The sequence below is a fragment of the Micrasema longulum genome, unplaced genomic scaffold, assembly GCF_059751315.1.
Source record: "Micrasema longulum isolate JH-2025_06_02 unplaced genomic scaffold, ASM5975131v1 h1tg002171l, whole genome shotgun sequence".
Classification (NCBI taxonomy): Eukaryota; Metazoa; Arthropoda; class Insecta; order Trichoptera; family Brachycentridae; genus Micrasema; species Micrasema longulum.
In genome coordinates, this window is record NW_028279336.1 from 48,630 (window position 1) to 192,808 (window position 144,179).

The following is a 144,179-nucleotide window of genomic DNA, read 5'->3' on the forward strand; positions in this document are numbered from 1 at the left end:
TACCTTTAATTAGGGTTTCATACATTTCCGTTATTTTGTTTTTGTTTATTTTTATTAAATTAGGCTATTTAAATTATATAATAGCGTATTCGGATATAAATCTTATTTTCCGAAGAGATGAATCACGTATGGATTCAAATCTGAATTTTTTTTCTAAAAAATTATTATACGTTTAAATAAAAAAATCATGGTCACTAATAATAAATATTTTATGTTTTTTAACTGACCGAATCTACTGAAAATCGTATATTAATTAAACCCAATTTTATAAAAGATGTTTTCGTTGAAAGTTTTTTTATTTTTAAATACTCTACATTATTTATAAATTAATTTTACTATTCTGTAAGTATATTTTAACGTATATTTCTCCCAATATGTAACAGGCACTAAGTGCTTTTTATTTGAGTGTGTATTTTAAACAATTCTGATTTAAAAAAATCAAACAATACCTTGCATGCACCAATGCAATATCTTGATAGCGTCGTACTGTAAACTGGAGAGAGGATCTGGACTTTTTCCATGTAAGTCTATCTACATTTGAACAATCACTAAAATAGACCAGATCTTGTCTCACTGCCGTTATTTTTTTGTCCTAGCTACATATGTATATACCGTACCTATGTAATATAAACTTTTGTTTTGTTTTCTTTTAATCATACTTTCATATGAAAAAGTTAATTATTTATTTTTCAAAGTCCATAAATAAATAAAATTAATAAATCCATTTAAAAAAAAAAAAGAAGATTTTTTCTAAAAAAGGAAAAAAAATGTATTCGTACTACTTTCAAGCAACTATTGATAAACTTTTGTACATACGGGCGATTAATTACCCAATTGATGCGACGATTTAATTTTCGTGTATTCAAACATCGTGTCACCATGACTCAATTAAACAAAAATCAAATCGTCCCGCGTTTGCAAATGGTAAAATGATGGTTGTCAAAAAAGGCTTTAGAGCACAAAATATCTTAACGTAAAACCTCCTCACTCCGTTTCACAGGGAATCACCTGGAAAACGTTTTTCTTACTGTCGCTGGTAATACAACGTCTTTATAGTGAAATATTCAAGCTCACTTGTCCGCCGGATGTTTAGGGCACTTAATCTAAAGGGCTCTTAAACTTACAATAGTAATTGACGCACTTATCGGAGTGAGATTTTTCCTTTCGAAATCCATCAGTTTTCTAACTTCTCGCTCGCTGTATCTTATTTTACATTGCGGGGATAACGAACAGATAAAACTAAACCATCTAAAAAAGGTACAAACCAGCTGATTAAATCAAACCAAACGCAATGGGATTGAATACCTTTTTTTCCTCGTGATCGAATTTCCTCGGAAAACTCACGTGAATCTAGATTCGCCTACGGGATGTGTTTGTACTTCTGCCTTGTTTGTTTGGCTGATCAGTCAGTTGTCGGCAGCCGGTACGCCAGTCGCTTCTTGATTGTTTGCGCCAGTTTTCAACTTTGCTGATTTCGGGCGATATCCTACTTTCTCGCGCTTTAACGCGCGAATTTTGCCACCCGTAAAGTCATCGTAAAAGGTTTGATTTATCTCCAGAAAGTATTATTTTTACTGAATGTTTCTATTGAAAAATCTAGCAGGTTTTTTAATAGAAATATTCGGAAAGTCAAGCGCATTTTCATTGTGAATAAAATACGTTTTATCAGATTAACGAAGCGATAAAAAATGATCGGTTTAATTGAGGACTAGTTTGAATTTCAACGAGTCAAGTAAATTATTCAAATGTAGAATCCATAAAGATGGAAGTGGAAAACTTTATGTAACTTTTGGAAAAAAATAAGTTTAAGTGGAACATTTTAACTTTAATTGTTTGAAAACATTCCATTTGCTTAGTGGAAAAGGCTCATCTCTCCCTGCAATAACCAGAGGCGATACAGAGGTAAGTAATTAAAATAATATTACATTTTTATTACAACGTACATGTTTTAAATATAATCAAACAAATTATTAAATCTTAAATAGATCGTTAAACATACAGCAAATCTTAAATTTGTCACTCAAATGATTTTTTAACAATTATTACAGATACATTTTATAAGTCAAAATGACTATTTTTTAAATTTCACCAAGTAGGTCATCTGGTGGTTTTGGCAATCGTGAAATTATAATGATATTATAACGGAAACGAGTTTAGTGCAGAATGCGGGTGGTGGTAGGAAATGAGGATGGATTTGGAATATTCGAGTTTGAGCAACAAGTACTGTTCACAGCTGCAAGGACAGCTAAGTAGTAGAGATTTCCCTGAAAGTGAGAATACAGTTCAGGTAGGCTACCGGTGCTAACAGCGTGTGTACACACCACATTTGCACCGATACTGTATGAGTAAATAAACTTAAATAGCAGGAGCTGTCACTTAAACTGAATGCGTGACGTCAAATGTTATTATATACGGGGAAAGCCTTCAGAAGATCAATGTCGAAGTAAGATAACTGCTATCGGATGTTATCTTTTTACTTATACAAACCGGAACATTGAAATACACCGAATACAACTAACTGTTGAATTACGTTGGCTTTAAAATTCCTCCACATCTAGCAAAAAGAAGGGTTTTTTTAAGATAAATATTTTTAGAGGGCAACAATTTTTAAAATAACTACTGCATCTATATTTATTTTATACCGAGTAAAATATTCAAGTTTTTATATTTAATTGATGTATTTTATAAAATTACATTAACGACAGTTTTTATTGCATTAAATTATAAGTTTAGTATTTTGTTATTTGAATGCTATTCCTCTTCAAATAATAGACCAGATTTTGTGCTCGGAGAGGGACTTCCACCGAGGTAATAGAAGGCACAAGTATTTTATATTATAAAAATAAAATATGTTGACATTTTTCGCTAGTCCTTTTAAATCATCAAGCTGTTTTTTTTGCACGGTGTTTCGAATTTAAAATAATAATGATAAAAATAATGAAGTTGTAAGTTTACCGGTACTGATTCGCTCCTTGACATTTATCAGCATCTTTTGGCGACAAAGGCAGTCCCGACGGCAGTCAGCTCTGTGATTTCGTTATTCTCTTCGCAGCGTTCATTTAGTATTTGTTAGTTAAACATTTTGGTGGAAGATCATTGTAGTTTATAACGGAAATAAAATATATGTGATATTAAAATCTTAACAGTTTTGGATTTATTCAAGTTTAAGTTAAGTTTAAGTCTTTTATAATTTCTTTAAAAAATATAACGAGCTAATTTAAAGATAAAGTTGCGGAAGGATTACAAAATTACCTTTGCAATATTATTATTTATTTACTAGTAGAAAATAAATTATTCTTCAACATAATTTTTCTATCTGCACCCAGTGGTGCGTAGAACAAGGTATTAGCATTGAAATATTCTTCAAACACGTCTTCCCTGCCAGGAATCGAACCTTAAGCATGATAGGCGAACGCGCACAACCACAACACTACCGGGCAGACTTTTTCCCATTGGCATTTATTTGTATGTATGCCTTACAGGACAGGACACCTGAGAGCACCCATCGAGGCGAAAACACTCGTCCGGGGTTCTTGTTTCACTACTTGGTTTAGAACTGTATTTTTCATATGCTTATACACAGAGAGGAAATTCATATATCACATATTATTGTTTATCTTGCCTTGCAAGGTAAACGATGCTCTCTGACAAAATATGATATTTAAAAAATATTATCATTGAAATTTCATTTATTTTTATGCAGCTTATTATGTAATAAGTCAAAATGGTAAAAATAATTAAATGAATCGGGTTGTGGTCCCGTGGCTAGAGTCTCGGACTCACGGATCGAAGGTCCGTGGTTCGAATCCCACTCTACCCCAACTTCATTCACATTTTCTAATAGTGAGTTATTTACAACTCGTTAAAAATGGCCCTCAAAATTAAATATTTGCGTAAATTACAAGGACACAAATATTTATTTTTTCTATTAAAAAAAAAAAAATAGTTTATTTCAATAATAATTTTTGTCAGCTTCGTTGTAAGGTAGGAAGTACATTTACTACAACGCATCAAATGCGTAGTTCGATTCCCGACAAGTTCGGTATAAAATATCGAATTAATACGGTGACGAAAAATAATAAATTAAGTAAAACATTTACGGACCCTGCGGTGCTATTCTGAACCGCTCTCGCAGCCGTAGAAAACACTTTTATCTGCGTATTTTGTAAGTAAATACGCGAGATAAAAGCTTTTTCTACGACCGCGAGAACGTTTGGAATATCACTCCTGGACTGACATTTGAAGCACAAAAGTGATCATCTTGCCGTCATGTAAATGCTAGCTAATATACGCTGATATTGGTGAATAATTGCAGTTCTCTATGTACCATAAGGGTGCGGTGCGAATTTGTTTTCATAATATTTTCTAAATAAGTTTTCCCTTGTGACGGAATGCCATTTCGTTATTAAATTACATCAACCTCTGAAGAAAAGAGGTAAGCGAACCAAGTTTTCATTTTTATAAAACTGTCACCTATGGATAAATAAGCTTATGTTAAAAAAGCATCGAACGAAGGTCAGTAATATATCTCAAAACTTAATGCAATATGAAAAATAACCATTTTTGAGAATTCAACTCTTGTCATTGGTTTCTTTGAGTTGCCACTTTACAAACTGTGTAACATGCACATTTCGCATATGTATACAAGCATTTGGACATTAATTTATTAACGGACATTGTCCATGTATACATTTTATAGGGTTTAAATATTACAATAAAATAATAGTTTTAAAGATAAAAAAAAAGAAAAGAAGCATTGACAAACATAAGGGACATCGAGACAAGATCTGGACTATTTATTTAGTGCTCGTTTAAATCGTTGTAAACTTAAACCAAAAAAATCCAGATCTTGTCTTAAATTAACAATACGACAAAGACGGGTCATTGGAGAATTAAGGCCATAGTTTGCTCTATGCTGATCGATGAACAGCACTTCATTGTTTCTTAATCTACGAGTCGAATATAAAATTTTACTTGTCCCAGTAATGATGGAACATCGATTATACCATTTAGTATGCTGAACATATATGGAGTAAATATTAGTTCTACGTTTTTGTAGACTAGAAATATTTAACATTGCCTCTATTTCAGCATAAGAATAATTATCTCTCTCTAGTCCAAGCATCCACGCTATTTTTCGAAGCAAGCGATGTTGGACTGATTGGACATCCTCAGAATACTGTAATTATTAATGTAATTATTTTTTTCACAATGCATAAAAAAATAAAATACCAACCAATTAATAAAAAAAATTAACAAAAATATTTCCATATATTGCAACAAAGATGAGGAACACTTTAGAAAAGGTAATATAGAAGTCTAGGCATCTACAGGGCGTATGATCTGTCATTGGCTGGTTTAAGTGACCCCTTTTACACACTGTGTAACATTCACCATTCTGCCCATATTTAATCATCTATATTCCTTCAATTCTTAGGAAACTTAAGCGAATGTTAAACGATACGGTTGAACGTCGCTTAGCCCTCCAATTTTAATCATCATAATCATTCTCTTTTCCGCACCTGATGGTGCAAAAGGCACTGCATCGGTACACCAATCGCAGCGTATCTTGATCATTTTTTATAACACGAAGGTAAGATGATCAGTCTGACGCTTCAGGTACCAGTCCAGGGACTAAAAAAGAAAAATGGGAAGAAAAACTGTTTCTTGGATGTTTTCTTACAACTAGCGGGAATCGAACTCGCGTCGCTAGTTTCAGAGTTAGCTGTCTTACCAACTGTGCCACGGCGCCTGTATATTAATTAATCCTTAGCTTAATAAGTTAAGTAAAAAAAAAAATTGGAAAAAAAATACACCTAGTGGCTTTTGGTTCGGACGTTTCAAAAGCGCTAGCTTTTAACTAGCCAATAGTTATTTTAATTCATTCAAGGAACGGCCTAGCCATTCAGTTGAATGCCAGCATTTTATAAACTGCCTAGCCGCTCTGTTGTCCGGCTGACCTAATTATTTGGCGGCGACATATGTATAAATATTAAAAATAGAGACGTAAAATGTAAATGGAAAGTTATTATATATTCTGATTTAAAAAAAAATTCAGTTGTCGAATAAAAGAGTTAGAAATATGAAAAAGAGAAAATAGATAAAGAGACAAAAAACAATAAAATTAAAGTAGATACTTGAGCAAAGAAAAATTACAAAATCAAAGAAAAAGTTTGTCTGGAAAATTAATCATCGACATTTATACATGTGACCCAGTTTATAAATAAATTATTATTAGAAGAAAAAATAAACCAACACCATCATTTCCTTATCCGAACCCAGGGGTGCTTTAGGCAGTACAAAGGTATCTGAAACATTTTGGTAAGGTGATCATACTGATCATCTATACGCTTTAGGTATTGGTCCAGGGACAATGAAACATTACAGTGAAAAACCATCTTTAAAACCAGGGTAAGTACTCCCTCCTTGTACCTTAAAACCATTTTAAAGAACGATGACCTGTTTATCGGTTTTACTCTTACTAATAAAACATTTTTGTATCGAAAATGAAGTATCTTAATTTCTTGAATTCAAAAAAATTGGTTGAAAAATAATTTTTTGGGAAAAAGAACAATCACCTAACAAAATATCAAATATATATTTATTTTTACACGGGCACATTTAATATTTTGTGTTCATAATTAAAACATTGTAATTAAAATGCAGAGTGAAAATTATATTGGAGAAAATATGTTTATATACACACTTATTGATAGACAATGAAGACAGCACATTTGGTAAAAAGTTCATATAACGTTTTAGGAAATCAACATAATGAAGATTTGAAATGCGTTTGTGTGAGTTTTGCGAACGCGCTAGCTTTAATTAAACAACCAGTACATGGATTGAATTATTGCTAATAATCGAGACTGCGTAGTCAGGTGATACAACTTCAATGCTATGCCGTTTAAGGCATAAAGATAGAAAAGGTTCTTCACTGAGAAATCTTTTTTTGTTGCCGATAAATAATAAATTTATTTTGTGTAATGAAGTACATTAATAATATAATATTATCCTTAATAACGTTATTTGACTTACGTGTTTTGGAACACGTATGAACAACAGAAAAAAGTTGAATTATGTGATTGTTCTCCCCGCCCATAGATATTATATAAGTATCTAACAAAGAATTATGGTGTACCAGAAGGCGCGTTGAACTAAGCTTGCACGCATCTAAGTGTGTCCAAAACATTCCCAACTACCCCCTTCATCTCCCGCACGACATATCGCTCGCGGGCGCGCGTGAAATGACCGCGTAATGTTGCCAGACCGTGAACAATTACTATCATAACACAAATATAAGTTAATGTTGTGTTGTGTTATGTTATGTTTTACCACAAAAAATATTTTACTTACTGGACTAGGAAAAAAAACAGGCACTTTTATTATGCAAACGTAAAAAAAACCGTTTAATAATCATTTGGTAATTAAGTAAATTAATACCGTTTAATATTATATTTAAGGCTTACAATAGAAAGCCAGGTAAATAATTTGACAACCCCGGCAACGCCAACAAAATTTCAATTTTGTTTTATTTCACAATCTGGCAGACGGTAAAATATTCGAATTCTCAAATAATATTTGTCAAGTAAAAACGACCAATCTGTAATTTCTAATTACTCTTTTATAGATTTGAAATCTGCTGATTTAATATTATTTGTGAATTAGCTACTTACACGTGAAATGTGATTCCACCGTATTACCATTTAATCCCAGCATTATTTTGACACTTAAAAACGACATGCCACGGCATAATTGAATTTAAATCGGCAGTTGCGTACCAAGCGACGTCTGCAGAGTAACTAATGAAAAAAACGTAAAACTACTCATTTATGAGTAGTTTAGTCGGCTTATGTTTATTGCGCGTACGCGGTTCCTGGACTATTATAATTCTACGGTATCTTACATCTTTTTAGCCATTATTTTGCTTTCTTTTGCATTCTGGAAGAACTTTGACATTTGCGCACACATCGTAGATATTTGAACCCTTTTAAATTCGGGTGTTTATTTAAATATACACTATTTATATTTTTTTTACTCTCGTACCTACGGAAATTCAAAAGTGGCGAGTTTATTTTTTTATTACTGGAACCCTTATGTACGTCCCGATGCGTCGGTAATCAGCATTACGCAGAAAAGCGCACTTTTTACTTTGACAGAGCCATCTGGCTGATTTTTTTGTTTTGAAGGGAATTCCTGTCGTCTTTATAACTGATATATAACGCAAATTAATTTGATTAAATAACAAGAATTATTATATGATTGTCTGTTGAGACCAATGAGGAACTTCAGTCCTACAGGAAATTGGATACAAAAAATGTTTTCTTACGCGGGGTAAAAATTAGAGCATTAAATTGTAGTGCAAAGTTTCTTGAAAATGTACAGAAAAAATAATAAAAAATATTTTGATAAAAACGCACTATTTTAAATGACGTCACTGGTTCATGTGAATCGACCTATGATCTGAGAGCTATGGAAGATTTCCGGTCTGCTTATCGCTTCTGGACCAATGGGAAGAATTGAATGAGAATAAGCGGAAATGAACCTCTGACGTCACACGCGGAGTTATTTCAGAAATACAAAACTTTAAAAAATCGTAGCACCGATAATACGATATGTAAAAATTAAAAAAAAAAAAAATTTTGACTTAGTTTAACAGATTTAACAGAGTTTAACAACAAATAAAAAATTTGATAAAAACCACTGAACTTCCTCATTGTTTATTAAGAATTGATGTTTAATAATTTCTAACGTTTCAAAGACAAGAAAACATTAAAAATACCACAAAAATTCTAATAATTCTTTCACATTTTTTTCTCTTACATTCGCTCTAGAGATTGCATTTAGACAGCGTTTAGCGTACGTTGATACTTATTGTTTAATTCCGTACTTTAAAAAAAGTTTTATTATATATTTATCATGAAAAGTTTTTTAATTTGTTGCGACTTGGACTTGAGTAATTTGGAAGTCTAGGCATTTACAGGGTTTATCACCTGTCATTGGCTGGTTTTAGTGGCCACTTTACACACTATGCAACATTCATCATTCTGCCCATGTGTAAACATCTACATTTCCCTAACACTTCCATTGGTTGAATTTTGAGTTATAGAGCTGAAACCTTTATTGTGTGGATGAGATTCATACGGTTGAACCATTTCACCTACTTGGCAACGCTTAAAAATAATTTTTCAATTTTTATATTTATAGCAGTGAGTTGACTCAACATTGTATTGTCGATGAACTTTAGAACAAATTATTTTTAAATATAAAAAAACACATTTTGAATGAAAAGTGTGTTTTTTTTTATCAAAGAAATGAAATAAAATATTTTATAAAAAACTCTTTTTTTATAACTTGGAGAAATAATTTTTCAACAATATTTTGAGTATATACAAATGTTTGTGGACAGGCTGGATTTCCTCTTTAGGGAGTTATTCGGATTCCTTCTCAAAAATATTTTCTCTCTGTTGAAACAAGTATATATCCGAATAACTCTTTAGGGAGGAAATCCAGCCTGTCTATAAACATTTGTTCATAATAAAAACATTGTTGATTAAGCTAGTGGTATAAAAATAAGTATAAAAATTAGAAAATTGTTTTCAGGCGTTGCTTCGTAGATGAATAGGTTCAGCCGGATGAAGCTCACCTTCATGATAAAGGTTTCAGCTATTTTCCTTTACAAAAGTCAACCTATGGAAGAGTTGAGGATATTTGTAAATTTAAAAATAGGCAGAATGGTGAATGTTACCAGTGTGTTAAGTGACCACTAAAACCAGACAATGATAGGTCATCAGTCTTGTAAATGGTAGACTTCCATATTCCCTTCTTAAAAAGTTTTCTCTCTGTTGAAACAAGTTTAGAAATAACTTTTTGATTGTTTGCACCTCATATATCTGTTAATCTTTATTAATTGTCAATTATATAAACTAATTAAAGTAAAAATACATTCGTGTTATTTAACTCTCTTAGTATTGCACGTGTGAACGGGAGCATTGTTCTGCACTACATTCACATCGTCCCTACCATGAAGAAATGAACTACAAAGGAACGTCATCTATAAAGAGATCATAGGACGCAACGCCGGTTAGTCAGCCCGTTCAGTCAGTCAGCCCAACAAGTTCAATTCACTTCAATCCAGCTCGACGATGTCACTCAGTTCCAGCATGTAGTTCAAAGGGCAGTCTCTTCAACCCATCATCGCCACTCCGCTCGTGCTACACAACCAAGTGCTGTATCTTATTCGCCATGTAATAAATTCGCAATAAACAGCAACCTCGTGTCTGCTCTGTTAATATTTAACTGGGGTAGGAACTCCAACCCTCAGCAGCCCCAATCCTACACTAAAATTATTTTTAATTATATTTCCTATTACAGAATTAAGAATAGTTTAGAAACCACATATGCACATAAAACTGAAGGAAACTAAACTACTCCTAAAGGAGTGGTCTTACGTTTTGATCGTTAGTTTATTTGTAGACGCCGCTCAGTACGCAACTCCCGGTTTGAATTCAACTATGCCGTGTTGTGTCGTTTTAAAGTGAAAAAATACTGCTGGGATCAAAAAGCAACAGGATGAGATCACATTTTATGTGTAAGTAGCAAATGCAATTCTAAAAATAAAAAAAATCCATTTGTCAGATTGCTGAAGAAAACAAAATGGACATTTTGTTAGTGTTGCCAGGGTAGTCAATTTTTTTATGCTACTTTGCTCGTCTTATGAGAGAACTAATGAAAATTGGACCTCTCGGATTGAACAACGTAGTGGTGGACATTTGACCGACATTATCTTTAAAGCATAATGCCATCAAATATTATTTAACATGACATAAAAAATCCGCTTTATCTATATATATAAAAATGAATGTATGTATGTTTGTCATTTAGAGACTCAATAACTACAGGACCAATGAACAGGCGTTTTTTTTCCAAAATAATCTTATTTACGTGAATTAGGTTTGTAAATAATAATATCTTTATTCTGTTCATCAGAAAAAATGTTAGGAGCGAATATGTGTTTTTTATATTGCAAATTCTAAAAAAATCGGAGAATGTTGTTTTTTAGTATATTAAAAACGTTTGTATTGTAACGTTTATAATCATCAATTATTTTTTAAAATTTCTTATTTTCTTCAATTTTCTTAATTTTAATGGATTTTTAGTAATACTTTAATTATTTTCACTGAAATTTGATACATTTTTGAAAAATGGATTTTTACTCAAAATTGCACCACTGTTGGTGAGTAGCGCGAAGTTTGGCATTGGCTAAAAGAATTCTATATTTGATAATGAATTATTTTATGTTTTTGAATTCAACCATAAACAAGTACCTAGGTACCTAATTAAATTCAGTATTTGAATATTAAACAAAAATTATTTTTGGAATTCAATCATAAACACGTACCTAGGTAACTACATACAAATAAAAAATTAAACTATCTTTTTTACGTTTATCCGAACGTTTTTAACACGCTTTCAAGACACAATCAGAATTTTTAGTTTGAATCAAATGTCAAGACGTCCAAACTCGGCAAGCGGTTAAAGAACGACTAAATATGCATTGAGCATGACTTACCGTTTGAGGATGAGTAAGTATCATTATTTTAGAGGGCAATCTGTTTATTAATATGTCAATGTTTTTATTTAAGAAAACCAAATTTGTTTCTATAGTAACATAAAGGCAAATTAAAGTATAGCAAAATTTGTAAATATACTTGATAATATTTTATCTTAAGATGAAACGCTGTGTGATTTTTCTTCATGCAAACGTGTTCTAGTAATTTCTACCTGGATTATGGCACTGGAGCATTGTTTTTTTCTTCACACCATCGATATTTACCATTGGCGAGTCCCAATTGTTTTGTTTTTCTTGATAAAATGTTTATTTTGGGAACTAGAATCATGCAAAAATTCACAAAAGCTCCAAGTTTTATCTGCTGTCTTCGAGCGCACGGTACAAAAACGTGATAACTATTTTAAACTAAAAACCATAATTGAGATCAAACATTTGATTGTGGTCATTTAATAGATAAATGGGTATTTACTCAAATCTAGCAATATCAAAGCATTTCCGGGTTCTGCTCGTTATAATATATAATATAGGGATTGAAATATTTATAAAGAGTAATAATAAATTTACGAGTATATTTTTGACACTGTAATACGAAATACTTTCATCAGATAACAGATAAATGATAAAGTGCTTACTTCAAGTGGCAGATTGAAACTATTGCCGGTGATATAATAAAATATGTTTTATGAAAGGGTTGGGATTATCAGGTAACGGATAAGTAGGTACCTTGCAGGGGCGTACGGTGAGGTTTTCTATTAGGAAAGATGTCACTTGGTACTAGGCACATAAATAAAATATGTACCTACTACCAAGACGGTAAAGTTAAGTGCTTTGAAATAAAAAGCAATTTAAGGCCATAATTTCAGCCCAAAAGAGTTGCATTTCATAATTCAATGTTATAGTGCCATCGTATCAAACTGTTTTGAGTGCTATATTCGTTATAAAACAGTTTAAATATTTTATAAAAAATAAATAAGAATTGATTTGTTAGAACTGCTTCGACGGAGTATTTACGTACGTAACTTATTAAAGTACGGACTTGTGTATTTAGTGCAACGGACTTACTCAGTTCCTTTTTTCAAAATTAGACGGAGCACAGTGAGTTTTACATCAGTTCGCGCATGACTGCGCAGGAAATTTTTTAGAATAGATTAATGAATAAACATCGAACTCATCTCAGATAGCTACGATTTACAACAGAATTAATAGATTATTAAACTTATAGCTAATTTTGTTATAAAAAAATATTATAACTGATTGTTTGTCGTATTTTTAGGGTAGCATTAGTTCCATCCAATCGATGGACGGACCGCGCATTGTACTTATTACCTACGGTCAGTGTTTAATTTTAACGTAAGCGAAAACAATTTAAGCATATAAATATTAAAAAGTACAAGGACAATTATTATGAAAACAGGTGGTTTATAATAATACAAGTAAAAATATGGCTTAGTATGATACTCGCATTTCTCTTTTTATTTTGAAGGAGAACAATTTTTAAATTTAATGTGCTCTGAAAAATCAGATTTTAAAAAAATTTAACATTATTTGTTTCTTCAAAATTTTGTTTTCACCACAGCGTGTTAACCCAAATGCTGAAATATTTCCATATTAATTCAGACTTCAATGACATATCATATTTAGCCATTTTGAACAAAGACGGCAAAACACGATATGTTTGACATACCTCATTTAGCCATCATTCAAAGGACAGTCATTCAATATTTATTAATAGAGTCAAGGTTGACAAAACAAGAAATGTATGAACGTATATCACATTTTTCCATATAAAACAAAGAAGGCAGAACAAGACATATCATACATTGTCAACCATTACTCCATTTGGTGCATATTATTTATAATACAGGGATAATACCCAAGGACGTTGAAAAATGTCTAATCGTTACTCTCCCCAAAAAATCTGGTACAACAAAATTCGAACAGCATAGAACATTTAGCTTAATATCTCATGCCTCTAAAATATTGACAAGTATTATTTTGCAGAGAATCAAACCGCAAGTCGAGGTTACTCTTACTTAAGACCAATTTGGATTAAGAAAAGGAATGGAAACTAGGGAAGCTATACAGTCTTTGCGAATAATATCGGAGAAAAGATTGAAAACAAATCAAAATACGTATATTGCTTTTGTGGATATTGAAAAATCTTTCGACAAAGTAGAATGGAGAACCCTTTTTGAGATGTTGAAAAAGGCAGAAGTGAAATACAGAGACAGGAGAATTATATCTGCACTATATAAAAATGAAACTGCTGTAATTACATATAAAAATGATATAAAAGAAGCCAGAATAAAACAAGGAGTCAGACAGGGATGCTCGCTGTCTCCAGTAGTATTTAATTGATATATACAGTGCGCAATCGATGAAATCAGGGATAAAATAAGTCATGGAGATGGTGTTAAAATACATGGAAAAAGATAGACATGATAAAGTTTGCCGATGACATCACCCTGATTTCTAAATGTAAAGAAGAACTCACTGAGGCTCTGACCTCTATGGAGATTGTATTACATAACAAATATAATATGAAAATAAACAGAAGCAAAACCAAAGTAATGGCTGTGGCCCGTAATGAGAAAACGAATAAATAAATTAATGTCAGGAGCAACTCTGAAAAACGCGAAAGAGTTTGTGTACCTTGGAAGCAGGATCACCTGGAATGGGAGAACAAAAAGAGAAGTCGACTGCCGCATACACCAAGCGAGGCTTGCGTTTAACAAAAAATTAAAGATTTTTCAGTAAAATAATATCAAACTAAAACTCCGCAAGCAACTTGCCAAGACATATGTATAAAGCATATTGATGTACGGTTGTGAGACTTGGTGCCTTACCGAAAGAGATAAAAAAAGACTAGAGGCTAGAGGCCTTTGAGATGTGGTGATACAGAAAAATATTAGGAATTTTCTGGAGAGACCACATCACCAATGACGAGGTTCTCAACAGAATCGAAGAAGGTAGGCACCTAATCAAAACCATCTCAGAGAGGCGAGTCCGATGGATCGGCCACATTATGCGCCATGAGGGTCTCCTGCACGACATCATAGAGGGAATGGCTGAGGGGACAAATTATAGAGGGCACCACCGACGGGAATATTTGGAGCAAGTGTGCGAAGATTTCAACTGCGCCTCTTATGTCGAGCTGAAGAGGGCTGCAGAAAATAGAGATCAATGGAGGACAAGGTGCAGGACTTTGCTGCAAACCAATCCCCAGGATTGAGACTGCAAAGAAAGAACTCCATTTCTAAAGACAGTATGTCACGTCTATTGTCTAGTCATCTTTGGAAATAGAAAAATAGACGTTTTATTAAGTGACACGCTAATATTTTCTAATCCAATTAAATAAAAACATACCATATTTTGCCAGATTGTGGATCTTATTGAGATATATTCGGTGATATATATAACTCAATAAGCCAAAAAAATTTACTATCATACTTGGCAATCTTTCCAATAATCTAAGTCTTGAATGTTGACCACATAAGTAGGTGTTTTTTAATTGCATTAATCGAGTATTTTTACAAATTGGAAAAAAATAATGAGATATTAAATATTAAACATATTAAATATTTAATGTGGATTTTTACGATTGTATTTGTAAAAAAACAAGTTTTTGTGCATCATTTTTGAGTGTAAAAACGTGTAGGTACATAAAAAACGACTATCACAGTTGGCGTCACATCACTTTGACGTCACACGTCATGCCCGACTGCGTATATTTTTTTTCCGTATATAAATAAAAAATAAGCTTTGCTGTTAAATAAAATGTCCGTATTGCTATTATAATACATAAATTAAAATATTAAAATATATTATTTTAGGTAGAACCACGCTTAATTGTAGGGATATTTTATAACTAATTATGCGAATCATCATTATCTTATCCGCGCCTGGTGGTGCATAGAGAACTGCATTCGTGCATGAAACTCAGAGTGTCTCTAACATCTGTTGCTTTCAGGTGCCAGTCTAGGGACAGCGAAGTATTGCATCGTAGTCACGTCGCCTCTACCAGGAATTAAACCCAGGATCTTTTAAGTATGGTAGGCAAATGCGCCAACCACTACATTACAAAGACGACTTATCTTTACTCCTTTTTCATAATGTTTACCTAAGATTAACTATCAAGTCACAAATACACGTCTGAACCGTTCTATTTCACACACACTGTATTCTCCATCTGGTTTGACACAGACAATTGTCGGTTTTGTGCTCTAATATTAAATATTTATAATCTAATAAGATAAGCTCTAATAAGATAGCCTTAAAGGCTATCTTATGTTTATTAAAACGGATGGAAAATGAGGAAATCATACGATTTTGCCATTTTAAAGCGGATTTCTTTTTTGAATCACCCAATAAAAAAAAAATAAAAAATGCACTAGATAAAAAAAATATTTTTTAAAGGTATTTCTGTTAGAAAATATACTTCAATGTTTTATGCAACTGAAATATAATAACTTTTCGACTGGCAGATAATGCCTTTTAAAATTTAGACCAAACTTTGGTACATCGATTCTCATTAAGAAACCAAGTATTATAGTATAAAAAATCTAATAGTTTGAAGATTATAAATTGAACATTAGAAAAACCGCAATTTAATCTTAAATTTTTGGTTGGGAAAAGAAATACAAGCATTTTAAATGCCCTTTTTTTGTATTTTTTACTTTATTTATGCTTTCGACAGTCATTTGAAAAAATTAAAATATATTAGTTGAAACCCATTTTTATAGAACGTTAATTTATAAAAGAAATTTAACTAAAGGATTTTGGTTGCAAACATTTAATTTATTGAGAATTTTTTGATTTTTATTTGTTTATGTTCATTACGGCCATTATTCGCCCGGTGGTGGGCGTTGAATTTGTGCTTTGCATTTGGATACGATTTTTGTAAAGCCTTTATTGATAGAAACTTACATGTTTTATTTTTCCTACGACACAAAGTACACCAGCATCAAGATCGTGTTGTTTTTTCTAGTCAATCGTGTGTTCAAATTCGTAAAATAATTTTAAAAAACCTGATTTGACGTTAACCAAACCAACAAATCAAAGATACAAAAAGATACAAAATGTCGTATACAGATCTGATACAAATATAATAAATTTTATAATCCATCGACGAGGTCTAGGTTCAAAGCGCACAGAAGGAATACGGTAATATGTTTAGACGATACACGGCGAAGTTTCGATTAAAATTGGCGCTTCAGTATTCAAGAATATAATAAATTCGTGAATACCGACCAGTTAATTTTTATCTAAAGTCAACCGGACAGTGCTACAAGTCACAACACACTACTGCATTCCTCCCTTGAACGTAAACTCAGACTTTACCTTATTTTATCTGTGGACAGTTGACAGTAGTTCGTCGCTTCAGTTCGTTTTAATCCAGCAGACCAAAACACAAATCTGCAGAAATGGAGCTTAAACAATGACCACAACTTATGACGAAATTTGTAAAAATATTACTTTCATTTTAATTTTATAAACAGAGGCTTTCTCAGAACTCCTGTACATTTAATTGAATTTCGTTAAAAATTATATGTTGGACAAAAACGAACTAAAGCGACGAGTTGTCGATTGTTGGTTAATTGTGGTGACTTTTATAATTTAGGCTAGTCTTGTGTTTTGTTTTTTGAGTCAAAAAATTTAAAATGCCACCTATTTTATTACAGTAAAGTTAGGATGCTTCTTAGAGTCCAATGCGTCAGCGTTCAAAATTTTTTAAGGAAATTGATAGATTAGTTTTGGGGTACATCTCATGGTCCGATCCGTTTTATCGTCCGCAAAATACGGTAACTGCTCAGAGTAATAACGCGCCAAGCTATAGAGGAGCCCAAACGTAAGAAAACCATTCTATGACTATTGCGTATTAAGTTAGCTACAGTTCGCAACAAACGATGGGCCGTACTCAGGTCGAGAATTGCCAAATGAATATTAATTTGCATTGTAAATACTTTTAAATATGTACCTGTGTATTTATTATTGCAGGGTTATTCCAATTTTTTTTTCTATAATTTGCCTATATTTATTTTATAAAACTGAAAATACATTTGTGTTTATTTTTTTAATTATTTATTAAATATATTCACAATACACTAATGTTACATTTATTGAGACATACATTTCAACTCCATTGAACTAAAGTCCTGTGTTGAGTTTGTTTGTTTATCCGTCTCGTCTCCGAAACGGCGAGTCGTACCGGCCTGAAATTTAAACATGTTATTTTAGATGCAATTTCAAGGTCAACGTTGCTTTTTTTTTAGTAAAATTTGAATCGGCCTCTACTCGATAAAGACTCAAACTTTATATGAATGCCTAGTGCGGCCCCGACATATTGCCCGTAATCAACTGTCAATATCAACAGTAAACACACTTTAATTCACAAATTTATCCCCTAAATTGAAAAAAAATAGTATCTGAAGTAAATATGTTCATATAAGGAAAGTTTTTAAGCAACATAATACACGTGTCGGGACAACAAATGGCAAAAATCAATGTAAATCATGGGAAAATATTCGAAATCAATAACCTGTGAAAACCGACTCTTTTAACACTTTCGACGCTCCTACTGCTGCAACCAAACATACTGCAATTCACCATAGTCGATTTTTTAAAATTAAAAATTAATATCCAAGTTATTTACAAACAAAGCCAAGCACAGCGACAAAAGCATCCGATAGAACCGTTATGCGTATGTTGTCTATTGATAGGGTTTCTCTATAGGTTGACGTATTATTACTCTGAGGTATTACCCATGTTTAAATGTTTTGTATAATTTTGAAATGTTGGAATTAAATAGAGGTTTATAAATTAAGTTCTTGTCCGCCAAGATTCGGGTTTACCTAAAATAGTGCTGATGGTAGAGCTTGTTTAACCCATTTCACACTATGGTAAAAATGTAAAATAACAAAAGGTGGAATGGTATTTATTGCATTATAGGTAATTATTTTTTAATTACGTTTACTTATTTAATGCCAAGAAAATGCAACAATCAGAACTCTATGAGGCAGACTAATTTCCACTCGATTTCCCTTTGCAGGATTTTTACCTAAGTGTAGACGCTGAATGCATTTGAAATGAATGCTAAATAATATATTAAATGTAAATCCACTCTAATTTTACTGTGCCACTTGGATTTGAGCGATGCGCGTGAATTAGGTTTTTTTAAATCGAACTTGTTCTTGGTGTTTCCCAAAACACGATATATGTATGTTCATACCGTGGGGGCTGTTTGGAATAAAATAAATATTTTATTTCTCTTTAGAATAAATAATAATTCATTAAATCTTTTTCTCCACCACTACTAATATTTTCTTGTTTTGTTACTGGTTGTCAGTATTTTTATTGTTGTTTAATTATTATTATTATTTTTTTTTGTATATCCATCCGAACGTTTTCGTATATTTTTATATTTTTTTTCATCTTTCAAAAAAATTTCAAAAATTTTGATTAAATCTTCATCGTCTAACTTTCTGGTAGGTATATCCGAAATATTTATGAAGATATTACAAATGTTATTTTTTACTGTAATTTTATTTTACGTTGTTATAATAAATCAGTTTGTCAGATGACAATAGTTGTTGAGTTTACATTTAAACGCCGTGTAATCAATTGACGGTGGGGCCATTTGGAACAAACTTTGGGGTTATTTGAAGCATGTTCCAAATAGCCCCAACTGAGAGCGATTATTGTTTTGTTTGAATATCGGTGGTGTTTCAAATAGCCCCTCGTATTAGGTAAATGTTTGGGTTATGATTGTTTCAGTCAGTTTGAATAGAAAATGGTGAGGTATTTTAAAAGGACATACTCCAATGTCTGGAAGGGAAAATATTTCAGTTTTGACTTACACGATATGTAATTTTAATAGATCTTAAAATACACAGGCTGATGAAAAAATACGGTGATTAATTCAACAACAAAGTAATAAACTTATATCAAATTTGAACTAATCTCCATCAAAACTTTACTGTCAAATAAAAAATAGAAATATGGGCTAGATTTCTTACTGTCTATGCGCTGCAAGACGTGCTGTAATCTAGCTCCTGTATATCATAATTGGAGACGAGGAACAAGAATCCCAACCGTCCATGCGCTCTGTAGCTGCAAGACGTGGTGAGATATTTATTTATTGTACAGCGCCCTTGAGGTGATTTTCACAAAAACGGCGCTATATAAATTATCCAAATATAAATATACTCGTTTTAGCTAGCGATTTACTTAACCTAAATTTGATTCCATAATTAGAAGCATTTCTAAAAGGCTTCTTTCGGTAGGTCTTTCAGCTACTCTGCCATGGCCATGGCCCTCTCAATGTCAGGAATGGTTTAAAAACGTTTTTCTTTTAGTTCGGATTTTGCCTTTGGGAAGTGATTGAATTGATATTCACAATTTGGTTCCATAAAAATGGTATATAAAAATCCTATGAGGACCAAAAAATGTTTTCATGCGCGCGGTAAAAGTTAGAGCATTAAATTTTACGGCAAAATTTTTAACAAAAACGCACTACTTTGAATGACGTCACTGGTTCATATGAACCATCCAATGATATGAGAGCTTTGAAGGATATTCGGTTTGTTCACCGTAACGTCACACGCGGAGTTATTTCAGAAATACAAAACTTCAAAAAATCATAGCGCTAATAATACTATATATAAAAAAATATTTAAAAAAATTGGCATAGTTTAATATTCTATTAACACATAAAAAAAGAAAAAAAGACACTAAACTTCCTCATTCCAAATAAATTTATAACCCCCTTTTTTATTTTTAGATATGGAGCAGGGTTAAATTATTTTAGGAATTCTATAGTTGTTTAAGATAATCAAAAATGTATCTTAAATTGCACCAAATAGGCATCTTACGGTGTATAAATTTAGTTAGTGAATATTAGATGGAAATATAAATGTCAGCTTAACATATCTTTTGCTAAGGTCAATGACTACAAAATGTTACATTACATAAAATACCTATGATGCATATACGTGTGGATAGATTCGTTTTATTTTACAGGCACATTCACATTAATATTTTTTTATTAGCTAAAAAAAGAAGTAATTTATAAGATACAAATTAATGAAGAGTTTACATACTATATGTACGTCATTATTTCATAACCGCTGCCTGGTTGGAGCGTATGGTGTCCACAAAGAGCCTCCATGCATTTTATCGACTGCCAGTTCATGTGCGTCCTCAGTCAGGTTCGAAGTCAGGTTTGAATCCCGTAGTTCTAACATAAACTGCCGACAAACAACAGTCACCTGATGTCTTGTGAAGTAGGCAAGCGTGGTTAAGGCTTTCGGGAGGCATCCGCAGTACATGGCTCAGCCGACCGTATCGCCTCCGCTGATGACAGGTGTCACGGGAATTCCAAAACATAATCCAGAAAAAAGAATAGCAAAAAAGTATCAAAGTAAAAAAAAATACAAAAAAAAAGTTTAGTAGGTACATAGTAAATATTAAAATATTAATTATACATAATTACAAAAATACTCCAATATACAAAGTATGTAATGGAAGCATGACAGTAAAATAAATATAAAATAATTAAAATACATAATTGTAAAAATAAAAAGTACAAATTATTGTTAGATATCAATAAAGTAACTAAATAATATTACAACAGAGATGAAGAACATTTTAGAGAAGGTAATATTGAAGTCTTGGCATCTACAGCGCTTAAGACCTTTCGTTGGCTGGTTTAAGTGGCCACTTTTCACACGGTGTAACATTCATCATTCTTCCCATATTGGAACATCTATATTCCTTATTTTTTTTTAACTGTTGGTGTTTGAGAAGTTAATGAGCTGAAAATTTTATTTATGCGGGTGAGATTCATCTCATTGAATTGACAGTTTTAACGGTGTATTATTATTTTAATGATTAAGTAAATAATATGACTCACATAATAATAAATCACTTTATTGAAAAAAAAACGTAAATTCGCCACGGGACAATGGATCGAAAAACTCCCTCAAAGACATAAAAAGGTCAATGTCCAAAGTACTCCCACCTAATATTGTTCATTATAGAGATAGCTCTTTCAACTGGCATACACATTAGCAGGTTGGTTCAGTATATTTAAATGTGGAACAGTCCGTCAAAGAACCATTTTTATATATTTATTGATTTTGTCAAGAGAATTTTCGCCTTATAATTAAAAGTTAAAATTGTTATATCGACTAGAAAACCTTTTTTTTACAACAAACAAACCTAGAATGTCACATCACTGCTTTTGCATACAGACCTCGTTTCCTCTAAATACATATATGTATCTCCTAACAAACGCACACCGATCATTCTGATCTTTGACCTCTCCATCTTCAAGCATTTTGCCGTCCATTATGTCTGCAGGCCCAGACCAATGCAGAACTCCTTTTTTGATTTTGTAAAGCAAGGACTTCGATATTTGTGAACCTATCGTGCATAGTTTTACAACAGATTCGTGTATAAGATCGTATTTCTATACATTCTACTTACTTTTTTAAAAATATTTTTTTAATTTATCATAATTTTGTCTTTGCATTTAAAATAAGGTATAAATAAGTTACAAACACAAAATAAACTACTACATAAACACAAAAAAAACTCGCAAAGGCAGGGCCTGTGTGTTGGTACACATTTTATTCAAATTTTCAATACAGGCTACTGAAAGAATACGATAGATAAAAAAAAAAAAAAAGGTCAGCCCCTTCGTCTAACCTAAACATGGTGTTTCATAATAAATACTGTAACCTGAATATATATTTTATAACTGTGAAAAAATGAAAACGGGAAAATCGATAAAATATTTTAGAGTAACGTTAGACTGTCAACTTGAATGGACTAATCAGGCGGCCTCCGTGGTGCAGTGGTCAAGACGCTTGACTCACACACGAAAGGTTCCGGGTTTGATTCCCGGTGAGAACACAAAAATTAAAATGTGATTTTTCTCAAGCCTGGGTGTTTTGTGATGTAATTCGCCACTGTAATTGGGCCTCCTGGCCTGTTGGGGTGCAAAAGAAAAATGTTAACAAATTGAGATATTTGACCTATGTTTTCAAACGTTCAACTAGTTATGTTCATCCAAACAGTAGCAAAATGGTTTATCGTGTCCTTCTCCAGTCTTCTCTGTGTTATGGAATAATAAGAATGGGAGGAGCCTATAATAATCATATTAAGCCGTTCGAAATCATAAAAAAAAACATATTTACATTATACCTCAAAAAATTTAACGTTTCCCTCCAACCAATTATTTCAAGAAGCTGAACTTTTGAAACTAAAAGCAATCTCTTGCCGGCAATGTCTAAAATTTGTTTTTATGCGCCAACATTTATTTGCTTAAAATTTTAAAACATCTAGTCAATGATTTAATAATTTACTGTAAATCCCTTTTTGCAAATCCTGAGTTGGGCAAAGACATTTGTTTTTCGTAGCTCCAAAACTGTTCAATGCATTTCATAAGGACAACATGATGGAGATTCGTTACTTGAATTTGTTTCTATTAAAACTTGTGTTAAAATTTTGAATAAAAAAAGCAGATTCAAATTACTTTTTTTTCTACTAATTAATTATAGTTTCCTCCCTTTTATTGACGAAATAATTATGTTCTAATATTAGAACTATTTTTTGTTTTTGATATCTATCGTATTCTTCCAGCAGTCTTTATTGAAAATTTAAAAAAATGTATGGTATATTTACACACAGACCATGCCTTTGTTTTTTTTGTGTTTATGTAATAGTATACATTGTATTTATAACTTGTAAAATTCAATGAAAAAAATTTAAAAAATAAAAATATTGAAATTTAAAAAAAAAATATTTTTCAAATTATGTACATACATTGCACTTATACAAAAGGTGCGGCACTAACGCTCTATTTCATCGTATTTTGGTACATATATAAAAAAAACATCCTCCGTTGCTCCACTCTAGCTTTCGATTAAATTTACTGTGTTCATAGGTTTATGTATAATACGCTAATCAATAAGTTGCAGGTCGTGGAAAACATATCTTAAACGTGCACGGGAAGTATTATGCAGATTAAGTTTGCCAAACAATATCAGGGTATATTGAAATACGAAACCATTAATGAAGATGCTTACACCAAGTAAGCTTTCCTCTCGTAAACTCGGCTAGTAAAACAGTAAAGTTATAATGCAACATTTCTATTGTAGCCCAGGCAAATTAGACCGAAAAAATGTGATCGAGGGAAAAAAAGCCTGAAGCTTTGAAACTTGGCATGATTGTTTGTTGGTATCTGCTGCATAACATACTAAGTCTCCGAAGGTAAGGCTTCACTAAGAGTGGGGGGAGGGGTTAAAGGTTGCTTTTGACGGTTTTTTACAAATGTCTCCGAAACTATCGCTATTAGCAAAAAATGTTTTACGAACAAATTTAAATAAACAAAATTTTCTACGAAAATGGTTATATTTATTATACCCCCCCCTTGTAGTCTGGTAGACTGAGGCAACTTTCTGTAAGGGAACCGCCCGAAGACGAGGAACTCGAAGGAGGATAACTATTTTTTGCCGGCAGAAGATGAATTTTGAACTAAAAATTATTCAGATTTTAAGAAAGGGTGCTCTCATTTTTATGATATTTATATAAACCTACCATTAAATGTAAAAAATATGTTTTAGCCATGTACCGGGACGAAAAATTACCAATATTCTATTTTTCATGAAATTGTTGTATTTTGTCTGCCTTGTATCGCCGAAAATATTTTTCCTTTAAAAAAATTATTTTATTATTAAAAATAATTCTTTTTTATATAAAATTTTAATATCATAAATTTATTTAAAAAAATATTTTCGCTAGATCTGACAGTTTGGGAGACATTTGTGAAAAACCGTAAAAAGGAACCTTCTAACCCCCCCACCTTTAGCGGACCCCCCCACCCTCGGGGACTTTTAGTACGTTATGCAGTAGATTCCAACAAACAATCATGCCAAGTTTCAAAACTCCGGGCTTTTTTCCCTCGAAAAGTCTAATTTGCCTGGGCTGATTACAGCGTCCGTGTTTTTTCAAAAACAGTTTAATATTACATAATATCATTTTTTCTGGCTGCGATACGATCCCACTTATTATTTATGATGCTCACACGTACACACACCTGAACACTTACTCCTATACTAATACATATAAACACACATCTACACTTACTCTTATACAAATACACATAAACACAACCTTTTGTTATAACACAATTTAATAATATGTATGATCCTTATTTAGAAACTTTGCTGTTCTGTCTTTAAACTGTATTTTTTAAATGTTACTATATCACTGTCGACTGTTTGTTTCTTTAAAATAAATAAATAATAAAGTGAATATTTAATATTTCTTTACGAAAATTGGGTTGACTTATAAACCTTTGAAAAATTAAAATATTTTATTGTACCTCTAATTGCATTTTTAAAAAAAATGTGTAAAACATAATTTTTGCAAATAAAAATCTATTTAACCTCTTAAAGTTAAATTTTTTCTTCGAAATTGTCGATAAAACAACTGATTCAAAAGGAGTACAAAATTTAGTTTTTGGGAATTTCCTTTTACATACATATAAAAATAAAATTAGTGGAATAATTAGGTCGAACTTTACCAACATAAATAAAGGCCTCATCTCTGTAGGGATATTAATAAAAAAAAAAAAAAAAAAAAAAAAAAAATGAATAAATAAAGGTTTTAGAGATATTTTACTTTGCAAAAAATGATTTTTTGTGTGTTTTTTTTTCATTGAGTAGGTTATATATACCAATGTGAGAATTACTCCTTCATTATTTTACAACAAATCATTTAATAATTCATAGCATATTAACCGTGCACTGCACCAATATCACGAGTAGATTTGGCAGCTTTAGTCTCTCGATTGAACGCAAACGAATTGTCTAAAATACTCACTTTCGTCTACTTGAAATCCCATTTTGAAGGCTTTTAATCAAATCAAATAATAGATGTAACGTTAAAGTAAACCCAATTTCTTGTTGATCATAAATTATTTTTTTGAGTGACCTTGCCTGCTATTTTGTTAATTTTAATGCACATTAAAAAACAAAAAAAAAACGGATACAACTTATGCTCATACCTAATACTTATTCACGGACTCGTTCGGTACATTTAGTGATACTTCAGTACCAGTACTTAATAATTTAATATGTTTTATGGGGTCTTTGTTTTAATATCCACATTTCTACATTAAAGCAGCCAATGACAGCTCATTAGTCATGTAAACACCTAGCCTTCCACACTTCCTTCTCTTAAATTTTCTCCATATCTCTTATTATACGTTGATTTTTAAAACTCCGTAGGGGGTGAAATCCTCAAACTTATTATTTTTTCAAATATATTTAAAGAGTACGATGAAATACAATTTTAAATAAAAATAAAGAATGGTAAAAAAAAGTCAATTAAAAAATTACAAACTTTTTATGCTCTAAACCCGATTTCAACTACCACAATTTTCCTAATGCCATTGGCAAACACGGGGTAATTCGATTCATGTTTTGTTGAGTGAATTGTCGATTTTCGAATACACGAAAATTGAAGCAGTGATTGGGTTATGATGCACCCGCACGTTTATATTATGTTGATCGATAGTTGTTTGAAAGCGATACAAATAATAATTTATTCCCTTTTTAGAAAAATTCATTGAATTTTAGATTAAAAATAATTACGCATTTATTCATTTTATTGATAATGTATTTATTTACGGATTATACAGTCCATTTAAGGGTACTCGCAAATATATTATTTGGCTCATTAAACTCAGCCGAAATCAAGTGAAGGTTATCACTAAAGCCGTTACAAGGCACTGCAGATTGAACAAACACCTTGCTAGAATTAACCTTTCCGAAACTTCAAAATATATGTAGGTTCTGCAGCGCAGATGAGAAAACACCAAAACACATTTTATGTGGATGTGATGCTTTACATCATAAAAGGAGCTTCATCCTCGGGGGACCACTGGCTAAACCTGAGGATGTTAAAGAGTTCGCCCCTATCTAATAGTCTTATAATTTACGAATCTACATAGGCTTGCAGGGGGAGAATAAAACAAAATGTAAGCTCTCGTCTTCCACACAGTAGCCAAAGCTCTTTATAAACCTGGGCTAGGAGGGTGAGAACTATTCATGGAAACCCGTCACAATAGGTCTTCACATGTTGCAGTGACGTCAGGAGCTTGCATACCACTGACTCCTACCACTAAGAAGAAGAATAATACAGTCGATTTAATAACTTAAAATATATTAAAGCTCGGACAAAAAATAATAACCCCAAGACAAGATCTGGTATTTTTTAGTGATTATTTAAATTAAGAGAGACTTACACAAAAAAATCTAGATTCTGCCTCGAGTTTACAATACGACACGATTGGGATATTTCCGCATGCAACCCATAGTTCGTGATGTTATCATTATTTCAATCGGAAAATTGAATGCCATTTATTTTATTTTTTTAAATATATCGGGAAGAGGAAAACTTATGACTTGTAAACAGATTTAAACAAAATTGAATATTCTTAATTTCTATAATAAAGTTATAACAAATCTATAAGATTTTCCGATTTCAAATTGCAAAAATGTGACTAAACAATTTCAGCAAAATGACATATATGTAAGTATAAAAAATTCAATTATAGATATATTTTAATCAAAAATAAAATTTAAGGAACCCTTTGAAAAGAAAATAACTTTGACAAAATATACAAAAAACAATTGAAAAAAAAAATACAAATACATTTTTTGTTATGTAAATTCTATTGATACGAATATTAATGATAATTCAGTGCTAGTCCCCCTTCAAGCACAAGAGCTTGTCTCTTTTTGAGAGAGGAACACTATTAACATACCTAACTTACCATAACTCAGACACCCTGGTATCAGAGAAAAGGCGCTTATGTAGCTAGTTGATTTTCTTTCTCATAGGTCGTAATCAACAATACTCCTAAAACACCACAGGGAGTGTACAATGTGAATATTCTCATATCCTTTCACTAGGAAGTGTTTTGGGACCTGTTTTCTTCCTCGTAAATTTAAACTCTTTATGTAATTTGATGAATGGTGGGAAAACTATAACGTTTGCTTTTGACACAGTTGTTATGTTTGAAGCTAGTAACTGGAACTCGGTGTTTGAAAAAGTGCCAAAAACTGGCTGGATGACAATCTGCTTACGCTAAATGTGGATAAAACCAAATATCTTACATTTAGTATAAAAAATATGTCACCCGAAGCCAGTTAGAAGCTACAAATTAAGTGTAAAAAAATGTGTCAACTATCGAAAATAGTTGATATTGTAAAATATCTTGGCATTATAATTGACATGAATTTGCGATGGGAGACACAGGTTCAGTCACTGGTATCTAGATTAAGAAAAATGTGTCATGTCTCACTATAGCCATTCTAGACGTTGCCACTCTCAAAAATATCTACTTTACGCTTTTCCAATCAGTGGCTGCCTATGGCATATTTGGCTGGGGAGGTTGCTCAACAATTGTCATGAACCCCTTAAACAAGACGCAAAAGCTAATTCTTGGAAATATGTTTCGGTGTCCTCCCACATGCTCGCTTGAGCTATTATTTCAATTATTAAAGTTACTCGATATCCAAAAAAAATATATCAAGGAAGTATTGACAAATTTCTGGTCAGGCAACAACGGAAGGAGGTCCCAACAGAATGCCCGTACGAGGTTTTCGCGCAACCTAAATTACTTAATACCGAGAACACGTCCGATGTTTGCTCGGAGACACATTTCGTAAATATAGGTATCTCCAAGAGTGTTCAACGTCTTGCATGAATATATTAAGTTCTCCGAAATAATGTCTATGTTTAAGATGAAGCTCCATAACTGGGTTCTGTCGAGGGGAAGAGACCACTGAATCGATCCTGTCTTTATTATTTCCCTTATATTTATGGGTCTCATTTTTTAATAAACTTAATAATTATGAATGTTAGTAAATATTTGTATTTAACCAATTACTGATTTTTCATGTCTACCGGTTTCAAGACGTACCCGTCTCCTCGTCAGGACACTCACTACACCAACATGCACATACTATAATACACGTTTACCTTTACCACCACCGTAGTATACAAAGTATTTACGAAAAAATACATAAATTAAGTGCAGAGTTTAAGGGGATGTAAACACCGCCATGTTCAAACATGCACTAAAATTAAGTTAATAATATTCAGCGGGATGTTTATAGAGGCAGAGGTAAGAAGTTGAACCTTACACGATTGGTTAATTTTTAAATAAAGAAATGGCCTTTATTGAAAAGATATTTGATAATTTATTAGGCGATTATTATTTTTTTAATGTAAAATACCTCCGTGTTGTTTAATTTAAGTCCTTTTTTTAAAATCGTGATTTAAATTGATGATAGATGATTGGCAAATCTGAAAAAATATTATTATATAAACATCTCATGTGTTCTTTGATGCGAAAAAAAAAATAAACAGGTTGACATAAAAAGTCGGTATGTGGTTGAATATAAATATTTTCTAACATTAATTTAAATGTTTGACCACAAAGTTAATGCTTTGAACATAAATAATAACTTGATATTGATGCTTAATAATTTGTTAATACATTTATATTTTATCTATTGCCAATTGAAACAAAATCGTTTATTAATGTGTTTACTGAAATATTAAATTAAGTATTGTACCACGTAAATTAATTAATATTATTTTATTTTTAGTATCGAAATTTGATAACTAAATTGAATTACGAAATTGAAAAAAATTGATGATCTTAATTTTTTTCTGGCCATTTGACCACGAGGCATAACTTTTTCTTACTTAAAATTATTTTAACAACTTATATTTTCATTTTTAGTCTTGATGAATCGTAATCTTCCCCCTTAAGGTCTTTTAAAATAAAGCGTATTGATTAAAATATTTTTGAACTTATACTCCTTAGAAACCGGATACATGCAACAGGTATAAGATAACAGGGTAAGCTTTGTCTTCCGAAGATAATATTGAATATCTTTAAACTCTAAACAAAACGTCCACAGACTTTTGTAGAGGCACGTATTTACATACGTAACTATACCTTAGAAGATAAAATACGGGTGTACACTGTTTACTGTGGTGTTGTTAAAAATGTAAAACTCATTGGAATACGCTATTTTATTCACAATAAAACGCCGAAGTCCATTTTTGTCATAATAATGTTATTTTAAGTTAAAATAAAAATCTGAAGTCCACTTTGTTTTAATGCAAAATACACCAGTATCCCAGGTACGCTAATTTGAAAAAAAATAATTTTACATTGAAAATTCTTTCAAGATTGAAATTATCTCATTTGCTTCATAAGTTATGATGACACTTTTCACATTATAAAGCATTAATTTGTCTTGACAGGTATTTCAAGGAACATAAAGGAAATGAACGCTTTACACACCATGTAACATTAACCATTCTGTATATGTTTGAAAATTCATATTTATTCCATGTATTATGAACGTTCAAATGTAGACTAAATAGTTAAAGTTAGACATTGTTAAAAAAAAGTCAGTTACGTTCTCAAAAAATTTCGCTGTCTTTTTGTAATGTTTATCTTAATCCCTAGGGAGTAAAATATAGACCTGATCTGGAATGATTTAGACATCACGAACTTTTTTAGAAGATTAAATGATTTGGTAGAATGTCACCCACATCAAAAAAGGTTTCAGCTCTTTAACCTAACAAAAATTGAAATACATAGTTTATGAAATGAGTAGGTATGTTCAAACAAAGGCAAAATTGTGAATGTGACACGGAGTGTAAATTGATCGCTGAAGCCAGCCAATGGCTGGTCATTAGTTTTTATGAATTCTTGGACATATTTACTTCTCAAAAATGTTCCTCATCTCTATTATAATATTTATCAATAGAGCTATACTTTTGACCTTATTTTTAATTTTTTTACTTGACAAAAACGGCATAAATTGCCTTTAACATTAAACAAAGAACAAATATAATTAAAAAAATGAAATTTTTCGTAACAAAAACAATAGAAAGCAAGTTTATAATTTAAAATAACTAATTTAAGAAAAACTATATGAACAGAAATGACATTTTCAAACATAAAGAAGTCTAAGAATTATATTGAAATGAGATCTAAAATGAGACCAAATTCGATTTAATTGGAAAGGCGATGTAATTTTCTAAAAACAGTTCCCATTTTATGTAGATTAACAAAAAAATAAAAATATTTTTCATTTGGTTATTTTTTTTTATTTAGTTATTTTTTTTTATTTATTAATAATTTACATTTCAAAGGACTTATGGGCCACACTGTATTATATGAAAAAATGAAAACTTGTCGAAATCCGGCGCTCCCCAAACATTAGATTTAGAGATCGTGCTTTAGCCGTCGCCGGCTCCTCTGCCTGGCACAAATTGCCTTCAAACTTACGAATCATCGACAATCCCAGTCAGTTCAGATCCCAACTTAAATCTCACTTCTATAGAATATCATACCCTCAATTTTAAATCAGGAAATATAATATGTCACTTTAGTTTAGTTAGAATGTAAGTAAACAATTTATTGTAAATCAGCCGAATTTATTATTATTTTTATATGGCAACCAAATATCATCATCATTAACATATCTTTACATTCTGAGGATAATCGAGTAGATACATGTGATAGTTCTTGAACTCAAAATAAAAAAGAGATCTATAGCACGTTTACACCCGTATGCAGAGACAAAACTTAAGGTGAAGAAAGTACATTCTAATCTCAAATGCGGAGAATAACCCAAAAGTGAAGACAATAGAATGTACTCTCCTCACCTTAAGTTTTGTCTCTGCATACGAGTATTAGGGTAATAATACATCACCGGATAATAGAGTCACCGATACAGCAAAAAACTAGTATATGATTATCAACTACAATGCTAGCTACAGTTTACAGCAATACAATGGATCGTCTGTACTCAGGTCGAAAATTGCAAGCGCAAACCGAAACCGTACCTTACAAGTTTGTTGTTAAACTAAAAACCAAACACAAAAATTTTGAATGCTTTTGTTCTATGCAGTAGGGTATCTTTTTTTTTAAACATTCGAATTCCGAAACGTTATAGGTCTCAAAAGTTGCATTTTAGAAAAAAATAAGAACACCATTGAAGATTTTCAAAACAAAATATTTCTTTGGCTCGCTTCAAAAAATAAATAAAATAGTTTTGAAAAAAGTCAAAAATATACCATTTTAAAATATTTAAAAAAAAAAATTGCTGAAATATTACACGTTTTTTAGTAAACGTCGTATTTATAACAATACAAACCATGTAAAAAAAAAAAACTTTTTTTTAAAAGAAAAAGAAAAAAAAACGGGAATTTATAAAATAATTTGAAAAAATATTATGAATTTTTTTTAATAGTATCTACCTCACAATAGTTATTTTTTACCTTTTAAAGGTAAAATATAATATAAATATAAAACATCCCTCCACGACCCTCCTTCCATCCACATTTGCGAAACAACGTTAGCGCAGCTCGTCAGGTCACAGGTCACAGAACAGTAGGTCCAAGAGATCTATACAATCTTTGATCTATCCGCGGTGGTTATCAGACACCTGTCCCTTTATTTTGATTCATTAGTTTTATAAATATTAGGTAGTTTTGAAAGTTTCAACTTATTTTTTGAGTAATTACTTTGGTTACACACTTAGATTAAATTCATCAATATGTCTTCTAAAAAATATATATGAGACTCTTTGTGAAATCCCACCTTAACTAAATTTTAAAAGAATTGAAGAGATGTTCTTTATCAACTAATGAATATGTCTTCAGATACTAATGATGGGTGAGACATTGAAAAAAAAAAATTTCGATGCAAGAGCCACCGGTGTTAGAAATATTTTTAAGAGTTTCTATAAAACTATTTAAAATATGGCAAAAATTCTCCTTTTCCGTAGTTTAAAGTATGAAAATCAAACAAATGACGTAATTTTTATTGAAAAAGTATCAAAATTTATTGAAAAATTAGAAAAAAATGGACAAAAGTGAAAGGTATTTATAGAACAAAGTCTCTACAGCGTTTTCCTTCAAAAAAGAAAAAAACTCATTTATGTTGTGCTAAAATGTAATTCCTAAAAAAATTGTTGTTCATCGATGTGGTAGGAATACATTTGTCTCACTAGAATAACGGTCTTTTATTGAAGATCAACGAGCTTTCCGAAAAATAATTATTGATAAACTTATCAAAACTATAATCCGCAAGAAAAGGGAGAGAAAAAAAAACTGAATCAAATGATTTTTCAAGCTCTTCAGTTTTTTTTGTATCTTTCAGATAGTTCTTCAGGTGGCACTACTAATTAATGAAGATTTCGTTTCGTCAACTTGCAGTCATGTTTATGATAAAAATTAAACCCAAAATCAAAACTAAAACAATTTCGATAATTTTTCTCAGATAAATGATAGTTACAAGGTTTCATACAGAATAGTAGTTGCAATTGCATCCGCAAACTCTGTTTCAAGAAATAATATTTCTTGTACTGCATATTAAACTACAAAAAGCTGAGGAGAGAAAAAATAAGAGCCAGGAACATTTTAATAAAAAAAAAGAAACCTAAGTATCTAAACATTGAAGGATTGTTTTTCAATGGATGTGGACACAGAGATATTTGCTTTGTAATAAAAATAGTGAAAATATTATTGACGAATAAAGGATGATAAGCACATAACTCTCGTGCAAGACCCTGGATCAGTTTATCATTGCTATGCTTTTCCTTCAGAAGGCACTACTAGAATATTCGAGAAAGCTTAACTTTTATTTTTAATAGATAAAATTACAAGGTTACTGAATTAGTTACAGTTGCAATTTTGCTCATCTTGAGAATTTTTCACTATCAATGATAACCGATAACTACTTAAAATAAAAGATTTTTTTAAAATAAGAATCATACAATCTCGTTCTTTTCATATCTTTAAGATTAATAATAGCATTTAGTACTAATAAATCAAACTTTACAAGCGATAGTTATCATGGTTTGATTAACCGGCATGATACAGACCTTATTTGACAGAACTACCGATTTTGCGAGTTATAACGTCAGTAGTGTTAGTGCAACAAGCTAACCAAGACAATATTAAAGGTGTTGAACTTTTTAAAAATATCACACACAATCAGTGGAAAGATGCAATGTCTTGGGGGAAAAAATACCAGAAGCTTTTATATGCGCCACAAAAAATTCGAGAAAATTAATGCCGTCGTTCAATTCTAAGATTTTTATTTTTTACATTTATTTGCATTTTTTTTGCATGTACCGTTGTAATGTATTAAATCTTTAAATTTTATTTTATTATCCATTAATAAGCTTAAATAAGACTAATCTGCAATAAAAATATTAATATTTTCAGTGATTCAACCCATGTTTCAGGTTTTGAAAAAAAAAACTTAAAAACTTTTCTTTTTATTCATATATTTTTTTTCTTTCAGAGGACTAATTTTGTTATTTTTTGAATCATCAATCCATTTTAGAGAGCCAAAGATGATTTTTTTAGGGGTGTTTTTTTGCTTTTCTTATTGCTATAAGCCTAATCCAATTTTTGAGACCTATAACATCAAAAACAAAAATAGTGTAAAAATAGTTATTTTCTATGGAGCGTGACACACCTTATAATGCAATAAAAGGCTTTTCTTTAAAAGCAAGAGCGAATTATAACTTAATATGGTGGGTATGTCGACCAGTGCCACGATTATGAACACTATCTGCATCTTCTATTTTGAGACAGTACATGTAGCTTCTGTACTATCTCTATCTTCCTCGGTATGTTCTACCGACTTGTCTTCTCGATGTCATATGATCAAATCCAACCAATGAATGACTCCGAAAATTTAGTCTGCGTTCCTTACTTTATTAAAAATTAAAAGAGTTCACATTTATAGTTTAAATAGGCTTCTGAAATAAAAAGTGTCTACTTCAAAGCGTTTATAAACTCCAATAGTTCACGATTCAATCAAAAAATGCTCGCTTGAACATTATTTTTGTATGACTATATGCTTAACGGTCTTCTGTGTTTATTTACCGATACGTAGGTACACCCAGGAAGATAGTACCTAACACTGATGCAAAAAATAAAAATAGTTATTTTATTTTTTATAGTGGCAACACCTTGACGCCTAGATGCTTTTATATTATGTGAATTGTTAATAGGGCAGAATCTAGCTACATTATCTGTGCATCCACGCGTTTGTTTTGAAAAATGACAGTTACGTAAGAATTCAATTTGGATTTAAAATTAACTTATTTCTCTCTCTTATATTTTATAGGCTTTTAGGAAAAAAAAATTCCCACCTCAAAACCATACAAAATTCCTTAATTGAAGGAAAAATTGCTTGGTGGAACAAAAGTTTTTTGACATATTTAATGCGTAGATAGACGTATCGGGGGGTACTTACATTAAAACTTGATGGTGGGGGGTCGGTAGAGTATCTTCGTAATCGCTTGAGAGGATTTATCTTCAACTATAACGTCATAATGAAGTTATGCCACTTGAGTGCATAGATATGCGTACTGTGAAAATATAAAATGAAAAATGAAAATATAAAATGCTTCCCTTGTTCAATATCAATGTAGGTACCTATCCAAAACTTGAAGGCAGGGGAGTAAATACAAATTTTTAACATTAATCAAATACACATATTTACATTAACGTTTCTCATTACGTAAAAGAAATAAACAATTCTTGTGTACATAATGGGGAGTGACGTCTTACAATAGTTTATTTTAATTAATAATATTTTTAATACTCGTATAACATAAATAAATTACAAAAAAGATATAAACGATGTTTTCAATCAGTGTTACATAAAAAAGAATTATAGATGTAATTTTTCACTTCTTTTTTAAATATATTGTATTCCTGACTGTACTTTTTATTATCTTTACTAAGAAAAATATTCCTCTGTAAGTATAATGATGTTGTGCAGTAGTTGTTTTTAATTTCGGAATTAAGATATTACCACCTGTTCTAGGTCGCATATACACACTGTGTATTTACACACTGTTGTGTTGAATGAGTAGATTACTAGGAGTGAAAAGGTTTGTTAGAATTTTAATTTCAAAATACATTTTTATTTTTACAATATTGATGTATTTTGTAAATGTATCTTGATAAAACTCCATGATTTTGAAAATATGATCAATAAAAAATATATAACTTTGTTTAATTTGACCCGCGAACACTTTCGCACAAGTAGGCATCAGGAATAGAGCGTTCGTTGGAGAAATTAAACTTAATGAATTTTAACCAATCAATTCTATTGATATTTTTATCAAAATCATGTTTATACTCGTATAACGCTAACGGGATTTTTAAATTATAAACAAATAAAAACAAAAATTTTGGTTAATAAACTTAACGAATGTTTAATTAGGTTCATTGTTTCAGGTCCCGACTAGCTGAAAAATTCCCCTGTATTTACACGTAATAATAAGGACCTTCTTTTTTACATGTGTTTAATTTCATTTCATGATGCTTAAACAGTTAAAATATTTTAAAAATGTAAATTAGAAAACATATCGATAGAAATAAATAATTATGTTCAATTATAATTTAGAAAACGTACCATTAATTATTAGAAAAAGAAACGTAAACCTAAATTAGAAAACATAATGATCATTATAAATATTGAAGCGTAAATGTAAACTAGAAAACATACCATTTATAAATAAAAAATGCAACATAAATGTAAACACTACTAATAATAAAAAAATTAAAACATATATAAATTTCAGAACTTAAAAAACCAAAAAGTGTAAATAAAAAAAACAAGCAGATATTTTACATATATGGCTGACACTTTAATATTTGTGTTGTTGTTATGCCAAATAAAACATTTAAAAATACTTGGGTACAATCTTGGCGCCAAACTTCCGCACTGGGTTGTCTTAAAGTTCAAAGCCCTAACAAAACGTTCCAGTAGACCTATTTAATACCTTATGAGCATTTGGGAGAGTTTGCCCAAGTACAATAATTGAGGCAAATAACAAAGAAACAAACAATATGTTAACTCAAATTGCCTCAAACATTCGCTCGGATCGTGCAAAGGTCCCAATGTACATATGTACGCTTAGCAACCCCGAGTCAACATAATTGGTTCTTCATGAAAATAGCACCCACCTATATCTTACTCCCTCTTCGCCACACCTACTTTTCAAGTTAATTTTTTTGCCTTCGAGCTTATTTGGCCACAATAAAAAAATTGTTTGGATAGTATTTTGAGTGTGTTCAAATACTTGAAGACGACTATTATATTGAATCCTTTATGAAGTTACAGACTATATCGTCAAGATCGTAGAACAACAACGGATCTGCGGTAAATGAGAAATTGACGGTTTTTTATATTTGATACTGAAAAAGTTACGTAAAGGCGTTTTTTTCCCAGTTTTAATAAAAATATATGTTTATCCAACCGAAATATAAAGTTATGTAATTTTGTACTTATCAAGTTGTGTCATCGAAAAAATTAAACCGCTCTCATGTAAAGTTGAAGAAAATCACATGCGTCGTTATTCTACGATCCTGACAATATGCAGACGGAAAACCTTTTAAAGAAAGACAGACATATAAACAAAGGCAGATTGATAAATGTTACAGCGAGATCCTAGCAGTATTTCTACACTTTAAAAGGACACAACACGGAATAGTTGAATTCAAATCAGGAATTGCGTACTGAGCGACCTCTACAAAGAAACTAATGGGTCAAAACGTAAAACTACTCATTCATGAGTAGTTTAGTCTCCTGTTTGATGCTCGTATGCGGTTTCTGGACTATTCTTATCTATCTATCTATATATCTATATGTATACATATAAAAATGAATCGCCGTGTTGTGTCTCGCAAAAATTCGAAAATGGCTGGACAGATTTACGTGCGTTTTTTTGCAAAATTTTCTAATTTACCTACTCGAGGTTAACAAACAATAACATCTTCAATATATTGAGTAGGAAAAAAGTTAGAAGCACATATGTGTTTTCATCGATTTTTCAGGGTTGCATTCGTCTAAAATGCATAAAATTAAAAATTCGGAGGATGTTGTTTTTTGTCTATTAAAAAAGTTTGTATTTAAACGTTTACAATCAACAATTATTTTTAATGAATACTTAATTGATAACTTTCCAAACAATTTCTTAATTTCTACATATTAACTTATTTTTAATGGATTTTAAGTAAAACTAAAATAATTTCAACTGATATTTTATACATTTTTGAAAAACGGATTCTTACACAGAATGCACCACTGTTGGTAAGTAGTGCAGAGTTTGACAATTGAAAAAAAAATCTTCATTTGAAAATTAATCATCTTTTGATTTGGAATTTAACCATAAACAAGTACCTAAGGTACCAAATTTTTTTTTTTAAGGAATAACCCACTAAGCCTTTATTTTAGAGGCTTGTCAGCAGGTGGGAAAGAGGAAGTATAGAAGGAAGTAAAGAAAAATTCACCACAACACCCAGACTAACTGAGAAAATAATCTTTCATGGATTTTTTTTCTTGCAACTGGCGGGAATCGAACCCGCGACGCCAGTTTAACAGTTGACCGTCTAACCAACTGCGCCACGACGCCTATTAAATTCATTATTTGAATATTAATAATCTTAAGTTCTGGAATTCAATCATACACAAGTATCAAGGTACCTAATTATTAATGAAAAGTCTTTTTCCTTTTATCCGGACAGTTTTTACACGCTTTTACTACACAATCAGGAATTTTTCTTTTCAGTCGTGATTTTTGCACAATTTTGATTTGAGCACGACAAGGCCTCTTAGCTAATCACACGAAGAGACAAAACGGAAAACTGAACTTTATAAAGAATAAATAAAAAGCTCAAAAAATACCAAAATAAATAACTTGTATCCTTATGGTTTGATGAATATTAGTATTTTTTTGTTTGAGAATTCTGTCATAAACAAGTACCTAGGTACCCACTTATCAATGAAAAGTCTTTTTCCTTTTATATAGATAGTTTTTACACGCTTTTGCGACACAATCTGTCATTTTTATATCAATTTTTTAGGTTTCGAATTAAATGTAAAAGCTGGCTGGCGGTTAAAGAATGACTACCGATTCGGTAATGAGTTAAGTGTCATAATTTTAAAAGGTTCAGGGTAAAAAGTTCTCTGAATTTATTCATTAACACATATTTCCGTTTTTTCTTCTTGGATTATGGCACTAAGGCAGTGATTTTTGCACAATTTTGATTCGAGCAAAACGAGGCCTCTGAGCCAATAACACGAGGAGATAAAAAGCAAAACTAACCCTTATCGAAATATATAAAGAGCTCTAAAAAGTCCAAAATAAATGACGTGTGTCCTTATTTACGAAAAAAACGTTTGCTGAACCAACTTGTAGCAGGCAAACCAACGTTCGGTAGTAAAAATAATATTTAGTTTTGGATTTCAAAAATAAATAAGTACCTAGGTGCCTACCTTAATTCAATATTTATGGTTTTTAGTTTTGAAATTCAATCATAAACAAGTACCCAAGTACCTTATTTACAATGTAAAGTCTTTTTACTTCAATTCGAATAGTTTTTGCACGCTTTCACGACATAATCAGGCGTTTTTCTTTTCATTTAAAGACAAATATTAAATTAAATTTTAACTGCAATATACAAACAAGAAATACAAACGCGTCAAAAATTTTTACTTGTGTACAACTTAGGACTAACAAAAAAAAAACAGTTTTGTATATACAGCATTAAAGTTCTACAATTTACATTTTACTGATCTAAAAAATAAACGAAACATATCCGAACTTAAAAAACACCCGAATAAAACAGTTCTTACAGCCCGTGTTAGTGATATGTGATGTTATGTTATCGACTTTTCATTAATACTATTGTGTCATTATAAATTTTATCCGCTCATACCCGCACTTTTGCTGATTGGAAATTATTCTAACAAATAAGTTATGCAATGTTACGAAATATGTAAAATTAAAACTATGTATTTTGTCATTTCTGTAATTTATTTTGGTTTCGAATGAAATTACAAGATCACATCAAAACACGGCTGGCGATTAAAAATTGACAATAGCAGGCAAGCCAACGTTCGGGCAGGACAACTCTGTCGGGTTCGCTAGTAGTATATAAATCTATACAATGTCTCGCAGCAGTCTCCTGCAATGGTTTTTCCCCTTAGACAAAATCAAAACTTATGCATTTTTCCTGAAAATGGCTTTCGATTTGGAAAATTCAATATGTTTATCCAGGACATTGATCACCCCTGGAGCCACAAAATATTAATTTCTCATAGCAAAAGTTGTACGTGTTTTTGGAAATCAATAATTTAAATTATTGGAAAACCTTGTACGATCTCTTCTTGTAACCAAATGACCAGAATTGTGTGAATGACTCTTAAAATAAATGTCTAATACCTAGTACATTCATAAATTCAAACAATGTCTTCCTATTTAATTATAAGTCTAAAACATCTTTTTCCCTAAAAAAGATTGTTAAGTAATTTCTTAAATAAAAGCGGTAAAATAAATTTGAAAATATCGATACTTTTTAAAGAATATTTTTTAGTATTGGGCATTCATTTTTTTTTTTTTTTAAATGAATAACCCGCCAAACCTTTATTTTGAGGCTTGTCAGCAGGTGGGATAGAGGGAATATGGAAGGAGGTAATTAAAAATACACCACAACACCTAGACCAATTGCGCAAAAAAACTTTCTTGGATTTCTTTCTTGCCACCGGTGGGAATCGAACCCGCTACGCTAGTTTCACAGTTGACCGTCTAACCAACTGCGCCACGGCGCCTGCCTATGTATTTTTTTTTATGCACACGGAATTGATTCAATAAAGGTTTGAGTACTACGAGGAAATATGAACAAATACAAGCGAAAAATTAAAAGGCCAGTAATCTACATAACTGTTTATACTGTGCAAAATCAATAAGTATTGAAAATACTCTCGGAAATATGAAAATAAAAAAAAGCAATCCAAAAATGATTAAAATACAAAAACTGATCGGTGTTAAAGAGTAGACGAGGTGTGAAGAAATACCTAGCGCCGTAGGAGAAAAATTTAAAGTAGATTGTATTGTTGGGGTCTTGAAAAAGGAATAGGAATGAAGATAAGTCCGCCTCGTAGTATAGTGGTTGGTATCTTCGCCTACCATTCTTGAATTCCTGTGTTTAATGCCAGGCAGCTTATTTTTATTACATGAAGATAAGATGATCAGTCTTACGCTTAGGTACCATTCCAGGGACTGTAAAATATTCTAGTGTCAAAACACCCATTTAAATAAATATCTCACATCAACCATGTCGGGAATCGAACCCGAGACCTCTTGCATGGCAGGTTAACGCACTGACCATTACACCACGAGGCCGACAAAGTTATTAAAAATGAAATATTACATGGTTCCTGGACTGGCACCTAAAGCGTAGGACTGATCACCTTCCCTTCATGTAACACACTGTATTTGATTTACCAATGCTGCGCTCCATGCACCCCATAATGCCCAAGGGCCCATAATGATGATGTTAATTTGAAAAAAAAAAACATTTTTAAGTGACTTACTAGTAATAAATTAATGTCTCTTGCATTATCTTTATGTCACTCGTTATACTGTCAACTTATTAGAGATGAAAGTTCTCCAATTTAATTTATTAGTAATGTACAGTAGATATTGTGCGAATCACTATTAACAGGCGGATATATAATTGAATCACGGTTTTTTAAAAGAAAATAAAATATTTTTAGTGTTATTTAATACGGAAATAATATGTCAGCACCCCAAAATTATAGTTTCAATCCCCTTAACTTTTTTTAATAAAATATTTTAAGAAATCCAGCCTTCAGTCCAAAGATAAATAAATAAATTCAAATCAATGTTCTTGAAATAGTTCAACAATTTCTTGGAAATATGACATAGTGCTGATTTGTGCTGAAAAATTAGTGCTCCGATAGCTTTTATTAGGGGGTAGTCGGGTTCGGGTAAAACGTGCAAAACATGAGGATAGAATACCTGCCCTTATCGGTTGAAGGCAATAAAAACCAAAATAAGAAATTGTTAGAAATTGATTATTACAACCAGAATTATCTTATTTTTAAAAATAAAGAATATAATATAAATATTTAGGATGCTGGCTGAATGATAAATGGATCACTCGCAAGAGATCAAAGTCAGAATAGAGAAGGCGCGAGACTGCTTTTTTAGGATGCGTGACCTTCTTTGCAGTAGAGACTGAATTTGGACCTCCGAATGCGCATTGCTCGATGTAACGTCTTTTCAGTACTTTTTTACTGCGTCGAAACGTGGACACTCACCCAAAACACTTAAAAAAAGATCGAAGCCTTCGAAATGTGGTGCTACAGAAGGATATTAAAAATCTCCTGGGTGGATAGAGTCCGAAACGATGATGTTCTCCAGTGGATGCAAAAAGATAAAGAGGTACTGAAGACCATAAAGAAAAGAAAACTTGAGTACTTTGGGCATGTGATGAGAGGCGAAAAAAAAAAATTTCAAGTCATTCTACAGGGAAGGATTAAAGGAAGACGCAGTGCAGGTAGAAGGCGAACTTGGGCGACTGGTTACATTGCAGCACTCAGTCTTTGTTCAGGGCAGCTGCCAATAAAGTAAGAATCGCAATGATGATTTCCAACCTCCATCGGGGAGAGGAACCATAAGATGAAGAAAAAAGAATACAATCCTATGATAAAAGGCTTCAACTAACATATTTCGATATTTTTAAGTATTACCGAAGGCATAATTTTACGTAGAAATAAATGAAAATGTCACAAAAATTTATGTGATTTAAAATGCTTGTATTTCTTTTCAAAAAAAAAAAAATATATACTTTGCTTAGGCCACTTTCATGTTTAATATATATTATCTTTAAATCATTACTTTAAATTTTGAGAATTGTCGCCCCAAAGTTTAAATTAAATTTGAAATGGTGTAATCTGCCGGTCGAAAAAAAATTATATTTTAGTTAGGTACATAAAACTTTTTTATTTTTTCGCTTATATTCATAGAAATTTAAAAATTATTGTTTTAATCAAATTGATATTTTTTTATTATTGCGTAATTTTTAAAAAACATATTTTTTAATATGGCAAAATCGTATAATTTCCTATTTTTTTGCTATAATCTTAAATACGGATGTAAAAGTAATAAAAAAATTAACTGACATTGACAATAACTGAATGCAGGAATAACAAATTATGTCATTTTTGTATATAAATAGCTCTCATTAAAGAAAGAAAGATGTCTTAGAAAAATAAAGAATTGCCAAATGTTTAATTCATAATTTCTCACAATATTGTTAAAATGCAAGCTGAAAATAACAAATGAAACTAATATAAAAAAAAAAGATAGATTTAATAAAATAGCTTCCACATCAAATACAATTGATCAGAAAAAAAATGCTCGTGATATTAATACACAGGGGATGCGTGTCTTGGTTGCTTACCGTATGCACATAATTTTACGGAAGAAATTGCCAAAATTCTTTAAAAACACGGATTTAAAACCGTTTTCGGCACATTTTTATTGATCAAAAATTTTTGTAAAATTAGCAAGGCACCAAAACCCGCTCAAAACTGAAGGTATTTTTCTAGAAAAATTAGAACGAGAGTAAAGGAGCTTACAATATGTCCAAGTGGATATATTATATGGTTTTGTGCGTGAAATAGAATCAGAATCTTGGACAAGTGTTTTAGAATCGATGGCTAATGTGGTTAGTGATCGAGATCTCGAGGTATCGGCTTCGCTTTTATTTAGAGGCTCGTCAGCAAGAAGGAAAGAACGGATTTGGAAGGAAGTTATGAAGAATACACCCCAACACCAAGACCAATTGAGATAAAAATCAGTCGTGGATTTTTTTCTTGCGACCCAGCTTCACAGTTGGCCGTCCAACCAAATGTTCTACGGAGCCTGTCATTCCTGGTAGTGTTTTAATTTTATTGGCCCTGGACTGGCACCTGAAGCATTCTGATCATCTTGGTCAAGACAAGGCGAATCAGAGTACTGACGTACTGCTCTATGTACTTCTGATTGCACAGATGCATAAATCTGCATAGCATCTATTCTAATTGAGTTTGGTGAATCTATCTAGCTCTTTTTGAAAATATTAAGTGCTGAAATTTTTATTTATGTAAAATGACAACACCCACACTAGATAAACCGTTACTTTTTTGTACGTTTAGTTTTATAGTTGTACTCTTTCACTGTGTATTTTTGTGTTGAAATGTAATTTTTGTGTACCTACTAAATAAACCAAAATAAAGAAATTATAAAGTTTTGATGTGTTTATACTAAGCATTATTGTTTAACATTTTTTTCCTATTTCATTTAACTAATAAACTATATATTTCAATAAAAATCAGTGTTTTTTTTTCTGAAATTAGTCATTCTTATGAAATTTTTTTTTAAATACAGTAGCATATGCTTTGAATGTTTATTACAAAAGCAAAAGGCTATGACCGCCCCTCTATGGACGCGGGACCACCGTGGAACGTGCCGATTCTGAGTAAAAAGTGCACATGTTTAAGTATACACAGATATAGTAAAATATTTTACTCATGACAAGACACGCGGCTTTATGTTGAGCACATTATTTTAGTGGCTTGGCCAGTATAAAAAAGGGCCGATGTAGTAAATTTAACCATCGGGCGAGAGTTATAGGTATATATATTTGTTAAAGGCATTCTTTTACGTTATCGTTAATAGTTTGAAACGAATATCTTTGATTTAAAAAAGAAAATGCAATTTAAATTTATCCTTACCAGAACGCCAAAAAATCTGCCATTGGCCTTTTTAGATCAAAGCCTTTGATTCGAATTTCAGATATTTTGATTTCGAATTTCAAACACGTAGTACCTAGGTGTTTAAAAACATTGTTCTTACTTCAATTTTCCACAAAAAAATACTGATTTTTTGAAATATATTTTTGAACAATTCTATGGATGCAAAAGTCACGCAATTTGTAATAAACTCAGATACTTCTGAATTCAAATACTTTCAATCAGCTTACGTTTTTCTACGATGAATTTGTAGCAATTTGAAACTCACTTTGATAACTTTTTAATGAAAACGTCAGAAAAGTTGTATTATGTTCAGGACAGATATTTTAACAATTTCGCATTGTTGACTTTTGATTGAATAAGTTTTAAAAGCGTAATTTCTGATTGAGACATTTTTTATTTTATTTAATTTCTAGTAAAAATATAATAACATCCTTATTTTGAGCTGTGTTTTTATGATGGGTAATTCAGAATACCTGAAACTATTTATCACACTCTCATGTGGTAAAAATTACAAAGTGTTTCATTTTAAATAAATAAATTGTCAGATATCAATGAAGAAAATTAATAATCATGACCTTAAATCATATTTTTAGCCATTGATGAACATACATTATGTAAAACCGTATTTTTAAATACACCTATTTATAATACGACGGGTCAAGGGGTTCAATGAACTTTTCAAATTTGTGAATTCTTATCACCAATATTTTGACTTTGTCCAAATATACGTAAACAAGGACTGGATTTTTCGCCCAAGCTATTAAGCTTAACATATTACAACACATACAGAGAACACCTGGAAATGTGGATGTTCAAACATAGGCACAATGGTAAGTGTCATATTGTATTTAAAGTGGCCACTGGAACCTGCCGGTGACACTTCGCGAGCCCTATACATGTCTTGACTTCCATATTCCCTTCTCAAAAATGTTAATCTGTTATACTTTATACTAATTTTAAGGATTCTATTAATCTAAACCTTAATATGTTTCTTTTAGTGTATTTGTGATCTTTCGCAATATTTTCCCATACCACACTCAATGCTTGAAACCACTTCAAAAATGTAATATTAATGTTTTAATATCCTGTTATTAAATTACACCTTCTATAAGAGCATTTAAATTAAACGGATTTTAAAAAAAAAAGTTTTCCAGTTACCGTTTCACCCGAAAACCTCTAAAGAAAAACGATAAAAAGTCCATTTACATTTCAAAGTTAAATCCGTCACTTACTGCGAATGGAAAACGCTGCCATTTAATTTTAATTTTATTTTCAAGCAAGTTCCTTAGAAGAACAACCCTTTTATTATTCGTACTATTGATGATACATTTCATTCGTTCAAAGTTTATTTTTCGTAAGAATCAGGTCGTATGCATATTATGCATAAGGGTCGGGTTAGATTTTATTGTTTGAAATATTCATTTCCATGTTAAAAAAAACGGTTGTACAGTACTGATTTTATAATGACCTCCAGAGAATAAGGAACCCGTGTGTTATGTACGAGTATTATAACATATGCTACAATAAGGTCTATATTGTATATAACATATTCTACAATAAGGTCTATATTGTATATAACATATTCTACAATAAGGTCTATATTGTATATAACATATTCTACAATAACAACAATGAACGGACAGGCGGCGTGGCGCAGCTGGTTAGACGGCTAACTGTGAAACTGGCGTCGCTGGTTCGACACTCGCCAGTTGCAAGAAAAAAATTGTCTGGGTGTTGCGATGTATTTTTCATAGCATCCTTCCATATCTTCCCCTTTCCTCCTGCTATCAAGGCTCTAATTAAAGGCTTAGCAGGTTAATCCTTAAAATAAAATAGTAAACCGAAGTTAGGAATATTAAATTAAAGAATTAATTATTTTAGGCCGTTCAGATGGACACTGAGTTTTTCTGGGTTATTTTGCCGAGGGTTGTCCGCACTCTTTTCCGGAGTTTTAGATCACATTACATTGTTCCTCACCAGGGTTGATGTTATTTCCGTAGAAACATATGTTTTGTTATGTATTGGGGGTTAACATAAGTTTTGTCGTTTTTTTTGAAAACAAGAAAAAAGTAAAAACGTCATCCTAAAGAAAATTTTCTGTATTATTTTTTTTGACTAGAAGCTTTTAAAATGGAATTTTAAGTTAACGAAATAAAGAATTTTTGACGCTATTCTGTTCACGTTCAATCGAGGGAATAAAGCTTACAAATGGGCAAGATTGAGGGACAACGTGGACTTGACAGAAGGCAAACGTCTGGGCTGCGTAACATACTCAAGAGACTGGACTGGAATGAGATGTATGGAAGAGTTATTCCAGGCAGCGCAAGACAGAGAGACATTTTTAGAAGTGATTGCCAACGACGAAGACACCTGGTAGGGACAAGCAGAATAATAATTTAAAATAAAAAAAATGTAAAAAAATTCCGGGTAAAAAATAACTCATGTGTACTCTGGAGAGTTAATTTGATGTTACCAACTACAGTCGGTATATATTTTGACTTTTTTAATAATTTTGACTATTTTGAAGTACTTAATTCCAAAAATGACTCCCGGGGATCAGTTTTGCGTAGACCTGTCACCCGTTTGGTTGTGAAAAATTACTACTCCTTTACTAACTTCAATATTTGAATTACAATAGCAAGTAATTCAAAAAAATATATTTTGGTTGTTTGATATTGCGTTGGTTTTTATATATTTATTTTTAACTATATATCGTTGTAAAAAAATAACAACATTCTCATATTTAAATTCACTGATGGTACAACTGTTTATTTATTTACAGAGTTTTAAAAAAAAAGATAAATACGTAGGTCAAGTGTTCTTGAACTATAAATAACATTATAATAAAAGTTAATAACGTAATTATTTTTTATGTAGCAATCACTGAAAACACTATTGTAATTGACATTGAAAATATTTATTAATCAAAAATAAAATAAAACACATTATTGTAAGGCGTCACTCCCAATTATTTTTCTTGTACGTAATGGGAAACTTAATATAAATGTATGTATTAAATTTATACAATAAATTGAACGTAGTTAGGCAGAAAGCAGCCAGTCCACAATTTTGAAAAATGAAACATTGATATTATCGGGTGCAGTAAGGTCAATTCTATGTTCAGCTAAAATCAGCCAGACCGCTTTCATACTAACAACTCTATTAATCACCTTCTGAAAATAGTGTCGATCACAAAAACGGCATTTCTCAATTTGCAGAAAACACCCACAGCACTAGAAAAATCTTACGGTACTTTAAAAATCAGTGAAACTGGTCAAATACATAATTAAATTCCTGCTTGTAATGTAAAAAAAACTAGTGTATTCATTGTTCATCATTTTATAAAGTCAAAAACATTCCAACTGTTGTGTAGATTATTCACTCTTTTCACAAAGGTGCTATTATCTCAGTTTCACTTTTCTATGGCTGGCTACTTTCTGCATAACTACGTTCAATTCGTATTTCGTTATAATATTACATAATTATTTTTTTTCAGTAAAAACGAAAAAAAAATATTTTCCAAGACTCTTCTAAATCTATGTTCAGGGATCAAATGGTTAAACAGTATTTACAGTGATTAAAATTACTGTACACTAAATAATTATAAAACAAAGAAAATTATCATTGGTTTATTCTATTAAAATAACACAGCTGTTGTGTTGGGAGAGCACTTCTCCCATTGACGGCTGATACGAAATGTTAAAAAAATGTATCACCTGTCGATGGTAGGTGTGCTCTTTCAAAACTGTAGTTGTGTTCTTTTAATATAATAAATGTGTGACACTAAAAATCCGGAGGTCCGAGGTTCAAGCCCCACTCAACTTGATTTCCATTTTCTAATAGTGAGTTATTTACAACTCGTTGAAAATGGCCACCAAAATTGAAATATTAGGGTTAATTATAAGAACGCTAATATTTCTTTTTATTAAAAAAATATAATAATTAAAAAAAGCTTTTTTTAAATGTTTTCTTTTATTCTTTAAACTTTCATGCATCGCATCATTCAATTGTAACCCATATTATAAGCTTTCTTTAGTTTTTTTTTGTTGACATATTGAGTGAAAAATAAACATTCGGTAATGACCATTTTTTTAAAATTTATGTTTTTTGAGCTACAAACCCCTTTAGTACGAAAACGACTCAACTCAGAAAATCAACTTTTTGGGAAACTGCCAAAGAAGAATGTAAATTGTGACACCTTCGTATTATTTTATCATTTGCTTCGTATTTTTCATTCAAAGGCATTCAGCTATGAATCTATGAAAAAAAATTCGTAAATAAAATGAATTATTATAAATTTAAACAAGACATTTATTTGACGAGTCATTATGAGATTAAAAAAAAACAAACAAACAAATGCACTTCAATAAATAAGAAAAGGACATAACTTTTACTAGGTCAGATTAGCTTACCAAGCACATGTTTTTATGAATTCAAGAAATGACATAAACTTCAATAAGTCACTTAGATTCTCGGTAAGTTGACACGAAACAATCACAAAGCCAAATAAGTCGTTTTGATATTTATAAAAATAAAGTAAAGTTGCCAATTGTATCAGAATAAAATCGACCCAACCGGCTTTTGGTCACTATATGTTTGTCTACGTTGCGTCTTTCACACAGCAATATACACACAATACTTATAGCGTCGCTTCCGTACTGATACGAAACCTAAATTCTCTGAGCAACAAAAAGACCGATGTAACGGTTTTGTCCTATTTTTCTTAATGCAGATAGATGGATAGTGTATGAACTCTTTTTTTAGTTAAATCGTTTTCATTCTAAAGGTGCGAAATGATACATGCAGAATTTTTCTTATTATTATTATATTAAGTATTTTTTTGTTTATAAATATGCCGATACGCCAGTTTTGAGCCCTGTTTGAATTCGATAATCGAAAAATGTCTGTTGTCAATACACTCTTATCCAAAACCCCTGTCATAACTGTATATATACATGCTTTCAATCGAGGCATTGACTGTTCTTTTGGAAATAGGCCCTGTACTAAAAAGTCCAAAAAAGTGCAATAAAAACAATGATAAAGATATTATTTGATGTCGTAATCAACAAAGTATTTTAAACGCTTATTGGTAAAAGGTTTTTATAATTTAAAGCAGAACGAATAGTCGATCAAAGAACTCAAAAGTATTTCAAATATAATAGAAATCGTTTCAATGAGAAATATATTTGAGAAATAATTCCGCGTGTGACGTCAAAGGTTCTCTTCCGCTTATTCTATCAGTTCTGCCGAATGGTCTGTTTACGGTAGGACTGGGACCTGAGTCGTTAGCCTGGCTATATTAGCTTCATTTGACAGATTCTTAATATACGCAGCATTTCGAGCATCAATGCAGTGCCCTATGCGCGGTTGTGTGTAGACGAAAGTATGATGATATTGAGTATGAGTAAGTCATACTCAACATCGTCATATCTTCGTATCATCATGTCCCTATCCGCACCCGGTGGTGCATAGGGCACTACATTGGTACATTAGATGTAACGCATATTTATCATCTCTTACTAGAAGGTAAGGTGGGCAGCCTTACGCTTCAGATGCCAGTCTAAAAATATAAAATATTGCAGAGAAGAACCACCATTCTTATCAATATTTTTTCCGAGGAATCTACTTCGGGACCTTAAGCATGGTAGACAAATGCGCTCACCACTCTCCGCAGCGGATTTAACTTAACTCGATATTCGTTTTGAGGATTTTCCCCTAAGAGCAGACATCGTGTCGAAAGGACTCGTCCAGGATTCCGGTTCTATTTTACACACAGAACTGTATTCTAAGTCTTACCGGACATAGATTTTTAAAATATTTTTTTTTTTTTTACAGTAAACATAAGTTTGAGTTTTTCTACTGACATTTCTTGGTGGAACTGCATTTTAATTATAAAAATAAAAATACTTTATAGTTTTATTCCACTTTTATTTATGATGACTTTATAATTTTTTTTACCAGTGACCGGGTTTCGTCGTGACCGACATCGTCTACCGACATCGTCGACCGACACCAGTCTGACGATGTCGGTCACGACGAAACCCGGTCACTGGTAAAAAAAATAAAAAAATAATTATAAATAAAAGTGGAACAAAACTATAAAGTATTTTTATTATTATAAATAAACATAAGTGATAAAACAGAGTATTAAAAAAATAAAGCAAAATTACATTTCAATATAATACATATTACTAGTCAACAAAAAATCCCACAATGGTATGGCCTAATATTTATTGCCATAGTATTTAATAGACCCGACAAAATTGTTGTGTAATAATATATTTTTTCATGAAACACTTCTAACCTTAGATAATACTAAATCACAAATACAATAAAAAAATAACCAGACGGTTTCAAATTAAAAGTGGTATTTCAATTTCGTTTAAAAATATCGTTATCCACAGGTCTTTCCTTAAAGATTTGAATAGAGCGGACTGAATAGTAAAATTGAATTATTTAACTAGCAAATCTATAATACTCGTATTATAGTAATTTGTGAGTAATAGAATAAAAGAACTATATAAGGTCTCCATATTTCTAGAAAATGGTTGAAGAAAATTTTATATTAAAGCTTAATGGTTTACGGGGTAGGTATTTGAAAAGACGCTTTTCTAGGTACGTCGCGAGATTAAGGTCAGGATACTGTAATTCCCGTGACTTATTATGAATGTATTGTGAACGGATGGTAGTGTTCAATTTCCCTGAAAGGAAGATTAAAAAATAAGAACGGAATGAGAATTATCTATACCATGCGCGGTCCGTCCGTAGAACGCATGGAGCCATTGCTTTTCCTTTATTTAACCAAATAATGTTTAACTTATATTGTTTAATAATTTAATTATCATTTATAATTCTTGTTCTTATTCTAAGAGGTGAGGTCAGTGCTATGCAAGCTCCTGAAGTAACTGCGACCTGTGAAGACCTATTGTGACAGGTCCCCGTGAATAGTTCTCACCCTCCAAACCCAGGTCTTTAAAGAGCCTGGCTACTTTGTGAATGGCAAAAGTTTTCATTTTGCTAAATCTCCCCTCCAAGCCCAAATTCGTAAAGTCTCGGGCTATGGTAGGTGGCGAGCTCTTTAACATCCTCAGGTTTAACCAGTGTTTCCCCGAGAACGAGGCTCTTTTTATGATGTAAAGCATCACATTCACATACAATATGTGTTGGTGTTTTCTCATCTGCACTGCAGAACCTATATCTAGAAGTTTTGAAAAGGTTCATTCTAGCAAGGTGTATGTATTTGCAGTGTCCTGTAAGGGCTCAGTGGTTACCCTCACTTGATTTCGGCTGAGCTTTATAAGGTCGAAAGCAAACCTTTGCGAGTACCCTTTTATCAGTTCTTTCATATGGTGCTGACCAGGTACTTTTTGCCAGTGCATTACGCAAGAGCACATTAAGGCAACCCATTATAGGGCTCAGGATTTATTTGGGTATCATTCATAAAACCTTTTAATAAAAGTACTGTAAACAAATAATAATTGTGTAAATAGTCTCGGAAAATTGCGAAGGAATTTTACTATCACCTTACAAAAAAATAAGGCAACGCACTCCCCACACCCATCTACCCGCCGGCGCAGCCATGCGCGTACTGGCCGGGCGTACTCGTTAACGGCTGATCTCGTGCATCGAACACAAGCAAAGAACGAAGGAACCAAATACAAATTTCGCTTTCTACACCACCACCGTACTAAACTCGCAATCCGCGCATACGCGCAAAGGAAGATTCTTACTAGTTTTTGGTGGGTTGTGGAAGCAATCTACTTAGCTCGATACATTATTTTTCGTAAATTTTTAATCTAGTTTTGACGCGATGTGGCCACGCCGAGGCGCGCACCGGTGCTATAGTAGTATTTTAACACTGAACACATTATTTTAATTATTTTTTGATTGAGATAGAATATAAAATAAAGAGTAGAATTTAATGCTAGCATTACATAAATAACGCTATTTATTTGTTATAAAAAAGTTTATAGTTTACCATTTCGATTTTTCTAATTATTTTTAGCGTTCAAATAATGACCGAATTTTTCGTCGAAAAGTAAAATTTTTGGACAAGGTATACTATTTTGATTTAAGTGTATTTTAATAAAATTTCACATAACGCCACAAAACACTCTGCAGCTATTTATAGTAGGTAGTATCTAGTGAAGTTAGTTAATTTGTTATAACAATTTCCGTATAATTTAATATTTGAAATTATTATTATTATGTCTGATCATGTGTATAACAGTATTAAACTTTCCTTTTATTTATTGTAAGCTATTTTTTAAACTTTTTTTTTGTGTATGGAAACCGAACCCGGAACCTTCCGAGCGTGAGTCAAGCGTCTTAACCAATACACCTCGGAGGTCGCGATGGTTTGTCTGTTTAGTTAATAGTAAATCTGTTGAGCTTGCAGTTTTTACATTAACAATGTTGGTGTTGGGTGATAAAATAAAATGCATTCTCATGCATGATAATCACATGATTGCTGACTAAGTTCCGTGCTTCTGCATAATAATCTTACTGTAATGTTAACACGACATATGTTTTTGTAAGCACTAGTGCTTATGTTGCTTTTCATCGTAATTGCTAGAATTAAAAACAAATCATTGTTAAATTTACAGTGAAATCTTTTGATGCAGATTTTAAAAAAGTGTTTTTAATAGGTACCTACTTAACATATGTGTTTTAAAATACATTTTTATAATTAAGAGGGACATGTTTGATTACGATTAAATTAATGAAAATTACGTATTATGCGATACTATATAGTCAAACTATCGAATAAACCCTTTATTAAAAATGAAAAATTCAGCATATTATGAAAATGGAGTTATTTTTCTCCAAAGCAAAAGAAGTTACAAAGTCAGCTGTATTATGTAGTTCTTGAAATAATTTACTCCATATATTTGAACATTTTGTGCGACCTTAAAACTGTTGACAAAAATAATATTGTAACATCTTTCAAAGCATGTACTCGTATATTGTCTTACTGGTCTGTCCGTGCGCATTCACATTGTACTCGTGTGATAGCGCACGAACACGTCAGTAAGACAATAGCGACTTGCTCGGCGCGTGCGTATCGTCCCCGTGCATTTTTTCTTCTAAAAATGTGATTAAAAAAATGCCATTTTGTTATTTAGTTCGTCCTCGAATAATTCCAATACATTTAGTAGTAAAAGAAAAAAAATTTGCGAACTCGCTCGTAACAAATGTCACGTATAATTTTTTGCTGCGTTCCACCTGAGAACTACAGCCGACTTTTTGTATTGTCCCAATGTCCTGTCCTGCGCGGTCGTGGTTGTTGATGGAGCTGGGAAAAGATAATTTTGTCCTGCTTATTGCATTGTCTTCGTGAAGCTAGCTTGAGACAAGTATGATATTTTTTGTTAAACTTTTTTCTCCATCTGATTGACTATCAGATAATTTTTGAAATTACGGAAATTTTGTCAATGTTACGAGTGTTTTTTTTTTATGCTTAAAAAACTTTCGATTGATTTCTGTTTTTTGTCAATCTATTGATGATTTATATTTATTTACTTTTGTGCTTTGTAGCAACAAATTGTGGAATTTTGCTTTGATAATCAGTGTTCAGTTTGTATAGGGTTCTTCGTGAAATCGTAAATTTACTGCATAACGTGTTTGGCGACTACATTATTTACATCACTGGTCCTGTTAATTAGCCCCCACGATCCTATGATTTGACACCACTGGTTTATTTCCCATGGGGCCTCGTCTATCGTATATTGAAACAAACTAACTTTTAAGTTAATGAAGCAAACATTTTTTAGGAAATTATGTCGATTTATAGGGAAATTGTAGACGAAAATTGGACCGACATAATAATTTTGAAAAAAATATCGTATGTTTTCATAATTTTTAAGACAAAACAAACATATTTGAAAATGGAAAAAACTATTTTACTCCTTTAAGTTACTTATTTTTTGACTTGCGTATACATATTCGAGTACTGTATATATATTAGAAAACTCCAAAAATTAATGATGATTAAGGAGTTGTTTTGCACTATAAACTGACATACAACGAGCATATAGATAATACAGTAAATAAATTCACTGAAATTACATGGCTTCAGTAACAGAATATCCTCTGATTTTACTAATGTCCGTACAATCAAAACTCTTTATTGCTCAACTGTTCGCCCTCTTCTAGAATATGCCTCCGTGGTCTGGTCTACATTCTATGTCAATCGCATAAATCACATTGAATCAGTCCAACATCGCTTGCTTCGAAAAATAGCGTGGATGCTCGGACTAGAGAGAGATAATTATTCTAATGCTGAAATTCAATGTTAAATATTTCCAGTCTACAAAAACGTAGAATTAATATTGACTCCATATATATGTTCGGCATACTAAATGGTATAATCGATGTTCCATCATTACTGGGACAAGTAAAATTCAATATTCCGACTCGTAGATTGAGAAGCAATGAAGTACTGTTCATCGATCAGCATAGAACAAATTATCTCCTTAATTCTTCAAAGACCCGTCTTTGTCGTATTCTTAACTCAGGACAAGATCTGGAATTTTTTGGTTTAAGTTTACAACGATTTAAACGAGCACTAAATAAATGGTCCAGATCTTGTCTCGATGTCCCTTATTTTTGTCAATGCTTCTTTTCTTTTTTTTTATCATTTAAACTATTATTTAATTGTAATATTTAAACCCTATAAATTGTAAACATGGACAATGTCCGTTAATAAATAAATAAAAGGTATGTTTCTTCTAACTAACTATAGTGTGAGGATCTGGTGGGATAATCGGCTGTGACCTTGTTAAGGAACTTCTCGGTATTTGCTTTAAGAAGTGGAAACCATAGAAAACTTATTCAGGAGAAGCCGAAGTATTGCAAGACATCAAAAGACCTTCCGATCCATTTTGACAACGTTCGGCATCATGTATTGTGTCTTTTTGTATTTATTTGAACAATTACCTTTACTATTTTACAATGCATGACATTACCTCACGTGATAAGTCCTTATGACTTTATGTTTTAACTTGTAATTTAGAGGTGTCTGGCTAATGAACTGGACGGTCGATATGTTGAAACAGATTAAGTATTCATAAGCTGCAATGAAGTGAAGTTGTGGTGATTCTTTATCTTCTTTTGGTTGCGTTGTGTCATTATAATGACAGTGCAGCAATTAGTATCCGAGGCCATAGTAATATGATGGTTTGTTTAGCATTTTGGTCTTCTCTCAGCAATAAATAATATCTTTTACTAACCGAATTATTGATAAGTCTAATATCATTTTGCAAGGGCGATTCGCACATAACCTTTCATAGTGGATGGAAAATTATATTCAACTTAAAGCTACATAGTTGCCCTCGTGGTGTAGTGGTCAGCGCGTTTGTCTACCATGCGAGAAGTCTAATATTAGAACACATTTTTTTTGTTACTTAGAATAAGAAAATTATAACAAAAGTGTATTCTAATTTTAAAAAAGCTATTTAAATCTGCTTTTTTATCCATAATTTCAACAAAAATTTATCCTTATGAAATTAATAGAAAAGTTTTGGAGCTATGAAAAACAAATGTCTTCGCCCGAATCTGGATTTGCAAAAAGAGATTTCAAGTAAATTATTAAATCTTTGACTAGATCAATTATATTTTTTGGGAAATAAATTTTGGCAAATAAAAACGTATTTTAAACATTGCTGGCAATTAATTTCCTTTAGCTTGAAAAGTTCAACTTTCTGAAATAATTGGTTCAAGGGAAAAGTAAAATTTTTAAGAAGTATAATTAAAAAAAATAGTTTTTGTACGGTTTCTCTAGACTTAATATGATTATTTCACGGTTAAGTGGGTTTCATTATATTTTAAAAAATATTTTGCCGCCTGATTAGTCCATTCAAGTTGACAGCCTAACGTTACTCCCAAATATTTTATCGATTTTTCAGTTTTCATTTTTTCACAGTTATAACGAAGATATATCAAGGTTACAGTATTTATTATGAAACATCAGGTTAGACGAAGAGGCTGACTTTTATTTTATATATAAATCGGATTCTTCCAGTAGCCTTTATTGACAGTTGACAGTCCAACGTTACTCCTAAATATTTTATCAGTAAATATTTGTTTGAAGTAACCGAAATAAAGTGGTATTTTTACATTAGAATATTTCATAGTCCGTGGACTGGTACCCGATGCGCAAGACTTATCATCCTACCTCCATATAACAAAAATGATCAAGATACACTACGATTGACGAATCAATGTAGTGCCCCATGCATCATTATATGCGAAAAGGTAATGACAATGACGATGAAAACTACTTAAGAATAATTATTATTTTAACATGATCGTATAAACTTTAAATGGTATTGATGTTTGTTTTAATATTTAAGAAATCAGTAAGTTTCACGAGAGACGTGGGTGACATTTTTTCATAACCGAATAAACCTTAAGGATACGCAAGTAAGTCGCATATGACTTCTCATTTGCTGGTTCAGTGGCCATTTTATATACTGTACACAATTTACCATTAAAATAATGGAATACTTAAACCAGTCAATGCCGAGGCTTCCACATTACCTTCTATTAAAAGTTCTCCATCTCTGTAATCTCAAAAACTCCCTGGGAGGGGAAATTAAGTCTTTTGTCTACAAGCATTTGGACCAACTCAAAGTATTGTATTTTGTTGTTGATTAGGTGTTGATTGTTCGTATTTTTATATCCAAGAAAACATTTTATGGTTTATATAGTTAATTGCAATGCCTTCACACATTTGATATATTCTGTAAAACCTAAAATTAAACGACTAGCACAGTTTATGCCCGTGCTGTGCGACACAGACTCCTTTAAAAATACTATTTCCGGTACCACTAAATTGACTCATTATAACTAATGATTTTTGTGAAAACCGTATTGAATAAATAGGTAATAAATCTTGAATTTTCGTTTTAGAAAAAATAAATATTTGCGTTCTTATGATTTTTCCAAAAAGGACCATTTTTAACGAGTTGTAAATAGCACACAATTAGAAAATGGGAGTTAAGTTGGGGCAGAGTGGGATTCAAACAACGGACTTTTGACCCGTAAGTCCGAGACACTAGCCACGGGACCACAACCCAATTCAAAAACCTTATGTTGAAAATCAGAGTTAAACTTTTCTTGTTCGTTTATTGAACTGGTACAATACTTAGATAATAAACATAAAATTTTACTAATATTTAAAGCATTTACGTGGAAGGTGTAGGTTGGGTTCTGAATTATTATTATGGATAACCTTTATAGCGGCATTTTCATAATTAAATACCTCAAGGACGCATTACAAAGTAATTCTATAAATAAATATATTCAATTTTAACTACAATATTTGAGTTTGTCCAAATGTTCGTGGACAAAAGACTGGATTTCACCCCCTCGGGAGTCATTAAGATTAACAAATTACAATAAAGATGGAAAATACCTTAAATAAGGGAATATTGAGGTCTAGGCATTTACTGCGCTTATGACCTCCATATCCCCTTATTTAAGGTATTCTCCTTCACTGTTGTAATTTGTTAATCAATTTTAACTTATTGAATTTGTAATTTAAATCAAACAATTTACTTTGTTATCACACGCTACAGATTTGATGAAATAATTTAGAGAAAAAGTGGCTTATAATTTTTTTTCGAAACTTCTTTTCACTCTTACAGTTTTGCACTTCTGCTGGGAGAGCATTCTATGCCATAGGGCTTGTGAACGCCAATGCACGTTTACCAAATTTAGTGCGCTCGTTGTGTAGAGGTATAATAACTTTTCTGTCAGTTAGTTTATCTAGAGTGCATAGATCTCTTAGGTAGTCCGGAGCATAGTTGTGCAGTGACGTATACATACACCAATAGAGTTTGTATTCCACCTTAACGTATCCAATGTAATCCCAGAAGTGGAGGGGTGTGACTGAACTTGGAGATTCCAAACTTGTTAGTTTGATTGGTGCCCTGATGAAAAGACAGACACGTCTCGAAACGTCGGTAAGTGGTTATATACACATATTTATAATCATTTGGTTATTATAAAATTGCTAGAAAACTTATTGGGAGCCAATCGTTTAACCCTTTTGGGTCTATGGAGGGTGTCCACGGTCTACCAGGTAGTACATATTTTTTTTGCAATAACTTTTTTGTTAATCATCATTTTGATTTTATTTTTTGCTTAATCCTACTTGGCTGTTAAGAATGTATCAAAATTATTAAGATGTTTTTCTGCCGAATTCTTTGAATAATATTTTTTAAATGTAAATCTTGTTTAATTTTTAGGTTTAATTTTTTTTATAAATCATGGGTAAAAATAAATTTATGTTTTCCTTTTTACATATATTAAGCCAAATATGTAAGTATTATAAATTTTTGTAAAAGGCAGATTTGCCGTTTATGTTAATAAAAGAAATAAATAAAATATATTTCCAAGTTAAAAAGTATTTATTAAGGCAATAAAATAGTATTCGTATGTATATTAGACAGCTTTATCTCTCGAAATTTACATTACCTCCTCTAATCACCTATATAATATGTATTCAAAACTATAAAGGTACATGTTTTTTACCATATTATTAAAATGGTTTTTTATTCTTTTTCATATTTTTTATTGTTTATAAAACATATAATACAAAAAGTACATATTATACTCCCAGGAGTTATTAATGAAACTCATTTGGGACCGTACATAAAAAAAAAACATTTTTGTGACAATACATAATATCATACATAGTTAATACATCCGAAATAGTAAGAAAACATTATTGTATAAGAAACATAAAAAACAGTACTTTACACCATCTATATAAATTACATTAATAACTATCACCATCAAAAAGATTTAAGTAATATTTTTTAATTGCGACACTTTTGGATTTTTTATTCGATTTTTTTTATTCGTTTATTGTTTATTATATTTCCAACAAACACAAACTATCACGCCATTTCCCCGTAAGGGTAGGCAAAGAGGATAGAACGCCACAACACTCTATCTTTGAATACAGATCTCGCTTCCTCTACACTCATGCACGCGCGCCGATTATTCCGACTTTTGACATGTCCATCTTTAAGTATTTGTTGGATTTGGTCATGCTATGTCTTTCTCGGTCTTCCTCTATTTCTGCATCCATCAACATTCGCATTGTAAATATTCTTAGCCGTTCTTACGCTGTCCATTCGTTCTACATGTCCAAACCAGCGCAGAGCTCCTTTCTTGATTTTTCGATAATTATTGTCTCAGCCTTACATAATGTTCGGATCTCAATATTTGTGCATCTATCGTACATAGTTTTACCACACATTCGCCTGAGAGATCGCATTTCGACAGCATTCAGCCTACTTTTATCACTGTTTTTCCAAGTCCATACTTCGCTCCCATACATCAGGGACGGAACCAGGACTCCGTTGTGAACTGCCAATTTTGCCTCTTGTGACAAACATTTATTTGCCAAGGTCGATTTAATAATTTATTATAAAAAAAAATTGTAAAATATTTTATTATTATATTTTATAATGCACTAAATTTATCACAAAATATATTCTGAAATACCCAAAGGCGCTAAAACAATCAAATAAATAAGTATTTAGTTATAATAGTACTTAACTTTTTTATCATTAACTTGTCATATTTTATTTCATGAACGATACGGTCTTTTAAATTTTTAAAAAATTAATTGTTGTTTTCTAATTTGTAAAATACTAGGATGGTAACGGTATTATTATTTTTTCCTTGCAACGTCGGATATATTTTCTACAATGCCGTAAAATACGAATATTTGGAATTACCTGAAAACAAGACGTTTCGCGCCGTATGGGACAAACGGCACGCATCAAATTTTTTGTGACGTCAAAGTGACGTCCAATAACTGCGCACCGTTTTGTTTGCTCTCGTTCAAAAACCTGAACATTGTGAATGAAAACTAGTTTTTTATACATAGATAGTTGTGGCGTTCCATTGTGACTGGTGGGAATTTGATTCCACAATTTGATCAACTTTGAGTTTTTACTGCGTCATCAGAATTTATACAATAGGAAAGTCAACTTGTTCCGTGTAATTATTATTTAATGAATATGACCGGTAGAACACTGGAAATCCCTTACATTTGTGCATTTGAAGACGAATTTATGCCAAACTACTCGCTCTAAATGAGATATTTTTTTTATTAAAAAGTTTGCAATTTTGAACACCTACGTTTTAATAAGTAGGTTGAATGCTGTCAAAATCCGACCCCTCAGGCAAATGCGTGATAAAACGATGTATGATAGGTGCACAGATGTCGAGATCCGTGAAGTGCGTAAGGCTGAGACATGCATTATTGACAGAATCAATAAAGGGGTGCCGCGTTGGTTTGGACATGTAGAGCGAATGGACAGCGAAAGAACGGCTAAAAGGATCTACGACGCAAATGTTGATGGATGCAGAAAACGAGGAAGACCGAGTAAGACATGACACGATCAAGTCCTTTAAATACTTGAAGATGAACATGTCAAAAGTAGGAATAATCGGCGTGCGTGCATGTAGAGGAAGCGAGGTCTGTATGCCAAGATAGAGTGTTATGGCGTTCTATTCTCTCTGCCTATCCCTATGGAGAAACGGCGTAATGGTTTGTTTGTTTGTTTACGTTTTAATTAAATAGAAGTTTAATAACAGTTGCAGAAAAAAACAAATTGGTGGCTGGTGAGTCGGCGATTTGTGACAAGTGAGATTTCTGAATAATAAAGGTACTAATTGTTATTAAATATTTGTATATAACCACTTACCGACTTTTCTATGTCTACCGGTTTTGAGACGTACCCGCGTCTTCGTCAGGATGCCATTTAAACCAACATGCAAACCCCTCTATACACTTTCAGCATAGTTGATGCACAAAAATATAAAACCAACACGACATGCATTTATGTAAGCACATGCACCGATTAGGACAAGCATGCACTGATTAAATTATGAAATGTTGTTTGAGATATAGTTAAAAAGGTAGAAGGGATGGAGGGAGGGGGTGAGCTTAATAGGTTTAGGGTGACCATTACAGTGGAATATCGTATAAAGGACTATAATGGTTGTTTGATTATTGATCAAAGGAACATTATATTTAAACGCTTTTCTAATGTGAAATATTTCCGTATTATTTACTTTTAACCATTTATTATTGGTATGTTAGATTTTAACTCCTGTATTTTTATTATATACAAATATTTAATAAAATTTAATAAAATTTTTGACCATAAAGTTAATGGTTAAGTTATTATTCATTATCTAAAAAAAAAACTTCGATGGATAGTTAAATTATTATTCATTAATTAAAAAAAAAACTTCGATGGATTTATAAAAAAAGATGTTTAGCTATATTATTTTTTAATTACAGGAAATAAATATAAATTCAAAATAAACCTCAATTTCTCACTTAAAACGGAATGCCCATTTACGTGTGTCATTAGAATCGTCAAAATCTGTTTAAAATATTAAATGTAATGTTTTATATATTTAATAATAAATTTCAACGTTGTCCCCAATTTAAGGAAATTCTTTATTGGTCTGTTAAAATTATAATGTTGCATTTATATATTATGTACGTACTCCCAATTTATTGAATATAAGAACTGTATGTGAATAAAATAAACAATAATACCGTCACTAAAGAAATTGCCGTCTGTGTTGAGATATCTTTTTTATTAGTAAACGTTTATAAGTGGAATATTTTAAATTAATTTACTCGTACCTTTAAAAAATATTTCTGTGATGTATACATATTTACAAAGAAATATTTTGGTTTTTGTACAAATATTTAAATTTCGGGGCCATTTTAAATAACTCACTATTAGAAAATGGCAATCAAGTTGTAGCAGAGTGGCATTTGAACCTCAGACAATTGAGTCTGCGACACTCTAGCCACGGGATTACAATCTGAGTCCGTATTACAATAAGAAGTCAACATTTATCTTTACAGTTTTCTGCATGAAAATGATAGTTTGCATTAACATTGTTTTTATTTTTTACCGTTTCGACATGTATCGACGAAGATAGCGTTTGTAATCGCGGCCCTGATTCAAATGCTGTTTAAATTACATGCAGTTATGAAACAATTTTCGCTAATAAATATTCGTGTTAGAAAATTGACATTCAGTAATTACAATATCACCCTTTTACCCATGTTAACGCCTCGATAATTTCCTTTCAATTATTCTTGACAGTTTAACGACTGATCTGAAAGCTGACATCAATTATGAAAGTACTGTAACGTCGGGGAAGATAAATGATGATAAGGCTATCTTAAAGCGTCATGAGCAGATAATCCCTGACTTATACTCAACCCTTGACACGAGGGCAAATTCTTATTACATAATATGTACACGCTCTTGTATAACGTTGCAACGGCTCTATTAAAAATGTACATGAATCAACTAAATATCGCTTTATAATTCAAGATTATTGGAGTCAATATAAATTAAGAATATATTTAAAGCTACAGAGAAACTAAACTTTTTAGCTCTGGGAATATACCGTTTTTTTAGTTTTTATCCTTGTGCTGTACACATATGATTGATATATTTATATTCATATTATTAATTATTATTGTTTATTAAATTTGCTTTAGTATTTTGAAAAGATAAATATATATATAACCTGGATTTATAAATTATATGGTGATAAGCATAATACAAAGAAATTCTAGGCATCACAGAGTATATGCCATGTCTTTGGCTGGTTCATGTGATCACTTTACATTTTGTATATTATTTACCATTCTATCTTTTGAGCATCTATATTTTTTTAATTCCTTCGTATCTTAATGTATATAAAGTAAATGAGCTGAAAGCTGTATTGATATGCGTTAGATTCATTTAAATTATATTATCAACGTCAACGCCTAAAACACCTTTTACATTTTCCTATACTTGTTTTAAAAAATATTTTTACTCATTCTAAATATTGAAGTGTTTATAGGCGTTGCCTATTAGGCAAAATAATTCGAATGAATCTCACGCACATAAATAAAGCTTACTCCTCAAAAATCAATGGTGAATAAAAGACAACAGTACGGTCTATAAATGATTTATTCAAATTAAAATAATCGAACGCATTCAATAACTAAATTCATTTGAATGAAAGTCCGAATAAAATAATCTATTCGAATGAATAAGAAATCAAATAAACGAATGAAGGCATGAATAGAATGAATTGATTATTTGAACATTTGAAATATCTGTCTGACATCCTTGGGGATGGGGGTAGCGACACTGTAATCGGAGCCCTGGGAAGTTAACAGAGTTATATTTGACTTTATATAAAGTAAAATCAAAGTTTCTGAACGAAAATGTGTATATTTGCCTGACAATTTCAAATATCTTCGTCAGTACCTTGTAATTAAACATATTTAGAATCTAAAAATGTATGCATATTATATTTTCATACAAAAAACTTTATTGATAACATTAAAGATAACTGTTAACTTCTTATTTTAATACGGGCCTACGTCTCTCAGTCGATACTAGAAGCAAAATAAGAAATCTCCGTCAAAAATTTATAATGAGTTAGTGATGCCAACATAAATTTTTAAAATTAGTTTAGGAAATCTGCCTACCTAAAAAACAGTGTGATTCAAATGCGTCCCTAAATCAGACAAGAATGGATTAAAATTATACTTGACACTGCTAACTTGGCATTTTACATTGAGTTTCCAAAGCTTATAAATTTCACTATCAGCCAATCACACACAGCATTAAGTCAAAAAAACTGGTGACATTTTGCTAATAGCAAGAAAGTAGCAAATTCGAATATTATCTCCCCTAAGAAATAAGAAAATTAAAAAATGTCCCGTTTTTTAATATAGGCACTAATTTATAAAATTTTCGTCGTTTTTTAAAACTGTAATAAAATAATTTTGTTTATTTTATCATAACAATGACTTTTTTGTCTTTTGATTATTATAAATTCACATATTTCAAAATATATTTGGTCAGATAAACCAAAATCTGAAGTCTGGTCATGTCAAAAGCAGACAAAACCGAAGGGCATGTATGACAAGATGTATGAATGTGGAAGAGGCTAGGATTGTATGCCAGGATAGACAAGTGTGGCGGTCCATTCTCTCTGCCTACCCCTACGGGGAAATGGCGTGATGGTGGTAGTAGTAGTAGTAGTAGTAGTATTTATAGATTATTCTAAAGCGTTTGATAAGGTGGATCACCGAATTCTTATGCGTAAATTAGAATATCTGGGAATTCACGGTGACTTATACAGATGGTTTATCTCTTACTTAGATAATAGACTTCAGTCAATTATGATTGAAGGATATCAATCTGATTTCATCTCCATTCCGTCTGGTGTACCACAGGGATCACACCTTGGGCCACTTTTATTTAATGCCTATATTTATGATATTCAGTTATGTTTCAAAAATGCCCATTACCTTTGTTATGCTGACGATAAAAAAATTTACCTTAAAGTCAAGTGTAGAGATGATTGTGCAAAGTTACAACAAGATTTACATGCATTATCGAATTACTGTGTTGAAAACAAACTTTATATCAATGTGTCTAAATGTTACAAAATATCTTTCACTCGTAATAAAAATAAAATAAAATATGACTATATGATAAATGAAAATACAATTAGAGAAGTAAACGAAATACTTGACTTGGGAATTATTTTGGACTCAAACTTAAATTACAATAGTCATATAGAAACTATAATTAACAAGGCATACAAAATGACTGGATTTATCATGCGGCTGTGTAAATCTTTTAAAAATTTAGGTTCATTTATATTGCTTTACATAACATACGTACGCCCCATCTTGAATATTGCACTGCTATCTGGTCTCCTGTTTATAAATTAAATATTAATAGAATCGAGAGTGTTTAAAAAAAATTCCTGAAAAAACTAGAATACAAATTTCATTTGCATTTTCCAAATTATTTAGCTTCATTAAACTTTTATAACCTTGTTTCATTAGCACACAGAAGAGATATGTTTGATCAAATCCTGCTTTATAAAATTGTCAATAATAAATTCGATTCCCCGGAACTCATTAATCTACTTGCTTACCGTGTCCCCTCCAGGCCAACTAGACTCTCTGATATTTTCTATATTCGTAAATTTAAAACTAATCATCGGAAACATTCTACAATCCCTCGTATATGTGAAACATTTAACAAAAAATTTAATAGTCTTGATATATTTAACACTCCATACAATATGTACAGAAGAGAATTAATAGGCTTGATTCATGCTCTTCATTCATAATTCGTTTAATCATTAAATCAAATGCAATTTCCACTCTCACTTTCCTTCAATCATCCTTTACCACTCCTTATCAATTTCCTTCTTTTCCTTTCCACTATCTCCTTGTTTTGTCCACATTTATCTTATTTTAATGTATAGTATATTTATTATTTATATAGTTTAAACTTCAAGCCGTCGTCGCTTTATTACAGTATTATCTAGTGAATACATATAATTGGATGGCAGGCCCTACTATGTTTACATTTTATATATAAAAAAATAAAAAATATTCATTTAACCTGTACATCTGTTTGTATTCGAAATAAATAAAATAAATCAAAATAAGTAATTTTCAAATATCTCAGTAACTCCTTCAGTTCAGATTTCTAATTTTGCACCAAGTGTTAATTGTCCTCATTTATTTTATTTGGTGTATAACTGGTTGAACTACATATAAATTATATAAAACACACACACAATCTTAAAGATATGTTTATTTATAAGTTTATTGTGTACGGAAAGGTGTCGTTCCTTGGACTTAGTTGTACCCGGGTTCTATTGCCATTGTGTGCAATCTGGTAGCTTTTTAAAAAATGTATTGATAATAGTTTGTAGGCAATAGGCAGTTTGTACTAGATCGGATTATAAACGTCATTTGACAGTTGCAAATTTCAAAGCATTTGAAAAAAACCTTTTTTCACTATAAAGATATTTTTTTTGTTTTATATGTTACGTTTTCCTCACCCCCTGTATTTTATTATTGCGCAATCGAGATTTTTCGATGTTTGGCTAGAATTTTAGCTTACTATCACATGATTTTATTTTGTAAAAACCTAACTTAAAAATAGATATTTGGTTTCTTCTCACATGTAGTGGGGTTGTTGTTCCTTCGTCCGGACCGGTCTAAGATACATTACCATATGATTTTTTTTTCCGGTTAGTAAATTTTTCTCTTAAAACTAATGAGAATAACTTTTTGCTATTCAACTTTATTATTTTTTTTTTCAGTTCAGGATCTACACGTCAATTTTAATTTATTACTTTCAGTTTGAATTAATCTTATGTTATTGAGTAAAATATTATAAAAAATTGTTCATTCTTTCACGTACTTATATTTTTTTTGTGTTTAGTAAATCTGAAATATAAACACTAATTTATGTTCAAAATCATTGATTTCCTTCAAATAGTATTTAAAGGTTTAAGGTACAACACCCCTAGGACCAAGGTACATTAGGAGTGTTATGCCTTGGTCCCAAATGCATTTTCTTTAAAAACAAACGTAGTTTGCAAATAAATGAATGAAAAAAAGTTGAACTATGAAAGGACGTTGCGAAAAATAAATTTGAATAGACGCATTAAAAATGGTGGAGAAAAAACTTCAAATTGGACTGAGGGAGGACATCATTCCCTACAAACATATTTATTAAAAGGAAATCTTTATAACAGAACATTTAAACATGAATATGAAGCGTCTATTGGTAAGATTATTCACCATTTACTATGTATAAGTTGTTTTATAATGGATTTTTTTGTATCTGAAAATATAAATCCTTATTTTGCCAACATTGAAAGACCATCATCAATTAAACTGAAACGGCTTGATGTAAATAAATAACTTTAAAAAAATATCTATATTATATAAATTAAACATTAAGATAATCATAAAAATACACTAAAGAACTTGCGCATAAATAGTATAATAACAAAAAAAATGTTATTTATTATAATAACTCATACGAATACAAATAATATGTGAAAAAAATATTTGATGAAGGAAATGAATCAACTGGTTCAAGGAAAAGTTAAAATTTAAAAATAGTTTTCAGGCGTTGCCTTGTATGTGCAATAATTCGATCAGATGAATCTTTTCACAACAATAAAGGTTTAGGCTCTTTAAGTTCACTAAAATCGACAGGTGAAAGAATTGAAAAAATATGGGTGTACAAACACAGGCAGAATAGTGAATGTTACGCAGTGTGTAAAGTGGCCACTTAAACCAGCCACTGACAGATCATAAGCTCTGCAAATGCCTAGACTTCCATTTTCCCTTCCCTATTGTAATTTGTTAATTTAAAGAAAGTTTGTCAATATTATCATCATCATCATCATAGTTCACTTTCCGAACCTGATGTTCTTGAGGCAATGTTTTGTCCATCCAAAACCAAACGCAGCGTATCTTAAATATTTACACAATAAATTCAATAAAATACTTTTTTTTTATGCCATTTATAAGTTGAATATTAATAAAAACACAACACTTTTGGATTTCCTCCCTTGGGAGTTGGTAAATGTTACACAGTGTGTAAAGTGGCCACTTAAACCAGCCAATGACAGGTCATAAGCCCTGTAAATGCCTAGACGTCCATATTCCCTTTTCAATAATGTTTTCCCTTTCTGTTGAAATAAATTTAAATACGAATAACTCCCTAGGGAGGAAATCCAGCCAGTCTGCAAGCATTTGGACATGCTCAAACATTGTTGAATTAACTACATGGTAAAAGAAGAAGAATAAAAATTGAAAAATTGTTTTCAGGCGTTGCCTGGTTGGTGATTTGGTTCAGCCGGATGAATCTTACCCACATAATAAAGGTTTCGGCTCCTTTACTTCACAAAAGTCAACAGATGGAAGAGTTGAGGAAATGTGGATGTTCAAACATGGGCAGAATGGTGAATGTTACACAGTGTGTAAAGTGGCCACTCAAACCAGCCAATGACAGGTCATAAGCTCTGTAAATGCCTAGACGTCCATATTACCTTCTCAATAACGTTTTCCCTCTCTGTTAAAATAAATTTAAACCACATAGTTGTGTTTTTTTTAACCAATCAACTGACTTATAAAAGCCCCGATAGGTTGGCATTAATGATATATTTAATAATGCATTAAATTAACTTAACATAAACAACCTTAGAATTTATTCCATGTTCCACAAAGTATATGACGAAACCTAGCAGCGTATCCATTTATGAAGGTAAAATAATCAGCCTTACGCTTCAGGTATCAGTCTTAGGACTATGGAACATTCTAGTGTAACGACATTTTAATGAATAAATATTTCAAGTCAACCATGTCCGTTACCTGCATGGTAGGCAAACATGCCGACCGTTTGACTACGAGGCGGACAATTGTCAATATTATAATAAGTGATAAATATACATATACACTCTGACCATGAGTCTGACATCAAAATGAGTGATGTTATAGTTATTTTAGTGAGTATATCCGGAACTAACAATTATTACTAGGGATACGCACGAATACATTACACGTTATTTTTAATTTGATATTTTTTCATTGATTGTCTCGCTCAATACAGTAGTTGGTCGTATTACAAATATCATAAAACTCGCAGAAAATCTATGATGTTAAAAAAATTAAATCCATACTAAAAATTGTAACAGAAATATAAATTAGCAGTTCACAATGGAGTCTTCGTCCCGACCTTGATGTATGGGAGCGAAGTATGGACTCGGAAAAACAGGGATGAAAGTAGGTTGAATGCTGTCAAAATGCGATCTCTCAGGCAAATGTGTGGTAAAACTATGCACGATAGGTGCACAAATGTTGAGATCCGTATATTATGTGAGACTGAGATGAACCTTATCGACAAAATCAAGAAAGGAGATCTGTGCTGGTTTGGACATGTAGAGAGAATGGACAGCGAAAGAATGGCTAAGAATATTTATAATGCGAATGTTGATAAATGCAGAAATAGAGGAAGATCGAGGAAGACATGGCATGATCAAATCCAACAAATACTCAAAGTTGGACATGTCAAAAGTCGGATAAATCGGCGCTCGTGCATGAGAAGATGTATGAATGTAGAGGAAGCGAGATCTGTATGCAAATATAGAGTAATGTGGCGCTCTTTATTATCTGCATACCCTTACGATGAAACGGCGTAACGGTTTGTTTGTTTGTTTTAATATAAATTAAAAAATATTGGGTTTTAACAGTTACGTCCGTTTTTTCTTCGAATTTAAAAATGAGCACCAAAAGTGAAACAAAATGGTCAAGGTTATTTACATCATTCGAAATTAAATTTTCTGTTACACAAGATATTATGATTGCTTTATGTTAACTGTAGTATTTTATTTTATTAAAAGCTTTCAAAATGGAATGTCAATTATCCGGAGGGGAGCATTTTCGACACCTCGATCTGTTCGCGTTCAACTGAGTGAATACAGGGGAAAGCAGATAAGGAGAATCAGTCATTATTCACTAATTTGTTGTGATTAATATTTTTATTCTTTTCAACATGGAAAAAAATGGACGAATCTTATGTCAACACCCATAGTTAAGGTAAAAGTTTTACAATAAAACGTTCATGGCGTGAAAAAAGTTATGTTTTCAATAATTTATGATATTAAAGTAACACATCAAATCTGGAACACTTGTGCGTGAGAAATAGTCATTAATAAAACATATTTATATTAAGCTATTTTTTTACTAAACCTAGTTAGTAGTTTTTAATTAAAATTATAGTTCGGTACTAGAATCAGAATCCTGGAAGACTGCTTTTGACTTTGACTTTGCGTGCTCTCAGTAAAAATTCCTAGTAAGAAAATCCATTGGAGACAAGTCCGCCTTGTAGTGCAACGGCTGGTGCGTTCACTTACCGGAGGTCCCGGGATCGATTCTTAGGAAGGTCGATATTGAATATTAATTTTAAAGGTGTTTCTACACTGCAATATTTCATGTTCCTGAATGTAACATGATCGATGTACGCGGGATTAATTGTATTAGTGCTGTGCCCTATGCACCATCGGATACGAACAAGGGAATGATGATGAAGACAAGTCAGTAATTTTGATAAAATATCTATCTAGCCGTTGGGTAATTATTAACGATCGAGCGCTTTCGCATACGCAGGCATTTTAATGTTTTGTAAATACAACATCGTTGACCTCGTGGTGTAGTAGTCAGCGCGTTTGCCTGCAATGCGAGAGGTCTCGGGTTCGATCCCCACCATGGTTGATCTGAAATATTGATTTAAAACTGTGTTTTCACACAAGAATATTTCATAGTCCCTGGAGCGTAACACTGATCATCTTACTTTCATGTGACAAATATGATCAAGACACACTGATATTGGTGTACCAGTGCAGTGCCCTATGCACCATTAGGTGCAGAAAGTGAATGATGATGGTGATGGGATAAAAGATAAATATCAACTTCCTATTGTAATACGGGCCCTAGCCTGTTGTGGCGCAAAAAAATAAATAAGATAAATTTATTTTTAACTGAAATACGAAATTTCGTGTTATAAGTATAATCTTCAAAGATGTAAAAAATTATAATAATTTTTCCAATGAACTAAAAACTGTTAAAAATAATATATCAATAAATAAATTTAAAGTTATTCTGAAGAAATTTTTTGACCACGTGTAAAAACTACACTAAATTTTAATTAATATGAATATATTATTGTTTTATCTTTTTCTTTATATTTCCTTTATTTTTATTTTTTTCTCGTGTACTCGGATTTGAAGTTATATAAAATCTTATAAAAAAACAACTACAGCAGTGTAAGTCACTCTCCAAGCACAAGAGTTAGTATCTTTTTTTAGAGAGTTACAGTGATAACATTTACTAGATGTATAAAAGTAGATATGTATAGAATTTAAAAAAAAACATGGACCTTTTATGAAATTTATTAGTAAAAAAAAAAACAAGTAACGGGCAACATAAATTGGGGGTCTTAACATGTCCAACTACTTCAGGTTTACTGGTGAATTTGCCATAGACGGACCGCAGAAACCAGGAGGTTGATTTGTTCTTCTGACTCTTCCTTGATAATGATAAAACAATCTAAATTAATCATACCTGTGTACCGGCGCGTTTCGTTCATATATGGTGGAACAGATCAATATCCAGAGCTATGTTGTTCAGCATAGCGGTAGCCCTTCCAACAGGCATTACGATAGGCAGGTTGTCCTGTTTATCGGAATATGAATCAATCTATGCTGACGCTGTCTTAGGTAATTATCAGGAACATACACACCAATGCTCATCATAATTTCAGAATTATAGATCATACCGCGCAACAATCTATGATAATGTGTAGTCAAATACACATTCCATCTAGTCTCTAAACTGTTGTAGCCATGCATACCCTGGAGAAACTCAGTCGAGTAGAGCCAAATATAATACCCGCACTCTTTCATGTAGAGATATCTCAGAAACTTCTTATAGATTTTCTATTTCATAAGAGAGTACTTCAGTTCACGTGGCCCGCAAATAATCGAGCCACTCTCGAGTCTACTTCGCACCAAGGAGTTGTAGTTCTTAGTACGCGGGTATTTTCGAAAACCCTGGCAGTACGCTGAACAAATCCTAACATCTTCAATGCATTACCACTGATTGTTTCTATGTGATCATGAAATGTCAGGGTGCTCACAAATCTAAGGCCCAGAGTCTTAACATTCGATATTCATATCAGATTCTGGTCATTCAGTTTGCAGCGAAAAAATAGATTTTTTTGGGCCCTAGTAAAGGACGTGACCGAACACTTTGAAACATTAAACCTAAGTTTGTTTTGCCTTTCCCATTCAGATATATCCGCTTATAGAAGACGAAAATCGAAACTTGTCACCTTTAAGAATAGTTTTAAGTCATCCGCAAACAACAGAAAACGAGAGTTATATATTACATTTTAAAATTTTTAATGAAAATTGAGAACAACAGTGGACCCAGAGCCTTGCGAAAGTATGGAAACACTTTGACGCGAATAGACCGTAAGAGACGTATTGTTTTCGAAAGGGCATCCAATTGTATAATGCAAAGAAGAAACGACTCTAATAACGTTAAAAATTATGTTTGATGTTGCGTATTATTGACATTTGGCCTTAATTTAAGAACGACTGTCTCGGGTCTTGTTATAGGTGTTTGAATGTTTATTTTATTTTCACACCTACGGGCGCCGTCCTGGAAGACCGTCAATGGCGATCTTTTAAATTTATTCGGTGGAACTTAAAAGCGCAGAATTAACGTTGGAAGAGGCGAGAGTACTGGCTAACGATAGGACCTGCTGGAAACGTCTGGTGATGTCCACACGCTCCATTAGGAGTGGGAAAAGAAGAAGAAAATAAGAAAGTTTACAGCTTCACCTCTAGACGCACCCGTGCTCCGTAAATTTATTGATCGCCAACGATTAATTATCATTATCGTAATGGATAATTTATTTAGCGTACCTATTACATAATTCCTCAAGCGCGCTTTACGAAAGTGATTTATATACAATACTGAATTAATTGACTTAAAATTCCAGTAAAACTTTTCAGAAAAACAAATTATTTTATCATCACATGCTTAGGATTTATTAAAATCACATTTTTATAAAAACATAAATAAACAGATACAACAAAACTGATCCATCTGTAAATTTTAAGATATAAGTACGTATGTATATCTATGATCATACCTACTAAAAATAAGTATATGATTATTTTTTGTCAGCATCCCTTCAAATGTCAAAATCACCGCGTGCGCCTACTGTGTACTTATTTATTTATTTAAATATACAATACAGCACTATTGCAAATAACATAACATAAAAATAACAATTACACAAATAACAATTATATATTTAAATATACGCAAATCTGCATTACAACAAATGATTTTGTTTTATTTTCTACCATAGGCAAGTTCCTAATTTGTCTCACATTAGGATCCTTTACGACATGTTACGGCTCTAAGACTTTATATACGCCCGTATTTTAAGCAGCCATTCACTCTATTATTTAGCTGGTTTGTATGTGTCAAACGTGCTATAATTAATGGATTGCACGTACCAAACATTAAAAATTTAAGTACTGTAAGACTCCTTTCACACGTATAGTCCAAATCCACACGACACGGTGAAATTATGGTGGATTTACATTTATTATGTCATTTGTGTTTATTGGCCACATTCAGGTTTAAAACCCAACAAATCGAAATCAAGTGCATAATAGTGGGCCTGATGGTGTAGTTTTTATTGCGTTTGACTCTTATTAAATTTTAAAAATATATAATACGAGTACAATCACTCATTCTATGTATGTTATTTTATCGTGCCGTGTGAATTTTTACCATGGTATGAACTGGACCTAAGCATTGACCCTCGTTCAAGGTTATCAAATAATTAACCCTTTCGAATCTGAATGAATTTCTGTGAATAAAAAAAATGTCTTCTTTATATACTATAGGAATTATTAGGAATTTTCGATATTTTTGTTTTTTAAAATGATTTTAACTATTTTTACTAACCAATGGTTAGTAAACTGATAAATCTAAATCTTTGAATAATACACATTTATTCGATAAAATTCGTTTAATTTAGTGGGTGAAGACCAGCGGTAATGTTCCAAATGCTCTCGCGGCTGCAGAAAACACTTTTATTTCGTGTACTTTATATGTAAATACATGAGATAAAAGTGTTTTCTACGGCCACGAGAGCGGTTCAGAATAGCACCGCAGAGAGTAAGTAACGAGATAATTTGGTTGTCTATGCGCGCAGTGCCCAATGGACTTTTCTGTCTCCCTGCCAGCATTCAGAATAAATTCAGAGTATTTTTTTATTTAATTAGTGAAGCCACTGTATTTAAATATGCTAAATAAACCAAACATTGTAAGTAACATAATCATCATAATGAAAAAAATACAAAAGGCAATCATGAAGATTCGCATATATAGAAAGTAAAATTCAATATTCCGACTCGTAGATTGAGAAACAATGAAGTACTGTTCATCGATCAGCATAGAACAAACTATGGCCTAAATTCTCCAATGACCCGCCTTTGTCGTATTGTTAACTCAAGACAGGATCTGGACTTTTTTGGTTTAAGTTTACAACGATTTAAACGAGCACTAAATAAATAGTCCAGATCTTGTCTCGATGTCCCTTATGTTTGTCAATGCTTCTTTCTTTTTCTTTAAATGTTTTAAACTACTCTTTTATTGTAATATTTAAACCTTATAAATTGTATACATGGACAATGTCCGCTAATAAATAAATAAATAAATAAATATATGTATAAGTTAAATTTGGTATATTTTGTGAATGTATGTATGTGTATGCGCATGGGTTTATATGTTTGAATAAAGTATCTTTATATATTACTTTAAATATATATATATATATATATATATATATATATATACATATACAAATAAACATAAACATAAACACATATATGTGTAAATAATATATGTGTATGTATCAATATGTGTATACTAGTAAGTTTATATTTCATTCGTCTGTTCTTTCTTGTAATGTGTAAATAATTATTATGTATTCAAATGTAATTGCCTAGCTTGGAACGAGGTACGTACCCTTGTAAGCTGGGAAAAGTGAACAAAAAATGTATGTAATATTATAATATGTATACATTAATAAATAAATTAAATAAACGAATAACTAAAAATGTTTTTTTTTTTAAATTCCTAGAGGTTAGGTCTCTTTAATCTATGTTACATAAACTACAAAACTGCCACAAACTTGTAAAGGAAAAACCCCCCATACGTGAAATAAATTTAGAACTAGCCTTAAGCGTTTTATGCCAGACAAATTTTTGGAATTATTGACATAAAAATACACTCAATAGGGACAAAGTTTTGTCAGACGATATTATGCGGAATTGAAAGTTGAATGGTCTCTTTATTCGTTTTTAGCAGTGCGTTAAATTAGTGGTAAAACATATTCTGGATATTTACATACAAATGTTCATGTTACACTGTACCATGCAGGTTTAAACAATTAAATTAAGGGTTAAAATTCTTCAAAAAAACGGAAAAAAATTGCTTGATAACAAATATACCAGCAAGAATTAAATTACTTAATTGTTTTTAATAAAAACTATTTAATTTTTAAAAAACAAAAAGGTATAAAATTAGATGTGTTTTGTATCCACGTTTTTCATAGCCAGACCGCGAAACTTCAGAGGAACATTCCTCGCGGTAAGCTTTAAATAAAATCCTAATAATTTTTTTCCAAAAAGTCATATAAAAGAAAAAAAATTGTGATCTCAAAATGTGGTAATTCCTTAATTTCTCGGACAAGCAGTCCCTGCACATACTCCCACCCCTCTCCTACCCAGCCGCTTCCCTTTTCCGCGTCTGGTGCGTATTGCTTCGTTAGTCAAATACGTTTTTATCGTATTTTTTTTGTCGGGGAGGGATAGGGGTTGCGGAAGAGATGCTAGTTTGAGAAATTAAGGATTTACTTCATTTCGAAATCATAAAAAATAAATAAATTATAATGACTTTTTGAAAAAATTTTATTGGGATTTTTTGAAAAGCTTACCACGAAAAATGTTACTCTGAAGTTTCGCGGTCTGGCCCTGAAAAACCGTCTCTATTAGTAAATAATAACGTTTTGACTTCTTTAATAGAGTAAAAACTCGTGTTTAGAGAGGGATTTCGTTTTAAATTCTTTATTTAATGATTTTACGTGAGAGTAACCATTCTATTTCGCAAACAGAATTGTGTTTTTATCGGCCATGACACAAAACGTATGATTGTTTGATAATATTATCACCATCAACTCCCCAACCGCACCCAGTGGTAGATAGGGCACTGCACTGGAATAACAATTGAAGCGTATATGTATCGGTTTTGCTCATGGGATTCATACAGCTCCAATTTCAGGTTACAGTACAGGAAAAAATAAATACTGCGATCTAGAACCACTTTAAAAACTAATATTTTACGTCTACGAGGCGTTTAGGTTATTTCCCGGTGATGTGTAGCTAGTACACATTGCGTCTAATAACTATAATATCTTTATAAATGTAATAAATATTGGGTTATGATTTTCAGTATTTCTCCATTACACATTTACGTTTCGACTAAAATAATTTGTTATTAATAATACGCACTAGGCACATAAAAAGCATTTTATCGGAAATCGGGGTAAATTACAAATATCATAAAAGTATACAGTATACCAATAACACCTGGCGTTACACGTCCACTACATGTCCAGTCACGTGGGCCAGTACTAGCTAGTAGCTCTCGGGAAGTTGGCGCGGGTGTACGTTTCGCCCGAGTCGTTAGCGATACCCAATGGTTTTTTCATGTTGTCAGCAGTTAGATTTGAAATATTATCATCTTTGAATTAAATTATGGTTAATTAAGCCATTCCAATAAATTTTCTATTTTTCCCTTTTAAAATCTTTTATTTTTTTAATGTGTAGTGACTACACAGCGCCGTAACGCGCGGGTGTTTTTAGGACAGTAAGGGAATGGTTAAAAGGAGTAGCAATAATTACCGTCTCACAAATTTAACAGTTTTATGCAGCGTGGGCTGAAAACCTAAAGCAGGTCTTGAAACAGTTTTAAAAAAAAAAAAATAAACTGTTTAATTCTTATGAAGTCAAAAAGCAGATAGAATACGTAAAAAAGATGCTAAAATAACAGCTTAGAGAAGTGTAGGCAAAACCCGTGGCCAGCCCCTCCTTCCAGGGTCGCGCTTTTTTGTTGCGCTTAAGGAGTCGCAGCCTGCTATACTGTGATTTTTTAAAACAGTTTTTTTATTTAACTGTTTCAGCTATTTCGAAAGAATAACTGTTTCATTTTTTTAACCATATTTTGCCCGGACGCAGAAGAGACATTGTTCGATACAACTGTGAATATTGTCTAGGCATATTTGCAAAGTTGTAATAACGAACAGCAAGGAACACAGAGCTCTTCATTCATTTCAGAAAACAATAATAATAAACTCACTTGTGGCATGCTTCTCAAAGCAGAGAATGTGCCGTTGTTCACGTTCAACGTAACAGAAGAATCGTTTCTATTATAGTCGTACTGTCATTTTATACAAATGTAGTGATCCTGATTACAAAGCTTTTCCGAATGATAACCAACTGTAAAGACGGTTTTTAACAAATCTAAAAACTGCCAGGAAAATAGGGAAATATAACTTTTTTAAAACAATTTTAAAGTAATATGGGTCTACGAAGTTATGTCTAGAGTATGATTTTTTTTTAAAGTTATAATTTTGAATTTCCGCGAAACGGTCATTGCATTTGCCAAGTCCCTAATACGTCACGATTCATGTTAATGTTGAACTTTGTTTGTAACCGTTTAAATTTTTATAGAACATCGTCACAACAGTCTTGACGTCACAACTATCAATGCCAAACATGTCGCGTTTTTCTAGAGATATATTTTTTTATTATTATTTCTTTAGAAAAGTTCTATATGAAAAAAAATTTAATTTAAATTTCACAATTATTTTTTTTTCAAAAATCTGAAAAAGAAAATCCAGCGGAAAAACGTCCGACTTGTGGAGTAGTGGTTGGTACATTCGGTTACCGTGCTTAAGGTCCCGGCTTCCACAACCAGGAAGATTAGCTTGAACTTTATTTTCAAATGGTGTTTCTCCACTGAAGCATTTAATTGGTACCTGAAACGTGAGACTGATTCTTTACCTTCCAATGATGATCGAGATATGCTGCATTTGGTTTAACATTGTAGTGCCCTATGCAATACTGGGTGCGAATAAGGGTTTGATGATTATGATGACTGCTTAAATTAAGAACACATTCTTAAATTTAAAAAGTTAAAAAAAGTAAGACATGACCTCTGATGTAAAATAAATAGGCGCGTTACTCCTTTTTAGCTTCATCTAAGATAAAGCAAACATCGCAACCCCCCGTCAATGGTGCCATAAGTAGAAAAAAAGTTTTTACAATTAAGTACGGCATTTAATATAACTTGGAATGCAGCACGCTGGGTCCAATTCTAAACTAAAACCGTTGCTAAAAAGTCAGTTAAATACAACTGCAAGTTCTCAAATATGTGTCAGGAAGTAGAATTCCAGACGAGTGTTTAAAAATAACACAAACTCCACGCTCCAAAGTTTTATAATTTAAGTACCCCGGTTTTTCTCTCTTCCATAAAAAACCCATTGTAGTCCATACCCTTTCATAGAGACACCCAGCCTATCATGAGCTAGATGCGTGAGGGTAATTCCCGTCCTTAAGTTGTCCCGTGGAGAACAAAAGAGTTGTTTTGCATGCACCATATCACCGGGACAAGACAGGAAGGGGTAGGAGGAGACACTCTGTGGTTATAAATAGCAACCACACGCGCCGACCGCGGCACTTCCCGTAGAACCTCGAAACACAGAACCCGCGCTGGCCAACACCCCGAGTAGAATCTCGCCGGATTCTAGTGATTGATTGTTCCGGGAATATGAAGGGCCGTTCCCAGTAAACTCGATGTTAATTTCACCATTGAAACTTAGGTGTGTAGTTTTCACGTTCAAGTAAAAAACTGCCGGCGTAATTCAGTTTTAATTTATTTGGTTCAGGGCGTTTGGAAGACCGGAAACGTTTTGGATGACTGCGAACGTTTTAGGTGACCCCAAGCACGTTGCTTGGTTTGGCGCGACATTTCGTGTAGACGGGATCTTGTCGACCCTGTGAGTTCCCTTGCCTGCCTGCGCCGTAGGCAGATTCCCTACCTGGTGGCTCAACCCGAACCTCAGGCTGACATCCGCACTTCCGTGCGCCAGGCGTCTGCTCACGTGGCCGATTTTTGTCTACGACGCCCCGGTTGTAGCTAGTCCTCGTCATTCCACCCGGATCGTCCATTCCCGCGGAGACCATCAAAACAGAAAAGCGTTCTCTCCGTTTCCGTGTTGGTTGAAACCTGAATGAACCCATGCAACCTGTAACAATCTCCATAGAGATAATTCATCCTCGGGCTGGTTTGTTACCGCTGGGTTTGCATCCACGCTGGTGTAATTAATTTACCGTCCTATTATATATTGTACAGTTCAGGGAAATTGAATTGTTTAATTAATATATGTTATAAATGTAATTAGGTTATGTGGTTGCAGAGCGCCCCTTGTGGAATCCGCTCAAGCTAAGTGACTGTGTGGCTAAAATTTGACCTAGGGTAGGTTACCAAATTTATGAAATGGCAGGAGAAGCGAATCCCAAGAAGTACGCTTTCAATGTGAATCTCACTGTATAGATTGCCAACCTGTTTGTTCAACACTGTATTCTGGTCTATTTCAATTACTCAAATGCCCATTTCTGTAATAAATCATCTTCTGTATAATACCCACAGGCTTTTTATAAGTAGTTAGTTCCTTAATCTACAACAAGAAATTCAGGGAGAGTCCGCAGATCATCAACGCGAAGGTAAAATAACACACATTGAGGAGTCTCATGCATGCCAGCACTGGTTCGAGGATAGCTCCAAGATGAAGCGAGCACCTTATGCACCTCGGGTCCCCACATATGTTTTGTATGTGCTTCTTCTCTAGACGAGAATAAATTTTTAATATGCTACACATGATATTTAATTATAGTCCTATCAAATTTACTTGTTAAGTGTCAAAATTAACAATTAAAGGATTTAAAAAATAAACGATGTTGTATTTAAATTTGTTGCAAAAGAGAGGGAAAACATTTTTGAGAAGGAATGTGGGAGTCTAGGCATTTACAGGGCTTATGACCTGTTGCAAAAAATTCAAATATGAACAACTCCCTTGGGAGAAAATCCAGCCAGTCTGCAAGCATTTGGACATACGCAAAACATTGTTGAATAAACTCCCTGGTAAAAGAAGTATAAAAAATTTAAAAATTGTTTTCAAGCGTTGCTTAATAGGTGAATTAGTTCAGCCGGATGAATTTCACTTACATGATGAAGGTTTCAGCTCTTTTACTTCACAAAAGTCAACAGATAGAAGAGTTAAGGAAATGTGGATGTTGAAACATAGGCAGGATGGTGAATATTATACAGTATGTAATGTGGCCACTTAAACCAGCCAATGACAGGTCATAAGCCCTGCAAATGCCTTGACTCCCATATTCCCTTCTCAAAAATGTTTTCCCTCTCTGTTGCAACAAATTTAAATATGAACAACTCCCTTGGGAGAAAATCTAGCCAGTCTGCAAGCATTTGGACATACTCAAAACATTGTTGAAACAGTGTTGTTTTCAAATCCAATAGTCTATATGCTGGTAAAACCCTATAAACGACAAAGATTGATAAAACAAATTATACCTACTAAGTTATATGTCATTTTCCAAGCTTTATAGACTGATATAATCCACTTAATTCTCCGAGGTTTAATTATAAAGCTATTACGTACTCGTATGTATAAACGCATACCATTTTAAAATATTTTTTTAAGGTTTCTTGTGAAAACCATTGATTCCATTTGCTAAATATTTTTTTCGAAATTCGATCCATTAACATAATTTAAAGGAACTAGTTTCATGAGTATACATCATGTCCAAAATATTTTGGAGTCAAACATTGATCAAAGAGTGATGAAGCCAAAAATGCATTTAGAGGGTATTACTTGTTTACCGATGATATATTAAAGTACAATTTTTACATTGAGTGGGTACTTTGTTTTATTTTGGTCTGTGGTCAAAACTTGTGAATATTCAAATCTTTTCTTTTAGGAAAGAGATATACTTCAAGTATGTCCAAATGTTTGTAGACATGTTGAATTTCCTCTCTTAGGTTACATTTGGACATACTCAAAACATTTTTGAAAAAACTAACTGGTACAAGAAGTCTATACTGCAGGCGACGCACTGTGGAACCAAATTCAGAATTAACGATAAAAAGTCAAAAGTGTAAAGTAAACATACTTTTTATTTTTTTAACTTATACGCCGATGAATTGTGCATTGAAGTGCGGTTTTAAAACCGAAAATCACTGTAATGCAGTGGATGGAAACACTGAAATTACGCGTCGATTAAGATTTTTTTCCAAAAAAGGAAGAAAAAACTTATGTACGAAGCCTATGTAAACAGTAAAATATATTTTATGTAACAACTTTGGGGAACAGATTATCAAAATGATATAAACAGACTACTAAACAGCTAAATGAAATATTAAAGTTAGTATATGACCTACCCTATCTAAAAGCAACTAAACAAACTAAACAATTAAATGTAACTAAACTCTTTAAACTAGAATCCTTAAAATTTATTCATAAATTAGCCACTGATGTTATTGTACGCGAAGAATTAAAACTTGAAAAAAACTGTAGTAAACATAAACACAATACGAGAATATCAGAAAAATATTATATACAACCCTCTAAAACGAGAAAAGGACAATCGAGACTAATTTTATTTTATTTTATTTTTGCACTACAACAGGCCAGGAAGCCCAATTAGAGTGGGAAAATACATCACAAAACACCCAGGCTTGAGATAAATCTTATTCAATATTCGTGTTCTCACTGGGAATTGAACCCGGAACCTTCCGTATGTGAGTCAAGCGTCTTGACCGCTACACCACGGAGGCCATGAATAAACCATAGATAAACCGTGGACTGAAGTTATACAATAAACTACTAGACAAAACTAAACAAAAGACTCGGACAACCTTTAAAAAAAATGTTAAAAATATTATTATTAACAGTAGAATGTGAATTTTAAAAGTAAACATATTTTGGGGTTATCTATCTAATCTATCTATTATAAATTTATGGGAAGCGTGTATTATATATTGGCGCGCTGCTACAAATCTCCAAGTTTTATTGTACCAAAACAAAAGTTCAAAGCAAGTTATTTATTTTTAATATATGCATATTCATAAATAAAATTTCAAATTAAATATAGGCAAATTTTGCTACCATCTCTTTACGAAAAAAATACTTCGCGTTAATTTATAATACAAATCTGCCCCCTGCCCTAGACATCTAGTTTGGCAGAAATATTCTTTAATATTTTATTTTATTTTATTTGGGAAATCAACAGTTTTAGTAAACAAACAGATATAGTGTATAAACTATGAACTAAAAACAGATTTCCACATATAATAAAAAGTTAGTACAGAAAATATATTACATATCAAATAAATACAGATAATTTATACATATAAAAATATTATTTTCATGTACTCGTAAATATTATTCAACAATCAAAGATTTAAAAAATATTTATTTTAAGAACATTAAGTTACTGTAAATTGGGCAGGATAAGAACAAAAATGCTTGAAGAGAGGATAAGGAGGGGAAGGGAGATGTACATATTTATTATTATAATGTCTACTAAGTTACATAATGCATTTTTAGTGTAAATTTTAAATCTGACAGAGTGATGTTTGTGTAATCTATATATTTAAATTTTGCATTGTACACTGAAAAAGTCCTACGAAAAAACGCATATTTAACATACGATGTTTTACTTATTGGTACATGAAACAGGTGGTACCGTCTACAAATCCTGGCTGGCACATGTATTGTTATTAAGCCAAGCAGCTCTGTACAGTCAACCATTCCTGTCATAATTTTGTAAAGCAGTAGTTGGTCCGCACACACTCTGCGGTATTGTAGAGAAATGATTCCATGGAAGGTAGAGGCAGTGAGAGTTGATAATAAGAAATACCGGTTTTGTATTTAAGGTACTTTCTACATTTGTTTTGAATATTTTCTATTCTAGTTATATATATGGCATACTGGAGATTCTATATCTGAGATGCGTATTCCAAATGGCTTCTGACAAATGTATAATAAAATGAAATTAATTTCAATTTCAAATTTCTAATTTCATTTTATTATACATTTGTCAGAAGCCATTTGGAATACGCATCTCAGATATAGAATCTCCAGTATGCCATATATATAACTAGAATAGAAAATATTCAAAACAAATGTAGAAAGTACCTTAAATACAAAACCGGTATTTCTTATTATCAACTCTCACTGCCTCTACCTTCCATGGAATCATTTCTCTACAATACCGCAGAGTGTGTGCGGACCTTTGGATTATCAAAGTGTTTACTCATACTCAGACTTATCCTCTCTTCAAGCATTCTTGTTCTTATCCTGCCCAATTTACAGTAACTTAATGTTCTTAAAATAAATATTTTTTAAATCTTTGATTAGTGAATAATATTTATGAGTACATGAAAATAATATTTTTATATGTATAAATTATATGTATTTATAGTCTAAAACGATCCCAAGATAATATGTTTTGTAAAAAGCCTGCAAAAATTATATCCAAGTTCATCCAGCTTTTTGAGTTATTTTTGTTTTACATTAACAAGTCGCTCTAGTTTTTTTACACGTTTTTCATCAGATTTAAGTTTATGAATTTTCACTCAACTTAATAATTTTTATCTAACAGCTTTATAAACTTCAACTTTGTATTTCTCGAGAAAAGCTTTACGATATTATAAAACCTAAAAAAATATGTTCTCAAGAGCAGCGGGTATTTACGAAAACTATTGAAGATACTCACTAATTGTATACAAGGTCGTTATTTTTATATTCTAAATAATAATGCATCACGATTTATATTATGATTATTTAAAAGCATGGATCGCAAGAGATTACAGTTCCCGTTTATTTAAAGAAAAAGAGGAGAAATGGTTAAAATATAGAATGAGCTTGTATTTTTTGTCTCAAACAACAGGTACAAATAAAAATAGAGCGGGTGCCCTCTTCTAATTTTTGGATAACAGCGATTAATCTAAAAACACTTAAATATGTAACGTCGATGTCAGCTTATGCTATACAGAAGTTATACACAAATATTTTGTGTACATCAAATTGAGGTAAACACGTTTAGAATACAGGCCTAAGACACAGCCAAAATGTTTTGAATTTATATCCTTGGTTATTATAGAATTCTTATTTCTCTTTTTTAACGGTTTATTCACCGTCAAATTTTCTTATTGTCCTAGAGTCACAGAATTAGCTTTTTCGGAGAATCGTGATCTTTCGGAAGAAGCAAAAAAGAGACAAAGTGAAATGTTTCGTAGAAGTTTTGCGAGGAAATCCTCAAGAATCAATACCAACGAGGGTATTTTATTAAATATGCTTCTTATATCGTCGGATCTTTATTTATCTTTACTCCAAGATTTACTAAATAAAAAAAAGTTATCGGAAGCGCGAGAATTGCTTATAATTCCAAATTTTAGAAATACAATAGAGCGTAGTGTAGAAGAGCAAGAAAATAAGATAATAAATCCGATATGATAAAAAAATAAAAATAATGAAATGGAAAATTAGATTGCTTCTGATTCAATAGATAGTTACTAAATATACACATTTAAAAATATTTTAAACGATATCAAAAACGTTAAATTCATACGTTTGTTGTTAATTTTTACGGCAAAACCTTATAAACGATGAAAATTATATTTTAAACATAATTTTAGTAATAAACTGTCTAAATATATTTTTATCGTGTTTTGTGAATGCCCACAGTGCGACGCCTGAAAATAATTTTTCAAATTTTACAAATTGAAAAAATACTTTTCAGGGGTTGCCTAGTAGGTGAAATGGTTCAGCCGGATGAATCTCATCCACGTGATAAAGATTTTATCAAAAGTCAACAGATGGAAGAATTGAGGAAATGTGGATATTTAAACATGGGCAAAATAGTAAATGTTACATAGGGTGTATAAGCCCTGTTAATGTCTAGATTTCCAGATTCCCTTTTCAAAAAAGTTTTCACTCTCTGTTGCAACAAAATAAACATAAAAATATTATTCCCTTTGTTCATATTTATTCCCGTGTAATTTCTTACCCTAGAGATGCACTAGCTGGCAGCTGTCAAATTTTGAAAACTGTACTGAAAAATATAACTAATTATCTACTTATTCAGAAAATTGAATTGTTTTTACAAATGAAACGACGTATCTGAATTGTTTTTCACAGTTGCCGTGCAAATATAACTTATTTCATCACACATGACGGCATATTTCTGCGTAGCATCACGTCTGATCGTGGTAAAAGTCCGTTAGAAAATTAATGCACGGAAATCAACTACCCACGAATGATTTTCCGAATGTTTGAGTTTACTGTTTACCATATTGATGTACCATACATGCCTTTAAAAAAAAAAAATTTTTTATGTTTCTGATCCTATATTTGTGTTGATATGCTCATGTGTCTGTGTCAACTAATTGCTCGTCCTACCTGATCACAGGACTTTAAGTCCCATGGAGTTGGGACTTATGTCTCAAATAACGTATAATAAACCTATGTACGTAAAAAAATATAAATGTTATTTTCCCCGGGCTCGCAACGTGTCTATTTAATTATTGTCATTGAATGGTTTGACTTTACTTTAAACAAACGTATTTCCGCATTTTCTCCCTGGATTATGACACTATAGCAGTGATTTGACCATTGTCGCGTCATTATTGTTTTGTTTTTTTAAGAATTGTTTCTTATGGGAGCTATTATCACCTAAAATTCCATAAAAGCGCCCAGTTTTATCTGCCTTCTTCGGACGTACGGTATACGAATATGATAACGGATAAAAAAAATGGAAAAGACATAAAATTACATTTCGATACTTATTCTAAAAAAAAAACGATATCTTTTCAGTTTTGGCGTGCGAAAACGGGACAGCAAAACGTTTGTTTTGTCGATTTTAGCCAGACATATCCAGTTCGACGCGACATACGGTTACCTTTTTCGCACTTGCGAGAGATTGACAGAAAAACAATGTTTCAACCTATTCATCAGAATTGTCTTGAGAATCTATTGAATTTCAGACTGAATAATTTATTTGTTCTGTTTCAGAACCTACGCGCGCAAACAGTTCGCCTAAACTTTACCTACGCGTTTTAAAACAAAAAATATACTGATTTTGCAAAAAACAATATTTTTTGCAATGCCCTAGAATATAACAGAAAACATTTCAAGGGAGAAGAAAATGCTGTTTTTTTATTTTTATTTAATAAACATAATTATACATTTTTACAGTTTTCAAATTTCAATTATCATATTTTTACTAAAACTAAAATCCCACCAAGCCACTTTCTGTAGCTAGTTGGTCGAGACTATATTTATACTAACTTATTTAATATTATCTACATTTATAATGATAATGAATAACATATATAATTACCAGCCGGAAAGATCAGAATATACATGTATATAGAAATAATAATAATTCTTTTTTTTTTCTTGATTTTTTTTTAATACAAGAAAATATATGATAAATTTAAATATTTACACATTAGCTACTATTCATATATACATTCCTTGCTTTTATTCTCTAGCGAACTTTTTCTGTGAAAAGACTTGATGCTTCGCAGAAAAATGACACTCTGTGGTTGCGCCGCTATGCCTATGTATGTACCTAGATATTTTTGTTTAAAATTTTATAAATATTATTTTTTTGCCTACATTTTACAAAATATTTTCACCCATACCTTTATCTATGTACCTTGTCCGCCCAGTAGCTAAGAATTGACCGCCGCGCCGCGCAGCTTCGGCTACACAGGGCGACACGGCACCCGCGCCCGCGCCCGCGCCGCGCCTCCGCGTATTATGCCGGACCGGTTAAAATGCCGGAAGAGCTAGTGGCTGTACAATTTACATGAAGCTATTCACATTATGCCGGATCCGGCAAAAACACCGAGCGTTTTGTCACTGCGAAGCTCCTGTAAAACACCCGGACCGGAGTAATGTGAACAAGTTTGCTCCGGTATCTATGTCCCCCGCTCGCCCCGCCCGTGTTCCCCTCGCGTCATTTCGGCTTCGCATTCTGATAAAGTAAGACGTGTAGCATGGATATAAACACAGACACTTTAATTACGCTTGTCCAAGAGAGACCTGTTCCGTGGGATAAGACCGAAGACGATTATAAAGACAACATTTTGAAGTTAGCAGCATGGCGTGATGTATGTTTAATACTGAAACCAAACTTCGATGAACTGGAAGAAAAAGAAAGGTCCGAACTCCGGCACAGGTCCGAATTCAACTGAGATGAGTACTTGACTGTCTGGGAGCCGGTTTCCGGCAAATCTGCCGGTCCGGCGTAGTGGGAACGTAGCCCATCGCTTCCGCTACCGCACAGCCGCACAATCTTTGAGTCAAGTGAGAAAGTGAAGTGTTCCAGAGCCGTGTCTAAGCCTCCAGTCAACTGCCCACGAGGTAGAAGATCTTTTGAGGTATCTGTAACTAAGACACATCTATTTCCTTATTTCTTTCACCGCACCTTGCACCATGACCACTTGGCGCCTCCACTCTGTAAATGTGAAAAACAGAAAATGAATATGATTCAATTCGTAAATACAGCCTAACGTTTTTCTCTGTGGTAGCTCCCATAATTTACTGGATCAGGTGACAAAGGAGTCTGAATCACCATAACTTTGTCACTATAAATTGTGTCTCTTTCCCCAATAAATGGAGGTACCTACCCTTTCCCCAATATCTTTAAAAAATATATAATTAGTATTATTTTATGGAACGCTTTTTTTATAATTTAAATTACATTCTGCGGGCCAACTGTTTGTGACACCTGATTTTTATCATTCGAATAATTTCTATCAAAATTATATGTTGTTCTTATTTATATATTATGTAGGTGCATATAATACTTAGAGTATATACATATATAGAGGGATAAAAATACATTTTACCAATCCATGCATGTTGCCGGTTATAACGGACTTATTTTTTACAATATGTTCTAAATGAGAGAAAGGGGGACAAAAAAAATCTGTGGGTACGGTCCTCATTTTTTGTTTTGTAGTCGATTTTAGACTTTTATGATGCTCGTTTTTTACGTACGCGGTAAGTATTGTTTCGAACTGTCAAACGCTCTGTCGGTATTTTGATAATTGTTTAACATATTTAGTGCTAATTACATCAAAATTAATTATGCCAACTTGTGCCATGAAAGGATGTTCAAATAGAACTGGAAAGGGGAGAAAACGCTTCAGTTATCACAAGTATTTATCAAATATTATACATTTTCAAATTAATACGTTTTTTGGTAGTTCTCAACATAAATGCACCACTACTTTTGTACTATTATATGAGCAATTATTATAGCATTTGTTTCTGTGTAGTTCAAATACCTTATACATTGGATTTATGTGATTTAAATAATTTTTTTCAATCGTTTCAATCCAAATATTTCTATACATGTTCAAGGCATGCAAAGTCAACGGCCTTTTACCGAGTCAATCAACATCTATAAATAATTCTTTCTCTTTTTATATCACTGTAAGAATGTGAAATTGTCGTTTATTGAATGTAACTAAAAGAGATGACAATACATCTGCGTCAATTTTGAATGGTATTTTTATGACCACTTTTTGGGCGGCTCTTGTAATTAAGAATGTCAGGGCTGTGCATTACCTTTAAATATTGCGTATTCACTTAAATGTTATTTATAAGTGTTATCATTTTATCATTGAATTTATAAGCATAATAAAGTTAATAGGGTTTTTTTTTAAATTCCTGATAGATGAAATAAGGCGAAATAAATGGATCCATAAGACAGGGCGGAACAATTGTCCCCTGAAAAAAACAATTGGGTGTGTTCTAACTACTTTCTATCCATTAATTTGGACAAAAACAAATTATTTGGTACGTGTAATAAATGGTGCCGTACCCCCATGTTTTCAAAAACCTAACTCGCCATGGGTAAATATACATTTATTTCATATTTATATACCATAAAGTTGGAAAAATCTGTGTACGTGCATGAGAAGATGTATGAATCTAGAGGAAGCGAGATCTACATGTAAAGACAGAGTGATATGGTATTATATCCTCTCTGCCTACCTCTTCAGTGAATCGGCGTGATTTCTCCAAATCACAAAATTGGAAGTGGTATCTTCACTCTATCCAAAGATACAAGTTTAAATAAAAAAATTAATAGAGATTTCTGTTTTCAGTTTTCAAATCAAACAACGAATTCGGAAAATATTTTGGAATTGGAGACTCCGTTTAACCAGCTTTTAAAGATGTAAGTTACAACCTGCTGCTAGAGTAAGCCAATATTTTAACAAATTGGTTAATTTTCAAACTCAACAAACTTACTTTATTGCAGTTTTACTTTTTTATTATATGTAATGGCATATTTTTTTATAAAATTAATTTATGTACCCAACAATTTATATTTTTATATAATTTATAATGTTTATTATTGCTTACTTTTATGTATGAAAAATGTTTTTGGTAAAATTGTTACTAAATTAAAAAACGTTTTTATTGTACTTCCTACTCTCTACCAATCTCTGTACAAAAAAAGTTGTGCATTTGTGACAACCCTGTTTTATAAACATCTGAAAACGAAAAACGTCTTCACTTAACAAACGATCACGCCCCCTTTTCAAAAATTCTTACAAACTTTGGAATAGTACGGACTCTAAGATGTATATACTCTAAGATATAATATGTATTTGTATGTTCGTTTTGAAACAACGTCGCGTATTGTCATACCTTCCTTGTTTTATTGTTGACATTATATCGTATTTACTGCATTTTGTGGTTACCTACCATATTATATGGGACTCGTTGCACATTATTCATTTGGTGTGTATCAATGAAATTTTAATATATAAGGTTTTGAATTATACCATACTTAAAAAAAAAACAATTTATAACATTTTTAAAATTAAATTTTAACAAAAAGGTTTCGAAAGTAGGTATAAAGTATTTTTTTTTAAATAATCAAATTGCTTACCAAGCTCTTTCCTGTACCCTTTTCAATATAATTACAAGTTTTTTTTAAATGTTACGCACCCACACACACGCACCCTCTCACTTATTTATTCCCACACCCACATGTACCCTCTCCCCCATTCATTCACGCATACACACATTCACATACACACCCATGAATACAAACGTCACACATATACAATTACATAAACGCCTTTCTTATATATATTATGTATTATTAGATATACAATGGATTTTTTTAATGGCTCTAGTATGGTTAATATATTTCTATTAATTTTTTTATGTAATACCTGTAAAAATCCCGAATAAAATAAAATAAATAAAACAAAAAAAACAAATAAAATAAATAAAATAATAATAATGAAATAAATGAAATAAATGAAATAAATGAAATAAATGAAATAAATGAAATAAATGAAATAAATGAAATAAATGAAATAAATGAAATAAATGAAATAAATGAAATAAATGAAATAAATGAAATTAATGAAATAAATGAAATAAATGAAATAAATGAAATGAAATAAATGAAATAAATGAAATAAATGAAATAAATTAAATAAATGAAATAAATGAAATAAATGAAATAAATGAAATAAATAAAATAAATAAAATAAATGAAATAAATGAAATGAAATAAATGAAATAAATGAAATAAATAAAATAAATGAAATAAATGAAACAAATGAAATAAATGAAATAAATGAAAAAAAGGAAATAAATGAAATAAATGAAATAAATGAAATAAATGAAATAAATGAAATAAATTAAATAAATGAAATGAAATAAATGAAATAAATGAAATAAATGAAATGAAATAAATGAAATAAATGAAATTAATGAAATAAATGAAATAAATTAAATAAATGAAACAAATGAAATAAATGAAATAAATGAAATAAATAAAATAAATAAAATAAATGAAATAAATGAAATAAATGAAAGAAATGAAATAAATGAAATAAATAAAATAAATAGAATAAATAGAATAAATAAAATAAATAAAATAAATAAAAAATAAAATTAATAAAATAAATGAAATAAATAAAATAAATCTGACGGTCGGTGTCGTTGCTGTGCTAACGAGTTATACAAAAATATGAACTAAGTAAATATTTCGAGTTAAAGATTTGGCCGGTGGAGGGGTGGTGATAGCTCCAGTTTTCCCGATCGGACTAGCTTTCCCCGGACTAGCTTCTCCCGGACTAGCTTCTCCCGGACTAGCTTCTCCCGGACTAGCTTCCCCCGGTTTTCTAACACGCTAATGAATTAACATTCCCTATCACCGCGCGCCGCCGCACCGCGCCGTCAGCATCCATTGGGAAAATGACTGGCAAATTGACTAACTAAACTGAGGCGCACTGACAGGGCCGTTGAAAACGGCAAATGTGAATTCTTAATAAAGCGAATCTTTTGTAAACAAAGAATACTACACAAAATGTGAGTAAGTAACCGTTATTGACGCTTGAAATTTGTGGTTGCAATGTGCGATCTGAATAGAGGCCACGAGACCTCTGAAACGGATCCGGTTGTGAGCGGTACATTTCATGTTTTGTGATTCGTTGTCGCAATATTTTCTATAAAATGAGATGCAGCTGATAAGATGAAAAACGTGTCTTTTGGTGATACGTCAGTGATTTTTAGTAGATATGCTCAAATCTTTGCAGACAAAAACTGGATTTATCGGTGAACATACACGCTGTATTGATCAACAACATTTTGAGCTTGTCCAAATTTTTTGTATACAAGGACTGGATTCAACTCCCTGGGAAGTTGTCAATATGAACAAATAACAACAGAGATGAAGAACATTTTAGAGAAGGTAATACAGAAGTCTAGACATCTACAGGGCTTATGACCTGTCAATGACTGGTTTATATGGCCAGACTGGTGGGTAGACTTATTTATCATTTTATTTTTTCGTTTTATTTATTCAGTTTCTACTCTCAGGTAACAAATTTGCAAAAGGAAATAAAGTAAAAATAAGTCAGCCTCGTGGTGTACTGATAAGTGTGTTGACCTGCCAAAATAAAATTAAAAAATAATTAAAATATGACAAACATGTTATAATTGTGCTTTTACCTGTCATAAAACAAATGCAATAATTTAAAAAAATATATTATGGTACAAAAAAAAAACAATCCTTTCCTTGGTTTTTTATCGTACTGAAAATATTTTTACTATGGTGTGAAAACGGTCAAGAAGAAGAGATGTAAATTACCAAACTTCAATATTCTCTTCTCAATGGTTTTCGATCTCTGTTGAAATATCTGCCCATCTTGACGAATCCCCAGGATTGAGGTTAAATCCAGTACTTGTCCATAAATATTTGGACACTTAAAAAAAATATTGATAAAACAAACTTATTTTCAAGTTCATGTTTAAACGATATGATTATCTTATTTGAGTTGTCCCATTCTGTATTCTATTGATATTAAATTTCAATACACCTGAAAACGTAGACATCTTTCTATTCTGTTAGCATTGACTTACAAACCTACACATATGTATACACGCAAATACTATGTGACTGAACAAACAGTTATATCACTATGATAACCCACATTTGTAGATACCGAAAGTGTGTTTTACAAAGTAAAAATATAACTTAGGTTATAAATCGAGCAGCATTGAATTCTGACCATGCTGTTATTTCATTATCATCATCACCGTGCAATTGTGGGCACATACAGCACTGCATTAAACACCGGTTGATGATCAGTCTTACGCATGTGTGCAGGCTAGTGATTATACAAATTGCAGTGAAAAAATCACCTCAAATAAATTCTAAGGCGATGTACTTTGATTGGTAGTTTGAACCTTTTAATTTAATCAAGAAAATACCTGTATGATCGTTATCCATGGTTTAAGCTGACGGTACCACGGCAGAAAAACTACTATGGAGATTGAACAATGGGGAGTGTAGTACCAAAACTGTACAATACAAAACAATACAATACAACTGTACCAGCTGAAAATCGTGAGGAAAATAACATAATTTCACTAAAAAAAATAGTCAAAAAATTATTAAAAACAGCAAGTGAAACTTAAGTGTGCATATACATATATTTTATTCTTCATTTATTATTAAACTATGTACTTACTTATAAATTTAAAAAAATATATCTATAATGTAACTCGCAGACAAGTTTTGGCTTTGCGGGAACAAAAATACAATTATGTATGTTACTGATTTGTTAAAATGAATAAAATTGAAAATAAAAAAACTCTCTACTTTTTTTTATTGTTATTTTTAAATAAGCAAAATATTGCGATGGTACCGAATTATTATTTTTTCGTGCAACGCCCAATACATTTCCTACAGTGGTTAAAAATACAAATATTTCGAATTACTTGAAAACGAGGCATTTCGGGCCCTATGTAACAAACGCCACATATTACTTTACCGCGTCATTCCGCACGCAATGTATGTTAGAAGCGCACTCGGCGGACGTGACGTGCGACGCCAAAGTGACGTGACGCCAACTGCGAGCCGTATTCAGTGTGTTTTTTTTTAACTTGAAAATTATGACCGAAAACTAGTTTTTTATTATTACTTTTAACCCTATTCCCAATAGTAGAAAATACCATATTGGGTTGTTTCTCGTATTATGTGATTATTTCTATCTTGTTCTTCATAATTTGAAATCTGGTTTCTATACTTAATTCCTACTACCGTTTTATGAACTACAGTAGGCCCCCGGTTTTCACTCATAATTGGTTCCTGAAAATGTGTGCATATGTTAAATGTTCGAAAATTGAAGAGTTTTTTAAAAAATCATGAAAATTTTTACAAAGAAATATTTATTTATCATTAATACATCAAAAATATTTATTTATCAATACACATATTGAAGTTTAAGTGCTTTCAAATAGTTTACTGAAGTAACATTCATTTTTTTTTTTTTTGAAAAATTTGTATTTTTTGTAATCGCCCAACGTACTTCCGATATGTGTTCTCCATTGGAATTACATTCTCCCACGACAGTAAAAAAAAATTCCAAATGGATGAAGGCTTCATTCCGATTTTTGGCTGTCAAAGTCTTGACGACTTTTTATTTATTTATTCATTCAAAAATTACACTCTTTTAAATATGATTGTACTCATTAAGACTTTTTAGGCTATGCCCGTGTATAGCGATAAAAATTAACAATAAAAATACATAGTAAAATTAATTAGATTTAATTAGTATGACATGTGTTGCAATATAATAACAATTTATAAAAACAGGGTATTAGTAATGAATAATAAAATTTCAACGAGTATAAAGCAAAAAAGATAATCAGATATAAATATTAAAATATAAATTATACAAATAAAGATTCATGAATAATCAAATATACAAAATAATTGTATCATTAAAATCAACAATTTTTTTAAAATTATACTATTTAAAAAAACAAAAACAAAATGATAGCATCAATTATATTTTTATTTATTTCATTGCGTTATATATATATTTTTTTTATGTATTTTATTATATCATTTAAGTTTAAGTAACATGTATTCTTGGCACATATATATACTTTATATTTGTAAAATAACGATTTTTTTATTTCTTACATTTGATTAGCTAGGCATTTATAATGAAGAAGTTTTATTTTTATTTTAAATGTTATTGTTTTATTAGTATAGGACTACTTATGTTTTAAAAGATAAAAAATCTCCATCTTAGAACAGGCTGAGCCATGTCTGATGGAGACTATCATAAACAGAGAACACTCCGTTTTCGTTTTCTATTCATTAGTTTTATATAGATTTCCAGTTATGAAAATTGTATACTAATTTTAGGCAATAAATTTATAAAATAAAAAAATAAATATCAAATTAATAGAAAAATAATATATATATATTAAAAACATTATCAGCTTCATCTTTCTCACTTTCACTGTGTATTTCATTTGACAGAGGTCTCGCTGTTGTCTCGGCTAACTATTTAATATGCGATAGTTTCCAGAATTTAAAAAATCACTAGTCATTTGTAGGCAAAAGTGTTTGTAAGAACTTTTCAATGTTGACTAATTTATTTCATCTCACATCACTCAAATATCACTTATTGCGTTCCATATGTCAGTGGTAAAGCATTTAAGATATGAAGATTTGTTCAGTGTACGGCCAGGGTTTTCGAACTCGAGAACTCTTTACAACTCTTTGGTGCGAAGTAGACGCGAGAGGCGCTCGACGATTTGGGAGACACATGAACTGAAGTACTCTATGAAAATTAAGAAAATCCAAAAGAAGATATCTCTACATGAGAGAGTGCGAGTAATTTTCTTGGCTCTACCTAAGTTCCTTCAGGGTATGCTTGGTTACAACAGTTTAGAGACAAGAAGGAATGGGTATTCGAGTATTGACACATTTTTATCGATTGTTGCGCGGCATGGTCGATAATTTTGAGATTATGATAAGCATTGGTTTTTATGATCCTGACAATTACCTAAGGCAGCGTAGATTGTTTCATATTTCAATAAACAGCACCAACCTGCTGATAGTTATGCCTGTTGGAAGGGCTATTGATATGTTGAAGAACATCGCTCTTGATGTTGTTCTGTTCCAGTTATTCGAAGGGGTTTTCTGGATCAGGATTCTCCCACTACTTTGACTAGAGACGCTGTGTAACATTCACCATTCTGCCCACGTTTAAATATCCACATTTTCTCGACTCTTCGACCTGTTTAATATTCCCCTCTCAAAAATGTTTCCCCTCTCTGTTGCAACAAAATTCAAATCGAAATCACTTCCTAGGAAGGAAATTCAACCTCTCTACACATATTTGAACATATTCAAAACATTGTTCAAAAGTAGCTATACTATTTGGCCACGAGAGCGACTTAATGAAAGATAACAATTTTTGCATTATCTATAAAATTCTGTATTTTTTTTTTTTTTAAATGTCTGAAATAGCGAATTGTGCGAAAGTTGAATGTGCGAACGTCGAAGGCCGCTTGTACATCTTGATTTGATCATTAAAGAAATTATAAATGCATGAATATTAAACAAAATCTAAACGAACGTGTTTCTATTACTTAAGATGTACTGGCTCCAGATTGAAAATTTGGTTGTTCACCGTTGTGAGCAAGTTCCGAATTACTATTTTCCATATCAGCAAAGGTCTACAAGATAGGCCTTCCGATATAAGATAGCACGCGTGTGATAAGATTGGGGATTGGTAAAATCGTGACTCGTTTGGGATGCGCGCGAACAGTAAAATACTTAAAAATACATTCGAGTTTGTTCAAATATTTGCAGACTAGTTCTGTTTTCCTTTTATTTTTCCCCTTAGGATTTAATCGAGATTGACAGATTTTGCAACGCAGATAAAGGATTGATTTGGTCGAATCTGTAATATCCATTGTGTGTGACTGAATTTGAAAACAACTAATCAAACATGAACACACTTTTTTAGGTTAAAAAAACATTAAACACAATGCTTTAATAATATATTACTCGCTCCCATTTTACATTAAAAATATGAATGGAAGAACACATATTTATTTAAAGTACAAAAAAACGGATAATGGAAGAGGGTAGAAAGGGAATAAATGCAAATATTACAAATCTACAGTCAAACACACAATATGTAAAGTAGCTACTTAAACCAGCCAGTGACTAACACCTAGACTTAGATATTTCCTCCCCTGAAAGGTTTTCCATGTCTGTTTTCATAAATTAATCTAAATAACTCCATAGGAGTGAAATCCCTTCGTTGTCTACAAATATTTGAACAAACTCAAAATATTCCTGATAAAATCAATTGGTCTTAGAAGCAATACTTCTTGAAATTATTATTTTTTATTTCAGACATGGGTGAAATAATTCAGCAAGACAATTATCACTTACATCAATAAAGGTTTTAGCTCTTTAATTCTCAAAAATCAACAGGTCAAGGTTGAGAAAACAAAGATGTTCAATTACACCCAAAATTGTTAATGTTACACGCTGTGTGTGGTCACTTAAAACAGCCGATGACTGAATGCTAATAAATGATAATAAATGCCTAGCCTGGAATGTTCCCTTCTCAAATGTGTTTTCCCTCTCTGTTGCAATAAATATTTTTCGAAAATATTTCTAGAAACAATTATTACCTTAGGTAACGTTATTAATAATTCCATTTATTTGACACGTGCTTAAAATGAATAAATATTTAGATAAAATGCTCGGTGATATCTTCCGTGACGTTTAACAAACTAACAATCGTGCGGTAAAAATAGACTGCAAATAACTCACTATATTTATATTCGTAATACTGGTAAATATTATGTGGGTACGCAGCATTGTCGTATCGTGTACGATTCTATAAACATACTCGTATTATATACATATCCCCCTCGATTCCAATATACGTGTACATTAAGGCAGATACCAACCTCAGATACCTACCGCGAATCTTAAGAGAGACGGACGAATTATTATGGTGATAACTCAACAGGAATTATAAGCCTTAACGCTTACAAATATTTTGCCAATACTCTATAACGAAAGTATTTGATGGCTGTCTGTTGATATTTTTATTTAATGTAAGTAGCAATTGTTTCGGATATTTGCTCTGTGAAAATCAAATGCCGCCTATACAACGCCCGCATAACACCTATTTTCCTCTACGGATGCGAATCGCGGCACCTCACTAGGGCCCAGAACAGCGAAATTCTGAGTTCTGAGAATATATTATTACTATTATTATTATGGATAACTTATACAGCGCCATATTCGTAATATAATACCTCAAAGGCACTTTACAAAGTGATTATATAAAGATATAAATTTAATTTTAACTTTTTAAAACTTTAATTCAAGAAAACCAATGTACTTTGTCACCACATGCTAAGGATTTATTCAAATGATTTAGAGAACAAGTGGGTTTTAAGTTTTTTCCGAAACATCACTTCACTCTCACAGTTTTGCACCTCTGTAAGATAGCATTCCATGCCGTCGGGCCTGCGACCGCAAATGCGCGTTCGCCGAATTTAGCGCGCTGTTTGCGTGAAGGTATAATAACTTTTCCTTTCGACGTAGATGTAGCTGATCTAAGCGTAAGACGTCTGTCAGCTAGTTCATCTGGAATGCAGAGTTTTCTTAGATATTCTGGAGCAGAGTTGTGCAGTGACTTATACATAAGCCAACGGAGTTAGTATTCCACTCCCCGTGGAAAACGTAGCCAGTGTAATTCCAATTCAATACAGACTGTAGGCGAGTCATTTTATTCATTGGTAGACGATGTCTCAGAAGAATCTTAGGTGTGCGATGGTAATGAATGAGGTAGTACAAGAACGGACGGAACAAACTCTGGTGACAACTGTCATCAAGCGAAGGCCACACGGTTGGCTTTGCTATGCTGCTGATGCCTCCTAAGTGCCTTAACCACGCTTGTCTATTTTACACGGCATTAGGTTCTCGACGTCCTGGACGTCCACTGCTGACTGTTCGTCGGCATTTCTTGTCCGAATTACGGGATGCAAACCTGACTTGGGAGGATGCACAGGAGCTGGCAACCGATAAAGACACTTGGAGGTATTAGTGGGCACTATACCCCCCCCTAAAGAGCGGCCATGGAATGATGATGATGATGAGGAATTGTTTATTAATATTTAACATATAGGCGGTGTATGGCAATTTTAATAAATGGGTATTTGAGCATTGTTTTACTGTTACTCTCTCGTAGATACTTCTCCGATACTGTGCAAAAAAGACAACATCACATTGGAGTGATTATGCCTAGCTGAAACCGACGAAATCAAGATTTCACTGTCCCGTTTTCCGCAACTAAAAACTGAACCGATTTTATTTTTATTTTTTGTTGAGAAAAAACCAAAATGCGTATGTCGTATGTCGGTATATTTTCCGATTTCCAAAATTATTTATCGTATTTGAACATGTCCGGAAATTCGTTTGCCAGCAGTTGTTCGCAAGACATTTGTTCCCGGACTTGTCTTCGCATAGACAATTCTTCACCGAGCGACTTGTTTGCCACAGCACTTCTTCGCCGAACATTAATTCGCAAGACATTTGTTCCCGGACTTGTCTTCGCATAGACAATTCTTCACCGAGCGACTTGTTTGCCACAGCACTTCTTCGCCGAACATTAATTCGCAAGACATTTGTTCCCGGACTTGTCTTCGCATAGACAATTCTTCACCGAGCGACTTGTTTGCCACAGCACTTCTTCGCCGAACATTTATTCGCAATGACATTTGTATGTTTAGCATTTAATCGCCAATACACTTGTTCTCCAAATATTCAATCAACGGATTATTTTTAACAAATAACGGAGGACTCCAGTTTTGCTTAAATATTTCGTACAAAACGCATTCGAGTAAAAAGGTACAAATCTTCAAAGGGTAAGGGTAAGACAAAAACATTGACTGAGAAGATAAAACGATTTATCTATACACCACCTCGCAGACTACTCTAAAGGGTAGGCAGAGAGGATAGAACGCCAATTTTCGAAATTTTATAATTGTAGTTTTTTATTTATAAATACATACTTATTTTCGCTTCTAAATTATAGATTTAAAAAAATATTTATTTTACGCCGAAAGGTAAACACATTATTGTAATAAAAAAATATTGAAAAATATTTATTGTGTAACTAAGCAAAATGCTGGTTTCTTAAAAGGTAGAAATAGTGGGAACGCCAAACTTCTTCATTTTTAGGAAAATATTTTTTTTTTGAAAATAATTATTGCCTTTTTTATGCATATATTTTTACATTAACATTACATTTGTATTTAAAAAAAAAAAAATATTATTTAATTATAAAGAGGATAGAATGCCATGCTTTCACATATTTATACCTAAAACACGTTTTTTTAACCTCCCGGATTTCTCTGAATCGTAAGACAAGGGAATATAACGCCAAATGTTTGGATTTATCCTCGCGAGCTTATTTTTTGTTATCATCAGTTTATTTAAGCTAAGCTGTATTTTTAAAACGTGTTCTATTTATGTCTTATAATCACGATGTTAATTACCCAAAGTAGGCAGATATGATAGAATGACGTACTCCTACATTTTGAAAACACAGAAAATGTAAAAGTCTTGGCAATTTACAGGACGTACGTTCTGTCATCGGCTGGTTTAAGTGTCAAAAGTAAATTTTGCAAATATAAGGACAAACTCTAAATATTGTGGCTTTGATTAAATGGGTGAATCTTTAAAAAAAAAATCCTAATTAAACCTTACTTAGTTTAACAGAATACGTAGGCGCGATTCTTCTATATTTTTATTGGTACAAACAATATTTTCAAATTTCTAACTAAATATCACGCATTTTTCCCGGATACGTAGACCGAGAGGATATAATGCTAGATTTTTTTATGTTTATACTTACAATAATTAAAAATAATAGATATGTATATCCATATCTATATACATAAAAGGCAACGTTTGTATGTGTTTCCTCGGTGGACTGAAAAACTACTAAACCGAATTACATGTGGTTTTCAGCGAAATATAGATCTTTGCCATTTATTAAGTAGAAAAAAAGTTAGGGGCATACATATTTTTTAATCGTTTACCAGGGCTATATTCGCCGAAAGTGCATATACAAACAAGTTGTAAAGATATTATTTTTGTGTGTAAAAAAAGTTTGAAATTGGCAAAAAAAACAATATTTTCGAAAATGATTTATATGAATGTTTCGGAATTCGATCACTAACTAAAACCTTTATAGGAACCTTCTTACATTTGGATATAAATTGTTTTTAGATTTAGTCTTAAAAATGTTTTATCTTGAGAGGAAACGCGGTATGAATTTTCTTCATACAAACGTATTCCTGTTTTAAAGTTGTTTTTTTCGCATAGCATCGGGGAGTACCTACTATAACCTCATCATTATCACTTGAAAAACAGTAAAATCCCACTCATCTAGAAAGGACAAGCACATACAAAATATATTGACCCAAGGTGCATAGGGTACTAGCCTAACATGCACAAGGAATATTATATTGCTACTGTGATATATGATATTATACCTTAAGTTCCACGCCGTGAACTTTATAGTAATAATTTTTTTGAATTTTCAAACTATAATATGGATACAAATCATTCGTTTCATTTACATGAAATTAAACTTTTGCATACGATTATAAATAAAGGAATCATAATGAACAACTAAGAAAATATTGAAATACAAAAAAAAAAAATAAGGGAAAACTTTAATTAATAATATTATATTTCAAAATTCATCACCCATTCTATCAATATTCCCCATAATTAGGAAAACCCCACCCCCTCCACATCACATTGTCTTCCCCCTACCACCTGACCCTATTAGTACCTAAGTATTAATCTGTGTATGTATTTTTGTTTAGTTTATATTTACACCTGAGGATGGGTAATACTGATTACCCGAAACTAGTCGTGTTATAATGTATTAAACTTTTGTGTGGTAAATTTACAAAATGTTTTATTTTAAATAAATTAAAAATAAAAAATTAACTTAAATAAGTTTTCCTTTACGAAGAAGCAGAGAAAAATACTCAGAAAAATGATACCCTTTTCTTTGACACAATATTTTGACCTAGTTTAGCCTTCCCTATCAAAAACAATATATAAAAAGGTTGCCGCGGCTTCCAAATTTAATTATTTTTTCGACGTCGAATAAAAATAATGGTTAATTTATTTTTTTCAAGTAAGCAGAGTCTTAAAAATCAAGAACACGTATATATGTTGGTATCTTAGAAAATTTAACGTAAAAGAGAATGTGGAAATTTTCTCATCGAGTCTTATATCATTATTATTTGTTCCTTTATCTTGCCTGCAAAGCCGCTTTTACTGTTGACTGAAGCGTACGATTGGTAACCTTGTCTTTATTTAACAAATTATAAAGATACGCTGCAGTGAAAAATCAATGCAGTGTACCATGTACATCTTAATGCGAATATAGAATAATACGAGTATAACAATAATACAATAAAAAACAATCAATCATTTTCTTATCGTTCCGTGTGGCTTTATCCAACTCTTCTAAAACAAGCTATTTAGGTAGTTTTCATATTTGTGAATGTAGCTTTTCCAAACAAGGTGTTTAGTTTGAATGCATTACCCATGTTGAAACAGGTGGTTGAGAATTTTGCATGGAAAATGAAAGCACCGACTTTGTCTACTCCTGTTCGGCTATTAAAGAGCTTGTGAATCCTAGCGCTGCGCCTCGACCCCTGGATTACGCTATTGTAATAATTGATAATTGAAATAGACTATTATCATTTAATATGAAAAAAATATACATAAAACAGAAAAATAAAACACTTTACAAAAATAAATATTAGAAATTAGACACAGGAATTATGACTAGCATCTCGATACTACTTTACAACTGTATAACATTCACTATTATGCCTATGTTTGAACATCCATCTCTGTTGTGATATTTGTAAATTTTGATAAACTTGGAGGTAATATCCAGTACTTATTTACGAACTTTATTTGGATTCTAAGATTTTTTATGTTTTTATCAAAATTTATTTATTCATATAAAGATACATATGATTAATAAAATTTATTTATTCCAATAGCCCTGTGTTGAGTTTGGTTACAACAGCATAGAAAGTGGATGCATTTATATTAGTAAAGTATAGGTGGTACTACAAATAAAAAGTATAACATTAACGTAAATTTCAATAAACATCTGGACAACAGGCTTCTAGGACACTGAAAACTCTTGGGGCCACAAAAGCGAAATTCCTCTGAGCGAAAGTCTTACATGTTTTCAATATTTAATAATTTAAATTACATGAAAATTAGTACAGTTATTTAATTAATAATTCATACATCTCTTCCTTCCTTATTTTTCTACCCCATTTCCTTTCACCCCTGGAGGTTGTGTTTGTGGAGGTTGTGAACTGGAGATTGTGTTTTTTATATTTTTGTTCCTAATTTCATAAAACCCGTAATTGGTCTTGTTATTTGTTGTTATTATGTATGTATTGTTTATAACTAAGACAGTTGGTTTCAAAAATAAATATAAAAAGATTTTAAAAAAAAAATGCAATTGAACTGAAAGACATTTGTATATTTTACGTTTATCTCTCTGGAGCCCTGAGATGTAATGCATAAAAATATGAAATAAACACATTTGTCAGTCGGAGAACACAATGTTTAAAAACTATTTTCCTCGATTTAAAATATAATATAGATTTTTTTTTGTTGTTGTTTGACAAGTGATATTTCTTTATCTAGCTGGTTTACACCTCACTTATCGTTAGGGACGTCCTTGGTATCTCCACAACCCTATTTCCAAGTCGGTGTGTAATATCAACCCTGAATATATTCTCAGAATGGTGTTTGTTCAACATTACCATACGTAAATTCCTTATTTTGGGCGTTGGGGAACGCAATTAATATTCAGGTATACGTTCATACAAATTGTAATTACCTCTACAAAGAACATCAAAGCTCAGCTGAACCAAGGTAACAAAAAATAAAACAAAGAATCGCAAAAAATAGAACATGAGATTGTTTAAAAACAATTTTTATTTTTCTATTTATTTCCTCAAGTTAGTTAAAATAACACGTGTATATTAAATGAAATGTAGAATCTACTCATTATATATTAAGTTATTTTTTGTTTTTATTTTTTACTTTAGCAGTATTCTTATTTGATTCCTATTTCTAGTTCTACAGTTTTTTAAATTAAATAAATGAAACAACTTAGAAATTAAAAAAACGATTCATAATAAGTGATTCCAAATAATGATATCAAATTACCACCCGTATAAGGAAAAAACGACTCGATTTATTGGGTCTACGTGTAGTTTTTAGTGAACATGATAAAAATAAAAAAAGGAATCAATTAATTAGTTACGTAAACCTTGACGAAGAAGCTTGTTTGCTTTGAAACCGGTAGGTGGACAATAAAAATTAGTGGTTAAAAATAAAGTTGTTTTATTTATTTAATTATAATGAATAATCACAAAGTTAGTGCTTCAAATATAAACTTTATACTACAGTAATTTGTTTAATATAATTTCACTTATAAAATACTTCGATCACTTTATATACGAGTATATTATTAAAACATCATAAAGTGCAATATATTTTTGTTATTTTCCAAATTTAAAAATTATCACCAAAATTTAAAAAAAACATGGTAACTATGGTACACCATTTTTATAAAAAAATGTTCTACAAGAAGCTGTATTTTTTTTGCGTTACAATTTTTTTTATTACAAACCTTCAAAATGAAATATCAAGTAAACGAAAGTAAGCATTTTGAATTTATAATGGCGAGTATAATACTTTAGTCGCCGAGTGATGAAAATGATTGAAATCTCTTTTGTACTTCAAGTATCGGGTTAAAATTACTTTTAGTGTTTTAATTATAACGTTTGTAGATATAAGGAATGCTTTTATAAAAAAAATTAGGCATGTAATAATTTTCTATTTTGTTTGTGTTTTTTCAGATAAGAGCCACGTCCAAATATTTTTCATCCGCAGAAGATGGTTTTCAGTGAGTCAATTAATTTGTATACATATATTTTTCGAATGAATACTAGTAGTTATCAAATATTCAAGGATGTAAGTTTTTTTATAATATTTCTGTTATAGAAGGCATTATGTGTTTTTTTTTTGTTTTTTTTACAATAAACATAATAATAAAACAGAGTATTAAAAAAATAAATCATAATTAAATAGCAATGAAATACATATAAATAGAAAAATAGTAAACAAAAAAATCCCACAAAGGCATGGCCTGTTCGTGGGTATACAAGAAAATGTTAAAGAATTTTTGCTCCTCTAATAAATAATGGACAGTTATAATATTTTTGTGTAACATAAGAAAGAAAAAATAAAATATTCTGTAAAAGATAATATGGTATATTTTTTTTACTGTAATTAAAAAATCTAAAAAAAAAAAAACAAAAAAATATTCCTTATTATTAAAGGGCAACAAAATAAATCATAGAAAAAAAGAGTTTACATCATTAGTTTGAATCTAGGATAGTGCATGTTTTTTAAAAGAAGAAAAATTTTGAATGTTTGGAATCTGGAAAAGAAATATTATCAGTAAAAAATAATAAAAAATTTTGGGCCCATAAAATATGCACGTCGCTGTGCGAGCTTCGTTTTACAATGTGGTATTTCTAACACACGATTCCTTCTTTGACTTGATCTATTTGAATTACTTGTAAATAAATTTTGGTAATATATATTAGCTTTAGCTCCAATATCGTTCTGATGTCGTTGTCATACATTTTTTTTTGAAAAGTGGCCCAATTGCCAATTACACGTCGTCCGTTGGCTGGAAAAAGCGCACCATACAGCCGTTTTCTGGTTCTGAAATGGCTTTTGGTGGACTTTTTGAGGATTTTTCTTAATTTAGTAGCCTATATTCAACAATGTTTTGAGTATGCCAAATGTTTGTCGACAGGCTGGATTTCCTCTAACTAGAGGGAGTTATTTAGATCTAAATTTGCTGCAACAAACAAGACTAACTAGACTTCCATATTCTTCACCTCCGTATTTTCCTTCTATGTTGCAACAAATTAAGCCTTTATTATGTTTAATGACGTACTTTGCAATGCAAAAGTGCGTAATAAACGTATCGGGGTTGAGAACTCTTCCAAACTTACTCTGGCATAGTTTTCCCTTCGTATGTGATAATTTTCTTTCAACCGCTGGATGATTTGTATGTAAGAATAGACTTTAAATTTTTTCTTCAAAATGATATCTTCCAAAATCTTTATAATTCCAGTAGATGCTGCAACCTAACGGTCAAATAAGACAGAATTTCGCAAAATTTTAGCTATTACACGGTTTACGTTTTCCAAACTCAAAACAGAAGGTAAAAATCTGGGTGGACGTTCATTTCCGACTGATTCTGTTTTTTTAAACTCTTGCAGCCACATCAATATCGACTGGTTCGATGTCCGTCACTTAACCTTCAGATATCCAACTGCGAACAAAAACGTCGCCTTGCCACATTGGTTGAATTCTTGTTAGCGAAATACGCCTGAGCCGCGAAACTCCGACGTGCTCCTGTCCACGGACTCATATTTAATACAAAATTCGCAACACTCTCGCATCGACTAGTACCTCTACTCCTCCGCTGGCTCTACTATAACCAGAGACAAATCTGCCGGCGGACGAACTGTATATAAGTTACTGAAAAAAAAGAAACACACCGCTTTTTACTTTCGATAGATACGAGTACTCATATGTAAGTAAATATTTTTTTAATTTCGTGTATATTTGAATAGAGTTAAATGTTGCATTTAAATGAGCGCATAAAAAATAAAATAAGTTTAATTTATTCACTTATTATGTGTGCTAAAATACGAATCATAAAACCGTAAAGATAATAAAAACCGAGGAAGAACCGTAAAATATATGATACGAGAATATTTCTGGTAAAACCATGTTTATTTTGTTATATCCATGTGGTGATGTAATTTCCTAGCCTGCATCTACATAAACGTCACACTGAGAATATTCTACCTGAATTTAATTTGAAGTGAACCTTTTCAAGGTAACTTTTAAAAAAATAAATTTTTTGATGCATTGCTGGGTTGTAAATGTAAAAAATGAAAGGTTATTTATCACACTGGCCCATAGAGACACGTTCCGGAGTCATTTGTATTATTGTACCACTCACTGAAATTAAACTTAGAATGTTATTTTCATCATCATCATTCCCCTATCTGCACCTAATGGTGCATAGCGCACTGCATGGCACTCCAATCTAGTGTTTAGATAATTCCTTTTACATGGAAGGTGAGGTGATCGGTCTTATGCTTCAGGTGCAAGGAACATTGAAATATTGCAGTGAAAGTACTCCTTCCACATACCCGAAATACAATTTTAAAGACGGCACGTATTTCCTTTAGGCTTTGCTCATACAAAAATATATGATTTTTGTCAATAAACGTGTTAATCTTTTTAAATTTTAAAATGTTTCACTTCATTCCCGCCAGGAGTCGAACCCGGGACATCAAGAATGATAGACGAACGAAACAACTACTACACAATAAGGTGGAGTTGTCTCCACTTGATTACCGCTTTTAGAATTATTACCTGAGAGTGGCAATCGAGTCGAAAACGTGTGTGTTTCTTATCCGCCCGGACACAGAATTAATAAAACTCGGAAACAAAGTTATTAAAACTAAAAGTAAAAGTTTTTTTGTAGATTTGATAAATTTAATAAAAAAAGAAGAACTTCAATGCTTTTTAACTCTGACGTATGTTTAACCTCTACATAACTTGTTATGACACCTGATGTGATTATCAAAAACTGCCTTTATACCAGAACAGTCGTAAAAAAACAAAACTTTTTATTATTACATTGTATTATATTATATCATGAAGGTACCGAACACTAGACAATTTTTTCAAAAGAGTCATTGACACATTTCTGGTAATTCGGCTACAAGAGTAGATCCCGGCAGGATGCTTGTACGAGGTTTTCCTGTAATTTGAATGATTTAATTCTAAAAACACGGACGACGTTTACTCAGAGGAATTTTTCTTTAGTGGCCCTAAAAGTGCTCAATGTCCTGAATGAACAAAATAAGTTCTCCAAAACGAAGGCCATTTTTAGAAAGAGTGTACAAGTTTGGATTTTGTCTAAGGAAGAGAACATTGCAGGAGACTGCTGCGAGATATTGCATGGATTTTGTTTGGTCAGCTCAATGTCTTTCATGAATTGTACACTGATAACAGAGATAATTAAAATTTAGTGAACTGTATGGAGATTTTTACTGACTTTTAAAGTTTTTCCAAATTGTTTCTTTTATGGAGCACTTCACTATTGCTATAGCACAGATACCGGTATCGTGTAGATGTTGATGAACTGTATAATTTAGCCTGTTTGTATAAAACCAACTTCAATTTGTACGAAATATTCTGACGCAGTATATGATAAAGATTTATCAGAGAGACAACTTTTCACACGTGACTTGCTCACAGGACGGTAGAAGCACAATAATTTGAAATAAGAAGGATTTGGGTAGGAACGGGATATTTACTGTCTTATATGAGTTGCCAGTATAGAAAATGTAAATTCAGTACATAACAAATTTATATATCATACAATTAAGCGTGTTGTCCAGATGCCCTTTAAAATATATGTTTATTTATATAATGATATTAAATTTTTACTTTAGCTATTATTTAATTACGTACGAGATTCCATTATGTTGAATTCCAACTTAACTCAGGAGTTAAGGATACTATACTATTATATTTTTTTGTAATATATATGTATTTGTATAAATAAACAAAAACAATTAAATGTCAAGTTCAATTTTATTTATTCAAATATATGTGCATTACATAAAAGAGTATCTTTATTCATACATATAGAGATAATAAAAATAAAAAGTCAGTAAAATTCGGTGAATATAAAAATAACATGTATGTAGATAAACATAATATCCTGAGAACAACAAGTAAAAAGGAAGAGAATCTTGTGACGAGAATCTCCCTTAATAATACATATCAGATAATGTTGCAAAAGGCAAACAAATAAAAACTTTAACTCTGAAAATCTATATATCAAAATAAATGCATGAAAGTTTGCCCTTTATGGACTCGATAACTACCGGATCAATTTACATACGGTTTTTTGCAAAATAATCAAATTTACGTGAATTAGGTTTGTAAATAACATCTACATAGTGACATGTGAGACTCAAATCTACGAACTCAGAATAACCAGTGACCGGTTGCATCGCCTTCGGGACATCTTAAATAAAAGTACAAGCCTCGAAGACATCGCAAAAAAGATGAAATCGTTCACTGTTTATTGCAAATATGTGGATTTTTGTATCTTTCATCTTTTATTCTTCCATCGAGAATTTTTATTTTTTATTTCATTCCATTCAAAAAGTGTTGTATTTACTAGTAAGGTACATATTTTGAATATATTTATCTTACTTTCTTGGTGTACAAACAAAGAAATAACGTAGAATATGAGCAAATAAATTGTAATGAAAGTGTGTCAAAACATAAAAAGGTTTTCAAAAAACTTTTTTACCCACGCTCACGATAAAATAAGGACGGAAGATTTGTATCATTTTGGATACTTTAATTTGCTCACGAATGTAAATAAAACCTACAGTATATTTTTTAAGTTGTGAGTATATTTTTATCCAAATACCTTAATCACGATGCAAAATTTAAAACGAAAAGTATCATTATTGAAACATTCCTTTTTTATCAATTTACCCACATCTAAAATCATTATTTTTATTTAATAATAACCTTAACAGACAGGGTTTATTTACTATCATTGTTTCTAAATAAAAAATAATCTATGTATTTTAAAAAAATGGCGTCCTTCGTGGTGTAGTGGTTAAGACACTTGACTCACATGCGAAAGGTTCTGGGTTCGATTCCCGGTGAGAACACGAAAATTCAATGTGATTTGTCTTAAGCCTGCGTGTACTGTGAGTAATTCACAACTGTAATTGGGCCTCAAAACCCACTGTGTAGCAAAAAAAAATTAAGCATGGCAGAGATTTTTTTACAAGAGTAAAAAACAAATTAACACGATTGGTTGGATTTTAAAGTTTTAACCCCGGTGAGATGTTTAATACAAAGGTAAGAAAATTAATTTTCTGTTTTAAAGTGATCCCAATTACGACATAACGTGTAGACATTATGATTTTAAAGTGGATTATAAAATTAATTTATGCTTGTTTATATAAAATATTTTATGTTTCACAGACATCTAAAAATATTTTTTTGAGATGAAATGTAAAGGCAAGAATAACTGAAGATAAAGTAACGGTAGAACCTTAGAATGAAGCCACTCATCTCAAATATTTGCACTTAAAACGGTTTCGGGATTACTCAAAGTATTTTAAAAGCTCCAGCAAAATTATTTCGAGGACAAACTTTCACTTCGGAAATTCCCGTCAGAAAATTAATTTATTTCTGTTCTCGTCGAGCCGTTGATTCTTTGAAGGAATGAAGTATTTAAGTGTTTCGTTAAAGGGTATCTTGCATTTATTTTTTAAAACTTTTCGCATCTCTTTTCTACAACATTAAAGCGTTTTTTAGTTGGATTAAAAAAAAAGTTAATTCAAAATTCTATTCAATATCACTTCCAGTCCGTTATTAAAGTTTGCTTAATAAAGTACAAATGAAAATTTGTGTTATTTAGTTTCAATACAAACTAACAAGGTACTTGCGAAGTATATTATTAATTACGTTACGCATTGGAAATATTAATAAATAAATAAAAAAATGTAAATATGAATAAAAAAACTAAATATATGAAAACAAACAGTATTTTATGACCCGACCGACGTTGTCCTGCTCGAACGTTGGCTTGCCTGCTATTAGCTTGGAAAAATACTTTTGATTGATAATAAGTAACCTAGGTACTTGTTTTTATTTAAATTCCAAAACATAAAATAATTCATTTTCGAGTATAGAATTCTTTTTGCAAATGTCACACTCGGCTCTTCTCACTAAAAGAGGTACACTTTATTCATGAATGTGATTTTCAAAAATGTATTGAATGTCAGACAATATTATTTGAGTATTACAAAAATCCAGTAAAAATAAATAAATGGGTTAAAATTATAAGGAATGTAAGGAAAGAATCTGATTGGGATTCATGAAAAGTGAATGTTGTTTGTAAACATTCAAAAACAAACTTTTTTTAAACACAACAAATCAAAATCCTTACATTGTTTTGTAAATGCATTTTCGTCAAATGCAACCCTCGATGAAAAAAATACTTATTCTTCTAACTTTTTTTTACAGATTCGATTGAAAATTTTGATATCTACGAACACGCGCAGCAAAAAGATCTTCCTTTTTTCTAAAAACCGCACTTAAATCGATTATGCCGTTGTAAAGGAATTCAGTGACATCACACGTACAGAAGAATAATATATATAAAGATATATAGGTTTATAATATATAATAACAGATTGAGTTTTTCTACTGACATTTTTTGGTGGAACTGCATTTTAATTGTATTAATAATTATAGTTAGTCAGTTTTATTCCACTTTTATTTATAAATTTTTACCAGTGACTGGGTTTCATCGTGGGTTTATTATTATAGTTTTAAAACCTTACACCTCTCTAATGGAGCAATACATTGTGTGGAGAGAGTGAGCGAGAGTTTTTAAAACAATGTTTTTTAAAGTAAGTTTCTTAATCAATACAATAATAATGGAATCTCACAGTAATAATTCACCCGCCCATAGAGAAGCCCTTTCGCTCTATTGCATAGAACAAAAGAGTTCAGATTTTTGGTTTAACAACAAACGTATAACGAACAGTTTCGGTTTGCGCTTGAAATTCTCGACCTAAGTAAGCGAGTAAAGTATTTTTTCTTTAGAATGGGATACAGTACGGAACATGATGTATAGTGGGTTTTCCCGTATAAAAATAATGATTTGTGTGGCTTTTCTACTATACATAATTGCATACTAAAAACATCTGTAAGAAAAAGAAAATGAAACAGTTAAAAAAAAAAATTCTAACAGTTAAGCTTATACCTACACCTAGTTCATTTTAACAAACTGGTCAAATCTGTTCAGACAACAAAATTATTTTTATTTGACTTCTTATCACGTTAATAAATCAAACACTTCAATTTGAAGAAAGGATTCGAATCCTTTCGGTATTTTGAGATCCCTTCATCCGTAATCTGTTTTGAGCTCAAACCATTTTCATATTTTATGAGCAAGGTCTTGAAGTTTGCCGAGGTAAATAAATGTAGCTTGGTATATTTAGCCCCTTACAAAATATCAATACTCTAGAGAGAACCTTCCATATGTGAACCTCTCAGCATTTTTACGCTTTTACGATTTTGTGTCTACGCAAATCAGAGACCAAACATTTCCTTTTTAAAAATACGGTTTATTTATGTTAACTAACCTTTATAAAAATTAATTAAGCATACTGAAGTATGAAAAAGTTCAAGTACATCATTTGAAATTCTCATTATAAATATGGAATTAAAAATATTTGCTATTTTTAAAATAATTATCTCTTTAAAGTCATCATGTGCTTTTTACTATTGACTTTAAATTTGTTTCAAACATAATTTTTCAAATAAAGTTGGGTAAGTTATAGTATTCAAGTCCATTGTATAGTTTTTTTTATTTTTTTATTCTTTTCTTTCGCCTTGGTTCCTGTTTCTCTCTCCTTTCATATTCAGTATCTAATTCACATTCCTCATCCTTCAATATGTATATCATAACGTACATTTTTAACTTTAATATGTGAAAGCCTTATCTTCCAATTAAAAAATGGCTGTCATTATTAATTAGGTATTTTTAATGTAAATATTTTCACTTTTAGTACAAATTTTTGACCAACTCTTCTTTTAACCAGTCTGTATTTTGGTTGGATGAAAGATATTGCTTTTAGCAATAAGTCCACCAAAGTACTTATTCATTGAACTTGAAGTTTTGAATAAATAAAATATTTTTGACTGTCCTGCATTTGTCATTGCTTGTTTAATATGGATTTTTTTTGTCTGGTATTTTAATTGCGTATGTCAGTATTTTGGTTACTGTTACATTATCTCGTGAGTTTCCCATTGCAATTTTGTATTTAATTTTCAAAATGATATATAACATGAAGAATTTCGATTTAGAATTAAAAAACATCCGTTATGAAGGAATTATGAAAAAACTCCTCAAAAGCGTTTTTCAAAATTCCTCAAAAATTTTCATCAACAAAAAATCTCATTTAATATACTTTTCACTGAGCAGTCTTTTTATTTATGATTTTTTATTTGTACATGAGGCGGGATAAAACTACTTTTTTGGCATTTGTTATAAAAATAATTTTCCAAATTTGTTTATTTTTAAAATTGCATACTTAAAGAACGTATGAAAAGTAGTAAAGAAGATATTTGATCATATTCTTATAAGTATTACTTAATATTCATTTACTAAAATTCCTGATAGATGTTATGTGACATTATTCCACCACCACGTTTGTGGGTTAATCCTTGCGTAAGTAGGTTGAACTCTATAAAATCAGAAATAGAGATACCCCTAATTCTGGTTAATCAGAGTATTGCGCCCCTGCGGTTATGCCCGCTGCAATACACAGTCCTTTTGGTAATTAGTTTCTACCTGTACTATGTCCACACCCACCGAATTTTGCGATATATCTGTATTTCAGAAAACATTGTTAGTCGCAAACAAACAGAAACATTTGTTTACTTTAATATACTATAAAATATATCGTTCACTTAAAATGATAAAGTGTCTTTTGATAAATTAATATATTGATTCATGACTAATTCGTTTTTTAACACTGAGTCAAGGGAAAACTCAATGAAAAATCAGAAACAATCCTTTACATTTTTTAATAGCATCAGCTTTTTATATCCGTAAGAATAAGTTTTATGTAAATTATTCCAGATTTCCTATTATTTATTTATTTATTTAAATTTTAAATTTTTATTCCAGTAAAATGGCTATAAAGTGCAGAGCCAATTCTACCATATGAACATATAAACATGAACATAAATATAAATATAAACAAAAACATAACAATAAACATAAATATAACAATAAACATAAATATAACAATAAACATAAATATAAACATAAAATAAAATTTTATATTGCAGCACTTATGGTGGTCTTAACATATCGCGCCATCGCTTGAACAACGGTGATTGGATCCACTCTGCAGTGGCTTGGAGAATTTCGTTATTAGATTTTTTTAGGCGTTCCCATAGGCTCCAGGCTCTTTGGTGAAGCAGGGCAGCGAAGGTGTTTATTCGTCCAGCTGTAAACATTTCAGAGGCACTGCAGTACCTGGGCAATCCGAATAATTGTCGGTATGAGTTGTTATATGTGATCCTTAATTTATTCCACGCTCCTTGCGTATAGTTGTTCCAAAGTTCCGCTGTATACATGGACGTCAAATACAAAGTAAATATGATTTTCTTCACTTCGTTACTGCATTGAAAGAAGCGTCTCGCTAGCATAGAAGCCCTGACATTAATGGCTCTTCTCTGTCTCTCTATGTCCTGATCGTCTTTACAATTATCAGTCAGTATGTGCCCTAGATATTTGACTTTTGCAGTTACCATTAAACTGTTGTTGTCTAGGAATACAGGTGGTGATGGGTTCACGAACTCTATTAACCTAATACCGTTTCAGCAAGGATTTTCATGAAAAAATACACGATATTTAAGATTTACTAACTCTCGTACCTACTATAACTAAAAAGCTGCGATTTAATTACTAGCGTGTCTAAAAAGGTTTCTATATTTTTTTGTTTATAAAAGTAGTCGGGATTACACCAAAAAGTTCGTTTTATAGTTTGACAGCTGACTTTAAGACGTTTTTTTTTGTTATTTTGGAACGAATTTTAGTCATCCTTTCAAATAATATTTGTGCCATGTTTTAATTATAATCAACTAAAATTTAACTAATTTTTCAAATAAATATACATTGTAATTTAATTACACGTATTACGTGAACTTTTTCTATTTATTATCACTTTGAGATTGTTTATTAAAAATAAAAGTTAAATATTTAGTATTATGAAAAAAATACATTGTTTTTGAAAAAACCGAAAACTTAAAATAATTCCTATATATATATAATACTTATATAATACTTTGTGGAATTATTATATATATATATAATAATTCCACAAAGTACGAAATGTTTGTTATATTCACGGTTGTTATGTTTCGGAATTAATTCAGGCCCGAAAAGTACCACAAAAAAAGTACATATGTTTACCTGGTTCACCAACAGGCCTTAATGTACTTTGTTAAAAAAAATTTAATGCCTAACTACCAGTTTGGAAAAAATATGATAAAACAGTTTAAAAAAAAACGAATATCTAGTTTTCAGATTTTTTATTTCAGCTTGAATTGAATTTTCGGCCTCGTGGTGTGGTGCGGTGGTCATCGAATTTGCCTAGCATGCCAGAGGTCTCGAGTTCGATTTCGGTTCTCATGAAATATTTATTTAAACATATGTTTTTTTACTAGGATATTTTATTGTCTCACAACTGGCACCTGAAATGTACATGATCATTTTACCTTCATGTAACAAAAATGATCAAAATACGCTGCGATTTGTATGGCTATGTAGTGCCCTTTGCATCATTAGGTGCGGAAAGGGGATGATGATGATTGAATATGTTTAAATTTATATGTTTGTTTAAACATTAAAACTTTTGAACATTTATTTTTGTATTTTTTGTAACATATTCAAAGTCTCAAAATCTACTTCCATTTTGAATTTCGAATAATTTTCGCTGTGTCAAATAAAGAACCCGGATATTTTACAGTTGTCATCAGCAATGTTTGAGGTTAAGTTGTTAGGCGTTTTTAAATCGAGCAACGCATAGAAGTTGTGAAAGTAGTTGACTGAAATGGTGAGAACTTTACAGAGACGATTCGAAAATGCCACACTATTCCGTCATTATCATGCACCACCTCGAGTCGATGTGGATAATTTAATTACAATTTGAAACAGTTAGCTCCGTTCAAGATTAAGCAAGTGACCATCCTCGTCCGAGTCGATTGCTTGAAAACATTGCGGCAGTCAAAGAAAGTTTTCAAGAACTCCCCTCCACCTCCGCTTGTCATCTTAATTAATGATTAAACATCTTCAGAAGCAGTATGCAATAAATTTTGACTTAAAACTTGCACATGTACGCTTACAAGATTCAATTGACAAAACATCTGAGGCCAACAGAGCATGCACATCACCGAAAATTCATCAATTTGATAATGGATCATCAACAAGTCAGTGGTGATAAAAAAATATCGTATTTAACAATGAGGTGCACTTCCAACTTGATGGGACCGTCGATAAACAGAACTGATGCCTTTAGAGAACCAAAAACCCACAACTGATCTATCAGCAGCCTATGCACTCACAGCGCGTGACCGTCTGGTGTAGATTTTGGACTTGCAAAATGATTGGCACGTATATTTTTGAGAATGCAACCGGCAATGCAGGTACCGCCAATAGTCTTCGTTATTGCGACATGTTAACTAACTTTTCATGACCTGCGTTGGACGAAATTGATGTTGATGACATTTGGTTTCAGCAAGATAGTGCAACCTGCCGCATTGCAGCAAAAACAATGCCGTTATTGCAGACGGAATTTTCAGGGCGAGTTATCTCGCAGCGGGGAGAAGTTAACTGATTTCCAAGATCGTGGATCTGACATTTCTGGACTTTCTTCTTTATCGGTTTCTGAAGAGTAAAGTAAATGCAAGTAATCTACAGACAATTCCGGAGCTCAAAACTGAAATTAGATAAGTTCATCCACAATTATGTCTTAATGTGATCAAACATTCACTAAAAAAGGCAAATAATTACCAACAAAGCAAAGGCGGGCATTTGTTAAATATTGTGTTCGACACGTAACCTTTGTGTACATATTTTACATAGAAAAATAAGTACCTTCTTTCATATTTTACATAAAATTGAAAAATGCGTTTTAATATAAAAAATCGATTCAAGTATGTTTTGAGACATCCTTTATAATACTACTGAATTAAAAAATATGTATCGTGAGAAACACCATAAGAAGAATTATCGATTTGGCAAAATTCGGACTCAAAGTAAAAATAAAGAAGAATATCATAATATGTGAGATAGAAGGCCACATTTGGGATTTAGATTGGTTGATTGTGACTTCTAACGGATGCGAGTCCTAACCCTTTGCTCTTCGTTGTGTTGGTGACATAAGTATATATTATAGTTACCATAGTAAATAACATATTTATAGTTAATTCAACATAAACAAAAATATATTATGAAGACACTCCTTCACATGAAATGTTCATGTCAAAATAGTCTTAAAAGGTTTCTGTCACTTAAAAACCTTGCAGACATTTCTCAGATGATCTTATTTTGAATTATGTTCTAACGCAGAAGATTAACATTTTTTCTTACCCTTTAATATATATTTCCTTCAAAGCTGGTATTCTATACACTAACGTGTGACTTAATCATGTCGGTATGTGTTTTGACAAGGGTTTTCCCGATTATGGTGGTTAAATTGGCCTTTTCAGTCACGTGAGAATACTTATAAATAGTTTTCTAGCAGGTGAAATTCGTGAAAGTATATTTTAAAATTGGTAAAACAGGCTAATGGATTTTAATAATGAGTGACTTGGTGTTGTTGAACGATAACTTTTTACTAATATTAATAACGTTAATTATTGTAACATATTTACAATAAATTAATTTCATAGTAAATTCTTTAAATGTGTAGGTATTTAACATAAAAACATTTAAAAATCCAAATTATTACAGTTACTGGACACATGAAAATAGCGATCAATTTTTAGAAACTTCTATTAAACCAATTACCAATACATCGGACTGTGTCCAACAATTCCCCCACTTAGACACACTTTTGCCACGCGCATACTTGAAGTCACCGAGTAATATTGCCAGATCGCGATGAATATAACCATAACACAAATGTAAGGTTAAAAAAAACAATTTGTTAATTTTTCTAAAATCTTATTGTGTACTCGGAAACATTGATTGACACAACAGAGTAGATAAGTAAAGGGTCATTTAACAAAAGTAATTGAATTAATGAACTTTGAACTTAAAATATAAAGCAAATTTTATTTTACATAAAACGGATATTTTTATATAATGTTAAATAATCTTTTATGTTTCAAAGAGAATGTCGGCCAAATGTCCACCACGGAGTTGTTTAATCCGAGGTTCAATTTTCATTATTTCTCTTATTATATGAGCAAAGAAGGGTAAAAAAATTTACTACCCTAGCAACACTTACGAAATTTCCATTTTGTTTCTTCGACAATCTGACAGATGGAATAATAATTCAATTTGTTAAGTAATGCATTTGTGACAAACACATTCATTTGATAATTACACATGAAATGTGATTGCATCCTGTTTTTCTAAGATCCAAGCAGTATTTCTACACTTTAAAAGGACACAACACGGCATGGTTAAATTCGAATCAGGAGTTGCGTACTGAGCGATGTCTAAAAAGAAACTAATGGGTCAAAACATAAAACTACTCATTTATGAGTAGTTGAGTCGCCTTCTGTTTGATAAGCGTATGCGGTTTCTGGACTTTTCTTAATTCTATGTACGCACGTAATGAAAAACTTTCGGAGGATAGAATATTCAGTAAGGAAAAATTCATAAAGAAGATGACCATTAGGATGGAATCTCACAATGGACCTTTTTTGAGAAGTTGATTGAGATTCAACAAAAACTGTATTTCATAAGATTCACCTTCAGAGTTAGGTAGCTTTGTAGTTTTTAAGTTGTTAATTAAAAACTTATCTCCTTAGCGACTTTTCTTGAATTTTCCATGTTCTCGGTCCAAAGCGTCACACTACTAGGCAACGCCTAAAAACTATTTTCCAATTTTTATACTTTTTCTTTAACCAGTTAGTTGATTTAACCATGTTTTGAGAGTTCCACATGTTTACAGACTGGCTGTACTTCCTCTCAAACAAATTTAGATCTAGATATCATTGGACATACTTAAAACATTAAAAAAAACTAAAACTAAATAAATAAAGCATTTTTTAAACTATTGTGGTTGACAAAATAAAAAATAAAAAAACAGCGGAAGGGCAGCTTTTGTAGATTGTAGGTATTATAGTTACTGTCGGACATGCGCTAACAGGCTGCTCGCTGATTCTTGGAAGATGGCAGATGCACATATGTGCAGTTACCGAGGGATGGCGTGTATTGTTCCAATGACTTGGTACCCCGAATTGTTTGACGGTCTGAATTGTTTCGTTTATGATAGGTACGCGACATTCCCGCACATTTTTACATTAATATTAGGCAAATGCGTGTGTGCGAGTGGTATAAGGATTGATTTATCATTTTGTATTTTATTACAAGGTAGGTATTTCATATATTATGTATTTAACAAACAACATAAGTTCACTTTCAGTATGTTGTAATTTATTATAGGGGGGAGTGTTTCAGATAGTTAAATTTTGGTACTTTCGAGACACAAATTAATAAATCCTTAAACAGTTTCCTCGGATTCTTATACTTTTTTATTGTTAGTAACAGGTGCACTGCTGTTTGAAAGTTTCCGTTGTTCACTACTTGTCACATATTTTGGTAATAATGAGTGTAAAACAATGCGATAAAATGAGTAGTCTTCTTTTTGCACTTTTTGTCGACACTTTGACTCCTTATAAACAGTAACTCAATGTTTAATAACAGTTAACAACTAATTTCCGTTCGTGGCTTAACGTTATTATATTTACATTTCTTAAGACACAAGTCCAAACTACACGAAACTAAAGTTTTTTGTTGAGTTGGAAAGAAAAGTAAATTGTAACAACGTGGCACAACAAACATTATTCAAAATCTTGATTTTTTTATTTTTCAACATCTTATTAATTAATTACAACAGGATGGAGAATACCTTAAATAAGGGAATATGGAAGTCTAGGCATTTATAGGGCTTATGACTGGTCATTTGCTGGTCATAAGCCCTGTAAATGCCTAGACTTCCATATTTCCTTATTTAAGGCATTCTCCATCCCTGTTGTAATTTGTTAATCTGAATGACTCCCGAGGGGGTGAAATCCAGTCTTTTGTCTACAAGCATTCGGACAAACTCTAATATTGTAATCTTATTAACTATTCAGATTGTCAAATTTGCTAAACATTTAGACAAACTCAAAATATTGCCGATCAAACTAACTGGTTTAAGAAGTATAAAAAATAAAAAAAAACAATTTTCAAGCGTTGTTTTGTACATGAAACATCAATCAGATGAATCTCTTCACAACAATAAAGGTCTTAGCTATTTAACTTCACTTAAATCAACAGATGGATGAATGACTAGAAATACTTACAATCCTTTCACTGTCACTTGATTAAATTGATGGAGTTAATAAACATAAATATGCGGAGCTGCATGCATGATTGTGGGATTTATCTTTCGATGACGTATATGAAGGGTGTCGGAGTAATTTTTTTTAAAAATAACGACAATAATAATCTAATCTGATATAACTCAATTTATAAAAGTAGTAAAATGGGCTTTTGTAATGCAAGAAGACACAGTTTTTGCTACCATTTGCGTTTGGAATATGGTCATGAGAATATATGTCAGTAGACTCAGGCCCTCCGTATAGTTTACCAAACTCACTGTGAAAGTAGCAGAGTAACATTCAATTACAATTTTGATAAATTAAATCGAAAATTTTAAAAGAGTAACTACTTTATTGACAAAAAAGCATTGCTTTTTTGTAAAAGTTAAACCAATGGAAATTCCCACTGTTTTTAAACGGGTTAAGGTATGTGGAAGAAGTACTTTCACAGATGGAAGAATGAAACAGATATGGAAGTTGAAACAAAGACAAAATGGTGAATGTTACACAATCTGTAGAGTGACTACTTTAACCAGTCAATGACAGATTAGAAGCTCTGTAAATGTCTAGACTTTCTTATATCCTACTCTGAAATATTTTCCAGTTCTGTTGTAGTTTGTTATTATAGGTTATTCCCTTAATGACATTAAAAAGTGGATGGGACACCAATCGCAGCGTGTCATGATCATTTTTCGTTATATGAAAGCAAGGTAATCAATTTTACGTTTCAGGTGGTAGTCCAAGAGTATGCAATATTGCGATGTAAAAACATCTTTCAAAATTAATATTATCCTTTCTTTAAATTTTATATCTCAAACTGTAATCAAACCTGTCTACCTTGCATAGTAGACAAACGTTCCTACACAATAAGGTTATTTCTTCAACATTTAAAAATAAATCATTCGGTAATATATTTTCAGAGATATTTTAAATCACATCATTTAGTGGTTAAAAATAAAGTTGTTTTATTTACATCATTTTTATTTGATTTACAATGAGGTTTTTATTCACCGTTTTCTTAGAAGCGGGAAAAATGGCTAAAAATAACGCATAAAACAGAAATGCCTTCAAATAAATTTTTCGTATTTCGATGCCGCGGTTTTACAAAATTCTGTCTGTTGTAAATACAAAGTAGATGCTTGAGAGTAGGGGCATAATGAAAGAAAGGTTTGGTTCCCAGAAAGATTCCAATATGGTTGCTACGTTTGAAGGATGTAGACTATAAAACTAATAGGATCAAAATTGTTGTATTTTATTTAATTTTTATACATTCAATGCCCAAGGGTGGTATTGTGAACCTTCTCTTCCTCCTAGAGAGTGCTAATTTGCTATTTTTTTTTTTTTGCGTAAGTCAACACCTTGTTTTATATATGGCCACACTGACGATAAAACGGCAAATAAATATGAACTCCTGAAATCAAACATGATGATTTTTATTTTATTAGGTTGAATTGACCATACCGTATTCGTTTTTTTTTCCGTTTTTTAAATAGTTTATACATCTGCGTGGTTATACATGAAGCAGAGTGTAATTGCATGCAAAAAATATAATTGGTTCTTTTTCACACACACACCTCAATTGTTTTTCCGCCCGGACACAGAAAATAAACAAAAATAGATATCAGTAATGCCTCTTACAAAGTACAGGTTATAAAGATAGTCTACTACTACTACTACTCACATCTATTACTACATCACGCCATTTTCCCGTAGGGTGAGGCAGAGATAATCGACTGCCACACACAACTATCCTGGCATACATTTCTAGCTTCTTCCACATTCATACATCTTGTCATACGTGCCCTTCGGTTCTGCCTGCTTTTGACTTGACCAAACTAAGGATTTTGGTTTATCTGATCATGCCACGTATTTCTTGGTCGTTCTCATCCCACGTTAACGTTCATTCTTGCTATATAAACCCGTTTTACTATTCGTTCGTCATCCATTCCAGATTTACACTCTCACCTGATTTTATCATTCGTAACCATGTTATAAATTGATTTCCTAAACATTCGTAAAAGAGATCGCATTTCAACCACAGTCACTCGGTTTTTATTATTTCTCTGCTAGTTCCATCTTTCACTTCCATGTATAAGTGTTGGGACTGAAATTCCGTTGTGCACTGCCAGTTTAGCTTAAGAAATTTAAAAAATAAAGATAGCCAAAAAATTCATATATGTTCAAAGGGATGCAATAATAGTGATTCAAATTCAAATTCAACAATTGTAACAAAGTGTTAAATAAAATAAAAAATTCATCAGTAACAAAACCGAGTTAGAACAGGCTGAGTCACTGAAATATTTATAATATGTAGTTAATTAAAGAAATAAAAATTTAAAAAGATATCAGAACATATAATACAAACCTCATATTGCAAACAATAGAAAACAATAAAAACATGAAGTATTAAAGGGGATTGAATCACGCGGTAAACCAAATATAACAAAAATCAAAGACAAAGATGGAAAATCAGTAAAAGACAAGGAATCAATTTAAAAAGTGATGAAAACATTCTACACGCAACTCTTTACATCAAATATAAACTATAGTGTGCAAGAAGAGGTGTGCATAATGAATGTAGGATCTGAAGAATTGCCGGAAATTGAGCATAACGAAATTAAATATGCCCCGAAATATATGAAAAACACTAAAGCCCCAGGTGAAGACTGAATTACTAGCGAAATGTTAAAATTAGGTGGTAGAAAGCTAACAGAAGTCATAAAAATATTGTTTGATAAATGTTTGGAAGAGGGAAAAGTACCTGACGATTGGCAAAATGCGGAAATCAAATAATTTTTAAAAAAAAGCAACAGTAAAAATCTCAAAAATTATAGACCAATCAGTCTACTGTCACACCTTTATAAATTGCTAACAATAATTCTATCTAACTGGTTGACAAAAGAACTTGATTTTTATCACCTGTAGAACAGGCAGGCTTTCGCAAAGGCTTTAGAACTAGACACCACATCCAATCGATTCGACTACTAATAGAAAAGTCAACTGAATACAGAATACCACTACATATAGCTTTCATCGGCTATTGAAAAGCATTTGACTTAGTTGAAAAATGGGCTGTTATTAAAGCACTCTGAAATACCCGAGTTGATTCTAGATACATTAGATTAATAAAATTCATTTATGACAATACTACTATGGATGTGAAGATAAATGAAGACACAAAAATAGATAAAATCAAAATAAAGGAAGGTGTCAGACAAGGGGACACAATATCTCCAAAGTTCTTTACGCTAGCCTTAGAGGATGTATTTAAAACCCTAAATTGGGAAAATAAGGGTGTAAAGATCAATAGCATGTACTTGAATTACCGCAGATAATATAGTGGTCATAAGTAAAGACATGGATGAACTAGGCGAAATGATTGTGGAACTACATAAGGCTTCAAAAAGGATTGGTTTGGAAATAAATATTCATAAAACAAAAAATATGAGTCCAACAGGACGAGACATTTTCCTTAACGATAATAACATTGAAATGGTTGATAAATACGTATATCTGGGACACAAAGTCAAACTTGGTAAAGATAACCAGTTGGTGGAATTACCAAGAAGAATAGGGCTAAGTTGGGCTGATTTCGGTAAACTTAAATATATTTTTGAAAATAAAAAAGTCCCTATATGCTTGAAAAGACAAATATATGAATCGTGAATATTGCCGGTGACAGTATATGGACTAGAAACCATGCCTATAACACAAAAAAGAACCAGGAATCATATTACACGCAACGATTTAAGAAAAGACAGATGATCGGTGTATGTCTAAGAGACAGAGTAAGAAATGAAGAAATAAGGCGTCGAACCGGAGTCGTGGATATCATGGATAGTGCAGCGAAATTGAAATGGCAGTGAGCAGGACACTTAGCGAGATAAAATGATGGCAGGTGGACACCCAGAATAATAAAGTGGAGACCATGGGCAAACAAAAGAAGTGTTGGAAGGCCACAGAGAAGATGGGTCGACGACATTGCCTCTATTGCCGGTAAAACGTGGATGATGAAAGCGGGTGATAGGAAAGAATGGAGACGTTTAGAAGAGGCCTTTATCTAGCAGTGGAAAGAATAAGGCTAAAGAAGAAGAAAAAGAAGAGAAAAATTCAGTCTTACACATTTTTTTTATTTTCAAGAAATACACTTTTTTTTAAATCTTTTATTACACGGGTAAGAAAATGAAACAATATCTAATGAAAGATTTGACCCAGTAAATATTTCTTCGTATTATAAAGAAATTGGGTAAAACGTATGTTTGAATAATAAAAAAAATATTTTCAAACATTTATTTGAACCAAGAACTGCGCACGCATCCCACGCCTGTGATACTGTTAATTGCCAACTTCAATTGTCAATGCGTATCTGTTGTCAATCAAAATTTGTACTCAGTATTATTTGTTTAGGTGCATTTTCACTTCATGCTTGCCTTTTTTTTCTGTAAATACTGATTTTTAATAAAGTTCAAGATCCATATTATTTTAGAAACCTAGTGTTGATTGTTGATGGCAGAATACTATAATGTTATTATAGTTGTCAGTAGTCCTATCATCATATCATCTATCATGGCGCGGAAAATACGTTCAAACGGCAAAAGATTTGCAACAATAATTATTGTATAAGATACTGTACAAGATATTGTACCATTTTCTGACCCATGTAAAACGAGCTTTTGTATGCTCGTATAACATCTTTTGGATGAGTTTTCGTCCCCTTTAAATGATATAATTCTGACCTTTTTATTAGCACTTTCTCCCCTGTCATCTATTTTCCTACTAATCTGCAGCTTATGCAGCTTTTTTTAGGCTACCAAAAAATTTACAAACGTTGGCAGAAGTTTTATATGCTATAAGAGACAAAGTGTTTAAATTGTTCAAGAAAGGGATATTGCTGTTGATAAAAATCAATAAATGAATTAGTTTAAGAAATATGACGAAACAAAGACTGATAATCACTGCAAAGTGATCACACAAACCGGCCAATTACAGGTTGTAAGCCATGTAAATGCCTTACTCCCATAACCTCTCATTGTGACTAACTCATGTTTTCGAAAGCAATCATCTATGAATGTTTTTTCAATCATCGGTTTCATCAGACTTTTCTGTGCATAGGTTATTAAAATATCATACATTTCAAATACAGATTTTCTTCAAATATTTTATACTCCATTATAAAGGGATTATATATGTTATCATCTTTCACGTATATGAGTTCCTTAAAAATAAATTCAAACTCATTGTTATGTTCACAATGACAGCATCCTTTTATAATCCGCCATAAAATATGATTTGGTAAGGGTTTTTATAGGAGTTGCCTTTTCTTTTTGACAAAGGACACCTTTCTTTTAGATCACTTATGAAATTGATCATAATAGACTTCGCAAATTGAATACGGCTTGTTGTATAAGATAATCTGAACCTTTAGTGTCCAGAGGTTATTTTTAACCCATAGCGAACGGAGCAGTAGACTTAAGTTATCAGACTTTCAAAAATATGTAGGGATTCGCTCATGCAAAACTACATTTTTTATGGCTCTTCAAATTTTTAGAGCATTTTAAAAAGTCACAAGTTTTTAAATATTTTGATGATAATATTTCTTGGTTCACTTAGACTCTAAAATAATGAAATTTTGCTCCTAGTTCATCATCATACTAAATATGGTTTCCAGGTACCTCTACCTAAAATGATCAGACTTCTTAGTATAAATCTGGATCTGAATTTAGGTTCTAAATTATATGACTTTACTAATAAGTTATTTAAAAAATATATAAATTGAATAAATTCCTAACACCTTTAACCAACCTGGATACAATAATGTTTGACCGTCATATATATATACATGTCTTTTTATTGTTTCGTTGTGAACTCTATCCGTAAATTTATTAAAATAAAATAAAATCTCTCATTCAAATACAAACCAAACGAAGTTTAGGAAAAAATATTTTAAAAAAACGCAACAAATCAATTAAGATATTTAAAAAACGGCGGAAACCAATCCAAAACAATAGATTGATATTTGTATTTGATTTTCCCGTTGAACGGTGCAGAAAAATAGATAATGTTTAAAATAGTTACACCATAATCAAATAACAGTAAGAAAAAAATAGAAAAACGTTATTTTCTAGTTACTTAAATAATTTATTCTCCTAACAATGCTTCATATCTATTTAAATAATCGTTCGAGAACAGTTAAAGAGTTTATTTTTTGAAGATTAAGATCTTTAAAATCTGATTTTATAAAATGGCTCGCGATCAAATTTCAACAAACAATTTCAGTTCAACCTCCTCAAATATGCGCTTTTAAAATTAACTATGTATTCTGTTTTCATATTTTCCAATAAACGATAGTCTGGCGTTGACGATATATTGCGTCATTTTAGGAAAGGAAATATTTAACCCCATTTTATGTACAAAGTCTGTTTATGACATCGCATCGGTACCATTAGGAAAAATAATACATTGATAAATTGTATGGAAAGAATAGACGTCTTTATTTTATTTTTTAAATACATGAACGTTTTTTAAGTAATATGCACACATACACTTCGTATGAGGTTGCTATCTCTTTAATATATTTATTAAAATAATAAGTAAAATTAAACTGATTTACATGTATTGTTTTTTTATTGTTTATGACACGTATCATAACTCATAGAATAATTTGATAATGCATTAGTAAAATATTTTAAAAATTAAAGAAGTGCTAGGATATTCTGTATTAAAAACTGAAAATACATAACACGTTTGTTTGTTCGTCAAAAGAACTCTTTCGAACGGTAAGTGGTAGCGACGTGAAATTTGAAGATGACATTGTAGATAAAAATGATAGGGGAAGCGCGATACTTACAAGACAATTTTTTTTCGGAATCATTCGATATAAAAACCAACTACATCATGGTATGTCGTAGTGACGTGAAAATTAGAATCAACATTTGAAATACCATTTCTAGATCAGGTGTGCCATTTTAAAGTAAAAACAATATTGACCCTCTTCGCAAAATTAAACGTTATAACGGTAAATCGTAGCAACATGCAATTTAGAATCTACATTTAAAATAAAAAAAAGACAAAATTACAAAGCAAGTTATAGAAAAAAAAAAATAAGAGAACATTTAACTTTCTAGTAGGTATATTCATAAAACATAATATTAAATTAATGTTTGTCAAATACATCATAATGTTGCAACCAAACCTACCCGAGATTTTTTTTTTTTTTTTAGATTTCTCTTTATAATTTTTGGCAATAAATCACACCAAAATTGACTTTATTTTAAAAACATGCTTTATAAATAAATAATTAGCACACTTTAATAAAAATGCAGAAAATTGTTTATGAAAGCCCGGAATGAAATTTCAAATGAATGGAACAGATTTGTACAGATAAATTAAATGATTGATAAAAACGATTCAATCCCTTTGTAAATCGTTTGTATAACGTTATCTCGATGAATAAGCCGAGATTACTCGACAAATTTACAATGCCTTTCAAAGGCCGCCTCTGACATCGATCATTTATGGTGAGAGAAAGATGTCGTTTGTGACAATTTACAAAACTCTTTGAAATAAGAAAAGTTTTGTCCTAGGCTAGCGCCATTTGGTGTCTTTCTGCTCGTACTTCTGCCGAACTTTTCTTTGCAGGACATTCACCACCGAACTATGTTTTAAAAATGAGTTTGTGTTTTTTTTTTAAATATTTTTCTTTTACAAAATGTATAATTCAGAATAGTACAAAGAAACTCACATCGGCGCGTATGTATTTCTATGATTTTTAATAAAATAAAATGGTTTTGCTTAATGTGAGACTGTGGTATTTTATTTTTAGGTTTTACACATTCTGGTGTAATAAATACATAGAAAAACGCAATGAATTGTTATTAACTAAGTTTATTTTGTTACCAGTTTTAAAACGATGGCAATGTTTAGTGATGGGTTTATCTAGAAAACGGGACAAAAATATTTTACTTTTTGGGTCCGGGTGGATAAAAACTCAATTATAAACGCTCTCTAGGAGGTAGAGAAAGGGTAACTAGCACGTAATTTACGTACTAATTATGTGCTAACAACGCTTTCTCTACTCCCCAAATAGCGTTTAAAATTACGAATGCAAATGCAGAATCGTGAATGGGTGAATGTTTTTGCCTGTTTTGTTACCAGGTAAAAATCTTTAAAAAAAGAGAGTGTAGGTAAGTCTGCCTCATAGTTTATTGGTTGGCACGTTTGTCTACTATGTATGAGGTCCTGGTTTCTATTCCTGGACGTAAAATATCGTTTTTAAGGGTAGAAGTAGACTGCCATAATTAATTGTCTTTGGACTGGCACGTGAAGCGTAAGACTGATCATCTTGCCTTCCGTGTATTAAAACTGATTCAAATACACTGCAATTACTTGGCGCTGATGAGGACGAGTTGTTTATTTTGTTTTAAAAGTATCGATAGATTTATAATTCAGCCTTATTGATTGGTATATAAAAAGTAATTAATTAATTAATTATATATCCAAAATCTGTTTAAAGGAATATCAAACTAAAAACAAAAATAAGTATTAAAAGCCATTTATATTCTCAGAGAGTTTTAATGTCGGTAAGTTTCATCTGTCGAAAGTTAGCTAATTAATTACTTTTTGTATAACTGTATTTTCTGTAAGAACACACCAACCGAGCTCTTTTGATACTTCCTTGTAAAGCCGAGTTATGATGAGCTAATAAATAAAATTAAAAACAACTATTGTTGTACGCAGTAGATATAATAATAAAATTTTGGTTGCGAGTAAAACTGAATACCAAACAGTAATTAGATATCGGGTTGCGGTTTTGTGTTGCGGACTCGGGATTAGAACTTTGAAATATATCCGCACTCGCCTTATAATTAATACCAAACTTGTCAGAAATTAGTGTTTGGCAAATTCGGCTCAACTTACAGGTATGTAATAATTCAAACATTATTTTACTAAAAAAATATGTTACATCCGCTTCGTTGTCTAGTGGGTAGCGCGTTTGGTGTTTTTAAACTGCATTATTTTATAGCCCCTTGACCTGAAGCCGAAGCATCGAAGTCGAAGACTGATCATCTTATCTCTATGATCGAGATACGAAAAAAATACGAATAAAGGCATTCTGTATTTATGTTATTTATTAGTACATATTCAATTATAAAAATCGGCGGTTTTTTTATTATTTGTCAATAGACAGATTAAGCCGAAATTTTTGAAAATATTTTAATTTTTTGTATTATCAGCGCAATGATTTTTGAAAGTTTTCTTTTGAAAGGTAAAGTCAAAGAGGTATCACTCGTCACATTTAATAAGCTGTAAATAATAAAGAATGCGAGAAGGTACAGATCTAATGAAAGTACAAATTTAAATATAAATATAAAAATGGATAAACTTATAATATTAGAAATCAAACACTGATTTTAGTCTACTGAACAATTTATTTTATTTTTACAAATATAAAAACAAAAATTTCGTGACAATTATTTCGCCTTGTTAAGGCATTTTCAAACGAATGTGAAGATTATTTGGATTGAATGTCCTTGCCTATTTAGTTATATAATTCAAGGTACTTAAGTAGAAAATAATTTTATAAACAATAACATGTACATTAATCATAATTAAGGGAAAAACCAATGGTTAAGGGCGAGGCTAAGTGTTTAATAGGTAATGGGGAATTTAGGAATTTATATTTGAATTTCGGGAAAAATATAACAAAGTAAGTATTTATTGACATACAAGTATGTATTGTGAGATAATTAATGAAGCATTATAGTTTTGTAACTTTAAATAATTGTCGAAACAATATCAATAATATTATAATAGGTGGCTGTTAATTTTTATTTTAAAACATGATTGAAATATTAAAAATAAATTTATATAAACATTAATGTATTATCCAATATATCTTTTTTTAAGAATTTCTTATCAAAATATATAAATTCAATTGTAACATGATTCATCTATTAATTACGCGTCATATAAGCGTGTACAAAAAGGGAAAATGTGAAGAGTAACAGTCTATTTAAATATGTTTAATAGTGTTGAAGATATTAGGTTGGTTTGTTCATTTATTATTTTAAAATTAGGATTATTTAGATGTTTATTAATTTCCAATTGTTCGAGTACATTAAGTTTACGCCCTTTGCTTTCAACATGTAATGGAATTGGTTTATTTGATATATTAATTTTATGATTATTTTCAATTAAGTGATTGGCAAATTGAGAATCTTATTTTTATTTTTAAAGAATCTTATGTGTTCTGAATATCTAGTTAAGAAAGAGCACCCAGTTTGTACCATCACCATCTTATCTTAACATTGGTTTGAAAATGCCCTAACAAGGCGAAACAGCTGTCACGAAATTTTTGTTTTATTATTTTTATATTTGTAAAAATAAAATAAATTGTTCAGTAGACTCAAATCAGTGTTCGATTTCTAATATTATAAGTTTAAATATAGAGTTTTACAAAATAAACACCAAATCAATCAATAAAAATAGATACATACATAATAAAAGACACAGATAAAACAAAAAACATAAATGGAAATGCGAATGCTTATACAAATCCTCACCGTACAAATAATTTCAAACCCAATGATGGATGCGGTTGTAGTGTGATACGAAGCTTCGGAAACAATGTGATTGGCATATATAATAATTACCTAGAAAAACTCATTCTGTATTTTATCTATTATAAATCATACCTTTAAAAGTCAATACTTGTTATAAAAAACATTTTCTCAAAAAATAAGATTGTAACGCAAAAATCAACAGCATTTTGTACACGTCTTGAATAAGTATTTGAAATCATGCCTCTTATAAAACCTATCAGTGAAATATTTCCAAAGTAAAATGGGTCATGATGTTTATCCAAAATGTCAGAATTCTCGTGATGCATTGTGTTGGGGTTGTCAAATAAATAGAGTTTCCCAAATACTGAACGAAAGTGATGAATTTCAGTTTCATACTAAAGTTTTTTATTCATATTTCCAATTTCGGATATGGCCGCGTTTGCGTCATTTACCAGAAATAAATTAAGAAATGTACTATACGCGGGATGTCTCGGGTTCGACTCAGGATATGTTAAACATTGCTGGTTTAGTTAGAACCTTTCCGAGCCAGAAGGTAAAATTATTAGTGAGTATTGGTAATATAACTGGTTCATTATATTTCTAAATTTTAGAAAAATTCTTATTTTTCTCTTGAAATACTTTTGCGAGAGGATGCTGTATCACGTTGCAATGCTTTTACCGTGATGCGTTGAACAGCAATGATCAAAATATCACTTCACTAGTTAGCGGAGATGTACTACTGCGGGAAATTAGGAGGTCAAATGCATGTAAAATGTAAATCATGAAACTTTCGTAGTTATGGCTGGAAAAAACATACCAAATAGCAAAAATCACACCTGCAAATTGACAAACACATCAAAGAAAAACGAACTGTAGAGCGATGAATACGCAAAGCAAATACAAATGTGAATTATCACTAGCATCATCATTATCACTCCCTTTTCACACCTAATGGTGCAAAAGGCACTGTATTGGTACACCAATTGCAGCGTATCTGATTTTTTTTTTATAAACGTAAAATGATTAGTAGAGGATTTAGGCATAACATCACTTCCATTAGAACACATTGCTGAAGTGGCAATGCTATAGGTCATCCGCTGTAGGCTAGATAATGCCCCACACCATACTTTTTTTGAGCTTTTTTGTGCAAAGCCATACATCAATTGGTGAACACAGGTCTTACCATGGCTGCATATATCTCAAGTACAGCCTTTGGTTTTAGGCCCCATTATATACTCACCATGCGGCAGCTAGTGTCCAATATAATTTTGGCCTTTTTGATCACATGTTGTATGAGATAATTTCAAGTTGGTCTTTGATTTAAGATTATTGCCAGATATTTGACATCCATGGAAAAGTTTAAAGTCGTATCAAAAATAGAAGCAGGCTAAAGAGTAGCTTACTACCTCTTCTTAGTGAAAGGGACTATACTTGTTTTGCTGGCATTGACAGAAAGTTTTGTTTTTTAACACCAACTTTCAATCGTTTCCAAGGCCATTTGCATGAAACTCGATATAGTACTCGGGTATGTACCCAAAATTAAGGCCACCAAATCATCTGCATATCCCTGAGTCATAAATTGAGCATCATTGAGCTCTCGCAATAGATCGTCAACCACAATGGACAATTCAAGTGGCTATAGAAAACCTCCTTGAGGACAGCCCCTTGTTAGCAATACCTCTATGGTGTAATCAAGAAGTGTCGTCCTGACCTTCCTGTTCGATAGCATTGACTCAATCTATTTTACAGTGCTCAAATCAACGCCACATTTCATCATTCCATTAGTAATGACTTTAGTTGAGGTGTTATCAAAAGCTCCCTCAATGTCTAAAAAATACAAAGGGCAACTTTTGTCATCAATTGCCTTCTCTACTATGTCAGTTAATGAAAATAGTTCAATCTCTGTGGACTTGCTTTGTTGATGGGCACGTTGATTAACATGACGAGGTGCCACTTTTAGAGTGATCTCTGTCAAGTGAATGTAAATCACTTTCTTCATTGTTTTAAGAAGGAAAAGAAAGAAGTGAGACTGATTAGTATGTAGTACTTAGGCTATGACTTGTCTCTATCTCCAGCCTTGGGGACAAAGGCTACCCGAACTTTGGTCCAGCTATTTGATATATAGTCCCATACAAAACTAGCTCTTAAAAGTTTTACTAGTATAGGTAGGATGACGTATAATTCTTACTGTAGAAAAGCACAAAAAATGCCATCCTCTTTCCCAGTTTTGAATGCCATAAAATTACTACTTGTCTACTTCACTTGAAGTTATCAAAAGCCAAGAGATGCCCTTCTCCAATTCTTGATAGCCGATCTTTGAAAATTTTTCGACTAGATAGGATGGTTCTCTCTTTTGTCAGCCGTTACCGAGCCGGGAAAGTCAACCTGGGCCACTAACTTAAGAATTTTCTTTGCGGTTTCAGTAAATGGTTCATCAGGTCTTTTAAGTAGTCTCAGATGTGATGGAGATGTTTTTGAAAGCAACCGGTGAATCTTTGAAATTCGTACGATTTTTTTTATTTTATCACAGAAATTCCGCATGAAATTGTATTACAAACTTTGTATAAATAAGGTTTTTTTTTTAAGCTTAGCCTCTATTTTGAGGCTTGTCAGAAGGTGGGATAGAGGGAATATGGAAGGAGGTAACGAAAAATACACTACAACACCCAGACCAATTGAGAAAAATCTTTCTCGGATTTTTTTCTTGCAACTGGCGGGAATCGAACCCGCGACGCCAGTTTCACAGTTGGCCGTCTAACCAACTGCGCCACGGCGTCTGTCTGTTAAAGTAAAGACTTGGTGTTGGAGTAATTATCAATGTACAAAAACATTGTAAAACATTTAAATCAAGCAGATATAAAATGAATAAGAAAAAATAAATTATTTAACTATGAATATCTTAAAAATGAAATCAATGTTAAAAAAAGAGTATGCTGCCTGGGGGATCTAAGAGCTCACCCTAGAGCCCTAAGGCCCTTAAACCCAGAAGTGTTAAAGGTATTTTTGCACTGTGAAATTTTAGTCACGAGTAGCAAATAATATTTCACGACGTCGCGCGTCGCGTCACGTCGTCGACTTTGTGGAGAATCGAAACATATACATATGTTAAAGTAAATTTTTCAACCGAATGCCATAGAATCAAAAATACTAGTCCAGTATTTAGGTTCTGTTTCACATATTCAACTGTATTCTTTACTCTGCACGAACATATGGATATATATAATATGTTATTTTGTATGCTATAATAATATATAAATATACCAGTGTTTGGTAAGAAATGAGTTAATTCATTAATTTTGTAGTATAACCATAAGAATTTTCTAGATGAAAAGAATTTTTTTGGCGACAAAAAGTAGCTTGTATCGATTGCCGGTTTTTCAACTATCTGAAAAATCCATGCCATGTGAAAAAAATCGACGACCCGCTTGTCTTAGGCAACGCAGCGTCGTTATTTTGATTTTATATTAATTCATTTTTCCATTTAGAATTTTTTGATGGAGTGATATATTTTCGAACAAAAATGATTCAATGACATTTCTTAGCTCTTCAGCCACCTTTACGCAAAAAATGACGTCAATTGGTAGCTCTGTTGTGACGTGAAAAAAAAATCAATAAGAAAGGCATTTTGATAAACATAGCAAAAAACATATCAATAATCAATTTCAAATTAAAAAAAAAAAAATAACATGTGACTCATTTTTATTATTTTAATCCGATACTAGAAAATTTCAATAATAATCAAGATGTGCAATATAATTTTTAAAACCGGTTCGTGATCCCGTGGTAGAGACGCGGACTCACGGATCAGGCCGAAGTTTGAGCCCCGCATGGATTTGTATTTTCAAGCACATTTATTTCTGACTCTTTAAAATACTCCCAATATCTAAGTTATTGTAAAAATGTTAAGAACGCAAAAGTTTCTTCTTCTTTTTTTTTCTCTCCCCAACGGGGGTTGGAAATCAAAGAGCAATTCTTCCTTTGTTGGCTGGCCTGAACAAGGACTGAGTACTGCAATAGAACCAGTCACTAGAGCTTTTTGGCCAAAAGATGCGCCTTCTACTTGCACTGCGCCTTCCTTTAATCCTTCCCCGTAGAATGACTTGTAAAATGTTATATTTTTCGCCCCTCATCACAGGTTTAAAGTACTTATGTTTTCTTTTCTTTAGGTTTTCAGTACCGATTTATCTTTTGTCATCCATCGGAAAACGTTGTCATTTCGGACTCTGTTCATCCAGAATATGTTTAATATCCTCCAGTAGCATCATACTTCAAAGGTTTCAATCTTTTTTGAAGTGGCTTGGGTGAGCGTTCACGTTTTGACGCCGTAAAAACGTACTGAGAAGACGTAACATCGAACAATGCATATTCGGAGGTCTAAATTAAAGCCTCCACTGCAAAGAAGGTCACGCATCCTGAAAAAGCAGTCTCACGCCATCTCTATTCTGACTTTGATCTCTTGTGAGTGATCCCATTTATCATTCAGCCTGCATCCTTTATATTGATGGACTTGCTCAATAACCTGCGCTCTAATTTTTAAAGCCATTGGGAAAGTTTGTGGCTTTTTCTGAATAACCATACATTTGGTCTTAGGAATATTTATTTCTTACTCTTTGTGCAAACTAACTATGTGTGTTTTTTTCAATGCAGTAGGTTTGCAATACTATCTGATTGAAGGACAGTATCATTCGTGTATCGGATATTGATTGTAATTTGTCTATTTGCTGATAACGTCGCTTAGTTTACTTAATGCATCTCTAAAAAATATAATTTTAGTTTATTTGGAAAGTAAGGAAATCAGTATTACGCTTCAGGTGCCAGTACAGGAATATTGAAATATTTAAGAGTAGAATTACCTCCAAAACCAATATTTGTCCTCCCTGCCAGGAGTCGAAACCGGGATTTCAAGAATAGAATTGAGAAATCAAAATCCACACTATCTATCCGTCCAAAAACAGAATTATTGGACTAATTGATAATGCTACTAATATTTATGTAAATAATTTGGCATCTCAATGAAAATATTTGTTAGTGAAAAAAATTCGCGTTTGAATTAGATTAGGTACTATATTATAATATTTTTCCCATCCCTTTATGGGTTATTGTATATCTATTATTATATATATCGAAACTCAAAGATAATATACCATAGAAAACAAATACTCAGATCACAAAATACTCGTATGTGGAAAAATTTACAGTATAAAGTAAATATAAGTTGCTCATATATAAATTGGCCCAATTTAAAGATTTACGTATGCATTTTACTAGCAACCAAGACCTACATATTTGTCCTTTCCTTTTTGACCTTGGCAGTCATTCAACTTTTGACTGCCAAACTACCCAGGCGAGTCTGATATAAGTTTTATTTTGAAATACTACTTCTAACTTATTGAAAGGCGTTGATAGGAAAGTAAATGCGGGCAAAAAAAAGAACGACGCTCTTAGTATAGTGATTGCTAATACAAATACTGCCATGACGTGCAGTTTGAGTCCCGACGCTTATCTATGGTGAAAAATGGAACTAGTAGAGAAACGTTGAAAGCAGGCTGAATGCAAATGAAATCAATCTCTTGATGATTGGGAATGATAAAATCAGGCGAAAATTCAAATTCGACACAAGTGCAATCAAAAAGATTAAGATAGAATCACTGACAAAGTCTTGTTTAAAAACAAGGTGAATGAAAGGTAAAAATATATATACAATAATGAACGTAGGGCAAAGATGGCCAAGACAGCGGTGGCTTATCAGATAAACCAAACCGCATGTCGGTAACAATTAAAAAGCATGTTTTATTATACAATTGAAGAGCATGTTTTATAATACAATTGAAGAGCATGTTTTATAAGATGTATAAATGTGGAAAACTCTAAGAATGTTCCATTTTCTCTGTCTACCAATAAGCAGAAATTTATTTATTTAATCATAAAAATACATTCATAAAAAGAATAAAGTAATAGAAAGTAGAAGCATACACATTATTAAAAAATAGCAAAAATATTTTTTTTACAAACAAACCTGTATTTCAATAAACATTTGGACAACACTCTTATTAGTACAAAAATCTATGCAAGTCGAGTGATAGTTGAAGCGGTTTTCTTAATGTTGATTACTTTTATATTATTTTTTAGCAATAATAGAAAACTAGTCGGAAATAATGTTATTGTAACTATGTTTGGAAATAGTAGATCGTGGTTCGAACCTCGGACTCTTGTGTTATCCGTAAGCCAGCGACACTACCAGCGCGCAGCGGCGAAATTCTGAATCGCTCTCGTGGCCGTAGAAAACAGTTTTATCTCGTGTATTTACACACAAAATGTTCGAGATGAAAGCGTTTTTTACGGCCGCGAGAGCGTCTGGAATATCACCTCAGGGGAATAGCACCCAGGGAATAATAGTGGCAAGTAAAAAACCGTTTTTACAGAACAGTTACACGCACGCCCACGCCTTTGGTAAATTATCATTCTCAAAAACAAATGCAGATATTAAAGTTCACTCGTGTCATCAAGTTTCAAAAAATGTTTTCAGAAATAACAATGATATTGTGATCATTGTGTCAGTATTATTTTTTAAATTAGAGTAGAAAATTTATGTAAAACATTGCCTTTTTTTCTTTAAAGGTCACTCAAATATTGTTCAAGAATTATGCCGTTAATCGTACGGGTACAAAATATGTATCCATAATACCGACAATTTTGGACTTTTGTCACTATTATTCGTTAGGCGCGATGAAGCAGCTACTGGCTTAATCGTCTTAGGATTTTTATCTAGATTGATAGATACCTAAACAGGGACGAATGCGTTATTAGACAGATATAATAGGAAAAAAGGAATTGTATTATACGTATCGTGTAATTCCGATAAATGTATCATTATTTCTTTAAGTTTGTAATTTTTCTTGTGTATGATGGATGATACTATGGGGCCCTGTTAATGTTTACAATAAATAATTAGATACATTTATACTGTAACAATATTACAAACGAGTAATAATATGAATTAATTTTTTTTCCAAGATGATTTATTCGAACATTTTATCCTGACCTTCTGTCTGACAGTAAACGATGATTATTTTACGTATATTATATTATAATATATCATTTCGTATAATTATGTTCTAATAATGTTGTTGGTGTCTTTCTTTGTCATTTTTAATATAATTTAACACGCAAAATCATAAGGTATTTTTCATTCATTAAAAAAGAAACACGAATAAAACAAATATTTATCATGGTTTTTAAATTAAAAATCATTTTGTTTAAAAAAAGTTCTGATTGTAAAAACATTATTATTTTATTGCAAAAGTGACAATGAGAGGACTATTGTGATGAAATTTAAGTTTAAATTGATCATTTTGATTTTTCGTTTGCGAAATTTTATTTCTTTTCTTTCTTCAAATGATTTTTCTTTTGTATTGTTCAATATTTCCTTATCGTTGGACTTTAATTGACTTAAGAACCAAATATTTTAAATCGTCACCACCTATTGTATCAATTTAAATAAATATTCGACCATACTTAGATAGTCAAAGAAACTTTGTATAAATGTGTAACTTCAATTTTATAATATTATAATAAATAAATGAAATATCTATCTAAATACGAGTATCGAAAAATCGCCCGAAAGAAGTGGACATGATTATTCTAAGTCGTTTAATAATGATTATTTCTCTTACCCTTATTCGCCCATAAGGTGCACAAGGCACTTAGTTGGTACACCAATCATAGCTCAAATATAATTGCCAAAAGCAAAGTGCTTGCAATTTTGATCCAGTCCAAAGACTACGTATTTATTTATTTATTTACTTGTACACAGGTTGTTTATTACACATTATTTAAGGCATAAGTCCCAACTCTATGGGACTAAAAGTCATGTGTTGAGTTGGAACGAGCAATTAGTCAACACAAACACATAAGCATATCATAACAAACATTATATGGGATCAGAAACAATCATCTCGAGAATCTAACTCAGGATCCAACAAATGGTGATTTGTAATGAATAATAATAAATTGAAAAATTAACAGTGTTACAAATGTTAATATCTCGTTTTTCATGTGAGGACCATTGTCTAGTCGAGAGTTATGAGTTTAAAAATATACTTTCAATAAATAATAGTTTTTAATATTTTTAGTTTGTTTGGGAGCTGTTAATATTACCATATCACAACAGAGATGAATGATATTTTAGAAAAGGGCATATTAAAGTCTAGGCATATACAGGTCTTATGACCTGTCATTGGTTTATTGAAGTAGCCACTTTATACACCGTGTAACATTCACCATTCTGCCTATTTTCGAACATCTATATTCCTTCAATAAATTTGTCTGTTTATGTTTGTGAAGTTAAAAAGATGAAACCTCTATTTTTGCAGTTAATATTCATCTAATTGAATAATTTTATCTACATTTTACGTGTGTAAAGTGACCACTTAAAACACCCAACGTCATATGACCTGTCAACGTCATATGATGCCTAGACTTCTATATTCCCTTTTGTAAAACTTTTTTCATCTCTATTGTAATGTTTTCGAAAAAAGTTGAGTTCAAACATATAAAAAATGTTTACTGAAATAAATATTTATCATATTAATTCTTTATAACAGATCTTTGTCAAATAAAAAAACAGTTGCCTCTAAAATCAGCATCGTCGTTACCTTTCCGTGCCCAATGGTGCATAGGGCACTGCATTGATACACCAATCGCAGCGAATCTTGATCATTTTTGTTGCATAAAGGTAAGTTGATCAGTATTACGCTTTAGGTACCAGTCTAAGGACTATTAAATATTCTATTGTAAAAACAAAAATTGACAATAAAAAAATAAATATTTTTATTAAAACATTAAGTATTTAGATGTCTGTTGAGAACAAATTACAAATCTTACAATTACAAATTACAATTACAAATTTTTCAATTACTTAATAAATTTAATTGAAGCACAAGACTTTATAATGTTCATTATTTAATTGTTTTCTATCACGGAAGGAAACGCTTTCCCCATTTCAAACAAATTTTACTAAGATTCGAATATTGAATAACATAAGAAATTTACCCCCAAAAGCGATTACAATTAATGGTTCCTAATTAATATCACGGAAACGTAAAATTCGGTATAATGGCAAATAATATCTCTCCAATAATTAAAAGATTACTGTAGGCTAAATCATAGAAAATAAATCAATTCTAAATGTCGTAAAATAGGAATGAGTTTCGAATAGGAGGATAAAAAACGGTTTCCAAAATTACCGTGATATTCAAATTAGTTACCTAGTATTAGTATTCAATGTTCGCTTTTTGTAGCACATGTTTCGACTAATATCGAATTTCAATAAATATGCAGAAAATAGAAAGAGTATGTTGATGTGAGTGAGTTAGAGAATGCCGCCAGATTCTCAACAAAACTCAATTTATATTCTTGTCTGTGTTTTTCATAACTTTATTATTTGCTTATATTTAAAAAAAATATTTTCACGCCCATAATGCTTTTACAAACATATTTATTTAATTTGCAAAAAAACAAAAAGTAATATTTAAATACGGAAACATTCGAATAAAAAGACACCACTTGTTTTTATCAAAAACATGTTTACACTAGTAAAATACACGTTTAAATAAAGTTGAAAAAGTAAATTATAGAAATTCTGATGAAATTACTGTAAAAAAATATTTCCGAAATCATAAGAAATATCAGTGCACAAATAACAAAAAATTCGAGAAATACTGAAAAAAAAATACAATAAAATACAGTATTTAAAAATATAGAATACAACAATTTAAATGAACACAGTTTTTCAGGCTCAGAACACGAAACTTTAGAGGAACATTCCTCATGGTAAGCTTTAAAAAAAATCCTAATAAATTTTTTCAAAAAAGTCATTTAAAAAAAAAAAACTTTTTTAATGATCTCAAAATGGAGTAAATCTGTAATTTCTTGGACAAGCATTCCTTCCGCTAACCTCTACCAACTCCTGACAAAAAAAAACGATAAAAACGTATACCAACAAAGTGATACGTATTAGACGCGCACAAGGGAAGCAACCGGGTAAGAGAGGGGTAGGAGTTTGTGGAGGGACTGCTTGTCCGAGAAATATTGGATTTACTAAATTTTGAGATAGACTTTTTTTTTTTAAATTAATGACTTTTTGGAAAAAAGTATATTTGGATTGTTTTAAAGCTTACCCCATGAGGAATATTTCTCTAAAGTTTCGCAGTCTGGCCCTGAAAAACCGTGTATAGAGTGGGTTTGCTGTAAAAATGAAAAAAAAAACGCTGTACCTGTATAAGATATATAAAATATTTTTAAAAAACTAGATGAACCAATAAATTTCAACCTAGCCGGATCGAAGAGGGGGAATCAAATCCTCCATAGATCAATTTACGATTAGCACGGCTTGCGAAAGTGATTAAATGCAATATTGAATTTAATTTGACTTAAAATTTAAGTAATACTTCTCTGAAAATCGAATTATTTTGTCACACGCTTAAACGTTTAGGATTTATTCAAATAAAAAAATTGTAAAAACATGAATAAACATATACAAAATAAATGAGTGATGTGTAAATTCTATGATATAAGTATGTATAATCATACTTAATAAAAATAAGAACTTGAGTATTTTTTGTCAGCATCCCTACTGATCAAATGTATGTAGACAAAGTTTGTTAATTCATTTAATCGCATTTTAAATAAGCAAGAAAGTTAGGTCAATGTTTTATTCAGTAATTTAGTTGAAAACATAGTTTTTTTTTTGAATTTACCAGGCGTATACTGGTTCGCAAGTATGTACATGCATCCGTAATGTTAGTTAATGTGTACTGTAATTAGTCAACGGTTGATCGCAGAAGGAATAGTAATCAACGAAAAATATTTTTTAAACTGAAGAGCTTCTATCCAAACGTTACTAAATAGGAATAAAAAACAATTTAATTTTAAAACCAACCTTGTACGTAGATTTTCAGTCACTGATATCAATACGTATCCTCTTTTTTTTATATAATCCGAAATAGGTTGAATTAGTTTTAACAAAATTTCATTTCGAGTTTGGCTACAGTTGAAGGGGTTAACTAGGTATAATATGTGAACAAAAAAGGATGATTTTATGTTCTAGTAGTTTATAGATCGGCCTCGTGGTGTATCATGGTTGATTTGAAATATTGATATAAATGGGCGTTTTGACACTAGAATTTTTCATAGTCCCTGGACTGGTACCTAAAGACTGATCATCTTACCTTCATATAACAAAAAAATGATCAAGATACGCTTCGATTTATTTACCAATGCAGTGCCCTATGCACTTTTAGGTGAGGAAAGCAAATGATGATGAGTTTATAATAGAGATGGGCATTTTGAATATTTGAAAGGAATAGCAGTAACACTTACCGTTTTATGAAACGGGTTCTAAATAGTTAGGAACAGCGTGGGCAAAAATTTGGTACAAGCAACTGCTGAAACAGTTTCACCAAAATAATTAAAACGGTTATTTAACGAAAACCTAGTCATAGGGGGGGGGGAGTTGAGTGAAAACAAATTCATAAATACTCTTAGCACAAATATAATAAAGCCCAAAAAATCTAGACTCTTAAATTATTTTCTAGGAATATATTCCGAAGTGAATAAAATAACAAATAACTTTGATGACACTCTCTTTATCCTTGGAACTTGTACCTTGTTGTTTACAGAACAACGTCCAAGAAGTGGACCCTACTTTGTTTGCGTGATGGATAGTTTTCTTAACGTATAATAAACGTAATATTCCGTAGGTAGGTAACACACGCTGCCTTGAATATTTGTGGTAGGCAAATTGCTTACTTCAATGTATACACGCAAGGATAAAGTAGATATTTAAGAAATTATTTGGATAAAACAATGATTATATGTTACGATGTTGTGTCTCTTAGATGTTGTGTTTATTGTGATAATGTAAATGTTTAAATTGGTTCTTTATTGTGATTAGATTGTTACTTTTTTCTATTTTTCTCTCTCTTTCCGCACCGTATGGTGCATAGGGCACTGCATTGGCTCACCAAATGCAGTGTATTTTGATCATTGTTACATAAAGGTAAGATGATCAGTCTTGCTTTCAGGTACCAGTCCAGGGACTATGAAGTATTATGGTGTTAAAGTGCATTTTTTAAATTAATATTTCGTGTCAACCTTGTCGGGAATTGAACCCAAGACCTAATGCATGGTAAACAAATGCGCTGACCATTACACCACGAGGCCGACAAATTAATGCCAAAAAATTCAACGATCTTTTTGATGTATTTAATACTTAGCTAGCTTTAATTAAATTAGAAATCAGAACTATAAGTTTTCAGTAAAAACAATGTTGAGGTTATTCACTCTTTTATTATGTATTCTAAAGTGCATGTATTTTTTTATATCGGTATTTATGAATTCAATTATTAATTTACATTTTGTAAAAATTAAATAGCAGACTTTTAAAACTGTGTGTTTTTAAAAACATTTTTATTTACCTACCTTTTAGCCTTTGTATAGAGATAAAAAAAAACGTGAAAATAACAATTAATTTATAATAATAAAAAATAAAAAAATAATTTTAAAAAACCAGTCTGACGATGTCGGTCACGACGAAACCCGGTCACTTGTAAAAAATTTATAAAATAATTATAAATAAAAGTGGAAAAATAATAATAAAGTATTTTTATTATTATAACTAAAATGCAGTTCCACCAAGAAATGTCAGTAGAAAAACTCAAAAATGAATTTGCTACTTAAAAAAACCCTAGTTTAGAAGGCATACCTATTATTGTTTGTAAACTTTATTTTGTATGTTATATGCAACTCAACATTGTAAAAGCACTCTGGGCGTTTAATATATAAAAATGAAATATAATAAAATAGAAATAATGGTAAATATAAGTTGGTTTACCAATGCAATATTAACAAACTATAGGAAATATATAATGAAAATAATCAACGGTATAACTCAAATACCGTGATCATAATTGTTACGTAAAAATAGTACCCTTTTATTGTTAGTATTTAGATAACTTTTTTAACAGAGAGGGTAAACATTATTATGAAGGGAATATGGAAGTCTAGGCATTTACAGGTCTTATGGCCTATCATTTGCTACTTTATTTATTTATTTACACTCTTTATCAAAATACAATTTCATGTTCACTTTGCCCAGCTAACAAGGGTACATACCCCGTTTCAAGCTAGCCAATTACTTTTTAATATATTATAATAGTTAACAAATTAATATAGAGCACAGACAAACAAAATATAAACTTATTCCTATACACATTTTGATACATATACATACAGACATACACATATATACACATATTTACACATGTACATACACACACACGTACATACATCCCAGCGCATACACATATGTAGATACATTCATAAAAACATAGACAATTTATTTATGCGAAACTTCATAGCTGTCACCTATAAATATATATTTTTAAAAATTATTCCTTATTTTTTATATTTTATTTTCGTCATCCAGTAAGAATCTCCGATCCGTGGCATGCATCAACTTTTCTGACTCCCTACGACCAATGTCATGAAAGAGCGAGGTCAACACCTTCCGTAACTTGACAACACTCCCGTCTTTCCACGATTCTGGCAAAAGGTTATGGACCTTTTTGCCTATGTAATAGTGTTGTCTCGATGCCAGAACAGTGTTGACCCCTTTACTTAGTATCAGATCCCTATTAGAGCATCTTGTATTATAGTTGTGGTTGACGCTTAGGTAAATGTCTCTATTTATGTGTTTTAATCACTACCGTTCTCAATATATACAGTTGAAAAATATTCAGTACTCTGAATTCTTTGAAGAGCACGTCACTTAATTAGCCACTTTACAGACTGTGTAAAATTCACCATTCTGCCTATGTTTAAACATGCACAT